The following is a 144,179-nucleotide window of genomic DNA, read 5'->3' as shown; positions in this document are numbered from 1 at the left end:
AAAATTCTCGGTCAAATCTATCTACTTTCTTTCTTCCTGTCTTCCTTCCCTCCTTCCTTCCCTTCTGCCTACCTATATATTTTCAGATTGCCTAAATAAATTTTCTCCTTTCCAATAAAGGCATTAAAACAATAGCAGCTCAAAGGTTTGAGTGATGGGCATATGTGGTTCTCTACCCAGTCAGCCCTGTAACTGAGCTGGGAAACTTTAAGCTCTTTCTCCAACTCTGAGCAGTGGGACTGGGACTCATTATATACTACGTTGTGGTAGGGCAAGTATCTCTATCAAAACAGTAATCCTGAGTCTCATCAATAATCCACTTTCCACACAAAAACTACTAGAGCTGATCAAAGAATTCAGCAAGGTAGCAGGTTAAAAGATTAATGTTCCAAAATCAGTTGCATTTCTTTACACTAACAATGAATCAATAGAAAAAGAAAGTAAAGAAACAATCCTCTTTAAAATAGCACCCAAAGTAATAAAATACCTGGGAATAAATCTAACCAAGGAGGTGAAAGAATTATACACAGAAAACTATAAACCATTGATGAAGGAAGTTAAAGAAGACTTTAAAAAATGGAAAGATATCCCATGCTCTTGGATTGGAAGAATCAATATTGTTAAAAGGGTCACACTGCCCAAGGCAATCTACAGATTTAATGCAATCCCTATCAAATTACCCAGGACATATTTCACAGAACTAGAACAAATCATAATAAAATTTATATGGAACCATCAAAGACCTAGAATTGCCAAAGCATTACTGAAGAGAAAGAAAGAGGCTGGAGGAATAACTCTCCCAGACTTCAGACAATACTATAGAGCTACAGTCATCAAGACAGCATGGTATTGGTACAAAACAGACATATAGACCAATGGAACAGAATAGAGAGCCCAGAAATGAACCCACAAACTTTTGGTCAATTAAGCTTCAACAAAGGAGGCAAGAATATACAATGGAATAAAGACAGTCTCTTCAGCAAATGGTGTTGGGAAAACTGGACAGCAGCATGTAAAGTAATGAAGCTAGAACACTTCCCTTACACCATACACAAAAATCAACTCAAAATGGATCAAAGACTTAAACATAAGACAAGATAGAATAAACCTCCTAGAAGAAAATATAGGCAAAACATTATCTGACATACATCTCAAAAATGTTCTAGAACAGTCTACTCAAGCAATAGAAATAAAAGCAAGAATAAACAAACAGGACCTAATGAAACTTACAAGCTTCTGCACAGCAAAGGAAACCATAAGTAAAACAAAAAGACAACCTACGGAATGGGAGAAAATTTTTGCAAATGAAACAGAGAAAGGCTTGATCTCCAGAATATATAAGCAGCTCATACGACTTAATAAGAAACAACCAAACAATCCAATCCAAAAATGGGCAAAAGACCTAAACAAGCAATTCTCCAAGGAAGACATACAAATGATTAATAGGCACATGAAAAAATGCTCAATATCACTAATTATCAGAGAAATGCAAATCAAACGTACAATGAGGTATCACCTCACACCAGTCAGAATGGCCATCATTCAAAAATCCACAAATGACAAATGCTGGAGAGGCTGTGGAGAAAGGGGAACCCTACTACACTGCTGGTGGGAATGCAGTTTGGTGCAGCCACTGTGGAAAACAGTATGGAGATTCCTCAAAAGACTAGGAATAGACTTACCATATGACCCAGGAATCCCACCCCTGGGCTTCTATCCGGAAGGAACCCTACTTCAGGACGACACCTGCACCCCAATGTTCAAAGCAGCACTATTACAATAGCCAAGACATGGAGACAGCCTAAATGTCCATCAACAGATGACTGGATAAAGAAGAGGTGGTATATTTATACAATGGAATACTACTCAGCCATAAAAACCGACAACATAACGCCATTTGCAGCAACATGGATGCTCCTGGAGAATGTCATTCTAAGTGAAGTAAGCCAGAAAGAGGAAGAGAAATACCATATGAGATCGCTTGTATGTGGAATCTAAAAACAAATAAACAAACAAACAAACAAAACAAAGCATAAATACGAAACAGAAACAGACTCATAGACATAGAATACAAACTTGTGGTTGCCAAGGGGGAAGAGGGTGGGAAGGGATAGACTGGGATTTCAAAATTGTAGAACAGATAAACAAGATTATACTGTATAGCACAGGGAAATATATACAAGATCTTATGGTAGCTCACAGAGAAAAAAATGTGACAATGTATGTTCATGTATAACTGAAAAATTGTGCTCTACAATGGAATTTGACAAAACATTGTAAAATGATTATAGATCAATAAAAAATGTTTTTAAAAAATTCACTTTATTTATTTATTTATTTAGCAATGCATTTTTTAATCAATTTTCTTTTCTTTTACCCATAGTCAATTTGCAATGTTGTGCTCATTTCTGGTACACAGCACAGTGACTCATTTATATTTCATATTCTTTTTCATTACATGCCATTACAAGGTATTGAATATAGTTAGCTGTGGTATACAGTAGGACTTTGTATATTGTAAAATGACTATAACTCATAAAAAATGTTTTAAAAAATCCACTTTAGATGACAGCCTAGAGAAGTTTCTAAGAAATAACTATATTGCAAAACTTACATAGCAAGGCAGATTTTACTGCAACTGTTAACAGAATTCTTATTTCCGGTATCAGAGGTTACTCTATGAATGCCTTTCTCTCTCGGGTAACATAAGGTCCTTTATTCTTTTGTCCATATCAGAGCCTTCTCCAGGGAAAGCGCCTGCACACGAAGCCTCTAGATTATTCAAAAACAATATAGTTGGACTAATCTGAAGGACCACTACTCAACTGCAGTGGGAAGAGATGATGAGAAAGTCGCTGAAGGACAGAAGGTCCGTGCTACAGCTCCACAGGCTGGATGTGGAAGCTATTACTATAATGTATTTAGTAATATAACTACAGTGGTGTATACTCATTATATATACATGCACACAATCTATGTAGTTGAGATTCATGCAAGAATTCATAAAGTATGCCCCTATGGGATTCTTCTGAAAAAACTCTCTCTCAGCCAATTGCAATTACAGATATGCCCAAAAACAGTACTAACAGGATTATCATGCAGCATTCAGTTCATTCAATTAGAGAAAGAACAGTCAAACTTGTGGGCATGATGGTGGCTAAACCAAACGTAAGTTGCACAAATCTTGACAACGTAAAAATAGTATTACACGAACCAACAAAAATCAGCTGGTATGGGCGGAGAATATTGAGAAATCCTAAGAAAACAAATCTCCCCATTTTTGAAGTGGGAAGTTAAGAATCAATGATCCAAATATAAAGACTATTGTTTATAAACATTAAGATTTAGACTTCAGTTTCTGGCAAGATGAGAGACCACATACCCTACCCCGTACTCTTCTATGAAAAACAACGACAGTTATTCATGCACTGAGACAGTCTGGATTCAACTACCATTACTGAAGGAAATTCTAAGATTTCATTTCAGACAGACACGATATGATCCCAGAAAGGAAGTTCACATTGTAAAAAGAGATAAACATCAATGACAGAAGCACATACATTTGTAAAACTAAGTAGATATTGACTGTACAAAGAATACTGGCAATGCCATCTGGTACCTAGAACAAGACGGAACAAAATTCGTCACAGTAGGATATATGTTGGGCAGGGACTGATGGGAGTTAAAAGGTTCTAATTTCCATGCATTTTGATGGAAAAGTGCAACTACTGACTTTCATTAGCCATTTTTTTCCACCCAGAGTTCGTCACTCCACTGTACTGATAAATTAGGCCCATGTGCAGTACGTAGTCACAAACATAAACTGAAAGATTCTGTTAAAAAACAAAACAAAACAAAACAGTACGGGATTGAAAGTGGTCATTAACTGAGACATTAAATGTCTTTACAGACCAACAGGTTAAAACTACATCTGAGTAAGAAGATCAAGAAAATATTAACTCCATGTAGGAACACTGGTAAAAATGGAATAGAAAAATAAAAAGTATTTCTCTCCATAAAAGCAACAAATAAAATAGAAAAATCTGTCAGAATACACTTCTCTGAAATTCTGGAATCTAATCAAAAGCTAGAGCAGCCAGAAGAATGCTTAATATAGAAGACAAACAAACAAACAAAGCTGAATGTCAGTGGGAGGGATTTGTAGCAATTGAACTCACCCTGCCTGATGCCACCCCACACTTCCTAGCCCAGGGCCTCCCTGAAGAAGGCAGTGTGCATTTCTGGTACACACCCAGTACCAGAGGGAGCAGAAGAGACTTTACAGTCAAATAATAATGGTTGTTTTATTTGACCTGTCTGGTGGCTCCTTGAAGGATCTGCTCAAAGGACTTGCCTTTACTTTAACTCAAAACTCTGCCAGGGCTGAGGCAGAGACCCAGAAGCCATGTGTTGAAAACATTTAAAAGCAAAAAATATATTAGCTGTTGCCATGTGAGTGCAAGAAACAGCATTTGGTAACAATAGACTGACTAACTTAAAATCCTGAGTGGAAAGACTTGAAATAAGATGATTTAGTAAATGAGTGATGTGAATAGCTTCAAGATCCTCCTGGGTAACTAGAGGGCCACACACATGGCCAGGGCTGGGAAAATGTTCACAAGGGATCTGAAAATGTTCTAACCCCTCCCTGCTGTCTAAACTTCAGGCTCTGTAAAGGCAGGAAGTCATCAGAGTTGTAAGTGACCTGGGTGAGGGATAAAGACATACCCCAACATATAGAAAGAGCCATTTACAAAAATATGAAGGAGGTTGAAAATATCTGAAGCACGGCTGGATAATGTGCATGTACAGCAGTCAGTACGCTTGCTGGCTCGCTGGATTACTGAGCCTGGAACACCCATATATGATATGCCTCTGTATCACAGGGACATGGAGCAGGGTGAAGAAAACAAAAATTCAAAACCATATAACAAAAATCAAAATTAAAATGAAATAGTATTAATAAAACTGTTAGGCTCAAAATGTGTTTTAAAAACCAATTTTCAAACAAACAAACAATTTTAATGCCAAAGATGTACAAATTAAATACTTGTAACCTCATATTCACTCAAGATGAAATAAAATATATAGAATAGCTTACAAAGAATCTAATATGAACATGGTTAAAAGTTACAATAGGTCAATGAAAGCAATGTGTTTACTTAAATTCCCAATAAATTATAAGCAATAGAGAAAGTGGGAATAAACATTCATTGCACGTAATAAAAGGATCTAAGACACGCCCTGTATATAAGTGGAGTCATTCATTTTTTCATACTCAACTGTGCATTGATAATACTTTCATTGATTATCGATGCAGAAAAGTCTAAGACTTAATCATTGCCAGTGGAATAAAAAAAATAGAGCATTGGACACTGATTTCAGATATGAGCACTAAATTAAAAAAAAACAAAACAACCAAATGAGCAAATATAGAGCAAATACAGCACATTGCAGGTGTTGCTTTATTAACATCTTAAAGTGACAAATGTCTGTATTATGCACCAGGGAGAGCAGACCAGAGGTTTTCCTATTTAATGATAGTTTACGAGGCTCTCAAGCAGGTTGCGTCAGTCAGCTAGTAAAAGGATCCTAAGGCCCTCGTCCAATTTCAGTGCATGCCTCTAATATCCAAGTTTTTGTTACTAATTTTACAACTAATATAAGCATAAACATCACGTTATTAATGCCAGCACAAGAATTAAAAGCCTCCGCAGTGGCTGCGGGTTTTACTGCTAGTCTGGTCTGCCCTTCTGTCCTCAGTTGCCTAATTAGGGACTTGGCAACTTAGTTTAATGTAGAATCAGCTTACTATACATATTCACAAACTTACAGATAAATCAAAACTCCAACACTTTTGTTCCTCTGACATTTAGGACCCTGACAACACCCCTGTTTCTTTGCCTTGCAGACACGTGCTCTCAAATGCCTGTCTTTCTTCACTGTCTCTCCTGGGGGTTCCCATTCGTCTGGCATCAGCTTCTAAGTCCAGTCCCCAGTACATTAAATACCTCTACACTTCATTCTACATTTCAGGCATGCTGTCATGATAGGTTAAAAGGATACAACTGTCACATCGCACAATATATAAGAATATGTCTTTTAAGAGATTCAGTTAATCTATTTAAGTTACTACCTAATTTTAATATATACGTAGAAAAGCTTATTTAGTAAGAAAGTAATAAACATTAATAAATATTGTATTACAAGATGATTATCAGAGGGCTTTCTCTTTATATCTGTTGCTCCTGAAACTTCCCATATCCAACCTGGTGTCTGCAGAGAGTGATCAGTGCTTCCTCGACTTGCTGCAGAAGTGAACCCCTTTGCTCCAGCACCTCCTACAACCTCACTGGATTCTGACACCTTAAAAGCTCAGGTGGGGGCTCCTTAGAACGACCTTCCAGTCATTGCCTGTTAGCAGACCATCAATTCTGGACTTTTACACAGCAAAAAGTCAGACTAATATGAACATGAAAACCCTGTTAGCCTCAAATCAGTAACTTGAATCTTAAGAGTTTAATGCTGAAAAATGGATTGCAAATAATCCAATTTTTGCTGTTTAGATGAAGGTGTTAGAAATCCTATGCCTCACTGTAACATTATAAACACTGACAGGAGTTCCTTGATTTTCTTTTTGTACTTGGTACAATTTAAGAATGATATATTTTCAATTATTCCATTATTTTAAAAGTTTTGACAAGTAAAGGTGAAGACAATAAAAGCAAAGATATTCACTGAGAATTTGCCAGGTACAAACACACGTGAGGCAGAGAAACTGTCTTTGTGTAGGAATATTTTACCCTATTTTCACCACCTAGAACTTCCCCCCAAATCTGATGCAGTGGTAGGCACGTTATCCCACCCCAGGAGGTGACAAAGGGTGCCAGATGAGGACACCACCCCGGAGAGAAACTCTGGAAAATCAATCAAGTTAAACTCAACAGACAGCTGTACCAGTTTCACTGCTACAAGGAGGAATAATAACGGATTCTGATCAAGCAGCTATAAGCTTTTCCCTGCCACTTATTACCGCCTCCCTCCTGGGCAGCAAAGAAAAGGATTTCAATGGTCCTCACTTCCCTGGCAGTGGGGCATTTCCAGGATGTGGTGGGAGCACAGGGTCCTCAGCAGAGGAAGAAGTGAAAGGTAGTGAAGGACAAATCACACATCATCTCCGGCTTCATCATTTGTAAAAGGAGGCAACAGGGTTAAATGACTCTTAGGCCCTTTCAGTGTGATACCATGACTCAGGGACAGCGAGTTTCAGCAGCCCCTTCCCGTCAGCGTGACTGGGGAGGGGCTCTCAGAGGAGTAAGGAAGCTATGTTGAGACAGCATGGGTATCAGGTGTCACTCTGAGACCCCAGCACACTTCAAGAAAGGGGTCTTCACAGAGGTGGCTTTTCTTCTTCCTAAACCTAATGCCAGCCTTTGGTCCTGCTCTTCTGTAAACCATTAATCAATGTAAAGATAATGATTTGTACAAAAGGGGAATGGGGTGCTATTTCTGATATTTTTCTCGAATTGGGCTTGAATGCAGAGGAAAACTCACAGGGACGGGGAATGGTTGCAGCCGAGTCGCCTGCTCCCTGAAGCGAGTTCAGTGCGTGGTGAGTCCCATCTACCTTTTCTCCCTTGACGGAGAGGGCAGGGCTCATGGGTGCTCAGGAGCCTCTATATATGTGAGGGCTTTTAGTCTGACAAGATAAAACCAGCCATTCCCCAAAGATGTACCTGTGGAGTCCAGGGAAAAAATTACGAAGCGTCTTCTCACTATTCTGTGCATTTTCCACAAAGTATTGCAAAAAGTGCCCCAACTCTCTTGGCTCTCCTTCTTTTCTATCTTTAAGAGTGTGTGTGTGTGTCTGTGTATGTGTGCATGTGTGTGTGTGCCCATGACTGTGCACCTGCTCGTGCAGAGAAATAAAAACTCAGGAAGAACAGCAAAGATGTCTGTACTCAAGGGGATCTTGGTATAAAAATTTAACAGATAAATCATATTTTATGTTCCGTAGTACAGTCCCCAAGGATATGAATATTATGTACTTGATCTTGAAATTGTTCCTTCCTCTCCATATTACTTGTGGGAAGACTCGTGATGTAATAAGTGCGACCCCCGTGGAGCTTGTTAAGGAAGCCCCTCAAAGGACTGTATCTTTCCCAGGGCGTGAACAACCTCTGTTGGCTGAAGCGTTAATGTGTAATAATTATGAAAGTTTCCACTGCAAGTATTAATCATTACTTGGAAACTCATGGAGATTGAATGCTATTTCCTCAGTGCTTTCCTGCTTTAAGCTCATCCTTCCATACTTGTCCCAATTCAAAAATTTTCTTCCTCTAAATTAACTCACACATTGAATTTAGATGACGCACGGCTTTGCCTGCATCCGCAGATCTAGAGGACAACACACAAACGTGATGACTCATGTCCCTTAAATTCATGAGTATTCACGTCGACTTGCCTCTCGTTGCTCCCAGAAATCATAGGATATTTCCCTAGCCTTTTCTCTCAGGTGATTTATTTCCTGTTTGCTCTTTCTTTAAACCTCTCTTAAGTCCTTCCACCCATAGTCTTGCCTACTGAGTCAGAGTAACTGAGACCATGGAAGCAGTCAGATGACAATCTCTCCAGTCCCAATTAATACACTGACTGAGTCACTGAATTCATGCATTTATCCCAACTTCTCTGCTGTTACTACGGGGTTGCTAGTTCTTTCTCAGTGTCGATCAGACTACAGCTTACATGAGTCCCATCCCTCTTGCCGACTTAAGAAATTTTCTCCAGCAATTTCTGTCTCAAATGTCTCTGCTCCTATTTTGTCTTGAACACTTCTGGTCAGAATGCGAAATTCTTTATCTCAAAGACACCGATTATCTCTTTGCTGTATCCAATGGTCAGTTCTCAGTCATCACCTGAGTTGACCTGCCAAGGGCATGTACCAGAGTCAATGGCACCCTTGGAAACACTTTCTTCACGTGGCGATCATGATGCTCCCCCAGTGGTCTTCCTGCCTTTGTGCTTGTTCCTCTTTCCTGCTGATTCCTCATTTCCCCCCTTATATCTGTACAAACTGGCATTCTTTGGGGTTTATGTTTGTATCTCTTTTCTGTTCACTTTCCATAGGCCCTCATGAATCCCAGTAGTTGCAACATGCTTCATGAACTGGTATGTGTATAAATTGGTATCTCAAGCCAGGCTTCTTCCCCAGATGTGGTGGTCCAGAGTAAATGTTCACCTGCTGCACATCAGTGTGGATCAGCAGGTCTCTGACTTCCTGTCACCTAGAGTAACGCCAGCGCCCTGAAGCTCCCTACAAAGCATCAACTAGAAGCTTTCTTCTTATGCTGTACCCTCCTTGTTGTCAAGAAAGTGCTTGGTATATAATACTATTACATAATACACAGTTTTTTTGAAAATGTAGTTTCTTGTACTTAATGCTTCTGTTTCTTTCTTCCCTTCTCCTAGCTGTCTTTGGTGATAGTTGTCAGTTTACATGTATTTTTGTATTGCTAATTATAAATATTTACTGTATTTTCAGATGTTGGATGTAAAATTCAGTCATGACTCCAAATTTGTATTAGGGCTTATGATTACAGGATCTGTGATGTGCCGAGGTTCTCATCCTAACATCAAAATTTATAATGTAACTGCGATTTCCTTTCTCTATGTCATAGGTTTCTGGTTCCTCCAACCCTGGCCACCCCTTCCAGACACTGCAGTTATACTAGTTATAACCATGACGGCAGGGCTGTTTGTTTTCTAGGGTACCACAGAGCTAGAGGGACGGTGATGGGAACAGTGCACATGAAAACCCCAACAGCTGACTGTTCCTATCAAGGGAGCATGGTTTTCTTCGAAGAACATGCAGTAGATTTTTGCAAGCCTTTGATTTCTGGTTTATGAAAAACATGATTTTGACAAATTTTGTTAGTGTCCTTGTTACTTCTCTGGTGCAGGGAATTTTTGGAATTCTTTACTCTGCTATTCTCACAGACTAGTACTTTTGTGTTTTTGGAAGGAAAATTGTATTTTTTTGCCTATGCAGCTATGGCATAAATCATTCTTTTCACTATATAAGCTGAGATAAATTTGAAGCTTTCTTAGCAGTTCCTGTTACATACTGCTGCCTTCTCTGTGGTCCTGATAACTCCTTTCATTTCCTGCCCAATCACACTGCACACTGTTTCACTGTTGGTCGTTGTGACATAAGTTTGGGAAAGACTTATCATAGAGGCGAGGTCTTTTGCTGTTTTGAATTCAATCTGCTCATCATCAGCTTTGTTTGCTTGACTGAAACACACACTCACACACACTCACACTCTTTGTCCACATAATGGTATTTAATTCCTCCTGGTTTTATTTAATTTTAACACAAATTCAGGTTATGTGCTCCTTTTAGAGGATCTCAGAGAAATGCAGGCTTAGGTAACTTAATAGAACCATCTGTGATATTTTTGTGTAATTATGCAAAGGATGATGCTACTTTCTGGAAGATCTCATTTTTCAGACTTACAATTAAGAAAAAGAAATTTGTTCCCAACATTAAAAAATGTATTATTTCTCATTTATATTACCTGGTGGAGATGTTCCCAGTAGCTTCTTTAATAATATATCTTATAACTGATTTCCATATATCATTGCTTGGCACTCTGAACTGACCTTTCTTTCTGTCATCACTGAACTAAACCTTTAGTTTTCTAGAGGTGCCATCACAGCGTACCGCAGACTACGCACCGCCAACATCAGAAATGTGCTTTCTTATTGTCCTAGGGGCTGGATGTCCAAGGTCAAGGATTCAGGGGGGTCGGGCTCTTCTGAAACCTCTCTCTCTTTGGTTCATATATGGCAGTCCTTTCACTGTGACTTTATATGGTTTTCCTCTGTGTGTGTCTGAGTCCTAAGCACCTCTTCTAAAGGACACCCGTCATATCATATTGGTGCCCATCCTAATGACCTCGTTTTAACTTAGTTACCTTCTAAATATGCAGTATTAAATGCAGTCACATTCTGACATAGTGACTGTTAGAACTTCAACATTTATATTTGTGGGGGGAACACAATTTAGCTATAAGAACTAATTATTTTCACTGTAGCTATCTATGATTAATAGACTCAAATCAACTTGTCTAATATTTACATGTCAGCTCATGACTTGGTATTTCTGACTAATCATATCTTTGAGGATATAACTCAGCATTATATTGCCCCTGCGACTTACCTATCGACTCGCAGAGACATCATAATAAAAAGAAAACTGTTATCTGGTGCAGTTTGTTACCTGTATAAATATGTGTATCTGCCCTTCCAAACCTTCTTCAAACCTATGCAATCTACTATTTTCTTCCTCATTTACTTATTAATGAGCTTAAAAATACTTGTCATGTGCTAAACATCAATTGACTACAAAAACTGTTTTCCCACAACACTTAACAGCTTTATTGAGAAAGGTAAAATCATCAGTACAATGAGAAGTGAGTCCAGGCTTTGACTGCGCGTGCTGCAGAAGCAGACGGCTAGGACGACGACATCGCACTTGTTTAACGGGAAGCACAAGTAAGCCTCACGTCCACACAGGCTTTCTTCCAAGGGTATTCTCCAAACACTGCTCAAGAAAGTAGAGGGAGCTGAAATCCCAGCAGAGGTTGGAGTAAAGGGCAAGGAAGAAAGCTGGGATTGTAGGGGGTGAGATTTTAGAGAGGAAGTATATGTTGAAAAGGATTCCTCAAAATATGTGGAGGACGTTTTCTCAGGCATTGCTCAAGTCCTAACTCGAAAAATGTAACTGAAATACATTTATGTTAACAAATCTAAAACCAAAAAAAAATAGATGAACAACACGTTTATACTGTATAGCACAGGGAAGTATATTCAATATCTTGTAGGAATTTATGGTGAAAGAGAATGTGAAAACGAATATATGTATGTTTCTATATGACTGAAGCACTGTGCTGAACGCCAGAAATTGACACAACATTGTAAACTGACTGTGCTTCAATAAAAAAAGGATAAAACTAAGCCCTAAAAGGAACAAGGTGAACTTCAACAAGTTTAATAGCCTTTAGAGAAAATACAAAGCCTCATTAATCTTCATACATTGATAAAAATCTACAGTCTTTGTAATTTATCATTCAACATGTGAAAAAGAAGAAAATTATCAATAACCAAGAGATACAAGAACCAAGAGAAAAGGTCCTAGATATGACAAAGATATTGAAGCTACAATAAAGACTTCAAAATAACTGTCGTTTATATCAAAGAAAATGGGAACAAAGACACACAAAATTTTAAAAGTATAATTTCAATGAAGAATTAGAATCTATAGAAATAATCCTATATTCATTGTTAAGGAGCAAATAATAACATGTGAAATTAAGAAAACACTGGGTGAATTTAATAGCAGACTGGATCCAGTTGAGAGCAGGATCAACAAATTCAAATGAAGATCAACAGAAAACATTCGAGGAAAAGCATTCAAAGAAAAATAATGAAAAATGGAGACGAGTCTGAAAGATGCTTGGGGATGTAGTTAAAAAAAGGCTAACCATCCTCAGGAAAAAGTCAAATAAAATGGCACAGGAGTGGCCAACGTGCTGGAACAGGATGACCCTGAGTCACTCCTCCCACAGGGACAGCAGAATTCTAAGTGTTGACAGAGCAACCACTGATGCGAAAGATCAGAAGACTAGCAGAAGATCTTCCACAGCTAAAGATGTAAAGAAGGAACCACAACAAGACGGGTAGAAGAGGGTGGGAGATACTAGAGTCAATCCTCACACTCCCAGGGGGACGACCCACAAACAGGAGGATAACTGCGACCACAGAGCTTCTCCCTAGGAAGCTAGGGGTCTGAGCCCCACATCAAGCTGCTCCCTAGCCTGGGGTCCTGCACCAGGTAGACGAGCCCCCGGAACATCTGGCTTTGAAGGCTAACAGGGCTGTTTCCAAAAGGCTGTGGGAAATTGACTCCAGGCTTAAAGGGCTCACACAAAATCTCACAAACTCTGTGACGCAGGGTAGACGCAGTAATTTGAAAGGAGCCTGCGTGAGGCTCACCTGCTAATCTTGGCCTCCTGGAGAGGTAGGAGGCAAATGGAGGTAATGCTAGGGGCATAGGCATTAGCAGCAGCTACTTTTAGGAGCTCATTCTCCCATGAGGACATCAAGGCTGGCTAGCCTCATTTTAGATTTCTCCTTCTTGCATATTAATCCTGGGACCTGGCCCCATTCACCAGCCTATACCGCCAGTACTTTGATGCCTCAGGACAAGCAGCGACATTGTGCCACTCATGAGCTGGCTGACTGCCGTAAGACCCTCTGAGCCCAGAGTCTCCCTGGGACCCAGCCCTCCCCACCCGGGGTCCATGCACAAGCAAGCTGGCACTAGCCCTGGGAGCAGCCTCACCCAGCAATGTGCAAGCTTTGGCCCCAGGTGCCCTGAAGCCCAGCCCCTCCTACAAGCAGACCAATGAGAGCTCCAAGACACCTTTGACCAGACAGCCAGTCATGTCAGGAACTGGCCCCACCCACTAGCAGGCTGACACTGGATCTGGGATCCCAGGCTGCACAACTACCCACCCCGGAACCTGTGTCTACCCACCAGCGGACCAGCACTAGCTCAGGGCCCCTTTGGCACTTGGCAGTTAGGTGTCTCTTGACCATGTCCGGCCCATGAGTGGCCAGTGGGCTCTGCACAAGGCAGGGCCTAGCAACAAGCAGAATGAGGGGTTGGCAATGGCTGCCAGACCACCATTTGTGAGCCCTGCCTCAGCACAAGGACCCATGCAGGCACACAGGTGGAACCCCTAGAGCACGTAGCTCTAGGGACAGAGAGCAGTGTGCTGCTGGAACATACAGGATATCTTCACAAAAGCCACATCTCCAACGTTGGGAAACATAACCAACCTACCAAACACATAGAGAGAAAAACGTCCAGTTAGGCAAAACAAGGCAACAGAGTAATAATAGTAAGTTTCAAACAAAGGAATAAGATAAAATGCAAGAAGAACTAAGTGAAATGGGGATAAGCAATTTAGCCAAGAAAGAGTTCAAGGTAATGAGTATAAAGACGTTCAGAAAAAGAAAAGCAGTGGGGACAGTTTAAGAGACATCTTGGTCAATATCAAGTGAACGAACATTTGCATTATAGGGTTCCCAAAAGCAGAAGGGAGAAAGGGGCAGAGAACATATCTGAAGACATAATAGCTGAAAACGTCCATAACCTGGGAAAGGAATGAGACATTCAGGTTCAGGAAATGCAGAGATTACCAAAGAAGATCAACACAAAGAGAAACACAACAAGACTTGATAACTTTATGACACTGATGACAGACATTCAGGATGACACAAACAGATGGAAAGATATACTGTGCTCATAAATGGGAATAATTAATATTGCTGAAATGTCCAAACTACTGAAGACAGTCTACAGATTCAATGCAACTCCTGTCAAAATACCACTGGAATTTTCACGGAACTAGAAAAAAAGTAATCCTAAAAATTTTATGGAAACACAAAAGACCCCAAAGGTGAAACAATCTTAATAAAGAACAAAGCTGAAGGTATCAGACTTCCTGACTTCAAACTATACGACAAGGCTACAATAATCAAAACAGCATAACAGTGGTACAACAAGAGGCATACATCAATGGAACAGAATAGAGAGCCCAGAAATAAACCCACAGTTACATGGGCAGTTAATCCATGACAAAGGACACAAGAGGATACAACGGGGAATAGACAGCCTCCTTAGTAAATTGTGTTGAGGAAACCGGATAGCTACATGAAAAGGAATCTACGTGGACTACTCTCTCATGGTATACACAAAAATAAATTCAAAATGGCTTAGTTAATTAAATGTAAGACCTGAAACCATAAAACTCCTAGAAGAGAACATAGGCAGAATACACTTTGACATAAAACACAGTAGTCTATTTTTTGGATCTGTCTCCTAATGCAAAATAAATAGAAGCAAAAATAAACAAATGGGACCTAATAAAACTTAAAAGCTTTTGCACAGCGAAGTAAACCATGGACAAAATGAAAAGACAAGCTACGCAATGGGACAAAATATTTCTAAATGAAATAAACGGTAAGGGGTTAATGTCTAAAAAATATACACAGCTCATATAACTCCATATTTATAAAACAACTCAATCAAAAAATGTGTAGAAGACCTGAATCCACATTTTTCCAAAAAAGACATACAGATGGCTAAGAGGTGCATGAAAACATGCTCAGCATTTTTAATTATTAGAGAAATGAAAATCAAAACCACAATGAGTATCACCTCACAGCTGTGAGAATGGCTATCCTCAAAAAGTCTACAAATAACACATGTTGGAGAGGATGTAGAGTAAAGGGAATGCTTGTCCACTCTTGGTGGGAAAGTAAATTGATGCAGTCAGTATGGAAAACAGTATGGAGTTTCCTCAAAAACCTGAACATAGAACTACCATATGATCCAGCAATTGCACTCCTGGGTACATATCTGGTAAAAATAAAACAGAAATTCAAAAAGAAATAATGTACCAGACAAATGAATAGAGAACATAACACACACAATGGAATGTTACTCAGCTACAAAAAAGGATATAATTCTGCCATTTGCAGCACCATGAATTAACCAAGAGAATATTAAGCTTAGTGAATTAAATTAAACAAGAAAGATACATACTGTATGTTATCCCTTATATATGGAACTTAAAAAAGAATGCACAAATGTATATGTACAACAGAAACAAACTCAACGAGACAGAAAGAAAACTAGTGGTTACCAAAGGGGAGAGGGAGAGGGGAGGGGCAAATGATGAGCAGGGTATTAAGAGGTCCTGCCCACTATACGTAAGACAGGTGAGCAACAGGGATATGCTGCACAGCACAGGGAATTACAGCAATTACCTCGCAATACTTTTAATGGAATATAATCTGTAAAAACACTCGATTACTATGCTGTACAAATGAAAATCATTAATATTATAAATCAACTATACTTCAGTTTAAAAAAGAACCTTCTAAAAAACATAGGCAGTACTCTGACATTGATTTCAGTGATTTTTTTTTTTCTTTTTCGATATGTCATCTCAGGCAAGGGAAGCAAAAGCCAAAATAAACACATGGGAATACATCAAAATAAAAATCTATTGCACAGCAAAGGAAACTCAGCAAAATGAAAAGGCCGCCTATTTTCAAATGAAACATTATTTTCAAATGAAACATTCATTAATGAATTAATATTTAAAATATACAAAGAACTCATACAACTCAACATCGAAAAACTGTAAAACTTGTTTAAGAAAAATGGACAGAGAATATGAATAGACATTTTGTTTTTCAAAAAGACACATACAGATGGACAACAGGCACACGGAAAGGTGCACAACATCACTAATCATCAGGAAAACACAAATCAAAACTGCAGTGAGGCATTCCCTCACGCCTGTTAGCATGACTATTATCAAAAGGCAAGAATTACATGGGGATGTAACATTACTCTGCCATAAAAAAGAATGAAATTCTGTCATTTGAGACAACATGCCTGGACCTACGGCTATTATGCTAATGAAATAAGTGAGACAAAGACAAATACTGTATATTTTCACTTACATGTGGAATCTAAAAATTGGAAACAAGTGAACAAATCTAAGGAAACAGAAACAAAGATATAGGTACAGAGAACAGATGATTGGCAGAGGGGGTGGTGTAGGGAGGAAAAAATAAATTGAGGTGAAAGAAATTGTAAGGTAGAAACTTCCAGTTAATAAATAAATAAGACAAGGTGTGAAATGTACAGTGTGGGAAATATAGTTGACATATCTTCATATACTCATAAACTGTAACTAGACTTATCATGGCGATCACTTTGAAACGTATAGAAATATCAAATCACTATATTGTGTAGCAGGAAGTAACACAGTGTTAGGTTAATTAAACCTGAAAAGCAGACAATCAATCAATCAATCAAACTCATAAAAAAACATCAGGTTTGTGGTTACCAGATGTGAGGTGTGGGGACTGGGGGAACTGGATGAAGGTAGTCAAAAGTTACAAACTGACACTTATAAGATAAAGAGTGAGGGAAGGGATACACAACATGATAAACATAATTAATGTGCTGTAATGTTACGTATGAAAGTTGTTGAGAGAAAATTGTAAGATTTCTCATCACAAGGAAGATGTTTCTTCTATTTCTTTAATTTTTTAACCTATATGAGATGTTGGATGTTTACTAAACTTGTAATAAAATATTCACATTTTATGTAAGTCAAATCATTATGCTCTACACCTTAAACTTATCCAGTGTTCTATGTCCATTGTATCACAATAACACTGGAAGAAAAAAATTAAAATTAAATAAATAAAGTGACACAAAAAGAAATTTTGAGGGAATTATCTCAGAGGATTTCTCAGCATGATAAAGGTTACGTTCCCCTGGATACAGAGCTCAGCAAATCAAAGGCCGGATAAATGGCACTAAAGCAACACTCAGGCATACTAAAGTCACACTTCTGAAAACCAATGACAAAATAACATCCAAACTCACCTAGGAAATAATCATACCCATTACCATCAGGGAGCATTTCTTTCAAATGGAAAAAAAATATTTTCTTCAGTGTTTCTTGCAGTTTACCGACAGGCAGTGAACACTTAATTTTGCCTGGTTTTAGTTGTTTGCCCACACTAGGTCCTTGAGATTTGGCCCTAACTATTATTTCCCACTTGGATTTATTTCCCAGTAAGTACAGGCAAATTCAGGCTCTCAGAAATTTCCTTTCATTAAACATTTACTCACCCTTTCTTTGCTCCCAGATGTAGCTTCAACTCTTAATTTTGTGTAAGTTAATAATCAGTGATATAAAAGTATCATTCAGTCAATCAGGCTGCTGCACTTTAGATAGAAGACTTATTTGTAAGCCTTGCTCTTATGATTACTGTTTTTAATATTCACTGTTAAGTCTTGCCTCAGGGGGAACCGTAAGACATTTAGAACCAGTATCCACTCTTCCTCCCTCCAAAATAGAAAATGACAACCCTGAACTGAAAATCAAAAACTCTTCAAAGTTAAAAAAGAAATTGATAAGTTGCATTTCATTAAATTTAAAAACTTCTACTCTGTGAAAAACGCCGGTAAGAATATGAAAAGTTAAGCCACAGGCTGGAGAAAAACCTTTGCACATGTAGGAAAAATGACTTGATTCCAATACATACAAAGAACTCTTAAAACGTAATAGCAAAAAAACAAACCACTCGATTAAAAATGGATCAAAAACTAACACGCACCACTTCAAAGAAGATATACAGATGGCAAATAAGCATATGAAAAAATGCTCCACATCTCTATCATCAGAGAAACACAAATTAAAACAACAATGAAATATCAGCAAATAATGGCTAAAAATTAGAACACTGACAACAAACACTGAGTAGGATGCGGACCAAGAGGAACGTTCATATATTGCATACATTCACTGCAAAATGATACAGTCACTTTGAAAGACAGCTTCACGGTTTCCTAACATGCTAAACATACTCTTACAGTACAGTCTACCATTTGCACTACCTGGTGTTTACCCAAAGAATCTGAGAACTTATGTCCACAAAAAAACCTGCACAGAGATGTTTAAAGCAGTTTTATTCATAACTGCCTAAACTTGAGGCAATCAAGATGTCCAACAGTAGGCAAATAAACTGTGGTATACCCAGACACTGGAATAGTACTCTACATTAAAAAGAAATGAACTATCAGTAAAAAAAGACAGAGGAATCTTAAATGCATACAAAGGGATTGCAGGGAGCCAATGTGGAAAAAACTGTGTATTTATAAATCCTACTATATGACATTCTGAAAAGCCAAAACTATGAACGTAGTTAAAGAAGGTCAGTGGTTGTCAGGGATTAGTAATGATATTTACGGTGATGAAACTGCTGCGTATGATAATATAATGGTGGGTGCATGTACTTATACACTTGTCCAAACATATACAATGTAGAACACGTTGAGTGAACCCTAATGGAAGCTACGGACTTTGGGTGACAATGATGTGTCAATGCAGGTTTATGAATGACAATGAATGACCACTCTGTGGAGGGATGTTGATACTGGGGGAGGTTATGCATGTGTGGAGGCAGAGTATATGGGATATCTCTGTACCTGGCACACAATTTTTGCTGTGAATCTAAAATTGCTGTAAAAATAAAGTTTATTAAATAAAAATGGGCAAAAGATGTAAAGGGACAGCTCACCAAAGAAGACAGACAGATGGTAAGGAAGCACTTGCAAACACATTCATCATCATATGTCATCAGGGAATTTCCTATTAAAACAAGAATGCGATGCCACTGTCCATCTACTAGAATTGTGAAAATCTCAAAAAAAAAAAATCTCTGTATTGTGTAAAAATTTGAAGTGCTTGCCATGTTTCTCAGTTGTCCCAATAAGGAGTCCAAACTGCCACTCCCATGAGGCCTCTGAGAAGGCAAGACAGAAAAGAAGCCCTCAGACTCCTTCACACCTCAGAAATCTAAAAAGTAGGATGCGTGGGCCATTCTTACCTTTCCCTCTTGAGGGAGAGCTGGGAGTCAGGAATTTCCTCCTGATCCCAACACACTGGGTCGGGGAGGAGAAGCAGCCATGGCGGGCCAAACGCCATCCATTTGCCTAAAAGCTTTACTGTCTCTCTCTTCTCGGCTTTGTGCTAGTCGGGGATGCTGCAAGCTCTTACCTGCCTTCTGGTGTTCTCACACAGACAATTTCATCTACGTACGTCATCTCCATGGAGTAGGGGGCTTGGCAACTCCTGTTCTGCCATCTTGCTGGTGTTACTCTTGGATAATTTTCATCCTTAAGTCGTGTGTTTTGTAGGGGAATTTTCTTCAGTACTAGGGGGAAAATCCACTAACCATAATTCTACCCTCCTTCACATTGTCCTCTGTTTCTGGAATACTCTGTGGAAGGCAGCCTTCACTTGAGCATTCCTTAGACTGTAGACAAGGGGGTTCAGCAGTGGGTTGAAGAGGGTGTAAAACAGGAAAAGGATTTTCTTCTGCTCATCTCGTTGACTACTCTCTGGGACCAAGTAAACCACCATGGCTATGCCGAAGTAGAACCCCACCACACAGAGGTGGGAGGAGCAGGTAGAAAAGGCTTTCTTGCGGCCCTCCTTGGACTGGATCTTCAGGATGGCCCAGAGGATGTGCACATAGGACACCAGCATCAGGGAAAGGGGCCCAACTAAGATAAACACACCTTCAGCAAAGAGGAAGATGTCATTGATCCAGGTTTCACCACAGGCCACTTTGAGGACAGATCGAATTTCACAGAAGAAGTGGTTCACCTTCTGGGGCCCACAGAAGGGCAATCTTAGAAAGAGACTTACTTGTACTAGGGCCATGGAAAATCCACACACCCAGGATGCGATGGCCAGGACCGTGCACACTCTCCAGTTCATGATGGCAGTGTACTGGAGGAGGTGGCAGATCGCCACGTACCTGTCATAGGACATCACCACCAAAATCAGGCATTCTACAGAAGCAAAAGCCAAACAGAAAACCATCTGCATAGAGCATGAGAAAAAGGAGATCGTTTTTTTGTGTTTCATTAGGTTTTCCAGCATATGGGGTAAATTACTAGAAGCATAGGATATGTCGGTGATGGCCAGATGAGAGAGGAAGTAGTACATGGGGGAATGCAGTCTGGGGTCCAGGCAAATGAGTCTGAAGATCATGCCATTTGCCAGCAGGTTGAAGGTATATAACAGGAGGGAAGATAATGAAGAGGAGCAATTCCATCTCTTCACTGAGCTGGAATCCCACCAGGATGAATTCTGCGATCCATGACTGGTTGCCCTCCATTCCTAATGACAGTGGGAACTGAACTGAAGTGTGATGGAAAGGTCAGAGCTGGATATGAATGAAACGTGGAGTTATTAATCTGAAGTGAATTCAGAACAAGTTTATGTGACTGTCCCTACTTCACTGAGATATTTCCTCCAATGCTTCTTTGCCTTTTTGTTTTTATACTTTTTCCTAGGGAGTAATTGAAATTTTCAGATAAGTATCAGGAATTATAAATAATCATAGTATATACATTTTACTAATTTTTTCATGTTTGCAAACAATCTTGCATTTATACATGTATTTTGTATATATGTGGTTCATTTCCTATGGACTACATAAGACTTAAGGGCAACCATAAAGCCAACTTATCCCTAAACTGCTTATTTATTCCAAGAACAAGGATATTCACTAATTTATCTTCAATGTAATTAACAAAATCAGGAGCTATAACATTAACATAATTCACTATTGTAAGTACCGCATTCTCAGCCCCTCTGATAAGATTCAAATCCAGTATCACATATATTTTATCTCCTCTATCTTAAAGTTACTTAAACTTTCTTGCCTTAGCAGTGATATTTTTGAAGAGTATGAGCTCCTGTTTTGTGTCATGTCTCTCAACATGGAGTTTTTCATTGACTGTCATGTTTTAGTTCAGATTGTAAATTTTTGGTTGGAAAAAAATATGTCCTACCTAACCCTAATGCCTTTGATGAATATATAGATAATGTTTATTAGTCTCAGTATTGGTGATGCTAATGTGGGTTATGTTGTTAAGGTGGTGTGTCCAAGTTATTCCCATTATAAAGTTATTAATCCATAATTTTAAGTATGGCTTAAAAAATTATCCTATACTCATCTTGAAGATTTCCCACTTGAGCTTAGAATCAATTATTTCACTAAAAATATCTGGTTCCTATTGAAGAATAATCTTTTCAAAGCAATATCTAGATTTATTAGGTGTCAAAAATATTTTTATCATTATTGTTGCCAAATTTCTACTGTCCTCTACTATCCTTGTTTAATAGAGTATATAATTTGGGACAGTAAGTATGCTGTTAAGGCGATAATGGAGTCAACTTTGCTTGCCTAATCTTAATACACCTTACTGACTTCTTTTAGTGAACCAAATCTATTTTGCTAAATTAACATCACTGTTAAAAAATTATCTCAATTTTATATGGTAGATTATTTTTAGACAAAATTATATGTAGAATCTCAAATTATCTTGGTTTTTTTTTGGTTTGTTTTTCTTTGTATTAGGTAATTAGAGTATCTTAGAAGTTTTAGACTTACAAACTAAAGTTTCAGTAATCTGGCTCATTGTGTGAATAAAGTGGCACCTATTTCATATGAGATTTTGACATCAAGAGTTCATAAGTCTTAGAAAAACATGACATTCAATAAAGGCTAAAGAGGTAATACTTACCTGAAACATATGGCCGACAGTGATCATTGCTAATTATTTTTATAGAGTTTTCTATTATTCACTGTATACATTTTCATAATATAAATTATATTGACAGTATTATTTATTTCATTTAGAATCATTATATACATTTTTCATGTCAAAATATTTCTATGCAACATAATTTAAACATTTGCAACTGTTTTATTACATACAAATATTTTAATTTATTTAATACATTCCCTTCCAACTAGACTGTATGTAATATGCCATGTATTAAGTTCTACACATTTTTTTTTTATCTTTTATTATTTTCTTATAGCATATCCTAGACATGGAAGTCCTCAGTCAAATCTATCTATCATCTTTCTATCTGTATCCATCACCATCACCATCACCATCATCTATAAAAGGCAAACAAGTGAAGAAAAAATCAGGACTTTTCACTGCAAGAAAACACCCAGTGGGAAATGATCTCTAATTCAAAAATCATGACTGTAATCTCAAGTTCATCTTTTCTATGAAGTTGTCCCACCCTTCAGTTTTCCTACCCTTATCATGTTGACCCTCACATTTTAATAAAATTTAGTCAAACTTGGTGTAAGTTTATCCTTAGGTTAAACTATCCCTAGGTTTATCCCTATCTCAAATTCATATTAAATACCAAGAAAGACAGGAATAGTTGATGGAAAGGGAAATTTCATGAAGCTGAAGTATAATTTCACTACAATCAATACAGCTCCTTATTTACTGGGTTAAATCTGTCCACTTAGTCTACATACAGCCTTGATCTGTCTACCATCTAACTGAAAGGAGCTGACTGCAAATTTGTGATTAAAACCTTATTTGCCTGTGTTTCTTGCTTCCCAGGATCCAAAAGGTTTCATGAGGAAGTAACTTTCCTAACACCCACTATTTAGCATTTCCGTCCTAGAAATGCTACATATTTGATTTTAACTGACCAAAAGATACAAATTCCTCACTTTGCCTCTAATCTACTGTTTCCTTCTTAACTTCATTTTGGGGCCCCGAGAGACACTCCTGTTTCCTTGATGAATGATAAGAAAGAATGACTTGACATTTAGGCCTGCACCTTCCATAACACAGAGATGTCTTTACCTACACAGTATTAAAAATTAAACAAATCTAGGTGACAAGCAGCCTACAAAGAAGGTCAGTTTTCCTTTAAAAAAAAAACTTTATTGATATGTTTAACATATAAAAAGCTGTGTTTATTTAATGTACACAACTTGATGCCTTTGGGGATAAGCATATACCCATGAAACCAGCACCATGCTCTAAGTCAAACATTTCCATTACCTCCACAGGTTACCTACCACCAAGAGGGTCTTTTTCTGTCCTAGGAAATTAAAGTAGATCAATATAAAGAATAGATTAATGTAACTGGCTTGGACAATACTAACAGTAAAGAGTTATATTCTTACTAGGAAGATCTGTGTAATCCTCAAGATAAAATCAAGATGAGGTGGGGTTTGGTACCAACTGCCATTTACTTTAACTGAGATGACTCAGCTAAAATTGAGTCTGGTTATAAAAATCTCCTAAGTGGGTAATATGTCATATACATGTTTATGTTTCTTATAATAACTTGCTGAATTCTAGGTGAAATAGGCACTCAACAAGTATTTGTTTAATATAAGGAAGTTGTTTGTAATTATATAGATACACATATATGTCTGTATATATATATACATATATATGTCTGTGTGTGTGTGTATATATATGTCTGTGTGTGTGGATGAATGGATGGATGGATACATAGATAGATAGATAAATAGATAGATGTATCAGTAACATTTTGGCATTACATTGTATCCACACAAATTTTGAAGTTTCTCAAGGTCATAAATCTGAAAGAGATATCAAAAACTGCAATATCCAAACTCTTAAAATTATTTCAGTTTATGAATTCAGGCTTCTCTATAGCCTGTCTCTATATTAGCACCTTCTATCATCAGCTTCTATCTATTGATCAGGACATGCGTTCTAGTTTACTAAAGTTCACAATTAGAATTTAGTAATGTGAAAACTGCTTTCTTACAAAAACGCTATGAATAATTCATGTAATTTAAATACAGTGTTTCCATAGGGTATGCTTCAATATGCTTAAAGATACGGAGCATGTAATTATGTTGAAAAAATGGCAACAGCTAAATAAATTAATGTCTTTTACCTGCTTTGATGTGATGCTTGTAAGAAAGTTTCAGGGAAATTCTTTATGGAAAAATTAATTTATAGGAAAGGAAACAAACTAAGAAGGAATTTTGGAGACACATGTGGCAGCATTTTCAGCTTTACAAAATCAAATTGCAAAGCCATCAATTACAAGAGAAGTTGCCCATTAAGAACAATGACTTAGACAAAACTAAGAGACAATCCTACATTTCTGTGTTTCTATAATATGATTTCATTTGAAGCAGTGGATATAAATACACATAAGTTTGTAATATTAGGAAGTTTTGTTACAGCTACAGAATATATATTATACTGTGCAAAATAGATATGGTAACATCTTGACTGTTTAGGTTAGTTACTTGTTTGTCTGAATTAATAAATGATTTTATCTTCATGTTCATTACCATCATTTTCATTTCAATTAAAATATTTTTTAAAATAATAGTGAAGGTAGATTAAATCTCTTAAATAATGCAGCATTGAAATAGGGAAGACAATTTTGATAGCAAAAATGCAATTTCTCCTTTCCAATAGACTCAATAAAGTAATAGCAGCCCAGAAAATGAACGTTTCAGTGGTATGTGCACTTCTCTACCCAGGCCATCCTGTAAGTGAGCTAGAGAGACTTATGGTACTTCTCCAACACTTGTCAGTGGAGTTGGCACTCACTCTATCCTGTTCTGTGGTGGGACAAATATTCCTATCAAGTACTGTTATTTCTGAGTCTAAAAATTATCCAGATTAAATGATAGACTAGGGAAAGATTCAATTAGAAATAACTATATTGTAAACTTATCCCATACACTTTTTCAATAAGAAAAAGACTTTATTGCAACTGTTATTAGAATTCTGGTTTCCATAACAGAGGTTACTCTATCAGTAACGTCACCTATTAAGTAATAAAGATTCTTCCATTCTTTTAGGTACAGCAGAGCCTCATCCCGAGGTAATGCCTGCATACAAAGCCTCCCGCAACGCCAGCTTCCTCTCACACAACTGAGCTGGGCTAATCTGAACGACCATCACTCAGCCACACTGGGAAGTGGTGATGAGAAAGATGCTGAGGGACAGAAGAGCCCAGTGACAGCTCAGTGCGCAGAAGCTCCAGGAGCGGGGTGGGGGCAGTCATCACTATAATACATTTAGTAATAGAGTAATAACAATAAATAGTCATTATATACAAACTATGCAATTTTTATGCATGCAAGAACTCATATGTCCCTATGAGATATTCTGAAAAAAATTATTCCTCAATTATAAATTTTGGATATACGCATAAGTTGTGAGAACAAAACTACTGTGCAGCATTAAATTCATTTAAATAGAGAAAGAACAGCGAAAACTGGGAATGATGGTGGCTTAACAGAATGTAAACAGCACAAATCTTGGCAACTGTAAAACTAGTATTAGAAAAACCAACAAAAATCAGCTGCTATGGAAGAAGAATTATGAGGGATAGTAAGAAAACTAATCCCCCCATTTTGAAGTAGGAAGTTAAAATAAAGGGTTGAAACTTGAAGTATGTGGTTTACCAATATTAAGACTGAAATTTCAGTTTCTGTGCCAATTAAAATGTACCCAGTAAGTACTATCTAGCCACATGCAAGCTTCATGTAAGACCATTTTAAATAAAGAATGGATTTAGGAAAGGGGGGAGGACCAAGATAGGGGTGGGAAATAAAAGGTCCAACCACTATGTAGAAAATAAGTACCCTACTAGGGTATATTGTACAGCACAAAGAATATAGCCAATATTTTATGACTTTAAATGGAGTATAATCTATAAAAATATTGAATCAGTAAGTTATACACCTAAAACACTGTAAATCAACTACACTTCAATACAATAATTCAAAAAATAAGTTTCAGTTATTATTGACAACACACTCATACATGTTGGAAACATTAAAATCTCTATAGATGACATCTATAAAAAGAAAGTTTCCAAAAATCTGGAACATACACACCTTTTTATGGAATAAGCATTTTGTAACGATTGCAGATCTCTCCAAACTGATCCACAGGTTCAATGAAATCCAAATCAGAATTTAAGGAAGGTTTTTTATGTGCAGAAATTGATAATCTTATAAATTTCATGTGAAATTACAGAACATCAAGAAGAGTCGAGGCCATGCTGAAGAATGAAATAAAAGGACTTGCTCTATGGAATACTGGGACCTATAAAGTCACAGTGACTTTATACAGTCAGTCAATGCTGTACTGGGGCAAGGACAAATCAACAGACCTATGAAAGCACGGTTTAAAGAGAAATACAGAAATGCACACGGACGCCTCCTCCCCCACCCCACCCTCAGCCACAGACTTGAACCAAGACAAAGGCACTGGTGTTTTCAGTAAATGATGCTGGATCAATTGTCTGTCTGTGTAAAGAAAACTAAAACAAACAAAACAAAAATGCAGGTAGGTTTTAGATCTAAGTATGAAAGATAAAAACAAGCTTTGCAGAATTTTAAATGATGGCAGTAGCTATGACCTTGGAGGGAGTGGAATTGAAACAACACAAAAGGAAAAAAGTAACTAAAACAACATAAAACTAAGAACTTAATTGCTGTTTATCTAGAACATCACTAAAAAAGTCGGAAATTCAATCCACAGAATAGAAGAAAATATTTATAATGTATAATAAGTACAGGGCTCATATGCAGAATACAAAGACTTCCCACAGATCATTAGTGAAAAGATAGATAATCCAATTAAAATTGGACAATATACTTGAACTCACACTTCACATGAAAAGTCATTCAAATGACCCACAAACACATTAAGAGATTAAGAACTACCAAGCTTCATAGGTCACTGAAGAGACAAAAATAGAAATCACAATGAATAGCTAAAATTAAGAAGTTTCAAAGTACAAGGCCTTGGCAAGGGTATGAAGCAGGGGTACATCACTGATGAGAATGTAATTTAATGCAACTATTTTGGAAAACTCTGAAAGTATTTATTTTTGAATATATGTATACCCATGGATTCTACTTTCAGATATACCCAAAAAACACTTCTGTGTGTGTGTGTGTGTGTGTGTGTGTGTGTGTGTGTGTGTATATATACATACACATTATATACATTTATATGAAGCTTATATATAGTTTGTATATGAATATTCATAATGTAATTACAATAACTCTTTTCCTTTCTTCCAAGGGAAGACTCTATCATAGCTTATTAAAGAATGAAACAAGGACTTATTCCTTTGCTTGACCTTACAATCCATGTGAACACAAAAATATTTATTGCAAGGGCTCTTAGAGTTTTAGAAATATATGATTTAATTTACTTATTCCTAGAAAAATTAAGTTTTTTGGAAACTCACTTGACAAGAATAATGTGGCCAATATCTCTTTACAAAATCATTTTCTAAAAATAAAAATGAGACTCACAGGTACATTCCCCAAATTGTATGACCAATAGTGAATTCTGTAACAGGTTCTCTGATTTCAGAATCTATGAATATCAATTAACATTACTTAGCTTCTCTATCATATGAATGAAATGATATAAATGAGAATTATTTAAATTGTAGTTCACTATGTTCTGACAATCAAGTATTTCGGTGCTAGGATAACCAGATTTCTACAAATATCTTTAATATTTGTAAATATAAAAATCAACATATCAGGTTTCTGTTCATGTTCAAAATTGCCTATGTTTGTGAAAATCTTTCCCACTAACAATAATAAATCTAAATACTGGTTCCAGTTAAGATATGTACCTTGGTTTGGGTTCCTCCAGAAGCCAACCCTGGGACAATTATTCAACTACAAGTAGTTTTTAGGAATTAATCCCAGGAAATACAAGTAGAGAAGTGGAAAGGGGTCACAATCAAAAGACAGCCACTTGGTTGGATGATCAAGTAGGACAAAATTACTAGTAATTGAAGTTAGAGCCTAATGGGAAAATCTTTGAGTCAGCGTAGAATATGAATCTCAGTGTTAATCCACCCGGAGTGGAAGGGACCTGGAGTGCTTATGCATCAACTAGTATGCCATTACTGGATGAGGACCTTGAGATGGGTGCACCAAGTATTAAGGCTCCTTTTCCTTGTGTAATGGGCAAGTAAGCTGGCTCTAATGACTGGGGAAATGACTCAGGCAAAGAAATGGCTGGCATTTGGAAGTCAGGCCAGTGTGCACTGAAGTGGGAAGGCACTGTGTTATGGATGGGGCTCCCAGAGCATCAGCTAAACATCCCTGTCTGTATGTCACTCCTGAAGCCCAAAATCTGATTGGACATCATCAGGCAGAGTAATAGGTGTGGTTTTCTGGTTCTAAATTGAAGAGGATAATTAATTACAAAAAATTAATCAATATATTTTTCTAATTTTTTTAAAATACAGTATTTATCCATAATTAAGAAAAAAGAAAGTTTCATTTTTTAATTTCAAAAGTTAACTTAACCCACTAGCCTCCTTTATATTATGTATCTTTCACCTGAAGGAATTTTATAAAACTTCTCTATTTGGATAAAATATAATCTAAGAAACACTATTTAATTTTAGCTCCAGTTATTCACCATAAATAATACAAGAAAAACGTTTATGTGCATCAGTAATGTGTTGAGACCGATGTGGCAATTCTAGGTAAATAAGTTAAAGTTTTTGGTCTGTTTATCACATGAAAAGTGACACATTTTCACTCTTAAGAAGGCATCCTAAATGGATGGGATATAGATTATATAATGTATACCAACTTAACTTTCAGAGGCACTCACCAAGAAAGACAGTCATCCTTCAAAGCCTGAAACTGCAGTAAAGTCTAATTTTTAATCATTGCCACTGGGGCAAAACAAATAGATAATCAGACACTGTTTTCAATATGAGCCCTAAGTAAATCCAATGGGCAAATACAGCATATTGCAGGCACTGATTTACTAATTTCTTAGAGTGACACAGCTCCTAGCCAGGGAGAACAGAGGTTTCCTTTTCATCTTTTATTAAAGTATAGTTGATTTGCAATATTATGTTAGTTTTGGTTGTACAGCATTGTAAGTCAATATTATTACAGGTTATACTCCCTTTAAAGTTACTATATAATCTCATACCTCAGAGGTTTCTCCTATTTAATGATAGTTTATGATTCTCTCAAGCAGGCTGAATCAGCCAGCCAGTAAAAGTGACTCTAAGGCCTTCATCCAATTTCAGTGCATGCCTCTAACAAAGTTTTAGTTCTAATGTTACAATTAATGTTAGCATAAACATCAAATGTTATTAATGCCAGCATGAGAATTAAAAGCCTCCCTGTTGGCTGCTGGTTTAACTGCTAGTCTGGCCTGCCCTCCTGTCCTCCGTTGTCCACTTAGGGACTCAGCAACTTGGCTTCCACAGTAAACTGTCTCCTTCACAAATTCATAAATTTACAGATAAATCAAAACTCCGGTAGTTTTTTACATCTTACAGGTAGTACCCTGACAACACTGCCTGATTCTCTGGCTCCTGACTTTAGTTCTCAAATGCCTGACTTTCTTCACTGTCTCTCCTGGGAGTTCCCAGTTATCTGATATGGGCTTCTAAGTCCAGCCCCCAAAAGATGTAGATATCGCTAAACTTTATTCTATAATTCAGGCATGTTGTCATTATAGGTTAAAACAATACAATTATCACATGTACCTTATGTAAGAATGTGTCTTATAGGAGATTCAGTCAATACATTTAAATTTCCACATAACTTTAATACATACTTAGAAATTTTTAAAAAGGAATAAATAGCATTAGTAAACATAAGATTATCAGAGGGCTTTATCTTTATTGCTCCTGAAATTTCTGTCCAACCTTGTGTCTACAGAAGGCGATCAAGGCTTGGCTTGGCTTGCTGCAGAAGTGAGCCCCTTTGGTCCAACCCCTCACGCTACCTCAGTGGATTCTGACGCCTTATAAGCTCAGGTGGGGGCTACCAGTCGTCTCTTGTTAGCAGATCATCAGTTTTCAGCGTTTACACAGCAAAACGTCAGGGTAATATGAATATGAAAACGATCTTAGCCTCATAAATAGTAACTTGAATATTAAGCATTAGAATGCTGGAATGGTTTGAAAACAGAGACTAGAATTGCAAAGTCTATGCCTCATGACATTACAGACACTGACAAGATGGTCCTAATTTTCTTCTTCATTATGTAAAATTTTTAAATGATACGTTTTCATTTGTTCCATTATTTTGAAAAAATGGCTTTAAACAAATGTGAAGACAATGAAAAGCAATAGGGTCCCCTGAACATGCTGCCAGGTGCCGGCACATGTGGAACAGAGAAACTGTTTTTGTAGTAGGAAATCTTACCATAGTTTCACCAGCTAGAACTTTCCCCCCGGATATGGTAAGTGACAGAGGTAGTCACGTTATCCCACTTCAGGAGAAGACAAAGGGCTTCCCTAGGATCAGGACACCATCCCGGGAGAGCAACTCTGGAAAGCCAATCAGATTAAACTAAACGGGCACCTGTACCAGCTTCATTGATACAAGGAGAAATAACTGTGGAATTTTTATTAAATAACTATAGGATTTCTGTCACTTATTACCACCTCCCCACTGAGCAGCAAAGAAAAGGAGGTCAATGTCCCTCACTTCCCTGGCAGGAGGACATTTCCAGGATGCAGTAGGAGCAGATGGTCCTCAGCAGAGGAAGAAATGAAAGGTAGTGAAGGACAAATCACACAGCACCTCCGGCTTCATCATTTGTAAGGGCAGACAACAGAGTTAGGTGACTCTTATGTCCCTTTCAGTCTCATACCATGACTCAGGGACAGCGAGTTTCACCAGCCCCAGAGTTTCACCAGAGGGAGGGGCTCTGACCAGGAGGAGTAAGAAACCTATGTTTAGACAACACGGGCATCAGATGTTACTCTGAGACCCCAGCACAGCACAAGAAAGGGGTCTGCACAAAGGTGGCTTTTTCTTCTTCCTAAAGCTGATGATCTCTGCCAGCCTTCTGTCCTGCTCTTCTGTAAACCATTAAACCAAGGGTATAAATAAAGATTTATACATTAAGGTAGGATAATACTATTTCTGATATTTTTTTCTCAATTTGAGCTTGAACGTACAGGGAAACTCACAGAGATGGGGAGTAGCTGGAGCTGACACACCTGCTCCTGAAGCAGGTGTGGGGATGATCAGCCTCAGATACACTTTCTGCCCTGACCAAGAGGACAGGACGGAAGGATGCTCAGGAGCATCTAGGTGTGAGGGCTTCATATTCTGATGACCTAAAACCAACCCATTCCCCAGAGACATACCTGTGGAGTCCAGTGCACAAATTACAAAGCATCTTCCCATCATTCTGTGTCTTCCCTACAAAGTAGTGTAAAATCTGCCCCTCCTCTTTTGGCTCTCCTGTTTGTTATCCATGTGTGAGTGAGTGTGTTTGTGTGTACACGTGCAGCCACGCACCTGCTGATGTAGAGAACTGGGAACTCAGGAAGATGGCAGGGTGTTTGCAGTCAAGAGGATGTTGACATAAAAATTTAACGGATATAAGTCATGCTGTGAATTATATCCCACAGTACAATCCCCAAGGATGTGAATGTACTGTGTTCTTTATCTTGACTTGGTTTCTGTTTTCATAGCCTACTTTTGGAAAGGTTCATGATATAATAAACGTAACTCCCAGGGAGCTTGTTAAGGCAGCCCCTCACAGGACTTTATTTTCCTTAGAGAGTCAATCTTTGCTAAAGAGTGTTACCGTGAAATAATTTCTACAAATTCCCACTGCAAATATTACTTTTTATTTGGAAACTCATGGAGATTAAATCTATTTCCTCAGTGCTTTCCTCCCTTCCTTTGGTTTCAAGATACCCTCCAAGTATTCATCCAATTTCTAAAACATTTTTCCCTTTAATACATATCCTCCATTTAGAGAGGCCATTGTAACCTCTCTGATGTAAGCATTTAGATGTTGGATTAAATTTAGATGATGGGTGGCTTTGCCCGCATCCACAGATCTACAGAAAACATGCAAGTGTAATGGCTGAGATCCCTTTAAATTCATGAATACACACATTAATTTGGCTCTTAATGCTCCCACAAATCGTATTTTATTTCTCTAGTCTTTTCTCCCAGATGAAATTTTCCTATTTTCTTATTCTTTAAATCTCCCGTAAATTCTGTCACCCAGAGTCAGCAACTAAGTAAGCTTAGCTGAGAACAGAGAAGAAATCAGATGACAACTTCCACAACCTGTACCACTACATGCAGTTACTGAATCTGGGCATTTATCTCCACTTCTCCGCTGTTACCATGGAGTTACTAGTTTGTCCTCAAGCAAAGGCAGCCTTCCACTTATGCTGTGAATCCCATCCCTCTTGCCTATCAAGAACTTCTCTTCAGCAATTTCAGTCTCTAATGTCTCCGCTCCTCTTCTGTCTTGAACCCATGTGCTCAGAATTTGAAGTTCCTTTTATCAAAGACAGCAATTATCTTTGCTAAATCCAGTGATTAATTCAAAGCCCTTGTATGACTAGACTGGCCAGCAGCACTTAACACAGTCAAGTGCCCTCTTTGTTTGAAACACTTCTATTTGACGGTCATAGACTCGCTCCCCGAGTGGCCCTTCTACCTTTCTGTCTGTTTCTCCTCATCTCCCGCATCTATTAACACCAGCATTTTTCAGGGTTGGTTCTTTGTATTTTTTAATCTACTTCCTCTGAGACCTCATCAGTCCTGGGGATTTCAGTACATTTCATATGCTGATAACACATAAATTAATTTCTCAAGCCAGGGCTCTTCCCAAAATGCAGTGTCCAGAATGCATGCTTGCCTACTGCACCTCAGTGTGAATTAGCAGTGTTCTCTGACTTGCTGTCTCAAGAGAGTAAATCCTACACCTTAAAACCACTTAAAAGGCCCCAGTTATAAGCTTCCATTCCTTACCTCTCCTGTTGTTACGTACTGTTACGTAGTAAATACTTTGGATGTAGACCTAGGAGCCTTCACATGCCTTTCTCGTAGACGCCCACAGTCCTACTCATGGGGAATTAGCCTCTCGATTCCCAGGAATATGTTGAAGCTTTTCAAAGTCACCTGTGCTCAGCTCACTCCTCAGATTTTCCTTTTAAATTGTTCGGTCAAATTACTGTAGGCCAGTGTGTTCATGGGTTTTGCTTGTTATTGAGAGTTTTTTAAATTTCTAGCTGTCTGAAAAAGTTGATTTTGTCAGTGCCTGTTTTGCTTTTATGAAGTGAAGAGTTTGGAGTCCTTACTCTGCTAGTCCTACTGACTAGTGTTTTTATTATTATTATTATTATTATTATTATTATATTATTATTATTATTACAGGAGATATCCTCTCACACCTGTTAGAACAGCTGTCATCAAGAAGACAAGAAGTAACGAATGCTGGAGATACTGTGGAAAAAAGCCAACCCTTGTAGATTATTGATGGGAATGCAAATTGGTTCAACCATTATGGACAACAATATGAGGTTCCTCAAAACATTAAAACATTGAAGACTATCATATGATCTGGCAATTTCATTTCTGGGTATATACCCGAAGGAGACAAAAACAGGATTTCAAAGAGATATATGAATTCCCATGTTTACTGCGGCATTATTCGGCACAGTGTAGACATGGAAACAACATAAATGCTGACGAATGGCTCAAGATGTGGCATGTATGCACAATGAAGTGTTACTCAGCCATGAGAAAGGAGGACTTCCTGCCATTTGCAATCACATGGATGGACCTTGAGCACATTATGCTAAGATAAGTCAGACAGAGAGAGACAATAATGATATCAATGATATGTGCAATCTAAACAGGCCAAATTCATAGAAAGAGTAAAACGGTGGTTACCAGGGGATTGCGGGGTGGGAGGACAGAGTAGATGTTGTTTACAGGTACAAATTTAACAAGTAGTGAATAAGCCCTAGAACGCTAATGCATAGTATAGTTAATATAGACCACAACATTGTATTATAATCAACCAATTTGCTACATGCCTAGAACTTAACTATTCCAACCACTATAAAAAAGGATAATTATGTAGAGTGATGGAGTTACCAATTATCAGCACAATGGTGATCAAATTACAACATATAAATGTAACAAATTAACATATTATACACCTTAAATTTACACAATGTTTTATGTCAAGTGTATTTCAATATAAAATATAATGAAAGGTAAATTACTTTGGAAAATTATGGTAAAGAATATAACCTGAACAAAGAAAGTTCTGAGAATTGATCACTAGTCAGAGCTGGAAGAAGCTTTTAATCCAGTTTACTCCACCCCATTCAACAAGCCTCTATTTCAGTTCCCACTGTGTGTATAATATTACACAAATACCACAGGCTACAACATTTAGAAACAGCATTTCTATTTTTAAAACTAATGACCCAGCTAAGGGACTATTTCCTAGGTATTATAATAATATTATATTAAAAATAATTTCTGGTTATTTTTATGTTATCTCCTCTCTCCTCAGGATTCTTAATAATTTTAGTGAATAAAGTTGATTTCTATAGGACACTAGACACATTTTATTGTTTGCAGGACTATTGCTAAACAATATATCATAACCAGACAAGGACACTACCAAGCCAAAGACACTACCAGAAAAGAAAACTATAGGCCAATATCATTGATGAACACAGATGCAAAAATCCTCAACAAAATATTAGCAAACAGAATCCAACACATAAAAAAGATTATACACCATGATCAAGTTGGTTTCATCCCAGGGACACAAGGATGGTTCAACATACACAAGTCAATCAATATGATACACCACATCAACAAGAGAACGGACAAAAATCACATGATCATCTCAACAGATGCCGAAAAAGCAGCTCTTAAAATTCAACATCCATTTATGATAAACACTCTAACCAAAGAGGGTACAGAGGGAGCATCCCTCTGTATGTATCTCAACATATTAAAAGCTATTTATGACAGACCTACAGCCAGCATAGTACTCAACAACTGTGAAAAGCTGAATGCCTTCCCTCTAAAATCTGGAAGAAGACAAGGATACCCACTCTCACCACTTCTATTCAATATAGTATTGGAAGTCCTAGCCATAGCAATTAGACAAGAAATAAAAGGGATCCAAATTGGAAGAGAAGAGGTAAATTGTCATTATATGTGGATGCCATGATACTATATATAGAAAACCCTAAAGGATCCACACAAAAGCTACTAGAGCTAATAAAAGATTTTGGCAAGGCAGCAGGATACAAGATTAACATACAGAAATCAGTGGCATTTCTTTACACTAACAATGAAATATCAGAAAAGGAGAGTAAGGAAATAATCCCTTTTAAAATTGCATCCCCAAAAATAAAATACTTAGGAATAAATCTGACCAAAGAAGTGAAAGACTTATATGTGGAGAACTACAAAACACTGACTAAGGAAATTAAAGATGACTTAAAGAAATGGAAAGATATCCCATGCTCTTGGATTGGAAGAATTAATATTGTTAAAATGGCCATGCTACCCAAAGCAACCTACAGATTTAATGCCAGCCCTATCAAATTACCCAGGACATTTTTCACAGAACTAGAACAAATAATTCTAGAATTTATATGGAATCACAAAAAAACCCAGAATTGCCAAAGCAATACTGAAGAAAAAGAATGAAGCTGGAGGAATAACCCTCTGACTTCAGACAATGCTACAGAGCAACAGTAATCAAAGCTGAATGGTATTGGTACAAAAGCAGACATATGGATCAACGGAACAGAATAGAGAGCCCAGGAATAAACCCACAAACTGTTGGTCAATTAATCCCTGACAAAGGAGGCAAGAACATACAATGGAATAAAGACAATCTTTTCAGCAAATGGTGTTGAGAAAACTGGATAGCTGCATGTAAATCAACAAAGTTAGAAAACTCTCTCACACCATACACAAAAATAAACTCAAAATGGCTTAAAGACATAAACGTAAGGCAAGACACTATAAACCTCTTAGAAGTAAAAATGGGCAAAATGTTATCCAAGTCTCAGCAATACAATACAGGCAATACAGGCGATAGCAATACAGGCAATAGCAATAAAAGCAAAAATAAACAAACAGGGACCTAATTAAACTTATAAGCTTTTGCACAGCAAAGGAAACCATAAGCAAAACAAAAAAACAATCTACGGAACAGGAGAAAATATTTGCAAAAGATGAGAATGACAAGGGCTTAATTGCCAGAATATATAAATAGCTCATACAACTTAATAAGAAAAAAATAAACAACCCAATCCAAAAATGGGCAGAAGGCTAAACAAGGAATTCTCCAATGAAGACATACAAATGGCCAATAGGCACGTAAAAACGTTCAATGTTGCTAATTATCAGAGAAATGGAAATCAAAACTACAATGAGGTATCACCTCACACCAGTCAGAATGGTCATTCGGAAGTCCACAAAAGATAAATGCTGGAGAGGCTGTGGAGAAAAGGGAACCCTCCTTCACCACTGGTGGGGATGTAGTTTGGTGCAGCAGTTATGGAGAACAGTATGGAGATGCCTCAAAAGACTAAGAATAGACTTACCATATGATCCAGGAATCCCACTCCTGGGCATATATCCAGAGGGAACCTTAACTCAAAAAGATACATGCACCCCAATGTTCACAGCAGCACTATTTACAATCTAAATGTCCATGAACAGATAACTGGATAAAGAAGTGGTGGTATATTTGTACAATGGAATACTATTCAGCCATAAAAATAATAAAATAATGCCATTTGCAGCAACATGGATGTAACTGGAGATCGTCATCTAAGTGAAATAAGCCAGAAAGAAAAAGAAAAATACCATACAATATCACTTATATGTGAAATCTAAAAAAAAAGACAAATGAATTTATTTGCAAAACAGAAACAGACTCTCAGACATGGAGAACAAACCAGTGGTTACAAGGAGAGGGGATGGAAGGGGATAAATTAGGAGTTAGAGATTTGCAGATTCTAACTGATGTGTATAGAATAGATAAACAAGTTCATGCCATACAGTACAGGGAACTATATATGATATTGTGTAGTAGCTTATGGTCAAAAAGAATATGAAAACGAATATGTGTATGTTCATGTATGACTGAAGCATTGTGCTGTACACCAGAAATTGACACATTGTACACTGACTATACTTCAATAAATACATACATATATATAAACAAACAAACAAAAATATGTTGCCTCCTTGGCAGCTGATGAACACTATAATATCAGCAAAACAGTGGATTGGAATAGTAGATCTGTGGCACCTTACTGCCTTTGATTGCTATTCAATTTCTATTTTTATTCCTCCTCCCAAACTTCTACACTTTTTTATGTATAAGATACATTCCTCATTTATAAATATATCCTATGGGTATTCCTTTCTTCAGTCAGTCATTTATACATGCATTCATTCAAAAATATTTACTAAGACTTCACTATAGGTCAAGCATTTGTGAATAATATTCAAACACTAAGGATAAAGATTAAGTGATTACTACAGTGGAGAGAACTATTGTTTTCTAAGAGTAAAGTTTTAAAGTTTTTGAAATTTAACAGTACTTTCATGAGCATCTGAAATGCTGAAGTTTCTCTTAATGTCAAAAAGATACCAAAAATTCTATACCGTGGCTAAATGTTGTGTATGTGAAATAACACAGTAAACTGATCAGCTTTGTTCTCATTGCTCTGGGAGATGAGTATAAACATGCTCAGAAGTATTTACTGACTGGACACTGTGCACTTGTGCTTAGGTTCAGGGTTAGGTGTATGGAGATTTTAAAAGAAAAAGGTAGTGGAGAGAGGGGAGGGGAGAGGGAGATGGAGAAGGAAGAAAAACACTCCTCACTATTACTGAACAATTCCTGCCTGGGAGGAGGTGAGTTTGTATCTGGGTGGAATGGGGCATATAACAAGGAAGGGGGAAACTGCTGGATAGCTTTAGAGATGTTGGAACCAAAACTGCTTCTGAAAAGTTGATAGGATCTAGATGGTTAGTGTCAAAGACAGAACTAAGGCTGAAGATACAACTTTACCAGGCTATTTGTAGACTTTTGGCTTTTATGTCAGCAGGGGTACAAAGATGTTAGCAAGGAGATTAAGTTTCATACAGTAAAAAGGAAACAGTGAGACAAGTCTCTGAAGGGCAAGCATTCTAGTACAGTAGGTTTTTTTTTTTTTTGAAGTGGGAGAGAATTTCTGATTGGTCTTTTAGGACATTTGACAATCCTTGTTTGACTGCAAAGAGGCAAGACAGCAGTTTAGGGACTCGTAAAGGCAGAAGGGTTGTCCAGCGTTAGGGGGGTGTTTTCTGTGTTCGATTTCTTGAAACTAGTGTGTGGATGAGGTGCTTTTTCGGAAGGTCCGACTGTCACAATGTCTCACGAGGCTGGCGGGGGCCATGGCAGGCAGTTGTGACCAGTGAAGAGGTGGAGACCACCCGAGCATGCAAAACAGCAGGACTGAAGTCATGAGGTGATGAACAAACAAGGGGTCTTGCTATTTAAACACGGAGAAGAGCCCTCTCGTCAAAGATCATGAGAAATGAAATCTGTGCTATCAGGAGATGGAGTTGGAATGCCTACGATTAGAATTTAGGATTTGATGGAATCGGAACTTGGGAAATCATTTACAGGGTTTTGAAAGCAGGCGTGAAGAAAGAAAGAATTTAAAGATGATGAGAGAGACCCAATGATAAGGAGAGACCAAGGGGCTTATAAGGGAGTCACAACTAAGCACAGTGATGTTACTTTGAAAGTAACTCTGGCCTTGATGAGCCACAAGTTCTTTGTGAAAAAGAAAAAGAAAGTACCGAGTATTTAAGCCTTGGAGGAAAACACACACACGAAATTCTGAACACCAGAGACTGAGGGAAAACTTAAGCATCAACGCACGCTAACCATAGGAGCCCCATTTCTTTAGAAATTTTCTGTAGACTTTGGAGCAACTAGTTAAAAACTGCTAGATAAGAGAAAGGTTGTAGAAATGAAATTGCTTCTTTTATGCCTAAGGATGTAGAATTCATTCACCATGTGGGTCACTGAATTTTATTTTTTGAGTTCTTGAATAAGTAGAGATTTCAACCAAATATTTCAAATTTGTGTTCTATTCACCACATAAGTGCCACAAGTTACCAAAGTTATCATCAATACATCCTATTCCCCTCCAGGAGAAATTTACATCACAACTCTCTTAGCAAAGTTAAAAAACAAACAGAAAAACAAACCCTTATCTTCTGTGAAATAACCACTGTCCCCTCTTATGGGCATAATCCAGGCACGGACACCTTCAGGCGCCCCAAGGGCGGTCTCCCGATTATAAAGAAGCCATTATTAGGGTAGCCCTTGGAATAACACAAGCTATGCCCTAAAATAAAGGAAGACTTTGGAGGTTAAAGAAGTTTCAAGCACTCACCTTCAATCCCTTCTTCACGCCACTGCACATGCAGAGCTGGGTCAGAAACTCAGCTGACTTGTGAAAGCTGAGGTTTTCAGTTGTGCTAACTCGAAAGATCAGAGCTGAGTGAGGCCCTTGGTGACTCTGGGCGGTAACTTAATAAAACTACTGGCTGTTTCGACCAAAGTTCCACAGCCTTTGATGGCGACTCGGCTTCAGAAGGGCCCTCCCACCTGCCAGTCCTGCTTCTGCTTCCGTGAGCGCCGCGTCCTCACAGCTCCCCTGCTGCCCGAGTCCGCCCGGGGCGTAGGCGGCTCCTCACTCCCCGCCCCGGATTCAAAGGTAGCCCAGTTCTCACACAGGGGTGACTGGGTGTTTGATTAAAACGGGAATGTCTGGACCCTTAGAGGGCGCAGCACAGTCACCTGGGATCCCTCACAGTTCTGAGGCGAGCCCCCTGCGCCCTGACTCTGATGACCTGGGTCCTGGGCAGAGTCCTGGCCGCGTGGTGCGCACGCTCCCCGTGTGGCGCAGTGACCGCGGGTGGGGGCTGCGAACGCCGATGGGAGCGACCCCAAAGATGGCACTAGGCAGTGCGTTTGGCGGTCCCACAGACCTGCCTCTTGTTTCAACAGTGTTTGGAGGGAGCAGATCCAGGTACACCCCCTGCTCCAGCCTCCGACCACCCTTCAACCTTTTTTCCAGTCACAACCTTCAGAACCAGCCGCTCGGCGGGCCGCAGCCTCCAGGACCAGCCGACGCCATCTTGCGAGCTTAGCTCCTGGTTACCGCCAACCACGAGCCCCCAGATTCGCCAGAGTTATTCCAGCCACGGGGAGGCCGCCGTCAACCGTGGGCCTCCTACACCCACCTCTCTCTGGGCTTCTATTTCCAACGCGACCATGTGGCTCTGGATGGCGTGGGCCGCTTTTTCTGCGAATTGGCTGAGGAGAAGCCCAAGGGCGCTGGAGGGTCTCTTGAAACCGCAAAACCAGCGCAGCAGCTGTGCCCTCTTCCAGGACGGGCAGAAGCCGTCTCAGGATGAGTGGGGGAAAACCCAGGACGCTGTGGAAGCTGCCATTGTCACGGAGAAGAGCCTGAACCAGACCCTTTCGGGTCTGCGTGCCCTGGGCTCTGCCCACGCAGACCCCCCACCTCTGACTTCCAGGAGGGCCACTTCCGGGATGAGCAGGTGAAGCTCATCAAGAAGATGGGCGACCACCTGACCGACCTCCGCAGGCTGGCTGGTCCCCAGGCTGGGCTGGGTGAGTATCTCTTCAGAAGGCTCACCCTCAAGCACGACTGGGAGCCTCTGAAACCCAGCAGCCTTTGGGGAGCCCCTCTGGTGCCAGGGCTTCCGCCTGAAGCCTCTCTCTGCAGCCACCAGGCAGCTGCTTAACCATGCTGGAGCCCTCTCCCAACCCTTGGGCCAAATGGAAACAATAAAGCTTTTTGCAGAAGAAAAAAAAAAAAAAGATGTCACTAGATGTTGTGGGGGGGGGGTGGGAGTGGAGGAGGAGGAGGGGTGTGTTTGGTCCCCAGATAACCTCTAATTAGGAGGAACTTTGGGAGGATTCTTTTGATGAAGATAACCTGCCGCTTTTGCAGGAATTTAAAAGTGGGAGAAGGAATCCACCTTACAGTCAAACTGTGTTGGTCTTCCCCACCCCTTTGTTCTAGTGAATGAGGCCTTTGGGGATGGCGAGAGGGGACTCTGGATTTTAGGAGCCAACAAAGACAATTTTGGCTCAAACATGGATCACTCTGTCTCCCCACCCCCTCCCCTGGAAAAATGTGCTGAAGCTCAAATAGTGGTGTCTTGACCTTTCCTTAAGGGAGTTTTTTTCCCCCAAGGGAGTTTTTACGTATTTTCAATCTTTTTTTTTTTTTTTTCTAATTTAAATTGCTACAATCCAACCCTCACAAAAAAGTGCCAGATGCTGGAGATTCAGAAGTGGCTTCTCAGGATGAGAACCTAATTATCACAGTGAACTTTCCCACTACGATCCTCCCGGAACCTTCCTGACACCCTCTCCCACAACATCCTTTAACCCTGTATCTACACAGCACCTGCCCCTCCAATCTGATAAACGTTCTCCCAATGTTTTGTATTCAGATTATCCATGTCTCCTAGTCCACCCTCTCACCCAGGGGGAGAGAGAGCTTTCGTGTTTTGGGAAAGGAAAGAAAAAGTGTATGTGTCCTGAAGATGATGGTCAAAAAGAGATTTTCCTCTGAGGTAACTTATCTCAGTGGTTCTCACAGGGGGATTCCTTGAATGGTGCCATCTGCATGAACCGGAAACTTGTTAAAAATGCAAATTCTTGGACCTCACTCTAGATTTACAGAATCAGAAATTCCAGAGTGGAGCCAGCAATCAGAGATTTAACAAACTCTCCAGGTGATTCTGGTGCAAACTAAGGTTTGAGAACCATTGGTGTCTCATGTATTCTCTGGTCTTATTCTTTCCAACCTAGAGAGACAAAGAGAGAAGGGGAGGTCTTCTCTAGAACCGTGATCTTCTTGAGAACTATCTTGAAGAGTCTCTGACTCTAAAAATGGTAGCAGTTTAAGGAGGTGAAAGACTTATACACAGAGAACTACAGAACGCTGATTAAGGAGATTAAAGATGATTCAAAGAAATGGAAAGATATCCCATGCTCTTTGATTGGAAGAATCAATAATGTTAAAACAGCCATACTACTCAAAGCAATCTATAAATTAATGCCATCCCTATAAAACTACCAGGATATTTTTCACAGAATTAGAACAAATAATACTAAAATTTATATGGAATCATAAAGGACCCAGAATTGCCAAAGCAATACTAAAGAAAAAGAACAAAGCTAGAGGACTAACCGTCCCAGACTTCAGACAATAGTTACAGTAATCAAAATAGCACGGCATTGGTACAAAAACATATGTATCAATGGAACAGAATATAGAACCCAGAAATAAACCCCACACATCTATGGTCAATTACAGTTCGACAAAGGAGGCAAGAATATACAATGAAGAAAAGACAGTCTCTTCAAGCAGTGTTGGGAAATTTTGACGGCTGCATGTAAATCAATGAAGTTAGAACACTCCCTCACACTATACACAAAAATAAACTCAAAATGCCTTAAAGACTTAAACATAAAACAAGACACTATAAACCTCCTAGAAGAAAACAGGCAAAACATAAATTTTCTCTGACATAAATTTTAGCAATGTTCTCCTAGGGCAGCCTACCCAGGCAATAGAAATAAAAGCAAAAATAAACAAATGGGACCTAATTAAACTTATAAGCTTTTGCACAGCAAAGGGAACTATAAACAAAACAAAAAGACAAACTACGTAATGGGAAAAAATATTTGCAAATACGACTGACAAGGGCTTAATCTCCAGATTTAGCTCTTACAGCTTAATAACAAAAAAACAAACAACCTGTCGGTGTCGCGATACCATGTACACATACACACTGTACACGGAGAGAGCTGATGGCTACTCTGAAGCTTTATTAAGTTGCACAGTCTTATGTAGCAAAGAAGAATGACAAGGGAAATGGTTAGCAGGCAGTGTCCGGCTCAAGGTCAGAAGACCCTTTATATTTTGGTAAATCATGTTCGTGTTGGCACCAGCGAGCCTTACAACTTATCAGGGCGGAATGTATGAGAAACGGCTGCTTCACAACATTCTTCTTGGACTCAGGCGGCTGTGCCTGTCTTAGGTTGCCCCCCCTGGGGATCTTACCCGTCCTTGGCTAACCAGCCTTCTCACCTCTGAGTCTGCAGCTTTTTATAACTTGCTTACTATTCCGTCCCAAGGCTCGTTCCTTTGTTCCCACAGTCGGGGGCCTACACAACCAGATCCAAAAGTGAGCAGAAGACTGAACAAGCAATTCTCTGAAGACATACAAATGGTCAATAGGCACATGAAAGAAAGCTGAATATCGCTAATTATCAGAGAAATGCAAATCAAAACTACAATGAGATATCACCTCACACCAGTCAGAATGGCCATCATTAAAAAGTCCACAAATGACAAATGCTGGAGAGGGCGTGGAGAAAAGGAAACCCTCTCACACTGACTGTGGGAATGTAGTCTGGTGCAGCAGTTATGGAAAACAGTATGGAGATTCCTTTAAAAATCATAAATAAAACTTACCATATGATCCAGCAATCCCACTCCTGGGCATATATCCGGAGCAAACTCTAATTTGAAAAGATACCTGCACCCCAGTGTTCATAGCAGCACTATTTACAATAGCCATGACATAGAAACAACCTAAATGTCCATGGACAGATGACTGGATAATGAAGTTGTGGTACCTATATATAATGGAATACTACTCAGCCATAAAAAGAATAAAATAATGCCATTTACTGCAACATGGATGGACCTGGAGATTGTCATTCTAAGTGAAATAAGCCAGAAAGAGAAAGAAAAATACCATATGATATCACTTACATGGGGAACCTAAAAAGAAGAGACACAAATGAACTTATTTACAAAACAGAAACAGACTCATAGACACAGAAAACAAATTTACGATTACCAGAGGAGGAGGTGGGAAGGAATAAATTGGGAGTTTGAGATTTACAGATACCACTATATATAAAATAAGCAACAAGTTTATACTGTATAGCAGAGGACTATATTCAATATCTTATAGTAACCTATAATGAAAATAATGCAAAAATGAATATATGTATGTATATATATGACTGAAAAATTATGCTATACACCAGAAATTGACACAACATTGTAACTGACTATATTTTAATTAAAAAAACCTTTTTAAATGGTGGCTATTTATATTCCAAGGAAATATAATTATCTTACTCATAAAAGTGAATGGTAGAATTGCTTTTATTTTAAAGTTTTAATTACAATCATATATTGGCAGTACATGTGAACAATTTAGACAAAAAATTGTGATGGAGAAAAACCTGCAACAAAGAGGAAGTTTGCATATATAATGACCCTCTGCCAAGTAAGGTGAATTCTATTTATGCATGTGTTTATTTGTTTAGACATAGTAAATGTCTACAGCAGCAATCTGGACTTCACCTCTTTGGTTGGTTGTATTTTTTAACAGCTGTATTTGCTTTTGGTGTTGAATGTTATATGTTTTATGCTTTGGGCACTAGGTATTTTTAAGTGAAGATTAATTATGTTTACTTTTGTACTTACTCTAGAACTTTATAACTCAAGGTAAACAGAATTTTCATGACTTGTCAAAAAATAGAGAATAATTAACATCATTATGATACATTTTATAATAAAACTAAAAAGCTTCTGCACAGCAAAGGAAACCATCTACAAAATGAAAAGGCAATCTATCAAATGGGGGAAAATATTTGTAACTCATACATCTGATAAGGGTTTAATGTCCAAAATCATACAATTCTATAGCAAAAAAAGACAAAAAACAAAAAAGAGAGAGAGAGAGAAACCAATTTTAAAATGAGTAGAGGATCTGAATAGACATTTTACCAGAGAAGACATACAGATGGCCATAAGGTACATGAAGAGGTGCTCAACATCACTAATCATTAGGGAAATGCAAATAAACAACAATAAGATATTGCCCTACATACTTTAGAACAGCTCTTCTCAAAAAGACAGAAATAACAAGTGTTGGTGAGGATGTAAACTGGTGCAGCCACTACGGAAAACAGCATGGAGGTTTCTCAAAAAATTAAAAATAGAACTACCATATGATGCAGCAGTTCCACTTCTAGGTATTTATCCAAAAGAACAAAAATATTAATTCAAAAAGATATATGCACCCCCATGTTCTCTGCAGCAATGTTTACAATAGCCAAGCTGTGGAAGCAAACTGTCTATCAATGAATGAATGGGTAAAGAAAATTTTATACACACACACGCACACACACACACACACAACTGTGTGAAGGAAATTTTGCCATCGGCAACAACACGGATGGCCCTTGAGGGCCTGTGATAAGTAAAATAAGTCAGAGAGAGAAAGACACATACCAGATGATCTCACTCCTATACGTATGATAGACATACCTAAATACATAAGCCAGATAAATGTATTAATGTAATTTTCTTAATTTATTTTTTCTCCATATATTAATATTCCTGGCTTTAAAAAACAGAGTTCAATATTTTTTAAAAGAAACCCTAAATATTCTGATAACAGCCACCTCTAAAGATAAAGGGACAAAAGATGTGCTTTTCATGGACATTTGCCCCATTTTCAGAACTAGAATTTGGACAATCACTATATTTATATCAAACTTCTAATTGGGAAATTTTTCTGAGCTTTTCCTTCAGCAAACCTGCATATTTTAAGAGAAAACACCCCATCTAACAACACTGCATGTCCCTTGCATGGACCTCCTCTGCAGTGCTCTGCACAAGGCTCCCTTCACCTGAGCGTTCCTCAGGCTGTAGATGAGAGGGTTCAGCACTGGATTAAAGAGACTGTGAAACAGGGACAGTGCTTTCTCCTGCTCTTCCCGCTGACTGGAGTCTGGGACCATATAAACTACCATGGCTATGCCAAAGAAGAGTCCAACCACACAGAGGAGGGAGGAGCAGGTGGAGAAGGCCTTTACGCGGCCCTCCCTTGACTGGATCTTTAGGATGGCCCAGAGGATGCGTGTGTAGGAGACTAGCGTTAAGCACAGGGGGCCGACCAAGACAAACATACAGGCAGCAAGGATAACCACTTGGTTGATCCACGTGTCAACACAGGCCAATTTGAGGACAGACAGAATTTCACAGAAGAGGTGGTTCACTTCCTGAGGGCCACAGAAAGGCAGCCTTAGAAGGAGAATTGCATGTACCAGAGCCAGAATAAATCCACATGACCAGCAAGTGGCAGCCAGGACCGAGCACACTCTCCAGCTCATGATGACAGTGTAACGGAGGGGGTGGCAGATCGCGACAAACCGATCGTAGGACATCACCACCAAAATCAGGCACTCTGTAGCAGCAAAAGCCAAATACAAAAAAGTCTGCAGTATGCACGGAACAAAGGTGATGGTTCTACTCTGGCTCACTAAGTTTGCCAACATCTTGGGGACATTATTGGAAGCATAGGAGATGTCAATGATGGCCAGGTGTGAGAGGAAGAAGTACCTGGGGGTGTGTAGTCTTAAGTCCAGACAGATGAGCCCCAGGATCACCCCATTCCCCAGCAGGGTGAAGGCAAAGAACAGGGAGAAGATGCAGAAGAGAAGCATTTCCATCTGTGCACTGAGCTGGAATCCTACCAACGTGAATTCTGTGACCCATGACTGGTTGCTTCCCATTCCTTAATGACCGTTTGTCCAGGACTGAAGTGTGATAGAAAGGTCAGAGCTGGAGAACCAATGAAAACTGGTATTATCTCAACATGAGCTCAGAGAAAGGTTGTATCCTTGTCCTACTTGGTGGCTTCCCCTACGCCTCAAAATTGATTACCTTTTTTTTAACTTTTAATATGAAATAAATTTAAACTTACAATAAAGTTTCAAGAATTATGCAAAGAACTCCCATATACGTTCACCCAGAGTCATCTAAAAATTAAACAAGCAAAAGCCCCTGAAGTCTGAAGACACGTCTGTAAGAAACCACCCAGCGGGAAAAGGTGTCTGAGTTGACAGTCATGACTCTGCAATCATAAATCCACCCTTCTTACGTGGTTGTCCCACGCTTATGGGCGGTTCCATCATGCTGGCTCCCAAAGGTCCACGGATCCTCTTCAAATACCTCGGTGAAAATCTGCTTAACATCAGCTTCCTTTGGTTCATTCTTGTCTCAGCTTGATATTAAATACTGAGAAAGAAGAAAAACATTAAATGGAAATTAAGACTCCACAAAGCTTAAGTGCAACCAGACTTAAAATGTGTGTAGCTGTTTGGTTGCCAGTCTGAAATTCTCTCTTAGTATTATTCTCTTCTTCTAACTGCTACCTGAGCCATCTACCCTTTAATTTGAGGGAGCTGACACAGTTTTCTGTGACATTTGTGGTTCCATGTGAAAGAAACCACCCTAACACCGCTATTCAGACTTCCTTCCTGGACATCTTCACATCTTATATCATAAAGAACAAGAGCTACAGGTTTGTCAGGTGGTATCTAAATCTAGTGTTTTCTTCTTAAGTCCAGTTTCTTGCTTGAGAGGAACTCCTTTTTCTCCTAGGAGATGGTACCTGTAATTATTTCACTTTTTAATATATATTAAAGGGAGGGAAGATTTTTACCAAGTTGAACAATTACAAGTTAACAATATTTTAGCATAATTAATACCATATCACTTTAAAATATTGTGTAACTGTGTAGCACAGGGAACTATATTCAATATCTTGTAATAACCTATGATGAAAAAGAATATAAAAAAGAATATGTATGTATAACCGAATCACTATGCTGGACACCAGAAACTAACACAACACTGTAAATCAACTATACTTTGATAATCAATCAATCAATAACTGTTAAAAGAAAGTATTGCATAAATATAATGCCATTTTATCACACACGTCCTAAAGGCCAATAGAGCAGATAACGTATTCTCTCCCAGGTAATTATAAGTTAAATCTCTTAAAAGGATGGATATAATTTTAGTTCATACTTTTTAAAAAAAATGTTTATGAGTACAGGATGAATTCAGTAATTTTAAAAATGCTGAGAATTATTGTATACCTTGTTGCAGAATATCAGACTTAAGTAAATGTAAGTTCTCAGGTTGGGATGTATTGAGTTGGTGAATGCATAGGGGTTATGCAAAAAGGTTAGGTTGGTTGAAAACTGGGCCTATCATCACCCCCACTGCATAATCGTGAAGGGGTGCTGGGGTGGGGTCATGGCCCGCCTCACTTGAACCATTTTATTGCACTTTACAACAAGTTACCATAAAGAGAAAGGTGGCAGCCTGTTTCCTCTTTCCTGGGCCCCATTACAAGGCTAGTTGTTGGACAGCCTATAAGAGGGACCCTTTCTATTCTTGCGACTAGTGTAGATTCATAGGGCGAGGCTCTTCAGGCACCCATTCAATGTACAGGTTTGGTCAGATATAAAAGTTAAGAGTTACATTCTCACTGTGAAGATACCAATAATCCTCAAGATAAAACCAAAGATAAATAGGGGCCTTATATCAAATATCATTTATTTGAACTGAGATTCCCTTTCACCAAATAACATGTGTTATGGGTGGATAATATGTCTTGTACATCTTTATATCTTATAACAATTAGCATAATTCTAGGTGAAATGGGCACTCAGGAAATGTTTGTTAAATGGATGACTGTCATTTTTAGTTCAAAAAAATGCATATACTAAACATTTTTCTATTTGCCAGTTTCTATTGACCAAAGCATGGTTTCCATTTTGCTAGAAAAGTTCACAGGATTTGATCACTGGAAAATGAAAGAGAGACAAAAATCATAGATTCTTTCACTTCCATAAATATGATTGTATTTGGGAAGGTTCTATAAATGTGCATTGTTTGTGACATTGATTTTTGCTATTATTAAAGAATATTCCTATATTACATATAGTGTGAGATAGCAACTTCTGTACTGCAAAATTCTACTCAGACACAGTTGGATCAAAAAGCAATGTCTAAAACAAAAAATCTCTGAACATAAAGGACAGTAATATTGATGAAGGTAATTCCGTCTATTACTATTCAGTGGGAACATGTATCTATTAACTTTTAAGCCTAGTTATTCTTATGTCTGAATTAATAAATCTTTTAATCCCTTTTCATTACGATTACTACCATTTTGCTGTTAAAAAAACAAACAACATAAAAAATAAAATTGAAGATCGATTAAAACTCTTAAACAGACACAGTGCTGGAATAAAGAAAAAAATCACAAAAATGATGCCAAAAACTTCACCTTCCCAATAGAGTAAATAAAACAGTAACAGCTCTGACAGCAAAAGGTCTGCACAGTCAGCACGAGCAATTCTCTCCACCTGGGCAGTCCTGCAGCTCAAATGTTTCTTGATGTACGGAGTTTATTTACTGCACCTCTTGTCAGGAATGCTGGCACTCACTCTATCCTATTCCGTGATAGGAAAGGTATCTACAATGTGACTTCAAGTCTAATAAGCACCATGATAGGGTTATAACCTGAGAGGGTTCCAAAAAGAAGTAACTGCATGGCAAACTAACCTCTTATGTCAGCAAAGAAAATACGTACTGTAGCTGTTTCTAGAATTTTATTTTCCACCAAGAAAAGTTTCCCTGGACACCAATGTCCCCATTTAGGCTAGCTAACGTATAAAGTCACTTCATTAACTCAGCTATTTCAGAGCCTTATTGAGAGACAGTTCCTGGTGGAGCATTTTATTCCCTAAGCCCCTTCTCACTGAGACAGTTGTGCTAGCTCTGAGCATCACCACTCAGTTATCCTGGGAGATGGTCATAAGAGAGAGGTGGAGGGAGTTCAGGGTCCCCTGCCCACCGCACAGTAGGCCAAGTTCCTAAAGTAGGGGAGGGGGACATCTACCATTCTACTTACAATGCACAATATGAGCATGGAGGTAAGATCGCACAGAGATGTCACTCTTGTCCACATAGTCATGGTGATATCTGCTACTATCCTGTCCTATCTCACCTACATGTACTGAAAACCACCTCCCAGCATAAATTAATTTCTTCTGCACCAGGAGACATTAGCTCTCGATTTTCTCACAAGAATCTTCTTTGACCTAGAAAAAAAACCAAGGGGTAAGAAATGTACCTCTGAAATGGGTGTAGAATCCTGCCCCTTCACAGCTTTCAGAGGATTGAATCCCAGATACAGGAGGAGTTGCTCATTGGATTTGCTCAAGTTTCTTCAAAGAACCCCAGGAGCATGCTTTATTTTAGAGTCAGATAAATAGAAATAATCCTTGAGTCTCTACTGAGAATTCAGGATTCCCGAAAGGATCATGAGACATAATACTTTTTTATTTTCTCTCTAAGGGGTGGAGGGAAAACCCTGAGTTTTCTCTCTGGAGGAGAGCTAAGATCATGTCTGATTCTCCTTCGGAGGAAAAATTCTAGGGAACAGGCAAAGCAGATACTGGCATCATCCTGTTTCTGCACATATTTTCAAGTATCTCAAGAGTTATAAACCTGAGACAGATGCAACAAATTACAATAGCCAGACTCTTCAATGATTCATTTTATGAATTCATGCTCCTCTATAAGCCCCATGAAGGTATACAATAAGCTGAAATGTTTAGATAGGTTGAGAGGTGGGTTCCAGTAGGGCCTGAGAAGGCAACCCTGAGAGAGAACAGATCCCCCAAGCCAAGATGGGGTTCAGCGATTCAAACGAGGAAGGAGTCTAATATCCACTGGCAACCATTACTGAGCCCTTCTTATGTTTCAGAAAATATGCCAAATGCTTTATATTGACCACACAGTTTAATTCCATCACTGTCTTCATTTTACAGATGTGGAGACTGAAATTAAAGTACAAATTCAAAAATATATACAATATATAAATTATTTATATATATTTTATATGTTAACATAATCATGTATGTTAATATATAATTATATAGAAAAATATGTATGTTATATATAATTATATAAATATAAATTTTAAAAAGATAAAGATATCAATTACTTAAGTGTGATCCAGGGACCCCTGGGAATCTCCGAGAACCTTCAAAGGGCCCATGGGCTCAAACTACTTTCACAATAATATTGAGACACCTTTTGCCTTTCTCATTCTCACTCTCTCAGTGGAGTTTCCCAGAACCATCATGACATGTATTGCAACACATAGAATGCAGAAGATGATATAAAATCTAGCTGTCTTCTAAGCCAAACATTTAAAAATGTTTCAAACAGGTGAAACTTAACTATTCTTTTCATTTTTTTTTGTTTTGTAGAAGAGTAAGTTTTCATAAAAATACATCATTTCTGTTAACGTATAACGGAAATATTTCTAAATGAATTAAAAGTAAATATTTAATAAAATCTCAGCTTTAATTCCTAATATGACACACATCAGCAAATATAACCACATAAATGAAATATGTTCGGGAGAGTTCAAAGAGGTCCTGATACCAAAGAGTTACAGTACCATTGGACTGCATGATAAATCATCAGTCCAGCAAGAGCCAGAGCTGGTAACGAATGATTTTTATCTCATACCAAAAGTATTTTAGTTTTCTAGTTGCTGCAACAAATTAACACAAATTTAAGGGCTTAAAATAACACATCTATTATCTCACAGTTTCCATGGGTCAGCAGTCCTGGTTTGGGTCAGCTGATTCTCTGCACACACCTCACAGGCTGAAATCAAGGGTTCTTTGTATTTCAAGGGAGAAGAGAGGCCAGAGAGACTTGAAATAATTGAAAATAATATAACTTGGGTTCTAAATATCAGAGTAATCCTCACCTTTATAATTCTCCTATGCCTTTCAATCTACATGATTTCCTTCTTTACATGGTAAACGTTTATCTATTGTAAGAACTCCAACTAGATCGTATACACCCCTTTATTCAATGTTTCCTGCAGAAATGCCAATAAAGGCAGTGGCTGAAATCTTCCCCCTGTCCTGTCTTCTGCCTGACCACTCTGGTGTCATCCTCACATGGCCCACCATGCAGGGCCACGCCTCCTGTCTCTAGGGCTTGACTGTATAATAAACTTAGTTTTTTCTTAAGCCTTTTGTGACCGCACTTGATTGACCATCACATTTTTAAAAATATAGAGCACACGGCCTGTGATTTGCATTTCTTGTTTCTTAATAGTGACTTGGATGAGCAGAATGATTAAGTTTGTAAAGGTCCAATATTTACCAATTTTTCAAATATTATGTCTTGTGCTTTTTGGATCATCTTTAAGAATCTTTGCCTACCCAAGGTCATGAAGATATTCATCTATCTTACTTTCTAAGGTCTATGGAGTTTCTCATCATATGTTTAGGTTTATAATATTCTATTATATTGTGGCATTATTACAGCACAAAGCAAAAAAGTCACCTACCATAATTCAGAGAAAGCAAAGCCCTTCCTCTCACATGTTGCCCTTTGATATCCCTCACATTGGCCTCTCCTTCCACAGCGCTCTCCTCAGGGCACCCTTGACCTCTGCACTCCTCAGGCTGTAGATCAGTGGGTTCAGCATAGGGTTGAAAAGACTGTAAAACAGGGAAAGGACCTTCTGCTGCTCCTCGGGGTGTTGAGATTTGGGGGCCATGTACATGACGATGGCACTACCAAAGAAGAGCCCGACCACGCAGAGGTGGGAGGAGCAGGTGGAGAAGGCCTTTCTGCGGCCCTCAGCTGCCTGGATCCTCAGGATGGAGAACAGGATGCGTGTGTAGGAGACCAGCACCAAGCAGAGGGGCCCCAGTAAGATAAAAACACAAGCTGAAAAGATGACAGTTTGGTTCAGCCTGGTGTCAGCACAGGCCAGCTTGAGGACAGACAGGATTTCACAGAAGAAGTGGTTGATTTCACGAGGCCCACAGAAGGGCAGTCTCAGGATGAGAACCACATGGACCAGAGCCAGGAGGAAGCTAAACACCCAGGAAGTGGCAGCCAGGACCGAGCACACTCTCCAGCTCATGATGACAGTGTAACGGAGGGGGTGGCAGATCGCCACGTACCGATCGTAGGACATCACCACCAAAATCACGCACTCTGTGTGAGCAAAGGCTAGATATAAAAATGTCTGCATAATGCAAGGAACAAAGGAGATGGTTCTCTTCTGACTCACTAGATTTGCCAGCATCTTGGGGACATTGTTGGAAGCATAGGACATGTCAATTATGGCCAAGTGTGACAGGAAAAAGTACATGGGGGTGTGCAGTCTAGAGTCTAAGCAGATAAGCCCCAGGATGACTCCATTCCCCAGAAGGGTGAGGGTGTAGAAGAGAGAGAAAAGTCCAAAGAGCAAAGACTCCAGGGCTGGATCAACCTGGAATCCCAGCAGGGTCACTTCTGTGATCCACGTCTGGTTGCCGTCCATGCTCCTGGGCAGACAGGCAAGTCCACGTCCACGACTGGAAGGTCAGAGATGTAGGGCAATGAAGACACAAAATATTTACTGAATGTTACAAATTGACATTTACAAATGTATTACTTTGGACGGATTTTCTATAGTTTATTTTTAGTTGTATTGTTTAAACTAAATAGGTTTGCTCATACAAATTATCAAAAATTTCCCTTTGTATCAAATGGACATTAGAATCTTAGAACTTATTATAGATAAAATATATTTTAAGATAACATTATAGGATTTATTACTATATAGTCTACCTAATAGCATACACACATGTGCATACTTAAGTTGTTTGGAAGAAATCAAGTTTCTTGGTTTCCCTTCAAGAGTATTAGACCTTGGGACATTGTGCTTGGATACCAGAAATCGACACATTGTAACTGACTACACTTCAGTAAAAAAAGAGTATTAGTCTTGATTTTTAATGTAGTTAGAAGAGGGATGACCTTGACAAACCACATGCAGTAGGAGGTAGTGTCATTTTCTAGGCTTGCTTGACTTCTTGGTCCAAGATATGAAGTGATGAGGATCCTCTGTTCTTTATATGTTGCTTATGTACCCACTCAATTTCTCACATGCTTTTCTACCCATTTATTGGAGTTTTGAAATTCTCTTCGAAATAACTTCTCAATTTTGCAGTGGATTTATAACTTTGTAAGCCCCTTATTTTCAGAAGCTGACTAACACTCCCTTGTAATGTATTCTGGTGCCTCATTTGCATCTCCGATGTTGTAGTTTTATCCTGAGAGTTTTATTTGCTTCTTCATCAGCACTGGATACTGAAGTTTAGGCATAAATGAAAGAATTCTTGGCTATATGCGTGGAACACATGGGTATACTTGTCTTAAATGCAGTTAAATATCATAATATTTCTGCAGCCTTTTCAAGATTGCAATTCAAACGGGGAAAATGAATTTACATTAAGAGTGGATATATTTAAAGATGACAACCATACTCTAATTTTTTTTTTTTTTGGTTTGAGGGTTTTCTGTCTTTTTAATTTTATATAGAGACAAATCTCACAGCTAATCATATGTTCTGCTGTGACAGCATCTTTTGTCATCATGACATCTTCCCAGCTATGACATCTCCCAATGCCATCAAATTCCCTGAAGTCCTTCCTTATCGCCTGTTTCCAGCTGACCACCTACTGCTGTCCTGATGGCTTGTGAGGAGGTTACAGGGAGTGAGATCAACTAGAGCATCAGTTGGTTAGTTCTCCCTTGGGAGGTCCTCCTAGGAGGTGCCTGAGACTATCCAGAGGGGGACTGGTCATGAAAGGGATGGATGGAAACATCACATCACTTGGAGAAACCACGTAACCAGGTGCTGTCTCTAACTTTCCTCATATTTTTTTTTCCCAGAAACAACCTGAACTATCATGTTTTAATTAGGTTAAAGTTTCAAATTCAAAAGAATATTTAAGAAACAATTTTGGTGTTTTCTTTCAGAAAACTTTAGATCCCTAATTCATATTTTAAAATTGGGATTTTATTATAGTGTCTTAAACCTACCACTTTCATTTAATATATGATAATGATTTTTATATATTAAATCAATACTTTACAGATCTTATTTTAAATTAGCAAAATATTCTATTATATCTCAATTTATTTAATTTCCTATTGTTGGAAATTCTTATTTCCTTTATGTTTAGTAGCACTGACAATAATAACCTTTTAAACTGAAGTGCTATCTATACGCATGGTTATTGTTTTAGGACATGTTCTAAAAGTGATACGGCCGATACTAAAGATAGATACCTGTCAAAACTTTTGATACCTGTTACCAACCTCAGTGTAGAATATTGGTACCAATTTCTCCCTCTGACAGGGTATAAGAATTACGCCTCTGTACCACAATATCACCAATACTGCGTAGTACCAATTTTAGCTTTTGCTAAATCAATATGTGAATAATTTTATACCATTTGAATTTATGTATCAACAATTCCTTAACACATATTCCTTGAGTGCAACACCTGTTCCAGCCTCCGATCTAAGCTCTGAAGGAAGAGCAGTGGATGAGGTGGAATATTCCACCAGGAGACAATGAAGAGCAGGGTGATATATCCTCCTCTAACCTCACATGTCCATTTAGTGGAGAAACCTCTCTAACCTGGATGGAATCACCTTGTGTTACCTGCCCCTCTCTTTCCTCTGACTTATATGACTTGTGAGACAGGAACAAGGAGCTGAGGATGCCAGATGCCCCTTCTCTGCTCTCCTTTTTTGTCATATACATTTCTACCCTTCAGGTTAAATCCTACAGGAGTATGTTCTGTCCCATTTGGGGGTGGGGTCGGCTAATGGTTGGGATTTGTTTTAAATTTTGTTAACGAGAGAAACCATATTTTCTCAATAAGCCTCACTAATAAAATATACTTTTAACTTCTACCTGATTTCTGCGTCTATTTCTCAATATATTTTTTCAGACTTGGAGCAAGATGAAGTTATGCTTAATTATACCTGTAAAATACCAGGTGTAAAAATAAATAATAATATACTTGTTCACATCAAAAAGTAGTGTGGAGGAAACAAACAGAAAAATAAATGAGGGAAACTGACCTGGTTTGAAGGGGCTCCTTTAGATGGGACTGTCAGGAAAAGTCTCCCTAAATAGGAGACACAAGGGTGAAATCTGAATGATGAAGGGGAGTCCACCCTAACAGCAGCCAAACCAGGCTGCTCCGTGCACAGGAGAACAGAAGAGACGGAGTCCTGGGCAGGAAGGGACTTGGTGAGTCTTGGGAACAGAAAAAAATCCAATGTATCCAAACCATAATGACCAAGAGGTTGTAAATATTCATTGTGATCCTGCTATACTTTTGAAAGTTTGGAATTGATATACAGCTTATGAATTGGAGATGGATAAAATATCCGGCTAGTTTTTAGAACATGGAATATTATGCATCACCATTTAAAAGGATAATATGGATCTTTATATGGTGAAATGAAAAATGTTATATGTAAGTCAAAGAGTGTGTATATAATATGTTTCAATTTATATTTTACAATATAAACACATCTATACTTGTGTCTGGGGGCCTATTTACAAATATGTGAGAAAATCCTGTAAGTTAAGCATCAAAGTGCTTATACTGATTAACTCCGAGAGCAGGATTACGCAGGGTCTTCCTTTTGTGTACATCGTTAGCTTATTGTTTGTTTGCTTTTTAATAAACACTATGCCTTGTGCAGGGGGAAAATAAGACATTTCCATTTTGGAAAAATCCAGTATGTAAAATAGAACTAAAGTTGCATATTATTCTTGCTCAATCCTGAGTAATACCAAGTTTAACAGAAATCTCAAGTTTAAGTAGATTTTCTTAGAGTTTCAAATGGGAGAAATAAGTGATTGCACTATGACAATAGTTAACTTTTGACAGGAAAGGGGAAATTAAAAACCTCAATCTCGTTTTTCTTTAGAAATTTTTTCTGTCCAAATAGAGAAAAAGATCAAGATTTTCTGTTGCCTAATGAGAAAAAAAGATCTTAAATCAGGTTGAAAATCAGTGCAACATTCACCAAAATGTGAGGAGGAGGACAAGCAAAGCCAAGCTCTGATGCTGCACAGGTCAACGTGACCTTTGTCATGCAGACAAGTACCTCTCAGTGCCCTTCACTTTTCTTACCTATAAAGTAGCTTCTGGGGATTTCAGGTTAAAAAACCAAAACACTGAAAATAATAAAACAAGTACCTATAAATTCAGAGTCAGAAGTGACAAGGAATTTGACTGTCATCTAGTCCAGAAATCTTTGCATCAATTACTTAGAATAAGTCACTTAGAATCAGCCTGTTTGATAGAGGGATCACGTATCCAAGGTCAGCTCACGAAAACTTCCTCTTTCCCCAGATACCACCCCAGTGACACAAGCCAGCATTTGCCTCTGTGAATTCCCTTTATTTATATTCCTGGGGTTACCAGTGTGCTCACGGGTAGACACACCTGATCAGAGTGCCATGAGACTGCACATTTCAGAGGCGTTTGCCCTCCTGCACGTGCACATCTGTGTCTATGCCTACGTGGACTTGGTGTTCCTCTTACAAGCAGGTGGCCTCTTACACTAAGTTCCAAGGTCTTGAGTGAACACTTGACTGGAGCTCCCAAAATGTCAGCAAATTGTACTCAGTAAAATATCTTACCAAGTCACTGAAATGTTACTGAATTGATTTTATTTGAGCTGACAGGTATACTTTTAGTCATTCTTATTAATTGATTTATGTATAAATTCATGTAAACAGAACAAAATTAATGGATACATACTGCTGACTGGATTGATCCAAAGAGCAGATACAAAATGGGAAATTGTCCACTTTTCTGGACAATACAAATCCAATGACAGAATGGAATATGGCACTTTGGGGATACACCAAGTATTATGTTAATTAGTCCCTCTGAAGCAAGCTGAAAGGTTGGCTTAGAGAGTTCTTAATCCCTGGGATGTCAAGGGGATGGATATTTTGTGAATTTTTAAGTCTCATTTTGAATAAGCACATTCTGTCATTAAGGAAGCAAAGAATAAAATAACAGAAAATTAGAAAATTAATTCAGGAAAAGTCTCCTTAGCATTTCTTTAGAGCTATAAAGACAGAGGAAGTGGAAAGACTAAATTTCTTTTCAAGGAGAGTGTTTGAAGGAGTCATAGGAGACCTCCAGGAGGGGAAGTGTGGGTGAGAGCTGGAAGGGGAAAGACAAGCAGACTGAGTTGGGACCTGGACCAAGGAGGCCTGCGTGAGCCTGCGATGGATCCTGGGACAGCAGCCAAGGAAGAGCCCAGGGTGCTCAGCGGTGATGTGAGCACCTGTGTTCCTACTGCACCCGGTGCAGGGATCTAGGATAGCAAGCATGTGGATGCTTCAGCTGTACCACATGCACAACATTAGCCTTCCTTTACCAAATGCCTAGAATCATTTGACTAATCAAAGTTCAAAATCCAAACACTCGTGAATTTATGTAAGATTTTTGGTAAGAAATTTTGAAAGAAACCATTAGCCAAGAAAAACCTATTTCCAAATGGCAGCAATAAATAAGGAAGCAAATACAGTGCCAAGTGGGTTGACTCCTTTCATCAGGTGTGAACTCCAGACAAACCATAGGTAACCCCGGATGTCACCTGCACTTTTGACAGGTTGGTAGGAAGGTCATGAGGAGACAGCTCTACAGTGGTGGCTATCAATGCACAATCATATGGATCAGCTCATTTTTGACAATGAAGATAGCAGAAAAATACAGCATGAGGTGAAAGCATGTTTCTCCTTTTAAATATTGGCATGGCTTTATATTTGAATTTCGCAGTTCAAGAAGATAGATTCTTTTTTTTCACCTGAGAAAAAGCCTGTGACAGATACAATGAAGAGACAAACACCTGTAATGAAGAGGTCTTTAAGTGTCCACCCTGCTACACCTTAAAGAAAGGTCGTCAGTGCACAGAGTGAGAGGAAACGTTTCATGGACATACTGCTCCGCTTTCCCACAGCAGGAAAATGAGCAGGGACTGAAAAGAACAAGATCCTTGAAGAAGGATTAAAACTGCAGGGTCAACAGTGCTGGTCAGGGCATCACTCCCATCTCAACTGGGCAGGTGAACCATGTGAACTTGAGTCACTGAGTCTCACCCTCATTCTTTTCATCTGGAAAATGGTTACAATCGAGTCTAAAAGGCTAAAGTGAAGAATAAATATCACTAAACTGGAACACAGTCGGAGTTAAATAAATGTTAGTTCTTACTAATTGTACTAAAGGGACCACAATTCCAGGAAGAACATAAATCACTGGGATTAGAGATTGAACAAAATCATGGTATTGTAAACTCTTTCACATTTATCTTGTCTCTTTTTGGTTATTTTTGAGCTTAAATAGAAAAGACATCACTTTACTCTCATTTCTATTAATGTTTTTATATACTGATTCTTAAAATTAACTTTAAAAATGAATGTTAAGAAATAGAAGAGTCCTTTAAAGTGACCTCAATCCTCTTGGATTGAAGAAGAAAATATAGGTTTTAATATTTAAATGGCCATTCTGTTATGCCAAACATATCAACATGAAAGAAAGTAAGTCTTACGAGAAGAAAGGAGCCATGTTGAGGATATTTCGCACTGACCTAAATTAAAACTTTCTACTGTCACTCAGAGAGAGAACCCTGGGGCTGTCAAAGTCAAAACGCTGGGGGAGTACAGATTTGTCCAGTTTTCACACTTACTCAGAAATTGTTCTCCACCTCCATTAGTTACTTCAATACTCAGCTTGATCCTCATATATAGCATTGTGTGAAAAATTAAGAAACATGGAATCTGATCCCGACTTCCTGGGTTCAAACCCTGGCTTTGGTGCAGGCTGGTTTCGTGACTTCTCTGTGTCTCTCCATTCCTCAGTTGTCTCCCCCACCCCAGCTACAAACTGCAGTGGATAATAAGCCTTACCTCATGGGACATTTGAAAAGTCAAATGAGTTAACTTACATAAGCAACTTACTAAGTGTTTTAAGATGTATTATTAGAGATTGGAAAGCCATCATTGGAGAATAAATTCTGGATCCAGTATCATAAGGAAGCATGTTACAGAATCATAATATTCCTCTGCTCAAATAAAAAACAAAAGGAGAGTTTGTATGCCAACAGATGCTGGGGAAGCAAACCTCTTACCTCTGTCTTCACCATTTTTTATCTGTAGATGAGGCACCTGGGCCATGTGGTCCCTGAAGTTCTTTGTAGCCCTTTAGCCAGACCCTGTCCTATGTGGGTGGATAGCTGACTCCTCTTCTCTGATACAGTCATGACAAAGCCAAGAGCTGACACAGGAGGATGATGAAGGGGACACGGACGAGGATCCTGGAGGATCAGAGGCATGAAGGTCACGATAGGTAGAGGTTCCTAGAAATACCCTCAGGATCATAGTCTGAAGATAAGCTTAGGACATAGGGGAGGCTTTAAGTCCCTAGTACCTGGGGCCAGTGGTTTCATTCACTCCGCCTTTCCTGTTTCCACCTGCAAACCCTTCTAGGGACTAATGAACCCTCTTACTCACAGTGGTAGAACCAGTGTTCTTCTCAACATGGCCTGGGTCTGAGGAGAAGCCTCACGCAGATGGAGGACTGGGGCTGATGCTTCTCCACGGGGGCCTCATCAGAGATGAAGCCCAGACACACAGCTCTCAGTACAGAACTTGTGATGGACTTGCTTCGGCAAGTGAGGGCTTCTTCTGCATCACTTGAACCCAACCTCCTCCCTGCAGACACAAATAGTGACTCAGAGGACAGAACCATGTGTTATCACCTCTGCTCACATCCTCCCCAGAGAGATTTAAAGTGTTTGCTGCTTTCCTATCTGTAGGTGAACCAATGGGTGCATCTCACATGCTTATTCCTTTAGGTCTTTCAGTATCCCATGGGAATAGTGCGTACATTTTGGGGGGATCTGTGTGTGTGTGTTTGTGTTTGCTTGAGATTGGGTAAGGCCAGGATGTCTTTAAACTATATAAGCCCTTGAAACAGAAAATAGAAAATTCAAGACTGTGTCATATATTAACTTCTCTCAATACTTATTTTTATCAGTCTTAACTTGGCTCTATTCTCTAAATTCTCCTGTTTGTAGAGGAGAGGCCATATTTCTTGATCTGTCATGGGAGGGGCCCCATGGACCCCTGTTAAGACATCATCTCAGGAAAACAGGTATCTCCCAGTGGAGAAAATGTTGTTGCCAAATAATCACCACCCATTTTTCACTTTCAGATACTTTTGATTTGGCAGTTTAGATACACCTCACCTTGTTTTAGTTTGCTCTCCTTTTCAAACATCATTAGATGTAAGAGCTATATTTTTCTTCATTGTGGGTTAAGCCCTACAGTTGAAATGAACATCTTTCTCTTGATCTGTCTTCCTGTCTCTATCTTGTGCACTAAGTGATAATGTTTGATGATTGGAAAGTCCTTTTAGTTCTAACTTTTTAAGAGTCCATCTCAATCTAGTGCTCTAGAGAGTCTTAGTTCTTAAACTGTGTTGGAAGGAGCTCATCTAGATAAAAGGATATATTTAATGTATTGGAGAGCAGAATAAGCATTTTAAGATGAGGTAAATCATGGTTAGTTATTTTCTCTTTGTAATCTGTGTGTCCAATAGAGCCTCACTCCACTTACCTTCCTACTCTACAACACACATTCTCTATTTCATTCAAGTCCTGCTCCCCAATACTCCCACTCTTGAAATTCTTATTCCTTATTTCAAGGAATTACCCATTTGACTCCAAACATAATGCCAATCCTTCAAAGCACTCATGGTGACCATTCAACTATCTAAAACCAAGTTGGACTCCCTTCTGTGGTAGACTAAAAGCATTCAGAGCATCCTTCAAGGCTGTGCTTAATTTTTTTTTTTACTTTTTAATATTTTTATTGTTCATATTTCTTGTATTTTACAAACAAAACTTGATTATTATAGAAAAATAAGTTTTACTCACCAATAATCAGATAGAACAAAGGATAACAATTTGGTAAAAGTTCATTCATAATTACCACTTTTATTTCTTTTGATGATGATAATATGGTGACAATTAACACAGCTTTGTAGATACAAAGGGGTGTCACGATCCCTCTCCATTTTTTTTTTTTTTTTTTGCTTTTAATCTTTGAATTGGCTAGAACAAAACCATTTACTCTGGAAAGTCTTAGACTTCTTGAGTCTACTTAACATTTATATTGATCAACATTTTATATTTAGTAAGAATATTGCAAAGCACATTTGGCTCCATCATTAATGATGGACAATTATTAAATGAAATTCAATTTAGAGATAAGAGAGTTTGCAGATCACAAATACCTACAGCTGCACCTAAATATCATTTTAATATTTTGCCATCTCTGAGACAGAAATTCTTCCTACACAGAATTGAGTCTTTTCTTATTTTTTTTAAAGTTCCCTTAGCACATAGAATTTCAATGTCATTTCTGAAAAAGATAAATGTTATAAACAATGATAAGAAATTAGAAATGTTGATGACTCTTTTTACTGTAACTTCTGTCACAGTACACCTTTTTAACTATAGGAAGCTATTGTAGGATGTGTTCCACCAAAACAAGGGAGTAAACCAAGAAAGAGAAAGATATGAGATTAACATGCTAAGGAGCGCAAGGCAGGGTAAAGGCAGATGGGATAGCTAGAAAGCAACCAGTCCAGAAAGAAGAGAAGAATATATCACTGACGTGGCTGAGGAGGTTTGAAAGGTGGAGAAAGCCTTATCCACAGGCACAAAGAATCCAAGCAGAGGGGAAAAGTAGGCAATCAGTTAACACCACCTTTATTACTTGCAGCTGTAAGCCTTTAAAAGGGATCCCATTGGTCAACAGACAAAATCTGCAGTCCTCTGACTCACATCCTAGGGCTAAACAGGAGAGCTGCACTCATGGTACCTTCTTTAAAGTCTCCTCCGTTCTTTACCATCCTCTCTCTCCACCCACTTTTAGGGAAATAATGGAATGTTTTCATTGTAAAAAGGGCGTAAGCTCGGTAATACAAAATAAAGCAATTCTAAAAAATAGTAAGGAAAAAATCTAAAAGTATTCCAAATTGAATCACCTGAACTGCTTCTTATGATTAATATTCCAGAGATTTCTTCATGAATATATACAGGTTCCAGGCTAATAGGACAGATGGACAAATTATTTAACAAAAACGTAATCACAGGATATTTTAGGAAAGTATTTTAGCTGTTATTTTTTGTGTAAAGGGAATATTTCCTCAGCATGAAATTAAGTTAAGCAATCCAGCAAATTACACCCATATCGCCCACACACTTGGTTAGTGGAACCCTACATACCTCTTTGCACTCAGAGAACTATAAGGCTAAAAAGATAAATAGATAATGATAAATATTTTTTATAAAAATTGATTCATATTCCTCATGCTATTTTTATGTATATACAGGTGTACATATATAAGCATTTCTATGTAGCAGAAGGAAAAGTATCTACTATGTACTAAATATATTTAGTATACTTAAATACTTTATCTACTTCAGAATCCTTTTTAACTGAATAAATTCTTAATGCAAGTTCCTTGATATAATTTTTCATTGTATTTAGAGGTTGTAGCCATTAGGTTTTAAACATAATGCATTATTTTGAGACAGTATCAGCTAGACCCCTAGAACTGAAGGATGAGAAAATTAGCACACTTCAATTTCATTCTCAAGATTTAAGAAGATTTGCTTCAGAACTTAAGCCATTTGGCAGATATTGTGGGTTTTCTGCCCTATAATATATTTTATAGGGCAGAAAACCCACTATATATATGGGTTGTCTGCCACACTATATATATATAGTAATTAGCCCCTTCTTTGCTGACCTAGTACTGATTTCCTCCAGGTATTAAGTGGTAAAGTTATCAGAGAAAGGGGCCTCACTCACAGGGAACTGATCGAAATCAAGCTGTCAGCTTCATCCTCTTTTTCAGTAACTAGTTCAGAGATGGCCATTTGTCCCTATTTGGTAAATGGAATACAGGGGGAAATTTACTGAGAGAAAACAGTTCAGGAAAACATTTTCTTTCCTGATAAAAAGGAAACATTTCTTTGCTTCTTTATCAATTTTAAGTATTGTTCTGTCAGAAAAATTCTCTGGACCAAATATCTGAAAATGGTTCATCAACCATATTGCCACCTTCTACCCCCCAACCCCCCCCCCCCCCAATATTTTTCATGGTGCTTTGATTATTTAAATTTATTTTGTAAACTGTTTGGGGAATTAAATATCTCATTTTCTTTCAACTCTTATCTTGCCTTTATCCTCCTTTGGTGACTTTGATGACTCTCTTAAGGTTGGAGGAGAGACATGTCTGTGTTTTGTCTGGAATCATTGGATCCTTAATGTGAACTACACTTGCACACAGGGTTAAGCATAGCATTATTACAGGGTCTGAAGTTAGACTGCCTGTGTTTTAGCTCTAACCTTTTCATACACTGTCTCAATGATCATGGGTAAATTATTCAAAGTCTCTATTCCTTGATGTTTTTATGAGTAAAGTGCAAATTTTAAAAAGACCATAAAAATGTATCTGTGTCCCCTCTAACTTCTCTGCTCCATGGTTTCAAGAGGACTGTGGGAGACAGTGGGTGTGTTTACCCTTTCCTGGGGATGCCTGTTGGTCAGTTTGTCAACAGAGATTCCCTGAGGGCCTTGTCTGTGCCTAGTTCTGCTCTGAGTGCTATGGACACAGCTCTGAGGAAGCATACAGTGATCTTCTGTGTTAGAGATAGTAAACTGAGAAGTTATGAAGAAATACAAAGAAAGATAACTTCAGATTAATAATACCCTGAAAAAGATACGCTTGAGTGATATGGTAGAAAGTCACCTAATCAAGACAAATGAGACTCTCTGAAATACGCTCTCTTTGAAGAGGTGATGTTTGAAATCTGATAACTTAGAAGATCTAGTAGAAGAGGATTCTCGTCTTTTTCAGTCTTTTTTAATGCTCTTTATTAATAGACTTTCTTAAGTCCAATCTAGTCAAATTTATCAATGTTTACTCTGCTGGCTAATAATTTTGCATATTAATTTAAAAATCCTTCCCCTTAAAGTCTTCTAAAGCTTTATAGTTTTGCCTTTGACATTTAGACCTTGAGAACATCAAGAATGAGCTTTCTGCATTCATGCTTACTGATTTCTGCCAGAACCATTTTCTGCAAATCCCTTCCTCTTCCGGGGATCTGCGGTGCCATATCTCTCATACAGCAAGTGTTTAGAATGACAGAATCTGCTTCTGTGCTTTGTATTCTGTTCAGTTTGTTTATTGGCCAATTCCTGGATGAAGACCACACTGCTTTGCTTATTTGCACTTCATGGTACATTTTGTTGTGAAATCCTCCCACTTAGCATTTCATCCTTTTTTAATGGTGCTTGGGCTAGCCTTTGCTATTTACAATTTAGAATCAGCCTGTCAAGTCCTGCAGATACCTACACATTCTTCTAAGATATCACAGAATATTGAGTAGAATTACATTGAATATATTCATCAGTTTGAAGAGACTGAATCTTTGTAATATTATGTCTCCCAATCCAAGCACCTGGCATATCTCACATCATATGTCTGTGTATTTAGTTACCAGAATTTCTCAATAATTTTTTCTAATTATCTCTTTATAGTTTTGTACATCCTTTGTTAGATTTATTTTTAAGCACTTTAAACTTAAGTTCTATTGCTTATGGTAGCATTTTGTAAAATTCCATTATAATTATGAAATATATCAAGTCAATTTGTTATTATTTTATTTATATTGGGGGTAAATCTTTAGATTGTAAAGAGTGTTATCATGAATGGATGTCGAATTTTGTCAAATTTCTTCACTCTACTAATATGTATCCTTTAATTTGCTAATGTGACACACTTTTTTTCATTGTTTGAATGTTAAACAATTACTGCATTTTCAGGATAAAAACTTTATCATAATTTAATTTTATTTTTATGGACCTGTTTTACTAGTATTTTCTTTAAGATATTTGCATCTGTGTTCATGACTAGGATTAGACTGCGATTTTTTGTTTCATAATGTTTAACTCAGGGTTGCTATCAATGGCTCAAACCAGAAGAGTATTTCTTTTCTCATTTTATAAGAAGTCTAAAGATAAACAGTACTGGGTTTGTTAAATTAATAAATTCAAAGAGGGACGTCAGGACCCAGAATCATGAGGACAGGCTCACGCACTCAGGATATTCCACACCTTCCCTCACCCTCATTTCTTCTTCCCCAGAAATCTCCTCAAGACACCTTTCACCTCTGCATTTCTCAAACTGTAGATCAGGGGATTCAGCATAGGGTTGAAAAGACTGTAGAACAACGATAGAATCTTCCTTTGCTCTTGAGAATGGCTGGATTTGGGGGCCATGTACATGACGATGGCACTGCCAAAGAAGAGCCCGACCACGCAGAGGTGGGGGGAGCAGGTGGAGAAGGCCTTTCTGCGGCCCTCACCTGCCTGGATCCTCAGGATGGCAATCAGGATGCGTGTGTAGGAGACCAGCACCAAGCAGAGGGGCCCGACTAACACGAACACAGAGCCCACAAAGAGGACAGTTTGATTGAGCCTGGTGTCGGCACAGGCCAACTTGAATACGGATATGATTTGACAGAAAAAGTGGTTTATTTTTTGTGGTCCACAAAAGGGTAGCTTCAGAATGAGAGAAATATGGACCAGAGCCAAGAGGAAGCTGAATATCCAGCAAGTGGCAGCCAGGACCAAGCACACTCTCCAGTTCATGATGACAGTGTAATGTAGGGGGTGGCAGATCGCCACGTACCAATCGTTGGACATCACCACCAAACTTGTACACTCTGTGATGGCAAATGCCAAATACGGAAAAGTCTGAAGTATACACGGAGCAAAGGAGATGGTTTTCTTCCTCATTATAAGATTTGCCAGCATCTTAGGGACAGTGCTTGAGGCATAGGCTATGTCAACAATGGCCAGGTTGGAGAGGAAGAAGTACATGGGGGTGTGCAGCCTGGAGTCCAGGCAGATGAGCCCCAGGATGACCCCATTGCCCATCAAAGTGAGACTGTAGAAGAGTAAGAAGAACCCAAAGAGGAAAAGTTCAAATTCTGGGTCAACCTGGAATCCCAGCAGGATGACTTCCGAGATCCATGTCTGATTGCTTCCCATGTTCTTCTGACAGGTAAGTAAAATACTGAACTTAGGACAAAAATTTTAGAGCTGAGGGGTAGAGAAGGAAAGAGAAATTATATGCTCATACAGAATGAGAATTTATGCCAGAGGCCACAAATCAGTAATTCATGGCTCTAATCCTGACCATAGCCCTGTGATGTTGATCTGAAAATTGGTTTTTTAGTGATATTTAAAATGTTTACCTTTTGATCAATTTTAAAAATTAGTAGATTTTGCATAAAAATTGGGATCACTGTCTTCTTTTAAAAAATGGGAGATTTTTATTTTCTTAAAATTCATTGTAAGCAATAGTCAGCTGAAGCTAATGAGAAGATAGTGGCAGATCTTCTATCATTTACCAGTTTTCACTAATCTCTATTTTCTCCCAGAAACTGAAGCTTAATGATGCTGAACAGTTTTTTCATTGTACTTACCTTATAGGTTTATATTTCATTAAGAAGAAAATGAATATTTATGCTCAAAATGAGTCCTTAGGTTCTCCTATACTTCAAACATACGGAAATAAGATGCAAAATGCATACCCCCAAATACATAACAGAGTTTAAAATGAGACAATTCTTCTATGTATCAGAAATTAATCAAAAACATGATTTTTTCCAAGTATGAAATCAGAAAAATCATACCTAGAACTCAGCTTTTACGGCGTCAAGACAAATTTTGGGATATGGGTACCAATATGATTGACTGAAACTAAGGGCTTGGGTTGGGTTCATAAAACAAGGTCAAAACTAAATAGAAAAACAACACAGCTATTGGGCCGCTGGATAAGGTGTCTGTCAGGAAGTCACTATGTGCTGGCTCTGTCATTAGATCTCCAGCGCCTGAGACACTGTTTGGGACCTAATTCTGTAAGAGGGGCTCATGGAAGCAGATGAAGAACATAAAAACTCCAAACCACAAGACAGGAAGAAAGAAAAGGTGGAAAGATCAACCTGAAATAAAAATACTAGTAAAAACAGTCTTTCATTCAAAATGTGAGCCTAAAAAACACAGTTTGGAAACTCACAAATATCATGCTGAAAAACAAGGTCAACAGCAGAAACCTGAATTCATTCAAGATGAAATTAAATGTATAAAATTATCTTCCAAAGACTCTAACATAAGTAAGAATGGTTAAGATGTTCCATTAGATTAATAAAGGCACAATGTTTACTAAATGGTTAATAAATTAAGAAAAATAAACAAGGAAGCCAGGAAAACACAATCAGTGTAGAAAAAGAGATCAACGACAGACCTTTGAAATAAGAAATATAACCACATAATTTTTAAAAAATCAATAAAGAGGATAATTTCCAGACCTAGAATCAAGGAGGGAAGTAGAACTTTGGAAGGTCACATTAAGAATCCACTCGTCCTGTAATACAGACAGACAAAGGAATAATATTTTGAAGGTGGAGTTTAAAGACACAAATAATAGATTAGAGGCTGCACTTAGACATAATAAAGTTTCCAGAGCAAAAACTGAATGGAGAAAATGAAACAGTATTTGAAGAGATTTCACCATAAACATTTCAGAATTGAAAACAGACCTAAGTCCTTAAATTATATTCTTTCCGTCTAATAAGTGTAATACATAAGATAATTGTACACCCAAGCAAAATGAAAATTTTTTCATAACTGAAGATGACATAAATCTTTAGATTAAAAATATACTCAGAAAACAGAATAGATAAATTTAAAAAATTATTAAAGAATGTAAATTCTTAACAATTATTTCTGACTGTTGTCTTTTCTCCATTCTCTACATTTCACTGTGTCTAGAACTTCTGGAAGTTCTATTCTAACAGCATTGTAGTCAACTAACCTATCTCATGGCTCTTAATTACCCTTTCAGATTTCTTCTCTTTTTCTCTCTTCACCATGTTTTAGGCATTTCATAACTATATTTAAAATGCACATTTATGTGAAAATGAATATATGCATGTATATGCATGACTGGAATATTGTGCTGTACACCAGAGATAGACACATTGCAATTGACTGTACTTCAATTTAAAAATAAATAAAATGTACATTTATTATGTGACTGACACCAAGTTACCATTTATTCCATCTATTTTAAAATTTTAATTATTGTTTTTCTTTCCAAGATTTTTATGTTGATTCAATTTTTTGATAAAGTGCGTTGATTTATTTTATCTTAAATTTAAAAAATTGTGATTAAAATAAGTTGATTCTTCTTACATCTATCGTTCTTGGATCATTATAGTTTTTTTGTTTCATAAGTTTTGTGATTTTTAATAGAAGCTATAATTATATTTGTCTATTAGGCAGTTTTTGCTAGACTTTTATAATGTACTTTTTTCAAGATTAAGAGGAAATATTAAAAGTTAGCAAGGGTAAAAATAATTACATACATAGGAACAACAATTCAACTGAACATGATTTCTTATCAACAGCAAAAGATCTAGAGACAATAAGCTGCTGTCTTCAGTGTGCCAAGAGGGGGTCAGCTGTCATTCTAAAATTTTATGTCTTCAAGAATTAACTTGAATGAGTGAGATAAAAGTAAAACTTTATTGATGTGCAAATAAGAAAGTATTGCAGACCTAGAGATCCTCAGTATACTATTAAAGAATATTCCTCAATAATAATAAAAGGCAACCCACAAGTAACTCAAATATGTATATATAAATAATATTGATGTATAATTTGAAAAAATACACTAATAAATTTTATAACCTAAAGATTATGAAATAATTATTTTGGTATTTTAAAAGGGGGAAATTAAGTCTTTTAAAAATAATGAGTAAATGGAGAAAGGCGTGTTAGATAGGTAGAGTGCTAATATTATTGATGAGAACTGAAGCCCTAAGTCATTTTAAATCTGTAAGAATCAATTAAACTTGGATATTATCAATTCAGGGAAATCATAAAAAATAGACATAAAATATATGGTTCCCCAAATTACAAGATACATAAAAAGAAACTAACAGCATTACTAATCCAACAGCAGGCAGAAGGCGAAAAAGGAGAAATAAAGAAGCAAATAAATTTTTTGATAAACAGAATATACAAATCAAGCTGTATTAATAAGTGTATATATGTCAACTCTCACATTATATGTAAATGTAAGACACTAAAGGAGTTAAACACATTAGAAGAAAAAAAAATCAAGTTACAAAACACTTACAAGAGCCACACCTAAACTACCTAAACATAAGTACAAACATGCAAACTCTCTCTCTCTCTCTCTCTCTCACACACACACACACAAACACACACACACACAAAGGTCAAATATGAAACGACGTAAGAACACCTTTGAGCCACATAGAAACTGGTGGCAGCAATATTGGTATGGTGCCAAAGCACTTATAGGCACATGGGAACTACTATAGAACAACAAGGAAAGGAAAAATCCACCAAAAAGGTAAAACTCAGGATCTGTTCCCTACAAAAAGACGTAACACACCTCCAATAGAAAGGAACTTCATTAATCTGAAAAAGAGTATCTCCCAAACGTACAGAAACATTATATTTAATGGTGAAATAATAAAAAGCTTTTCCTCTGAGTTAGGAAATAAACCTAATGAACTGCATCAACACCCCTTTTATTTAATGTGGACTCAGTAAGTAGCCAGCAGTAAGGCAGAGAGAAGTAAAGGATAGGAGAATTACAACAGAGAATATAAAATATTAATTGTGCACATCGAAGAAAACTCTGTAGGTAAGCTGTTGAAATTAATAAGTGAATTTACTCACTTATCCTCTGGATCCAAGGCCAACGTACAAAATGAAAAAATGTGTATGTTTAAAGATTGGAAATTTTCTAAAGATTCCAAATTTTTCCCAATTCATCTATACTTTTAATGAAGTAAATTAGAATCCTAGCAAGTTTCCTTTATCTGTGGAAATAATAATCTTATTCTAGATGTTGTATGTGAACATTCAAATGATCAGTGATAGCCAAGGAAATCTTCAGAGTAAAGAATGAAGTAAAAAGACTTTATTGACTGTGAACATATAAAGCCATCACAGTTAAGTGAATGTGTTATTGGGGCAAAGATAAATAAACCAATGAAACAGCCTGGTTAACTCAGAAATTCAGAAATACACACACACACACACACACACACACACACACACACACACTTGCTCTAAGACAAAGGAGCCGCTGGTATTTTCAATAAATAGTACCGTGTTGGCTGTCTATCTACGAGGAAAAATCTAAGGCATAGTCCCTACCACACGTGATACACAAAATAAACTTCAGGTAGGTTTTAGATCTAAACAGGAAGGATATGATCATCCTTCCAGAATACAAATTGGAGGGTCTTAGAGTAGCAATGTTTCTTAAACAGAATCCAAACAAAGAAAAGATTGTCTCATTACCATGTTACACACTGGCTGGATTTTCTTTGCTTTTTATATTTTTAAAATTTAAGAATAACAGGTTTTCACGTTATTATTTAGAAAAACCATTTCTCAAACATGACTTAGAAAAAAAGTATATATTTGAATTTTTGAAGTTTTCATAAAGCAAATGTTGTCACTGAGCATGATGCCAGATACAGAACAGAGGTGCAACGGAGAAATTGGTTTCATAGTAGAACTTTCAATCTTATTTCTACCATCGAATACTTTCCTCTAAGCAGTGATAAGGCACAGTGGAAGCCATGTAAGTCCACTCTAGGACGTGAGAAACAGTTTCGCTGGGATCAGAACAACTATCCCAACAGAATAAGCCGGGAACACCAAATCAGGAACAGCTAATCTGGCACCTCTACCAGCTTTGCTGATACAGGAAAAAAATAATAATGGGATTTTTATCAAATAGCTGTAAGATTTCTCCCTGCCACTTAACCACTTATTACCACCTCCCCACTGAGCAGCAAAGAAAAGGAGGTCAATGTCCCTCACTTCCCTGGCAGGAGGACATTTCCAGGATGCAGTAGGAGTAGATGGTCCTCAGCAGAGGAAGAAATGAAAGGTAGTGAAGGACAAATCACACAACCCCTCCAGCTTCATCATTTGTAAAAGGAGGCAACAGGGTTAAATGACTCTTGTGCCCTTTCAGTTTCATACCATGACTCAGGGACGGCGAGTTTCAGCAGCCCGTTCCCGTCAGCGTGACCGGGGAGGGGCTCTGACCAGGATAAGTAAGAAACCTATGTTTAGACAACACGGGCATCAGATGTTACTCTGAGACCCCAGCACAGCACAAGAAAGGGGTCTGCACAAAGGTGGCTTTTTCTTCTTCCTAAAGCTGATGATCTCTGCCAGCCTTCTGTCCTGCTCTTCTGTAAACCATTAACCAGGGTATAAATAAAGATTTATACAATAAGGAAGGGTAATACTATTTCTGATATTTTTTTCTCAATTTGAGCTTGAATGTACGGGGAAACTCACAGAGATGGGGAGTGGCTGGAGCTGAGGCGCCTGCTCCCTAAAGCAGGTGTGGTGGGCTATGAGCCTTAGATACACTTTCTGCTCTGACCAAGAGGACAGGATGGAAGGATGCTCAGGAGCTTCTAGGTGTGAGGGCTTTATATTCTGATGACCTAAAACCAACCCATTCCCCAGAGACATACCTGTGGAGTCCAGGGGACAATTGCAAGGCATCTTCTCACCATTCTGTCTGTCTTTCCTACAGAGTAGTGTAAAGCCTGTCCCTCTCTTTTTGCCTCTCCTGCTTTGTTATCAGTGAGTGTGAGTGTGTGTGTTCCTTCTTGTGCAGAGAAGTAAGAACTCAGGAAGAATGGCAGGGGTGAGCCTACTCAGGGATCTTGGTATGAAAATTTCACAGGGCTAAGTCGTATTTTAGGAATTATGTCACATAGTACAATCCCCAAGTATTTGGCCTCATTATGTACTTGATCTTCAAGTCGTGCCTTCCTCAACAGCCCCTTTCAAAATGATTTAAATCTCATGACGTGGTAAGCGTGAACCCCAAGGAGCTTGTTAAGACAGCTCCTCGGAGGACTGAATCCTCCCTAGAGAATGAACGATCTTTGCCATAAAGTGTTATTGTAAAATGAATTATCAGAATTTTCCATTGCAAGTGTTTACTTTTACTCAGAAACTCACAGATAATGAACCCTGCTCTCTCATAACTGGAGCCTGTGAAGTGGCTTTAGGAACGCTGGATTTACTCTCCTGAGAAAGAAAGTCAGTGGGCACTGCTCCTTCCCACTGATGTGCAGCAGGCAGACATTCTTTCTGGACCACTGCATTTGGGGAAGAGGCCTTTCATGAGCTATTAACTTCTGTGCTAACAGCATACATACTGTACTGAAATCCCTGAGACTGATGAGGTCTTGTAAAAAGTAGATAGAAAATACAAATGTTGATACATAAACTTTTACACCAGGCTTTATTTTAGGGGAACCCAGGATGATGGAACCACTAAAGTTACTAAAAGCAAGTGGTAGAGAGATCTCAGTCTAAGATGTAAGGGCATTCTCTGCCTCTGGAAAGGCAGGGTCTCTGTACTTCTGTTCCCAGTGGAATATAAAGGAAAAGGAAGACAGGTAAGAAAAAGTAGGTATCAGACGCATGTACGTCCAGGCTTTCTCACTCTGGTTTGAAATCACAGATCGGGGGTTATTAGATATGATAAGAATAAACCTCAAAGCATAGGACTATTTCTGTACACTCCCCATTAGTATCTCTGGCTGGAGACCAATGCGGAGAGAAACTGCATAAAACATCACAGAAGGGTGAGCAAGGAGAGATGAGTGCTCAAGAACTGACTTGGCTGGATCCCTGAGCCTGAGACAGCTCTGCTGTACCCTTGCGGCCTCCATGTTTTCTGGAAGGGATTTGAATAATGCTACATGCTCCTAGATGGCGGATGCCGATGGTAGGAAAGAGTGGCCAGAGCTTTCACTGGGAATCAGCATGATACAGGCGAAACAGCCTTGCACATGAGTGTTTCAGGGTGGTCCAAGCAGAGATCAAAATGGAAGACACAGTCATATCTCACAGAGGTTCACAGCACCAGCAAGGGGACAGAATGAGGACGAAACAGCAAGAATGTATAATGGATACCAAATAAATATACTAAGAGAACATAATTTCCACAGCCCCATACTTCAGGATCAAAGACTAGACAGGTCCTGAAATAGCTCCAGAGAGGCCAAATCTCAGCAGAAACCAGCCGGCACTCACCAAGGACCAAACAAGCCTCACAGGAGAGACTCGTACATGGACTAGGATGCGAGAACATGAGGAAGAGGCTCTTTAAATCAGGCAAGACAAACAACTCTTCCACCCCTTCAATAGAAGTTAATATCCATGGTGTCCCAACACATGTATATGGCCTCACCTTCCCCACTCCTCAAACCTCTCATTGCCGATCATTAAGAATATTAAGCTAATCACAAAAGAAGAAATAAGTTCTGTATTCTTGGTTCAACTGTTTAAAAGAAAAGAAAAAAAAGGACTTGTGATCCTGTAATACATGTATGTATGTATACCATGATCAGAATAATGCTGGTCTCCCTTATTAGACTGTAAACCGATATAGGTAAAAGCTGCACATACAGATGAATTTTTGTAATTTTGACTTATTTTTAATCCATGTACTTTTAAACCTTTTTTTCCCCATATTTCTCGAGAGAATTGAGATTGCAATGGAAATACACTATGAATTATTTACCTTGTAAATTATTTGACATCCTGGCATTTCGCATCAAGTAAAAGGCTAAATTTTTTAACATTGCTGCTTCTTTCCAGTACAGTGGGGAATCTAATTTTCTTTTGTCTCATTTATAGATCGTAGTCCTTGTTCTTTGAAGATATGGTAATGTAAAGCAGTAGATAATGTTAATACCTATCATTTATTAAGCTCTCATTATGAGCCATGGATTCTGCTAAGCATTTTGCATACAGTATTTCTTCTTATCTTCACAACAAACCTGTGAGCTTGGTTTTAGCAAACTCATTTTACACATAATAAATCTAAATTCCAAATAATTTAAGTCAATTGCACATCTAGCAATCGGCAGAACTTTGTAAAAACCAAGCTCCAGCTGAGCTCAAAATAGACATACTTTTAAAACTTTCTTGGTTATGGTATAAAATGTCTGCATAACAGATGTCCTTACAAAAGGGATGTCCTATAAGAGAGAAGTCTATATATTTTCTTCTTCAAAAGCAGTTATCCACAGACAAAACATTTTATTTTAAAAGTTGACTATTTCCCTTATATATGGTTTAAGTATTTAAGAGGTTTAATTTAGTATATAACTTGAGGAAAGAATGGAAAAAACAAAAGAAAAGTCTCTCTATATCCCTTTCCACTACTTCTTAATTATTTTCTATCACTTCATAATTAAGTGTTGTCGTTTTATGTTTGATTATTTACTTACCTCAAAATCTCTTAATTTAAAATCAAATGCTTCCAATAATTTATAGTTCTCGCATCATTACTCAACAAAACTTCACAACAATTACAGCCTTTTCTTTTTGCCACGATATTTTCTCCAACTTTTGGTCATTTCCATGGGAGAAAACTGACCAAGCTAACGAGAGAAAACATAGAGATCTTTCAGGGACTTTCAGTTACTTTCATTCTGCTCTCCCCTTCTCAGCTCCACCGTCCATGAATCTCTACCTCACTCCACAGTAGAGGAAAAGGTGACTGAGAAAGCTCCAATATGTCTGTATATTTATTAGCATGACAACGTTTGGGGCTTTCCTGTCGCTGTTAGATGCATCACAATTACATTCTTAATTCTCTTTCCCTTGAAGTCACGGCTCATGCTCTTTCTAGCTCAAGCTGGTTATGCCTTAGAAAACATCACTATCATGGGAATATAAACAAATATTTTAAATGTAGATTTATTTTTGAAAGAGATGACAGCTGTTGAATTTAAAATATTTAAATAACTACTATGGTATAAATCTCTCCTAACTCCTGTCTCTTAAATGTGCTTCTAATACCTTGCTTTATTCTGTAAAATTTTGTCTATAAGGCTTGATTACAGAAAAAGTACTCACATTCATTTCCTCTTATTCAGACATTTTACACAACCATATTAAAAGTGTGTATACTATTTGGAAGCTCTTGTGCAGCACTGGCCTTCAGTGCCAGAGCCAGGAAAGTAGGCTGGGCTTTCTCGGGGGATAGTCACAGGAAATTTCAAGAAGTTGAAAAATGCCCTAGAGAATGTTTATGTATCTGTGTAGTCATTGGATGTGATGACTTCTCAGGTCCCTTTAAACTCAGTCCTTATTATTCTCTAAGGCTTTCATCAAGTTCTCTCTTTTTCAAGCATTCTCTTCAGAGCAGCTTTGACTTCTTTGTTCCTCAGACTATAGATCAGGGCGTTGAGCATGGGATTGAAAAGGCTGTGAAACAGTAGCAGATATTTCTTCCGCTCTTTGGGGTCCCCATAATGGGGTCCAACATACATGATAAGGGCTGTGCCATAAAAGAGTCCAACCACACAGAGGTGGGATGAGCAGGTGGAGAAGGCTTTCTGGCGCCCCTCCCCTGACTGGATCTTTAAGATGGTACGTAGAATGTGAATATAGGATATTACAATCGGGGAGAATGGTCCCACCAGCACAGACACTGCCCCAGCCAAAACCATGGTCTCATTAATGTGGGTATCTGCACAGGCAAGCTTGAGAACAGCTACAATTTCACAGAAAAAGTGATTAACTTTATGCGGTCCACAGAAGGGCAATGGTAGGAGTAATGCTAGGTGTACTAGGGCCAGGAGGACTCCTAAAACCAAAAAGTCACTGCCAGCATGATGCAGACTCTCCAGCTCATGATGGCAGAATATCGGAGTGGGTGGCAGATGGCCACATACCTGTCATAGGACATCACCACCAGGAGAAGACATTCGGTGTGAGCAAAACTCAGAAAGAGAAAGGTCTGTGTCATGCAGCCAGCAAAGGAGATGGGCGTGGCTGGACTCAGGAGGTTTAGCAGCATCTGGGGCACCGTGTTGCAGGCATAGGCTACGTCCACGATGGCCAGGTGTGAGAGGAAGAAGTACATGGGGGTGTGCAGCCTGGAGTCCAGGGAGATGAGCCCCAGGATGGCCCCGTTCCCCAGCAGGGTGAAGGCAAAGAACAGGGAGAAGAGCACAAAGAGAAACACCTGAGTCGTTGAGTCAAGGGGAAATCCCAGCAGGATGAACTCTGTGACAGAGGTCTGATTTTCCTCCATTTCCCTGTGAAACAGACAATGAATCTCACCGAGTCTGAATGTCTGAGGAAAGTATTTAAACATGGTGGATCTGTGTGGGTCATTGTTTATTTCCCAAGAAAACTACTTTGATGATATTTTGTTCTGCTCGTCACTTACTAAGTGAAAACCCTGGATTCCAAATGAAACAGAAGGGAACCTTTTCACTGTGGTCAGCTACATGCTAGCGTTCTATGACATTACTCAATAAATCTCAGCTTTATTTCCAAACCAACTTTTGTCATGGCTCGTAATATGTTAATACTTAGACTGTCTTCATAGCAGGGGACTTTTCCTCAGGCTGCGATTGCTCTATGAGGTTTGCCTGTGCACTGCACTGTTCATATACACAAACCTGCGTTATGTGCTGCGTGCAGTCTTGGACATCAATACATGAGGACAGGAAGGAGGGTGAGGGGCATGTGGCTCTTCCACCAGATTTCCCCACACACTTGTGCCTTCTGTAAGTGAATTATTTGTCAGCCTTCTGATCTTTACTGACAGCAAAACCTTGGATTCAGTTGAGAGCATGGCAGGTAGTTTGCTATAACATTGGCTGGATTTAAAACAGAGACTTTGGTTTTGATTTTTGTACTCACAGGTGGCTTATTCTGACCATGCTGTCCCATAATCAGAACATTACCCTGCTATCCCTCTTATACTACTATATGAATACTTATATTCTATATCTTTATGTGTATGTATGTATTTATATATACACAGATAGACATAAACACATATATTTCTGTATTTATCTACACTCAAGTTTTCCCAATGTTTTTGTCACATCCTACCATAAAATATCTACCAGGTACATATATGCATGAACACACACACACACACACACACGCAAATTTGAATCCTTACTATGTGCAATGTACTTGGTATTTTCCTTATTATTCAACTCTATTTCATTAATGAAAATGCTGGCTGAATGATTTCATGATGAGTCATGACCTGGGATTTTTAAAATACTGATCAATATCCAAGACTACAGCTTAATGTCTAACTATAGATTTGTATTCATAGAATCTTTTATTTCATACCTTATCAACTCTGATGTAAAAAATATTATTTATCATGAATCTTGGAGGGTTTTGTTGCATATCAAATTTTAAAAAATTCTTCCGCAACAGTGTAGGTATTCTGAGGTTTGAATCGTCGTAACTTTTAAACCATTGCTTTTGTTTTCTTGCCTGTCTGATCTCTGTAGCTTTCATCAATTCAGAATCCACCGAAATTTCACTAAAATAAGAATCTAAGAAAAATCCATAGTTTAGCTCCTGTCTGTCAGCTCCTTCTTCAAAGACTAATCAAAATTCATAGTGAAATTACTAGGAGATGATTTTATCTTAGTCCAAGAAGTAGCTTTATACAAACTGGAATCACCTTCTTGAAAACCGGTTGTTTTATTAGGACTGAACTTTATGTCAGTGAGTGTTGTAAATCAAAGATTGATTAACCATCTATTCAACATGGGACTCATGCTATGTGAGAAGCTGAACCAGAAGAATGCTGAGGTCTCTTCCAACTATAGGATTCATCAGCCCTAAATGTATAGAAAAATATTCACCATTTTCATTTCAGCTTTCTTGCAGTATTTGGGGCCAATGAAGTTAGCAATGCTATTTCTAAAATGTCATATGATGAAAGCACACAACAAACTAAAGTAGAAGAACCACTGAGTATCACCTCATCCTCCTCCTATCTGCAAGTAGCCAAAACACAAAACACGAAACATAAAATCTGCAGATATTTACAAAACATGTCTTGCTACGGGTCTCAGCTGAGGGTGCATAAGACAGTATCTGTCTGCTGGTGTATATAACCTGCTTGGAATGAACAGACTGTTAAAAGAACTCACAAAGATAATTCTCATGTTTAAATGACTCACCGAAAGCAAGTTCATTTACAAAAGTAAAAACCTCAGGATGCTTTTCTGTAACAAACTCATTTCGTAGTCAATTCGTTAGGCCTATTATTTCATGAAAACACCACTTAACTTCGTGAGGCAATAGAAAGGTTTGCAAGCAGATCTCTCAAACAGCTATTTATCTTATAATTTAAACAAGAAATTCAACACTAAATGCATCAAAGTAAATGATCCACTTTAGGTTTATCTAAAGGAGATGATACTTTAAAACTTACCCTACCAGCTGTCCATAAATAGCAGAAATTTGCCACTCACAGATAACAATTACATTTTGCGCTGTGATTTTCCATAACAGTCTACCTGAAACTGTATGGGGAACAAAGACTAGATAACATAACAAAGTTACTTCAGATTTACAGCTAAAAATGGGAAGACGAATAGGATATGAATCGAGAGAAGTGCAAGGACATCAACAAAGTCAACAGCATCCGTAAGTCAGTGTTGAAGTTCTTTCCCCTCAAGGATCCTCTTAGAAGCAGAAGTGCCCCAACAGAGGCCACAGGTTTCTCTCTGAGAGATGACTTTACTCTCTCCAGCTCAGCTACCTCTCAGCGTGCTTCTGAGAGTTTGATGCGGGGGAGGGATAAAGGTTCATCACACACCACCATCTGCTTCTACCGGGGGAAGGGGGCTCTCACTGGCTATCTTATCTCTGGTTTTCTCTAGAGGGACGTTCATGACAAGACGATACCACTGATTTCTTCACTCACTGTGGGGTCCACGACCAAAAACGTAAGAAACATTAGAACGATTTCTAAGACTCCTTCATACCTTACTTACCCTTAACCACAGCTTGGATTTATTATGGTTTCAGAACTCCAACATTTCCCCATCCATTAACCCTCCAAATAGACTAAGTAGTATTTAGGGCAGATGAGACCCATATATATTTTTTCTCTTCCTCTCTAGTATTGTCTGAGTTTTATATGACACCTGAATTCTCAAGTCACCACAAGGAATACAATTCATAAAATGAGACCTGTAGCAGGACCTACAGAAGCTGCGGGGAACAAGCTAAGGAGTCAGGGAAGCAGATACGGTGTCCCAGCAGGACTTGTTAAATCCTGTTTTGTAGATTTAAACTGGAGCACAAAAAAGGGGAGGAACTCTCTCACGAGAAAACAATTTCTGTTCTTTTGTTTCCAGAGATTCTGAGCCCAAAGGAGTGGGCGGTGGTTGGGGAGAAAGACCAAGGTTTCCCCAGGTCTGCAACTGCTACCATTTTCTCTTATTCCTGAGACGGAAATTAACTGACGCCATCATACAGTTCTGAGGAAGGCACCTGAGACAATCTGGTGGTATCTTTGTTACTTAAATTTCTCTTACTCTTTTACCTAAATCTATTCTTATATTCAAATATAAAAGAGGTAGAATATAACTTTCTAAATTAGAGTTATTTTAGAATACACAGCAACCAACTTAGAAATTAATAGACTGATTGTCTTTTACCCTGAGACCGCTGACCTGCAGTAGATCTGAAATAGGCTTCTCTCCATTAAAAATTGTTCAGTTAAAGGCTTATTGGTGACAAGAATCCAGCTTATACCATTACATGTCAGAAAGTTGCTATTTCCTCATATGGATATTTTCACTTAAAAATCTGTATTTTGGATCTGTAACTTTTAATACCCAACATTGTTTATAGAGACCTTTCCCCTTTTTTTTGTCATCAGTCTTATCTATTTTAGTGGCATTTGTGAAAAGAACTAGGTTTTTATTTTAATGATCTTCATAATTATTTATTTTTATCAATAAAGTTTGCTCTTACATAAATTGTATCCTTTCTTCATTTCAACTATTGGTCACCATATATTCTTGAGTTTAATATTTAATTTATTGTGTCTATTTAAAAAATAAATGTAATTTGAACTTTTTCGTACCATTTTAATTCTACATCTTAAGTTTGATATTAAGCACTTTCATCATTAACATTGTCAGTAAAACACAAATTATGCAGAAGTGCATCTTTAGGTTTCCAAATATTTGTATTATCTCTTTGTTAATTTTAAATTTATTACCATTGGGATAAAACAGTGAATACTTGTGATGTTGATTCTCTGAAAATCTGAGAGGTTTTTGTAAATATTTAATTTTTTCAATTTTTATATTGATTTGAATGTAATATGTATTCTCATTAGAATAGTGATTCTCAAACCCTGCTGTGGCTGGGGAGCCTTAACATATACTGACACTTGGGACCTCCCGGCAGAGACTCCGATTTAGTCAAGTCATGTTTTCCTTTCACTTTTTTCCTTTCTTGTCTTTGTCTTTTCTTTCATTCCTTCAACACCCTCATTTCAACCCCTGTTTTCTGTTGACTTTATCTTCTGTTCTTCATAAGCTACACTGATCGATGGTGTTGCTTGTCCGACAGACTGATAGAGAACGGTATATTTTCTTTCAGGATCATTAATTTCCTTTCATTTGGGCTCACTCTTCTTAAAGGTTCTTGATGACATTAACTGGGTGCTTATCCATTCAAGGTAAAGGCTGAATGCTGTGGTTACCATTGTTCTCACAGTTAACAAAACCAGTCCTTTAATGGAAGACAAAATCCTCCATCACAAATTGAATGCCTTCAAAAGAAAAATGGAATTCCTCAAAATTAGACTTATTCTGCCTCCTCAGATAAGGGTCACCCCAATGCGCCTCCTCGCTGCCATACTCTGTGATAAAGTTAAGCATATCAGGACCCACAAAACGCAGGCCAGCCCCGTGGCCTGGTGCACATCATGAATCTACACCTGAGCCAGCCTGCACTTACTGGAAACACCTGTCAAGGAGACCTAACACGCACCAGTCACAATCCTCCAAGCCAGCTGCAGCAAGCTCCCCCTACCCGAGGAAAGAGGACCCGCCAGCTTTATAGGGAGACCTGCCACCATCCAGCCAATCCAGCCCTGTTTCTGAGCTGCCTCTTCTAACACTCTGTAAGATTCGCGCTTGTCCAAAATCCCTCAGGAACCATATTCCGCTGCTTGTGAGGCACTGCATTCCCCCAAACCATGCTTTCCCTTAAATAAAGGACATCAAACTCATTATTAAATTATTTTATTTTCATCATTTAACATCTGGTTCTCCTTCACCATTTCCAGTCCTCTTCTTACCAGACCCTACCTCCTCCTCACCTCACCTCTTCCTCCTCCTGCTGGACCTCTTCTGTCTCTTCAGATTTGTCAGTCTCATCAGCTGGCCTGGCTCCACGCCTTAATCCACACTTTACTCTCCTTCCTCCCACGTCTTGCTCTCCCATCTTCAGACACGCCATCAGCAGGCCTCCCCAGCTCCTGGAGCCAGGATTGCTGGGGCCGGGGCAGCAGGTCAGCATGCTGCTGAGCTGGCCAGGGCTGACAGCAGAACTCACGTGCTGGCACTAGGACAATGGCCCTTGTCTGTGGCTGGAAGGCCAACGGCGTCACTGAGGAGTGGAGAGACTTTGCAGCTGCCACAGCCACTGCCTAGGGACCCATAGGCAGCAAAGGTGATCCACCTTTAAACTCTAACATACACTTTAGTTATAAGTCTTTCTAAGGCAGCCTAGAATTATTTGAGATTTTCATGTTTACAGTCATGACAAGGGCCTTGCCTTGATTTAATTACTCACTGGTGTTACTTCCATCTACCTGTTATGGCTGATCAGAGTGTCCTTTTCTTTTTTAATATAACAAAAGATTTTGTTTGCTTTCAACAGTTACATTTACTAACATGTCTTTTTTAATCCAAGCAGATCCATTTGTAGTTCATCTATTGAAAGCCTGTAGGGGGTGCATTTTTATGAACACTTTTTTTGTTGCAGTAGAGTTAATTTACAATGGTACATTTCATTAGACTTTGTCTCACAGCATTTCCTCTCCTTCAGCTCTCTTATTCCAGAGTGATAGTTAAGCTAAGTACGAAACTGGAAAGTAACACTCTGCTCATCATTTTGAATGTTTTCTTCTTCCATCTGTTTTGATGAGGACAAGTCTGCTATTACTTTGTTATTCTTTTGTAGCTATTTTTTTTCTATGAAACTTTTGTAATTTTTCTCCTCCCTAACATTCTGGGGTTTCATTATAATATGTCTAGATATGGATTTATTTTTATTACCCCATGTTTTGATATTCAGAGTACTCTCTTGATTTGAGAATTCATTTACTCATCAATCAGGAAAAAAAAATCTCAACAGTGATATCTTCAACTACTCTTCTACCCCATTTTCTCCTTTCTTCTGGAATTCCTATAAGATAAATAAATATTGCATTTCAGTCTAGCTTCTATGTGCTTTTTATTCCACTTTCTTAAAAAATAGTCTCTCTGTTATATTTTTGGGTAAACAGTTCACTACTATCTTCTGTTTCACAAATTCTTTATTCTAATGTGGTCGGTCTAGAATTTATCCTATTTGTTGATTTTCTTTTTTGTTCTATTTCAGGGATGATAGTTTTATTTCTAAGATTTGCAATTGGTTCTTTTTGGAATCTACCTGTTGTTGTCTAATCTTTTTATTCTTAATTCCTTAGCCATTTAAAATAATTGCAATGCCCAAGGCAAGCTACAGATTTAATGCAATCTCTATCAAATTACCCAGGACATATTTCACAGAACTAGAACAAACCATAATAAAATTTATATGGAACCACAAAAGACCTAGAATTGCCAAAACATTACTGAAGAAAAAAAGAGGCTGAAGGAATAACTCTCCCAGACTTCAGACAATACTACAGAGCTACAGTAATCAAAACAGCATGGTACTGGTACAAAAACAGACATATGGACCAATGGAACAGAATAGAGAGCCCAGAAATGAACCCATAAACTTTTGGTCAACTAATCTCCAACAAAGAAGGCAAGAATATACAATGGAATAAAGACAGTCTCTTCAGCAAATTGTGTTGGGAAAACTGGACAGCAGCATGTAAATCAGTAAAGCTAGATCACTCCCTTATACCATACACAAAAATCAACTCAAGATGGATCAAAGACTTACACATAAGACAAGATACGATAAACCTCCTAGAAAAAAATATAGGCAAAAGATTATCACATATATCTCAAAAATGTTCTCCTATACATTATACAATGAAATACGATTCAGCCATAAAAACCAACAACATAACGCCATTTGCAGCAACATGGATGTCCCTGGAGAATGTCATTCTAAGTGAAGTAAGCCAGAAAGAGAAAGAAAAATATCATATGAGATTGCTCATATGTGGAATACAAAAAAAAAAAAAAAAAAAGCAGAACGTAAATACAAAACAGAAACAGACTCATAGATATAGAATACAAACTTGTGGTTGCCAAGGGGGCGGAGGGTGGGAGGGGACAGATTGTGACTTCAAAATGTAGAATAGATGAACAAGATTATACTGTACAGCACAGGGAAATATATACAAGATCTTGTGGTAGCTCACAGCGAAAAAAATGTGACAGTGAATATATGTATTTTCATGTATAACTGAAAAATTGTGCTCTACACTGAAATTTGACACAACGTTGTAAAATGAATATAACTCAATAAAAAATGTTAAAAAAAAAGATACAGTATTGTAACCTACTGAAAGAGCTCAATAGGTTATTGCAAGAATCAACTGATACCAAGCACAGAAAAGAAATCTATTTTGTAATTCTAGTCGTTGTAGTTTGGTAGGAACTACATTAATTTATTTGATTATATTTTTCCCAAAACACTATAAATATTTTCCTCCAATGGAAAAAGTCATATCAAAATTTGTCTGGCTTTGTATTTTACAACCAACATTAATTTCGTCCAAGTGCACTAATGAAAAGGGCCAAGTTCAGGAAATTTGAGGAGATTTGGTTGTATAATGCTCACTACTCCTCATTACGATAGAAAGTTAAAAATCATCAGCAAAAAATGGTTTGTTAAAATCAGTGTTCCCTTATTTTCTTAGACACTGTGAAATTATTATAACATAGTTTACCCTCCTGTTTTTCTTATTTTTCTTGTCAGTGCAACAAGCATTAGACTTTTAGATTTTAATAAACTACATCTGATCATAAAAATTAATTAATTAATTAAATAGTTACCATGCCTTTAAAAACTCTGTTTATGCATATGAAACATACAAATATAAAATGTTTGTCAGTTTATTCATTCCTTGGGGCACAAAATAAATGTCATCAGAAGTGAATCTGTATTCCAGTTGATGATTTTGGCTGCTTTTCTTGGCACTGATTTCCTTGAGTCATGGAAATAGATTCAAAGGCTACTCTACAGAGCCAGTCCTCCCCACCCCCACCACAACCCCCTCTCTCTCTCATCTAGAGGATTAGGGATTGTCTCAGCTTAACTCTTAGGCATTGTTTCCAGACCTGGATCCTATATTTATGACTTAGAATTATTTCCCTACAGTGATACTCAGTATATTGAAGGTCTCAGCACAGAGAGGGTGGGTGGCTGGACTCCAAGGCTGGTTGCAGTGTGGTGCCTGGGGGTTCTCACATTCTTAGCCTGCAATTCTCCTGAGGCTGTTTACTGAGGCAGTATATGGCAGTAAAGATTTTTGGCTTCTGTGAATAAGCAAAGGGTGCCTGTCCTGCCCTTCTTCATATCTGACTTTCGAGGAAGAAGCCTGACACCAGTTCCTCACTATCACATAGAGTACTTCAGTATCTTTTGTTTCCAAGATAAAAGTTCTTGCCACATCTGCCGGCTTCCAGAACTTGTGGGCTAACCCATGGCTTCAGCATCACTCACACGCCCTTTATGCCTTCCTTCTGGTCCACACAGATATTTACGCTGCCTTGGAGGCTGGTTCTGTCTCTTTCATTTCCTCTTTTCATACTTTATCTGTCGCTGCTCCGTGTTTGAAGCAAAAGTCATTGAGCTACTGTGGCTGGAGTTCAAGCTAGCATTTTAAAATGTGAAATTACACGTATCTAGAAGTTATGACAGCCATGTGAAAATTAAAATGAGAGAACCACAAACATGAAGCTTGTACAGCCATTCTTTCCTACTTCAATATTTTCTTTTGATGATTATGCTCACTAATTGAAAGAATGAGATCGTTTGGACTTCGACATGGAAAAAAATCAAATACCTTTAAATTGTTACAGGTTTGTTTAAAATCAATTTAAGCTCTCCCACAGTAAAAAAAATATATATATATTAAAAAGCTTATCATGAAATCATAAAATTTTTAAGATTGAAGAGACATTGGAGAGAATCTATTCCAAATGCCCATTCAATCCACGCATATTTACCCCAACTCTGCTTGCATATTTACAGTAAGATTGCACCTCAGTTAGTAAGACCTCGTTGTTGAATAACATGTCATGCTAGAAAATGTTTTCTCATATTGATTTTAATTCTACCCCCTTCTACATTTACTTATTGATTCCAGTTTTTTCCTTTAAGGAAGGCAATAAACAACCACTTTTACCTCTTACAGGATATTCTGTGGGACATTTGAAGACAACTCTTTCTTTTTTCCAGCCTAAACATTGAAAGTTATTTCAAAAAAACCATTTCTGTCTGTGTATTTGTTTATTTTCTCATCTATATATTCCTGTTCTAATCTCACTACCATACTTGGCAGGCAATTGTAAGGACAGGTAAAGCTACATAAGGGGTAAACTACTTCAAGTGTGGAAATTCCCACCAGTGAACGTGCCAACACAACAGTGAATTTCTATTTCCCCATATAGAACTTGAAACTTCCTAGCGGAGCTGTTCTGACGGGAAGTCTTAGTTGTCTGGGTGGGGCGTGAATGTAACAAAGCCATAGACTACAAAGGTATGATTTTTATATTTATTTTCCCTCCCAGATATTATCTCAAGAGTCCTTCTGCAATTATTATATATAGAGTGTAAAATTTTACGCAGAATTCTTTTTGCAATTTTATTATCCAGTAATAACAATGAAAATCATTTTGGATCCGAGCTCCTATGCACTGTCCTTCAACCTCTTTTAAATGAGACTTTCTCCAAAATAACTAATCAAAACAATAGTTTTTTTAATCATGAGTTTTACCCGCATTCAGTTTTACTGTGTGATCACTTTCATTTCCATTATACCCTTTTTATCAAGTATGTATATATTTTTTCCTGCCACTCTGCCCTGTCACGAGGATGCCAAGTCTCAGCCAGGCTGAGCTAAAATCTGTGATGTTTCAGGAAGAAAGCTGATAGGCAGTGTGGGTTTGGAATCAATACAGTCATGTTAAACTCCCAACTCTGTTCTATTCCTGGCTCCGCTGGGTAGAGAAAGTTACTAAAATCCTTTAAAACTTTGTTTCCTTATTCACTAAAGGAGGAAACTAATACCTGCTTCATGGTGTTAAGGGAGAAAGGGAAACAGAACAACGCAGGGAAGCACCAGCAGAATCCCCAGCATCAAGAGTAAGTGCATCCTCTTCCCTCTTGTCTCAGCCTTTTCAGAACCATGACTAATGTTAAAAGAATACATAGAAAAAGAGGTCATAGCAAAATACAGTTTGTTTATTAAATCCCGTAACACAAATATTGAAACAAGTAAGAGCAGTGTCAAGCTCAGGCATTTTCTGCGATTTACTAACAAAATATAGTTTTGTCATTTTTTTTTTTCCAGTCAGAGCCACTCCTCAGACCTGCTAGAGGTCATCTCTTTATAATTCTTCCATACCAGTTACCTTTGCACAAGCTTGGTCTTTTTGGTCTATTTTTTCTCAAGTATTTTTGAGCTGATGTTAAGAGTGAATGCCATCTGCTGATTTTTCTAATGCGTCCTTGTAGAAAAATTCTGAGTTCAAGCCTATGATTGATGTTTTGTGTGAGACAAACTGTCCTATATTTTCCTTTTCCTCTTCCCTTTTAGGATATTAACCTTAACATAAGGTAAACATATTTTAGAGAACATCATAATTTTTCAGTTACAGTTAAAAAGTAATTTTTGTTGAAAATATTACCTGTTTTCTCCCACCTTTAAAATAGGATAGACAATAATTCCACAGTGCTTTATATTTATTTCTTTATTCACCTTATTCTTTGGGGAGGAGGAGACTGGAACAAGTTTTGTGGATTTCTGTGGGCTAGAAATGTCCTGACTGTGGAGCTAAGAAGACGAAGATAATGGCCAGAGACAAAACTATTTGCCCAAATGAACTAATGAATAGAATAGTCAATGAGTAGAACAGTCAGAAACTAGACTTTGTGAGAACTGAGGGGAAAGAGTGCATTAGGAGAGAGGGAGGAAGGGAAAAATTTCTCTTTGCTCTTAAGTTTCATGGGAAAAAAGATATAGAGTGAAATTAAAACATGAGAGAATTAGGGTAAAAAAAATAGATATACAGAAAGATAATAATGTACGATCATCATGTATCACACACCTGAATGGCATGTGATACTACAAGAATAGAGAGGAAGTGAGAGAATTCCAAAGATACCACACCCTCTGTGTTAGAGAAATCACCATTACCATACCGTGTTGGCCACTTAAGTCCCGAACTTGTGCTAAAAGAAACAAATTACTCTTCCATGTGATTCTGACGCTAGGGTCCAGAATGAGTGATTTACATCACATGGAGCAGGTGCTCTCTGGAGTTTGGTTGAGGTTCCTACGAGTCTTTATCAGTCTCTGTTTTGTTATTGGTTCTAAATGTGAATCTACAACGTACGTCAAGTTACTAGGCTCCCTTGATGCGCTCTTTCTTCCACAGTATTTTCTAACACCTGTAATCATCATAATGGTCAAATGTCACCTACACCCAGCTTTGTAATCAGAACTCTGGAAAGTAACTCCCTAATAATGGCCCTTCAGAGTTATTCTAATCACAAAGTTTCTCTAACTAAATAGTGTAGAATTAAATGAAATGAAACAAAGATCCTGTTATTTTTCTGTCTCCCATATTTTAAAAAATCCATACAAGTGAACTTTGCTTTTCACAGAAATAAATTCATCAGGCTCAAATTCAGGTGATTTTTCAGAACTGATAGCATCACCCTTAGACTTTAACCTTCAGACCAGGTGGTTGCTCTTCCCACAGTCCTGACTGCATTTCCCAGGAGGGCACTGCTTAACCAGAGTCAACTTTTATTCGGTCTTGTTAGACGTGCACTCTTGTAGCAGCATTTATTATGGCATTGCTAGAACATTCTTACAGCAATAAGGGAGATGGAAATCATACAGGAATGCAAGAGGCAATTTAAGAGGACAAAACTTCAAAAGAATGAACTTGGGCCTTAGTGCTGGGACCTGGCGGTAAGAATCCATGGCTCCCTGCCACGTACTTCACCACTACCTGATTCTCGTCTCATGGCCTGTGCTCTTCACGACTTTCTGCTTGTGCTTTGCAGTCTAGTCAGAGCCCCATGTTTAGAAAGAGCAGCTGATCAATATATATTCTAAATAGCAGAAATCAAAGGCATGAGAATTTAAGACATTTGCATTAACATTCCCCCAAATGTCACAGAGAACAAATCTTCCACTTTCCAGAGTCTAGCATTGCTCACATTGGCCTGTCCTTCCACAGTACCCTCCTCAGGGCACCCCTGACCTCTGCACTCCTCAGGCTGTAGATCAGTGGGTTCAGCATAGGGTTGAAAAGACTGTAAAACAGGGAAAGGACCTTCTGCTGCTCCTCGGGGTGTTGAGATTTGGGGGCCATGTACATGACGATGGCACTACCAAAGAAGAGCCCGACCACGCAGAGGTGGGAGGAGCAGGTGGAGAAGGCCTTTCTGCGGCCCTCAGCTGCCTGGATCCTCAGGATGGCAATCAGGATGCGTGTGTAGGAGACCAGCACCAAGCAGAGGGGCCCGACTAAGACAAACACAGAAGCAGCAAAAATGACAACTTGGTTAAGCCTGGTGTCAGCACAGGCCAGCTTGAGGACAGACAGGATTTCACAGAAGAAGTGGTTGATTTCACAAGGCCCACAGAAGGGCAGTCTCAAGATGAGAACCACATGGACCAAGGCCGGGAGGGAACCACAGACCCAGGAAGTGATGGCCTGAACAGTGCACACTCTCCAGCTCATGATGACAGAGTAATGCAGGGGGTGGCAGATTGCCACGTACCAATCGTACGACATCATTACCAAGATGAGACACTCAGTGTGAGCAAAAGCCATGTATAAGAAGGTCTGCATTATGCATGGGGCAAAAGAGATAGTTCTTTTCTTGTTCAGAAGGTTTGCCAGCATCTTTGGGACATTGTTGGAAGCATATGAAATGTCCACGATGGCCAGGTGTGAGAGGAAGAAGTACATGGGGGTGTGCAGCCTGGAGTCCAGGGAGATGAGCCCCAGGATGGCCCCGTTCCCCAGCAGGGTGAAGGCAAAGAACAGGGAGAAGAGCCCAAAGAGGAGCACCCGCATCTTTGGGCTGAGTGGGAATCCCAGGAGGAAGAATTCCGTGACCCATGTCTGATTTCCTGTCATGCCCTGGCGACATGTCTGTGTTGGTCACTGCTGCCTCAGTGCTGTGTGCTGAGGAGCAAATGTAGATCTGGACTCGCTATTAAACAGAGAGAGGGGGGTTTATGGCATAGACTGTGCATTATCTCAGTGAACAATCCTTTTCAGAGTCATCATGTCAAGTCCTTTAATCCACAGTAAAGCAGAAAGGGCTAGGTAACTAATATAAGGGAATACAGGGTATCATGTACTATTTTCATTTCCACAGAATTTTATTTACCTTTGACAGCAAAAATTTATACTCTTACTATCACGATGGCAGCCACAGAACAAACTGTTTTCCATAATGACTATTTCATTATGAGAAAAGCCCATAGCCAGATTCTCTTTTTTACTTCTACTTTCCAATTTATTTAGTTTTCAGATTTTGTTCCTACTTCCTCTTTATCATCTGATTTGTTCTTATTTTAAAACTTGTGGGGAGGACATTGCACACAGCAGGTGCTCAATAAATGATCACAGAGTAAATATACCAATGAATAAAATGAGAATGAAATGTACAAATGTAGCTTCAAGGAAGTATGTTTCCCTATGTTTTCTACTAGATTTAATGCTTTAGTACATGAAGTTGGCACTACGTTTTTCTTCCTGATACTATGCAGGAAAATCTGGCTGTTTTCCTTCTGTGCATGGGCAGAGTGACATCACTAGTTTGGTCACCAATCACAGAAGTAATTTATGGTCCACGGTCAGGGCAAGGACCTCTGTAATACATTTATACTCCTGCCCCACCCCACCTTCCTGCAGGGCTGCTTCCCTGGTTCTGATAAGTAGATGCTGTTTCGGCTCATTGTATTTGGACAGTACATTTGTTGGACGGATGGATGGATGGATGGATAAATAGATGGATGAAAGACATTACTTTAGGAAAAACATCCAGAGTATGTCTTGGAATTTAATCAAGTCTTGTGACTCTTCTTTCATTTTCTTTGGCTGTCATCCCACCAACCATATGGCCACTGGGGTGAGAGAAAGGGAAAACCTGAAATGATCCATAGACGTATACACCTATTACAAGACCGTTCATGATATACACGACCTTTCTCGATGGGCAGTTTATGGCTCCAGGTTTGCAAATTCCAGCCCTGTCTTAAACCCGGAAATCTGCCTGCCCGTAAGTTGACCATGTACTTCCCACTCAATGGGTTCCTCCAGATCCCAGCTTCTCTAAACTACCACACTTGGCAAAAAAAGCCTTTACTCACTGTGGCACTGGTCTTAGAAACAGGATTAGATTTAGAGGAAGCTGCACAAAAGTCAGGAGAGATTTTGAAGATCAGAGCTGAGAATCTTGTTCCCTCTGAGGGTCTGAAAGAGGGACTTTGCAGGTGCAGGAGTTGTTCCTGTTCTCTTGACACAGACTGATGCAGGGACTGACCTGCTCACGGTGAGCACCAGCAGGAGAGGTTTTATGGTGAGCTCATCTCCACCCAAGCCCTCCCAGATCATCCTTGAGTGTCCTGAGGGAGAGGGGACAGGGATATATGAGACACAGACATCATCTCTGCCAGAAGAACAAAAACTGTTTGTCTCTGTCTCCATTTCTCTGGACTCTGGGGACAGATGTTCAGAAGAAAAGGGGCTGGCAGGTGGTGACTTAAGATCTAGCTGGATCTATACACATGAAAGTCACAAAATAATAAGAACAAAGATACTCCTGGGACCACATTATAAATTACACTCCCCAGGGATATGGATGGTGATGAGTTCCTGGATCTCAGTCTTGCCCCAGATAGATCTGGTGGAGCTTGGAGGAGGTAGATCAACATCCTTATGAGATAATGACTTGAAAACTGGCATTAATTTCTTTCTCCTTTCCTCCTCAGATAACTTAAGTTAGGTGTTGGTAGATTAGAAAAACACTTCCATTCCTGTCATTCTCTTCACAGCAACAATTATCCTTTGAAAATGCAAAGCATATTATGTATCTCTTCTACTTAAAAATCTATAACACCCTCTCTTTAACAATATAAGACCAAATTCCTTTTGAAAGCTTTGAAAGAGCTAAATATCTGGCCCTTCCTCCTTCTAAGACTACATCTCTTGTTATATTCCTCTTTGACCAGTGTGTTAAACCTGTACCAGACCTAGAACAAGTTCTAGATCATATCAAACTCTTTCCAGCCTCAGGGATTTTGCACTCATTGAACCCTATGCTAGAAGTACATTCTTGGTTTAATTATCACTCATCCCCTCTTCCCCAACCACACAATGATTATCTAGCACAACAGCATATATCACAAACTAAAATTCTTATGCCTTTATATCATTTGCATATATCTAAGTATTAGTAACAATGCTACACTCTTCTCAATACATCAGAGGACACCTGACATTGACTCATCTCACCATTGGCAGTGTTTTAACCTTGATCATCTGATTATGTTGATATCTGCCAGATTTCTCCATCATAAAGTCCTAGTTTTCCCTTTGTAGTTCATTAGCGTTTTGTAAGAGATATTCTGATGTTATACCAACATTTTTATCCTTATCAGAACTTTATCCATTCAATTGATGACCACTGCCTAAATCAATTACCACTATAATGGTCAACAAATGACGAGTTTCTATTTCTACCATTTCTTCTTTATTTATGAGTTGTAATTCTGCTAAATAAGAGCTTACATGATGCTCATTTATTTTACTGGTCATTTAATTGTGCATATCAGTATGGACTCATGATTCCATATTTTATTCAGTGGACTGTAATCTGTTACTTTTATTTTTTGTTTTTATTTGGCTAATAGGAGTTCCTTCAAGGTGACCGTGGTCCCCTCTAGCTACATCCCCACTTTATTTTTTTTAGTATTTTCTTATTTTCTGGTGTAAAAGATGTTACAGGCTGATGAATGGATAAAGAAGATGTAATATACACATACACACACACACACAATGAACTATTACTCAGCCATAAAAAAGAATGAAATCTTGTCATTTGTAGGAACATGGATGGACCTAGAGGGTATTATGCTAAGTGAAGTAAATCAGACAGCAAAAGGCAAAACCATATGATTTCATTTATATGTGGAATATAAAAAGAAAAACAAGTTAACAAAACAGAAAGTTAAAGATACCTAGAGCATTTAGGTGGTTTCCAGAGGGGAGGAGAGTAGTTATAAGTGAAACAGGCAAGGGAAAGTAAGAAGTACAAACTTCCAAATGGGTCACAACACTGAAATGTACATCATAAGGAAGATAGTCAGTAATCATGTATCTTTGTAGGGTGATAAAGGTGGTCAAAGGTACAAACTTCCAGTTATAAGACAAGTAAGTACTAGGGATATACTGTATTTATTACAACATGATAAATGTAATTAATCCTGCTGTATGCTATATATGAAAGTTGTTAAGAGAGTAAATCCTAAGAGTTCTCATCACAGGGAAAATATATATATTTTTTCTATTTATTTAATGTTTTACCTGTATGAAATGATGAGTATTCACTAACCTTACTGTGGTAATCATTTCATGATGTATGTAAGTCAAATCATCACGCTGTCCATCTTAAACTTATCCAGTAGTGTATGTCAATTATATCTCAATAAAACTGGAAGGGGAAAAAATTGTTTTCATAGGCTCTTCTTGTATATTTTTAAAAATCTTACCCTAGAATTAGCCATTTCTTCAGGAAGCCCTGTTCCTTTTAGTGGAGAAGAGCACTTAAAAACCAGGATCTGAGCTCTCAGTGTGTTCACTGCCAGGGGTGTGTCAGTTCTTCTAAGCCCTCCAGGCCAGCAAATAGGAGCAGAAATGTATTTACATACTTACGTACTTATACACACCTACATGGACACATAAAACTATTTCTATATTTATGAATATATTTTAAAATGTGGTTTCACTAAAAGGTGATAAATTGTACTTCACCAAAGTTAAAAACTTCTCTTCTTTGAAAAGCATCACTATGAAAATGAAAAGGCAAACCAGAGAATTGAGTAAAATGTTCAGAATACATATCTGACAAGGGACTTTTACCTAGAATACATAAAGACCTCTTAAATTTAGTAAGAATACGAATGACCCAAATAACAAGTGGACAAAAGGTTTGAACAGACAGTTCACAAAAGATGATACACAGTGTCAGTAAGTACATTAAAAGATGTTCAACATCATCATTCATCAGAGAAATACATATTAAAACAATGAGATACCACAGTACATCCACTGTAATGGCTAAAAATTAAAGCCCAACTGTGGTGAAGCTGTTGATCAACTGGAAATTTCATATATTGCTGGTGAGAATATAAAATGGAACAACTATCCTTCAGTGTCAAATAAACTAAAATATACATTTTCACAGCGTGAAGTGTGAAATGTAAATACTTCTAGATATTTTCCAAAGAGAATAAAATCACACAAAGACATGGACACAAGTGTTCAGAGTTGCTTTTTAAAAAACTAGCAAAAAATTAAAAAGAATCCAAATGTTAACCAACAGTTGCGTGGGTTTTTAAAAAATGATGATCTATCCATACAATGGAATACCATTCAATAAAAGTACATGAATTGCTGATATATGCATTAACATGGACGAATCAAAAGCATGATGAGTGAAATTTCTTTCATCATTGGAAAAATTGAGAAGATAGTAAAAGAATTAGGAATTTAAAATTACAGGGAAAAATAGGTGTGTGAAAAGCAATAAATATTTTGTTCACTTTGCTTTCAAGATGTTCACTATCGGATATTTATCATACAGCAGCAATTTATATTTTTAATCAATGCGCATTAATAGACGCAGTAAAATATTTTTGAATCAGACATTTGGGGTTTGTATGGGCATTAAAATTGTCTTTTGTACTGTAAGTTACTGTTTAATTTTAATATTTTATCAGAACTGTCTCCCTGTACCTGTGCCTAAGTGAAAGAAGACAGAGAGTATTTTCTCTGATTGCATCTATATGAAATTGTGTAACAGGCAAAACTAACCTATAGTGACAGAAATCTGTAGCAGCATATCCAAGGGCAGGGCAGAGGATAAGAGGGCATAAAGCCACTGAGAAGGGGTGCTAGGAGAGTTCTCCGAGTGAGGTAAGTGATCTAAATCTTGATTGAGCTGATTTGTCGTAACTCATTAGACTATAAACTCTTAAAAGAGATACACTAAATTGTGTATGAATTATCCCTCAATGAAGCTGACTAAAAAACAAAATGACTTCATATTGATTGCTTCCATTTCATTCCTACCGTCTCTGAGTGCTTTCTAGACTGTTGCCATTCTACAGCTGTGAGTAGCTTTTCCAGTTGTAAGTCCTCGAAGCCTTTGCTTACTTGCTCCATCAATTACTTATTTGCTCAGTGTGTCCAATCTCTCAAACATGCTACCTCCACGCTCCAGTTCACATACACAGATTCCCGCATTACTATCCCACCCACACCCATGAAACCAGCCAATTGTCGATTTCTTCTTACAGGAAAAGGTGGGAAAGATAGAAATATTTAATTATTGCATTTTACAGTCTTTATATTCATTTCTTCATAATCTCTGTTTCCAATGATTTCTTCTTTTCTTTTTGCATTTGTCTGTCACTGGAAACTCCGTATATGGAGTTTTACAAAGGGTGACAGGATAGTCCAGCTAGCCATTTTGTTGAGATACTCTCAAATATAAATGCCTCTGGGACCTTTTGGTTCATTCAATGAATTCTCTGACCTCTTGTCTAATTATGAGCAGGAGGTGTAGACTGGTACCTAAGTGTGAGAGACTGAGGTGCAGGGGGAGTAGCTGGGCTCACATTCTCAGCCTTCAGTGCTCAGACCTGCACTTAATTCCTCTGTTTTCAGACCCAACTCTCACTGGCTCCAGCTTTTGTCTGGGATGCCAGAATTTAGGGCTTTTATCTTCAGTTTTTCCATAGGATGAGACTGTGGGCTCTTGCCCAGGGCGAGCTGTGACCTAGCTGTATAGGGATGGTACAGAAGTCAGGAGATCCAATCACTGTAATAGTAGACATTTATTTTACCCCATTTTACCTTTGGGTACCCCCTCCCTCCACTGTTGCTACTGCCCTCAAGTCTGCAGGCTCTCAGAGGCTCTTAGAGGTAATGTGTCTTCCTTCTTAATTGTTTCCCCTTCTGTGTGCTTGTTAGTTAGTAGCTTCCTCTCTAATAAGTTACTTAGCACTCTTCCACATACTTTTCATATATTTTTAATGCTGCAATTTTTGTTTGCTGTCTCCTCTGCCATCCTATTTGTTCCTGTGGGTTATACCTTTTATTGTATTGTTGCTTCAATGGTATCTGAGAAGGGAGAATATATAAACATGTACAACAAATCATTGTTGCTTTAAGAGATTACTTACTTAAAATTGATATTTCTATCAACTAATTCTTCACCCTAAGAATTCTTTCTCTAAAATAGATTTAATTTAATTTATCTAAATTTTTACCTAAGGAAATTGCCCTGGTGTATTCAGGAAAATCTTTTGAGTACTGATAGCTTGCTGGCTTAATTTTTTTTTGGAGGGGTGAGAGATATTTGAGAAATGGGGAAATGATTTACCTTTACATGATGGTCTAAAGCCTCTTTATTAAATCCCATCAGTGTCTCTCCTGCCTGGGCTCTCTATAATAAATTGAATTCACCCTGGGTTCCTCTTTCGCTCACCTTACTACCAACCCTGCTCCACTGGTACGTCTGGCAGACGGTTAAGCACGAAAACCAATGTAAACTCGCGGTGAAAGAGCTGAGAGAAACTGGTCGCATCAGCAACACATTTCAATCCTTTCCGTTACTTGCTTCCCGGACTCAGACTTACTTCTACAAGAGAGTTTGAATTAAACAGGTTTTCATCATGAATGGATTGATTGGTTCAATTAAATGGCCAATCTGCTTGTGCCCGTATAAGCAAATATTTGCGTTCTTTGTGTGCTGATTTCCTGGGGATGGGGGGGATCACCTGACATCCATCAGGTTAACGGAAGCCCTGAGGTGGCCTGAGTCTGGGGATGGGGCTGGTGACACGTGCTTACGCTCCTCACTGTGGATCTGGTCAGTGCCACACCTCCTTCAGGTGCCACCCAACAGGCCAAAGTCTGTACTCAAATATGAAACCAATTGCAAGAGCCTTACCCATCAGCGGCCTATTAAAGGCTCTGAAGTGCTCTCCCCTTGCTTCCAACCTCCCTCGGTGACTGTGAATGAATCTAGAGAGAGTCTAAGTTGAAAGGCCTGTGCACCTCTGAGTAGTCTGCCCAGAGGAATCACCTTTAAGGTTTCTCAGAAGTTTTCACGCCCTTACTCCCCAAGAGCTCCCTCAACTTCAGTTAGTTTGCTACAGAACCCCAAGGCTCAGGAGCCTTTTAGAGAACTCATTAAAAAGACACAGCTGGAAAGTTGCCTCAGGCATCTTGGCAAAGATGAAAAAAAACTTTTTAATTGATCTCGAAGGAATAGAAATGATTTCAGGATCTAAAAAGTAAGTGTCAGAAAAAAATCTCATGGAGTTCACTAAAACTTTGCCACTATTAATTACAGCAGCAGTGCTCTCAGAAGGCGAGTGCTCAAGAGACCGTGGGGCGCTTGGCCTTTGGGGAAAAGCCCTGCTGGCTCAGCTGTGGGCCCCGGAGTGAACGTTTACATGGAGTGTGGGGACACCCTTTTTGGAGACTGCCGCTCCAAGCGTTTTATCAAGTAATTGAGCTCTCTTCCCACGCACACATTTAGCTAAGAGAAAAATAAACCAGGCACATTGGTTAAGACCTTCGTATGAATTACTGTAAGTCATCAAAATAATATTTAAAAGTAGGCATTTATTACCTTCCTGCTTATAAAAGAAGCAAGTTCCATCACGTTCCATAACTCATCCAAGGTCATATAAGTGACAGCCCCCAAATTTAAAACTGACTCTGAAGCCTTTTCCACCTTTCTGCTGATAGAATCCAGCATAAACTTAAGCACGCTCTCTCTAGACCATCTCATAGTTTCTAGTTCAGTTACTCAAACAGCTGCCCTGCATATTTTTTCTTAGCAACAGCAAGGAAGAGAAAACAGAGCAACATTAACTTAAGACATGATGGTAAAGGATAAAAGCTAGAATTTCTTCCAACTAAAATTATCCCAGTTTTAACATTTCCTGCTGCTAGCATGTGTCTGTCCCCAGCGCCATTAACCCCAGGTCTAACTTCACCATCGCCCTGTCATACATTCCACTTAAGACACCTTCACCAATATGCTATAACAGAATCATTTTCAATAGTTAGATATCAAATTGATGCCAAGTGATTCAACCCTCTCAGGTCTTCTGTAAGCCTTAACTAAGGCCCAAGGCCTGGGGGAATGCCTGAGGTTAATAAGCTACAGGGTTTTTCTAGGTCCTGCAAGAAGAAGGTGCCAGGACAATATTAAATGTGCAAGGGATTTATCAGGAAAACACTATGAGGGAAAATGAGGAGGGATCCAGTGAAAGCTTAGAGAGCCATCTGATGCTGGTCTGATTCCTGTGAATGAGAGAAAGAAGGAAGAGATCAAGGCATATGTATCACCTAGGGTCACAGCCAGAAACAGATGGCAAGCTCAAATATGGTAATTTGAGGAAAGTTTAATAAAGGGATTATTTACAAAGGTTATGTGCAGGGACTGGAAACCCACAAGGGAAAGTCCAAGATCCTGCACCATTAATAAAACTTTTTGCAACCTCTAGGCCTAAAGGAAAAAAGATTGTTGTTACTGGAACACAGAGACAAAGAAGGGCTGTGCAGAAAGGGTAGCCTGATATAAACTAGAATCTTAAGGCAATTGGACCAGTCCACACTAACACTGCAGGAAGTAAATCAATACCCAGCCTCACTCTCCTCCCTGTCTTTGGTCCTTTGTCCTTGTTTCCAATGAGCCAAATCCAACAAGAAGCCAGAGGACAGTGAGGCCCCACGGATGCAGTACACGCAGATCAGTTTCACCAGGCAGGGAACAGGGCGGGGAGAGGCGAAAGCATGAATATGGAGAGGCAGAGGGAACACACCCACACAGCATTCGATTTGTATGCTCATTAGAACCAGCCATGGCTTTAGACTCCATCAGATCAGAAATCTCAAGGAAATTCCACATATTTTATTTGTAAGTATTACCTATAGGAATACACAACGTTTTAAATAGTAATAAAAAGTACACATGTTAATAGTGATAAGAAGAGGGAGAGAATGTTCTTCTTTAGAGAATATTAACTCGTAATTGTAAAAGGACAGAATTAGAAAAATCAGTATTTTGTGGCCAACTTAACAATTGATTCAGGCAGTCACTGGATGCTGAAATAATTGGCTGGAAATAGTGTTAGGAGACAGGATTCTCAGATAATCTCCAAGATTCATGCTGCAGAATACTAATGAATTTCAAAGGAGGAAAATGTTCCTTTACAACGGAGGAATCTAGTAGAAGCCCACTTAACCAAACCTAACATTATCAGCCCTGGAACAGACTGACATCACGTGCCTCCTGCTAGGAGGCACTTGGAATAACACAACATTACCTACGTAGAATTCCTTCCAAAAAAGTTTTATCTGGATCTAAATATGATGAATCCAAATTTCAGGATTTTCTGCCAAACAACTATTCTGGACTCTTCAAAAATGTCAACAATGGACTTGAAAGACAAAGTTTGAGGTTAAATGTGACTAAAGAGATAAGAAGCTAAATGCAATGCATGATCTTTGATCAGATTCTGAATTGGGTAAAAACAACCCAAAGAGCCATTGGTAGATAACAATATTGTATAAATGTTAAATTTTGTGAGTGTGATAGTGGTCTTGCATTTAATATTTGTTATTAATCTGCTCTTCATTGGTGAATAAGTGTGTGTGTACATATATTCTATTAAGTTTACTCATAATGTTTAACATACTTTTTAATGATTCAGCAAGTATATATACATGAATGTATATATATTTTAAATATATATTATATACTGTAACACACAATATATATTATATTAACATATATTATATTAACATATATATCATTATATATATGTTATTCCCCTCCTTAACTTCAGCATTATTGACATTTTAGACTAGACAATTCTTTGTTGTGGAGGGTTGTTCGACACATCAAGGCAAGGTTAACAGCATCCCTGGTCTCCACCCAGTAGATGCCTGCAGCATCCCCTTCCATTTAGAATAATAAAAAATATCTCCAAACATTGTAATATTTCCCTTGGGGAAGGGGCGCAAAATTGCCACAGATATACGTATATGTGCATCTATATATAGCTAGCCAGCTGTCAAAAGAAAGCAAGACAGAGAGAGAAAATATATCAAAACACGGACAATTTAGTCATTGGTAAATGTAGGTGGAGATATGGGTGTTCACTACATTACTCTTTCTAAAATTTTATGAATTTTAAAATCTTATAATAAAATTTTGGTTAAAAAGAAAAATGGAATCAAATCAAGCATCCACTAGATTGGCCAAAAGATGTGCTACGAAGAGAAGACAAAGTAAGAGCAGAAGATACAGAAGAGTCTGTATCTGTCAGTCTGACTCTGACCCCTCTTCTTTCTCTCATTATTTACCTCGATAACCAAAAGGTCACAAAAAATCTGTTCATATGTATTTTCTATTTCTTACACTTTTAAATTATCTAACACAGAGGAGTTACCTGGCACTAATATACAAATGAAATAACCGTACCCTGACCGATCAGGCCAATTGATCAGCACACCTTTCCCAGCCTGCTTGCTGCCTTCACTCCAACCTTCTCTCCTTTTCTTCCCCCATTTTCCAGTCTCTCTTCTCAGACTGAACTCCCAAGTTTAATAAAAAAGTGTTATTCAAGCTGTTCTTTCCACATGTAAGTTTCTGGTAAGGTTATTTAGCTTTAGCTCATCTTAATTAAGTCATTTAAGGTAAAGCCTAATCACTTTGCCGATGTGTATTTTAAAGAATCAGACTATAATGTGATTAAAAGAAGAAGAAGCAGTGCAATACATATCGCTTAATCACCTTCATTTCCCCTTCTCTGCTCACCCTCTGCCATCGTCACTGAGCCCTGCGGCCACCATAACCTCTGAAACGCGAAATCACTCATCAGCTTTCCCAGTTCTTTAAATTCACTTACCCTGATTCCCTGACTTCCTGAGAACCTCTAATCTTTCCATTGTTCCACACTTCCTTCTACAAGTCTGGTCTTGTTTTCACTTCTTTGCTTACCCTGCTTACACTCCGTGTTCCATCTCTCTAACTAGTGCTTTTAATAGATAATCTCAATCACCTTGTCTTTCTCTGAAATTTCCTGGAAAAGACACCTTTTCTTTGATCAGTCCCACAGTTTCACTGTCTTTCCCCTCCAACTCAGGGTGAACACTGCTGAAAAATATGACTAGTGGAGAAGCAGTTTCCAACATAAATTCATAATATACAGCCTTATCTGGACCATCAATCCTGCCCAGCAATCTTTTGTCCACACCAATATTTTAATCTTTTTTCACTTTATATAAACCTCAGACAACCCCATATCTCACCCCCATTCCATGTCACACATGACAGATTATTTATCTCCTTTGCACAGAGCAAAAACAGAAGTCCTCACATGGAAATCCTTCATCATCCCAATACAAAACATTCCAAGGTCCCCACATCCACATCGATGCTTTCCTCCTCCTTTCCCAGCCAACAGAGAAAGTGTTCCCTCTATACCAAAGCCCATTCTCTACACAAGGGCTCTTGGTCCCATCCCTTCCTTTTTCAGTTTTCCCTCTTCCTCTCCGTTGGCCCTTCATTCCCTCACTCCCACAGGGTGCTAGCAAGCAGACCTCTCTCGCCAGCTACTGGTCTGTCCTGCCCTTCACTGTCAGAATTGCAGAAGGGCTTTTCCAGACTTGCTCTCTTGCTTTAATCTGACCCCAAACCCAACCTTTTCACTAAAATTCCACTAAAATGATTTTAATAAGTTCCTAGCAAACTTTACATCATTTAAAACTCAGTGTCATTTTAGAGCTTAGATATTTTTGTCTAAAAATCTCAGAAGTAAACAGAGGGGCTTCTAGTTCTATTAACGGGGTATGCATCTGTCTCAGTCTGTTTGCGCTGCTGTAACAAAACACCACAGGCTGGGTGGCTTATCAACAACAAGTGTTTATTTCTCATGGTTCTGGAGACCAAGAAGTTCAAGATGATGGTGCTGGCAGTTTTGGTGTCTCATGGGGCCCTGATTTCTCTTTCATAGACAGGTGCCTTCTCCCTGTGTCCCCACATGGTGGGAGGGACTAGGGAATTCTGTGGGGTCTTTTATGGCCACTAATCCCAGTAGGAGGTCTCAGACCTCATTACCTAATCACCTCCCAAAGACCCCATCTCCTCATACCATCCCCTGGAGGACAGGGATTTCAACATATGAATTTTAAGGGGACACAAAAATCAAACCACAGCAACATTTTGTATTTCCACCTTCTTTTCCTGGAAGTCATAAAAAACAAAAATCATAAACTCTATTTTGGAAAAACTAAGGTCTTTTTTTGTTATTTTATAGCTTAATGAAGTATTGTTGAAGAACAATAAAATGCACATATTTAAAAGTGCAATTTAATGAATTTTGACATATGTTTATACTCATAAACACCACCACAATCAAGATAATGAACACCACGCTCAAAAGTTTCCTTTGAAATCCATCCTTCATCCCACCTCACTCTCAGTTAATCTCAACTCTGCTTTCTGTTACTGTAGGTTAATTTACATTCTCACACTTTCTAGAGCTATATATGAATAGAAGCATACAGTATATACTCCTCTTGATAAAACGTCTTTCATTCAGCATAATTATTTTGATGTTTGTGTATGTGGTTGCTTGTATCAATAGTTTGTTTCTTTGTATTGCTACATAGTATTCTGTTGTATGAATGTATCATAATTTGTTTGTCCTTTCACTTACTGACGGACGCTTGTGTTATTTCAAATTTTGGCTACAAATAAAGATGCTGTGAACATCTGTGTGCAAGTATTCCTAAGGATCAATGCTTTCACCTCTCCTGGGCAATGACTGAGTTGTATGGTAGGTGTATGTTTAAATCCTTAAGAAACTATCAAACAGTTTTCCAAAGTGGTTGTGCTGTTTTAGCTTTTTACCAGCACGTGATGAGCGGTCCAGCCGGCTGCTCTACAGGCTCCTCAACGCTTTGCATGGTCAATTTTAAAATTTTGGCCATTCTGATAGTTGTATATTAATATTTCATTGTGGTTTTAATTAGCATTTTCCCAGGTAATTAAAATATTGATTCCCTTGTGCTTACTTTCTGTGTGTGTATATATTTTTTGTGAAGTATATATTCAAATATTTTGCCTATTTTCTTGGGCTGTCTGTCTTAATACTGAATTGTGGAAATTCTTGACCTATCACAAATACAAGTCTTTTTTTGGATACATGTTTTTTGCAAATATTGTCTCCCAATTTGTAAGCTGCTTTTTTATTTTCTCTGTACTGTATTTTGAAGACTAAAATGTTTCAATTTTGATAAAGCCTAATTATCAATATTTCATTTTTTTTATATTATTTTAGAAATCTTTGCTAATCCAATATTACTAAATTTTCTCATGGTTCCTTCTAAAGTTTTAATAATTTTACCTGTTATATTTAGAGCCATAATATATTTTATATCAATATCTGTACATGATGAGAGTTAATAGTGGCTGGGTTTTGTTATTTTTTGTTTCCATATGGCTATTCAATTGTTCTAGTACAATTTATTGAAAAAATTATTGTTTCCCCATTGACTTCTTTTAGCACTTTTGTCAAAAATTAATTGGTTAGATAAACACCAAGTTTATACTGTATAGCATAGGGAATTATATTCAATACCTTATAGTAACTTGTGAAAAACAATATGAAAATAAATATATATATATGTTCATGTATGACTGAAACATCATGCTGTACATCAGAAATTGACACAACATTGTAAACTGACTAGACTTCAATAAAAATATATATAAACAAAAAATTAATTGGCATGTCAACAATATTGAGCCCTCTTTTACATAAGCATGATATAGCTCCATTTTTTAAGGTTTTCTTTAAACTGTTCACAAAATGTTTTGTAGTTTTCAGAGTACAGGTCTTGCACATCTTTTTCCCAGTGGTCCATAATTGTGCTGCTATTATAAATGGGCTTTTTGGTTTGTTTTTCAAGCTCAATTTTTATTTGTTTTCAGTATTTAGAGATATAATTGATTTTGTATATCGGTCTGATGTCCTGCAATCCTGCTGAAATAATGTGCTAGTTCTAGTAGCTTGTTTTGCAGTCTTTCTCTCTCTGTGTACATACACACACACAAGCAGGTACACACACACAAGCATGTTATCTGAGGGGAAAGATACTTTTCTTCTTCATTTCCAATCTGTATACTTTTTATTTCTTTTAACTGCCACATTGCACTTCCTGGAACCTTCAGTCCAATACTGAATAAAAGGATTAAGACACACACTGGAAGAGAGGATGTGCAAAACCACATCTGATAAAGAACTGTTATTCAAAATAAAGAGAGAGCTTTTAAAACTCAATAATCAGAAAACAACTCAATTTAAAAAAGGACCAAAGACTTCAACGAACACTTCACCAAAGAAGGCATACAGAGCAAATACGCACGTGAAAAGACACTCTACAGCTTATGTCATCAGGAAAACGCAAATTAAAACAACAGTAAGACACCACTGCACACCTATTAGAATGGCCAAAATCCAGAACAGTGACAACACCACCTGCTGGTGAGGATGGGGAGCAACAGGAACTCTCATTCATTTCTGATAGGAATAACAATGGTACGTCCTCCTTGAAAGACAGTTCGGCGGTTTCTTACAAAACAGGCATACTCTTACCATGTGATCAAGCAACTGTACTCCCTGGTATTTACCAAAGGTAGTTGAAAATGCATGTTACACAAAAACTTGCACGTGGATGTTTAGACAACTTTTACTAAATGAGAAAACTATATTTAAAATGTGCTTTAAAACAAAATGGAATTAGAAAAAAAATAGACATATGTATTTGAAATAACCGCACTGTGCTGAAAATCAAATCTCTTGCAGTAATACAATACGCCAATTCTTAAAATGTAAGTTAACAGAATTCTCATTTAAACATTTTCAAAGACAATACTAAGGTCAAAAATTTCACGTCTATGGTAGCACGTATAGAAGAGCTTTATAAATATGACGTCCATCCCTATGAAGCCTACAAATTTGACAACGCTCAGTAAAAGCTTTTAGAATCACATCCAAAAGGTCACATCGAAGAATCACAAATCTGTATCCTGAAAGTTCCTACGCTGTTGGTATGAATGTAGTTTGGTGCAGCCACAAAGGAGGACAGTAAGGAGGCTCCTTAAAAAACTAAAAGTAGACTTACCCTATGATCCAGCAATCTCATTCCTGGGCATATATCTGGAGAAAACTATAATACAAAAAGACACATGCACCCCACTGTACATAGCAGCACTACTTACAATAATGAAGACATGGAAACAACCTAAATGTCCATCAACAGATGACTGGATATAGAAGATGTGTTGTATATATACACTGGAATATTACTCAGCCAAACAAAAGAATGAAATAATGCTGTTTGCAGCAACATGAGTGGACCTAGAGATTATCATATTGAGTGAAATAAGTCAGACAAAGACAAATATCATAAGGTATCATTTATATGTGGAATCTAAAACAAAAGATACAAATTCTATTTACAAACCAAAAAGAGACTCACAGATAAAGAAAACAAACTATGGTTACCAAAGGGGAAAGGGCAGGTAGGGATAAATTAAGGGTTGGGGAGTAACACACACACACTACTATAGATACAATAGATAAACAACAAGGACCTACTGTATAGCAAAGGGAACTATATCCAATTTCTTATAATTACCTATAATGGAAAAGAATCTGAAAAGAAAAAATGTATGTATGCATATGTATAACTGAATTGCTTTGCTGTACACCTGAAACTAACACTGTAAATCAACTACACTTAAATAAAAAATAAGAGTAAATAAATAAAATACGTCTTTTGAATTGATGTATTATCCTTCAGTGAATCTCATTCTAAGCTACAAGTGCTCCTTCATATAACATCAGGATATGTGTCTTTTAAATTTATTCTTCATATGTATTTATAATTTTTTAATCTAACCACTGTTATTTAAAAGAATTTATATTACAAACTCCAAGATTTTGCCTTTGAGTATATTCACAATACTGACTCAATTTAGTGATTCAAGTTTATGATTTATTGTTTACTTTCTCACGCCAAATTGATTTAAAACCCTCCTGTATAATTTTATTTGTACCAGTTTCCATTTCACTTCAAGTAGCCAATGAACTCTATATTATCTCATTTTATTCTTCTGTTCATTGTTCCTGAAATAATGTCTCCGTTCAATTCTTTCCATTGAATTAAATGCACCTTCCTTGCTTATTTAGCTGTCCAAATTCTACACAGCTTTCCATCTTACCAAAACACAACACAAATTTAACCTCTTCTAAAAACTTTACTTTCTGTTCACTCCACTTTTAGCATGTTTTTTCTCTTTCTTCAGAATTTCTATAGAAACTCTTGTCTAGATATTTTATTAAGCATTTTTGCTTATATAAAATAATTTAAATATCTCATTGTCACCTTTTACATATCAATGTGTATGTCCTGTGCTGGTAATAAATTATGTGAGGTTGTGAATCATGCTTTATAATTCTTAATATTATATCCAGCAATCTATTTCACATAATAGGTGCTCAGCCATATGCAGACCATGAAAAACTTCTTAAACTTTCAAAATCTCAGTTTAGTAATTTGTATAATAAATTATACAATTATTTAGACCAGATGATCTCCAAGACCTGTCTCAGTACTAACTCTCCAATGTGAATTTAATGTTGAGCATTACTCTTATTTCCCACTAGATGGCACCAACACCAAATAAACACTGAATTGGCTTTTTTTGTGTGTAAAAATGAATGCTCAGAATAGGTACTGTTATGGATAACAGGTATAATTTGTGAAATAAATTATAGGGAACCATAGGATTTTTTCTACTTTTTTAACTAGAGAGTTATTTGCTAATAAATAATGAATTTTCTGTAAAATATTATTTGGAGTAATGTTTGTGAAATCAACACAAAATACCTTATTAAAGAAATGCTCACTGAATTTCTACCCTGACCACAATAACTTGATGGTTGTTTGAAGATGCACAAAGGTAAATCATGCATGGATGCTTTTATAAAGAAAACAGAACATACACAATTTTAAAAAGCATAATAGAAGTAAAAATGAGATTATTCCAAGGATATAGATACTACTTTCAACTGCAGAAATCAGCATCAGTCTTCATGGGAATTGGGGTATTTTATATTTCTGTTGTGGGTTCAACTTGTTGTGTCACTTTAAAAAAAAAATATTTGAAGCAGATAGTGCAAGATATTGAATGTCAAACTAAGGCCTTTGGACTTCATGCAGAGCTAATCAGATGAAATTGAAGACTTCCATACAGAGTTTCACAACCAGAGGTATGTTTTAAAAAGTTGTCTGCTTGACTGTAAGTGAGGGGATTAAAAAAAAGGCATTTTATGCAAGAAAGGGGAGAGGGTAGCAACACTCTTATCAATAAAATAGAATTTAAAACAAAGTCTGTAACAAAAGACAAAGAAGGGCATTATATAATAATAAAGGGATCACTATAACACGAGGATATTATACTTCTTAACATCTGTGTACCCAATACAGGAGCATCTAAATATATAAAGCAAATATTAACAGACATAAAGTGAGAAATTGACAATAATAATAGGAGATTTTAACATCAACACCGGTAAACATCAATAGATAGATCATCCAGACAGAAAATCAGAAAGGAAACAGTGGTCTCAACTGACACAATGGACCAGTGGGACTTAGTAGATTTCTACAGGACATTCTGTGCAAAAACAGCAGAACACACGTTGTTTTTAAGTGCATACAGAGATTTTCTCCAGGGTAGATCATGAGCTAGGACATAAAAAAGTTTCAACAAATTTAAGAGAACAAAAATTATATCAAACATTCTTCTGCCCACTAGAGTGTAGAAATAGAAATCAATCACAGAAAGAAAAATAGGAAAAATACAAACACAAGGACATTAAACAACATGCTACTAAGAAAACAAGAGGTCAATGAAGAAATCAAAGAGGAAATCAGAAAATACCTTAAGACAAATGAAGATAACACAATTGTCCAAAATTTATGGTACACAGCAGAGGCAGTTCTAAGGAAGAAGTTTATAGCAATATAGAGCTATCACAGGAATCACAAAATATCTCAAGTAAGCAACCTAACCACCATCTAAATAAATTAGAAAAAGAATAAGAAATAAAGCCCAAAGTCAGCAGAAGGAAGGAAATAATAAAGATCAGAGAGGAAATACATAAAAAGAGACCAAACAAATAGAAAAGATCAGTGAAACCAAGAGCTGTTTTTCTGAAAAGATAAACAAAATTGACAAACATTTAGCCAAGCTTGTCAAGAAGAAAACAGAGAGCACCCAAATAAACAAAATAAGAAATGAAACAGAAGAAATAACAACTGATACCACACAGATACAGAAAACATGATAAGAGAACACTATGCCAACAAATTGGACAACCTAGAAGAAATGAACAAATTTCTAGAAACATACAATCTGCCAAGACTTAATCAAGAAGAAATATAGAGTTGGACAGAGCAATCACCAGCAGTGAAACTGAATTTGTAATAAATAAATTCCCAGAAAACAAAGCTCCAGGATCAGATGGGTTCACAGGCGAATTCTTCCAAACGTATAAAGAAGAACCAAAAACTTAATCCTTCTGAAACTATTCCCAAATATCGAAGAGGAAAGAACACTTCCAAATTCATTCCACAAAGCCACCATTACCCTGATACCAAAACCAGACAAAGGCACTACAGAAAAAGAAATGAATATAGATTCAAAAACTCCTCAACAAAATATCAGCAAAATGAATTCAACAATATATAAAAAGAATTATACACCATGATCAAATGGGATTTATTCTAGGAATGCAAGGATGTTTCAATATTTGCAAATCAATCAATGCGATACACCACATTAACAAAAGGGAGAATAAAAATCATATGATCATCTCAACAGATGCAGAAAAGGCATTTGAGAAAATTCAACATCCATTCATAATAAAAACTCTCATCAAAGTTGGTATAGAGAGAATAAATATCAACACAATAAAGGCCACTTATGACAAACCTACAGCTAACATCATACTCAATAGTGAAAAGCTGGAAGTTTTTTCTCTAAAATCAGGGACAAGACAAAGATGCTTACTCTCATCATCCCTATTTAACATAGTGTTGGAAATTCTAGTCACAGGAATCAGACAGAAAAAAAAAAAAGAAAGAAAAAAGATATACAAATTGGAAGGGAAGAGGTAAACCTGTCACTATCTGCAGACGACATGATGCTCTATACAGAAAACCCCAAAGTCTCCACCAAAAATTATTAGAACTAATAAATAAATTCAACAGGGTTGAAGGATACAAAAATAATATACAGAAATGTTTCTTTTCTATATAGTAATAATGAACTATTAGAAAGTGAAGTCAAGAAAACAATATTGTTTAAAATCACATCACAAAGGATAAAATACCTAGGAATAAACTTAACCAAGGAGGTACAAGATCTATACTCTGAAAACTACAAAACATTAATTAAAGAATTAGGAAATGACACAAAGAAATGGAAAGTTATCTTGTATTCTTGGAATGCAAAAATTAATATTGTTAAAATGGCCATGCTACCCAAAGCAATCTACAGATTTAATGCAATCCCTATCAAAATACCCATGACATTTTTCACCAAAATATAACAAATAATTTAAAATTTCGTATGGAACCACAAAAAAAACCTGAATTGCCAAAGCAGTCTTGACAAAAAACAAACAAACAAACAAACAAAAAAAAACCTGGATGTATCACACACCCTGGCTTCAGACTATAGTACAAAGCCACAGTAACCCAAACAGCATGGTACTGGCACATGAGTCAATGGAACAGAATAGAAACCCAGAAATAAACCCACACAATTATGGTTAATTAATCTATGAGAATGGAGGCAAGAATATACAATGAAGAAACAACAATCTCTTTAGTAAGTGGTGCTGGGAAAACTGTAAAATAATGAGATTTTAATATTTCCTCACATCACACACAAAAATAAACTCAAAATATATTAAAAGTCCTACATGTAAGTCCTGAAACCGTAAAACTCCTATAAAAGAACACAGGCAGTAAACACTTTGACATAAATTGCAGCAGTATTTTCGTAGATATGTCTCCTAACGCAAAAGATATAAAAACAAAAATTTTTTAAATGAGACCTACTTAACCTTGAAAGCTGTTGCACAACAATGGAAACCACTGACAAAATGAAAAGACAATCTACTGAATGGGAAAAAAAATATTTGCAAGTGATATGACCAATAACAGGTTATTCAAAATACACAAATATCCTAAATATACAAACATTTCATATAAAAAACTCAATATAAAAAAACCAAACAACCAGATTGAAAAATGGGAAGAAGGGCTGAATAGACATTTTTCCATAGAAGATATAAAGGTGGCCAACAGGTACATGAAAAGATGCTCAACATCACTAATTATTAGAGAAATGCAAATCAAAACCTCAATGAGGTACTACTTCACTCCTATCAGAATGGCCATCATTAAACAGTGTACAAATAACAAATGTTGAAGAGGACATGGAGAAAAGGAAACCTTAGTATACTGTTCATGAGAATGTAAATTGGTGTAGCTACTTATGGAAAACAGTATGGAGGTTCCTCAAAAAACTAACAATAGAACTGCCATATGACCCAGCAATTCTGCTACTGGGTATATATCTGAAGAACACAAAAACACTAATTTGAAAAGATACGTGCACCCAATGTTCACAGCAGCATTATTTACAATTGCCAAGATATGGAAGCAACATAAGTTTCTAACAACAGGTGAACAGATAAAGAAGATGTGATCCATATATCCAATGAAATATTACTCAGCCATAAAAAGAGTGAAAATTTGCCATTTGCAATGACATAATAAGACCTAGAAAGTATTCTGCTTAGTGAAATAAGTCAGACAGAGAAAGACAAATATACTTTGTTATCACTTATATGTGGAATCTAAAAAAAATAGATAAATGTGTATACCAAAACAGAGACAGACTCATAGGAATAGAGAATAAACTAGTGGTTACCAGCAGGGACAGGGAAGGGGCTTTGGGCAAGATAGAGGAATGGGACTAAGAGATACGAACTTTATAAAATAAACAAGCAACAAGGACATACTGTACAGCACAGGGAAATACAGCCACTAGTTTCTAATAACTTTAAATGGAATATAATCTATAAAAATATCACTATATCTATAAAAATAACCACTATGTTATACACCTGAAACTAATAGAATATTGTAAATGAACTATAATTTAAAAAAACCTACTCACAAAAAGACTGTCTGATCTCACTTTCATATGGAATCTAAAATAGTCAAACTCACAGAAGCAGAGAGTAGAACGGTGATTGACAGGGACTGAGGGAAGGGAGAAATGGGGAGGCAATGGTCAAAGGGTACAAAACTTCAATTATGCAAAAAAAAGTTTTGGTGACCTAGTACACAGCAAGTGCCTACAGGTAACACCACATTGTATACTTAAAATTTTCTAAGAGGATAGCTCTGTGTTAACTGCTCTTAATACAAAATAACACTAATTACTAACAATAATAAAGGGGGTAGAGGAAACTTTGGGAGGTGAGGGTCATTATGTCATGGTCTTGATGGTAGTGATACACTTACAGATGAATACTGATTCCTGAACTCATCAAGTTGAATATATTAAATATGTTCAGCTTTCTACATGCCACTTATTCCTCAATAAAGTGATCTTTTAAAAAAGATACATCTGCTGGTGGCTTGGCTATTTGATGAGAATGAGAGAAAGGAGTACGGCTCCTGACCGAAGGGCTGTAACAGTACATCCTTGTGAGAGATTCTGATGGCTTACACATGAATGGTGACAACAGTGGCGAAGGATATAAGCCATCAAGGGACACAGAAAAGGATGGATCAAAGTAGAGAGCAAGGAAAATGAGAACAAAGACAATAACTGGATAATAATTGGAGAAAAGGAGTCAGTTTGGTTTTGAGAGTTATGAAGAAATTACGAATGATTAATTTCATCATTTTGAGTTTTAGAAGCTGACGCTACAGCTTGTCTTCATAAATCCAGTTATTTTTCCTGCTCAGCAGCAGCAGCAGCAGTTCCCCCATTTCTGTTTTTGTAGCATGCTACATATTTGCTGATGGTTTTAAAAGCTACGAGATCTGTTGAGTTAAGTATTATGATTGTAGCACTATCTAAAGCAAGTAACGCATAGCTGGGTCTTTCTTGAGTCTGTCAGTAATAGCCACTAGAATTAGTAATAGCTAATAGAATTATGTACATCTTTTGTATTCTGCTCTTAAGGAACCTTTCAAGACATTTAGAATAGTGTTGGAGAAATACTCTGCATGGTCCCAGGAAACTTCTTAGTTTCTTTCTTTTTTCTCAGAAGTACAAGTTCTCCCTTAATTCAGTTCAGCTCAGATTAACATTGTTACTCAAGCACCAGCTATATGCCAGGAACTGTGATAGACTCTAGGAACATGAAGATGAATAAGACAAGGTTCCTGCTACTTCGAGATCAGAAAAGAGAACATAGGACAGCTGACTGTGCCACAGACAGGAAGGGGAGGCACTAGCTGGTAAGGTTCCTGAAGGACGTGATGCCTAAATTGATTTAGAAGAATGAAAAAAAAAAAAACTAATTACATAACTGGAGGTGGAAGGATGCTTTAAGCCCTGGAAACAGCTTGAACAATACAGGGATGACTGAAACAGCATGTCACATTTTCTAAACTACAAGAAGTTTGAGAACATAAAGTTCTATGCGGGAGCGTCAGGCCCTGATGCTGGAGAAGCAGGTGCTGAGGCAGGAGGCATGGGCAGGAACACAGACAGGGCTTTATGACCAAGCTAAGGACCTGCTCTTCACAGATGGTGAAGAGAAACGCTGAAGTGTTTTAAAGAAGAATGTGGCAGGAGCACAGTGGCATTTTCATTTAGGAGGGAATTATTTTATCTTGGAAAGAAGCAGTGTAGCACTTATTATGTAGGAAAAAAGAAGAAAATATGAGGTAAGTAAAAAAAGAAGGACCAAATGGATGAGGAAGAGATACAAAAAGCTTGCAACGCAGCCACTCCTAGACAAACGCTTAAATTTCGTTATCTATACCTACAGATTTTTTTTATTAGGTTATTGTTGGCCACTTGGTCTCAGCCCACCATGGGGACATTTCAGTGTCTCAGTCTAATCAAAAGAGAAGCACTCCAAATGTCAGAAATGTTTTATGCAGAGTTGTAATAGCTGCTCTAGTCTGCTCTCAGCCCTGAGCCCCACTGTTACCATGACAACCTCCACAGCAAAAGGCAAGGTTGATGAAGTTGTTCTGATCCAGAGGCTTTGCCTCGCTGTTCGGTGCTTCTGAATTTTCAATATCAAATAAACCACTGCCAGTCTCCTTGCACACTCTGTTATACATCTGAAATATTAACTTACCTAAGTATCATATTTTAACATAGAATGTTCACCCTATGTGTACACTTATGGGGTCGTAAACAGCCCAGTCCACAAACGCTTCTGGACCTCAGAAGAATCAGGCAGTGGACAAAAGGAAAATCATATTTTTGCCATTCAGTGTTATTCTGTCTTGATATAAGATCACAAGCACAGAATGAGAGAAGCAGGTTAAAGAAATAGTTGCCTCAGTTCTCGCAGACTCTATGGGGCTAGTAAACCTTCATTTGACCAATATTTGACCCATCTATTCTCGCCTCTGCATCCTGAAAATTGTTGCTGCCTCCTCCTTTTATCTCTTTTCACAAAAGTATGCATATGCCATATATTCATGTATTTTATGCGATCATACTATACATCCCTTCTGTAATTACTTATTTGTAAACTATTTTTTCTCAATAATGTACCATGAGCCACTTTCTATGTCATTTTTCTTTAAGCTACAACATTTTCCATCATAAAGACATGCTACATTTTACTCTATCCAGTTCTATTTTTTAACGTGCTGGGGTTTTCTTTTTCTCAATTTTTCTATTTTTAAACAACATGGCAATGAGCATCCCATTAACTGTTTCCACGCATATGCATTTCCTTAGTATAAATGTCTAAATTGGAAATTATTGGACTACAGTCAGCATTATTAGCCTTCTTCATTTAACATGCAACTCGAGTTCTCACTACAAGCTCCCATACTCAGTATGTGTTTTGCCTGTAAAACCTTGCCTCAAATAAAAATAAAATAGTCCTTTATTGAACACGTACTCTGTGCTGTGCACTGAACTCAGTACTTCACCTGTATTTAGTTATCTTCCAAACGATGCAATAAGGTAGGTACAGTTATGAGCCTCATTTTATAAACGAGGAAACTGAGGCACCGAAAGGTGAAACTTGCCCAAGTTTACAGCAGGAACTAGCTTCAAAGTCGGCCCAGAACCCGTCTTTCTCAGTCGCTGCACTGCGTTCGTCATGACTGGTCTCTCCTCACCGCTCAGGCTGTGTGTAAGATGTTACCTCCACTGAGGGCTTCTAGACCATTGTTACTAAAGGGTCACCCAGTCCCACGCTATTACCATGCTGTTTACTCACCCCCTTGCCCCGCCCTGCCCCACTGCCCCACATCTAGTCTTGGACAGATAAACAGTGAACAAACCAACATGAATTTAACCTGTTAGTGAGAAGCAGGAAGACAGAAGAGGTTGTTCCAACAGCACTGAGAAACAGAAGTGTTTGCAGTCAGCCAGGAAAAGAATACCAAAATAAGATTCCTGAGTCAGATACAAACCTGGTGAACTTTTCACAGTCCAGTAAACCATATCAGCCCTGGTTCAGCTTCTCTAATGAGACTGCAGAATCATAACATCTTGTCAATGTCTGCAGGTTCACTGATAAGCACATAGGGCTCTGAACTCTGCACCTTTGTCTTTTGTAAATTCTTGGTTAGACACACGGCAACACTCCCCAAGAATGTCACATTAGGATCAAGCAGGCTTATTAGAAAAAGCTCTGGCATAATATCAAAAAATCAAGAAATTGTCATTTTGTCTTTTTCTAAGTTTGAAATATTAAAAAAAAAAAAACAAAACTACACCTTCACATACAGAGAGGATTGCTTCTTACCTGGCCACGCTGGACTGGGAGCTCGATGTAGTGCCCCTGAGAATGGGTTGGTCTTCATTCAGAGGGCAGTGATGGGGAAGGATTTTTTTTTTTTTTTTTTGGTAGGCCTGAGCATTTTAGAAAGTTTATTTTAGGAAATAAGGTACATGGGGGTTTTAGGCAACCAAAATGGAGTAGTGTAGTAGATATTTACTGTTTTGCGCAACCAAGCTCAGATTGCTCCCTCTTCTTGCTTTCAGAAATCCCAGCTTCTTCTGTCTGGAATGATCTTTGCCCAAGAAGCCACATGCCTTGCTCCCCCAGCCTCTCTACGTATTTGCTCCAACATCACTTTCTCAGTGAGGGTTTCTGTGACCTCCTATCTAAAGTGTCAGATCCCCACCATCACTCCCTGTTGCTCTTCCATGCTCCCCCGTAGCACTATTACCACCTGAAAGGTGTTTGTTTCCTAGGGTTACTGTAACAAGTTACAACAGAGTTGATAGCTTGAAACCATAGATTTATTTTCTTACAATTCTGGGTGTCGAAAGTCTAAAATCAAAGTGTCGAGCGGGACGGTGCCTCTTCGAAGGCTCTCGGGCGGAATCTTTCCTTGCCTTTTCCAGTTTCTGGTGGCTCCAAGCATTCTTCGGCTTGTGGCCACATCCCTGCAGTCTCCACCTCCATCTCTCTCCACACTGCCTTCTCCTCTGCCTTCCCCCCTTCTCTCTCTTAAAGGAATACACCATTGGATTTAGGGCCCACTCAGATAATCCAGGATGATCTTATTTCTAGGTCCTTAACTTAATGACATTTCAAAGACCCTTTTTTCCAGATAAGTTCACAATCACAAGGTTCCAAATTGAGGAGGTGGATACATCTTTTTGGGACCCATCATTCAACCCACTACATCATGTATGTATGTATGTATGTGCACATGTATGTATCATGTATGAACAAATATATTGTCTGCTACCTGTTTTGATCTATGAGGGTGACAAGGTTTTGTGTTTTGTTATTATTGTATCCCTACCACTTAAAATAGTGCCTAATACATTGTAAGTACTCAGTAAATATTAGCTACATTAATCAATTAATATGGCCACTTAAAAATATACTTCATGTGTAATTAATATTTTTATTTTACTTGATAAACTTCCTTATGGGTTTGGTTAGTGATAACTAAATCCTGAGGGGCTGGTCCCAGGGTAAACCATTAAACGTGACCACCAGAGTTTACATTACGGTTACCTAAACCCAAGCAGTCTGGCACAAAATTTGTAACTTGCTTTACGCATCTCACCTTACAAATAGCTCTCTTCCATGTGCCTTTATCCATTACACTGCTGTAAATCATCTTCTCTCTGCTGAGGCTGATGCCTACCTCGGTCTGATCCGTTCCCCCTGGTGTGCTGAGACCACGCATTTATGTACTCTTCTCACAAAGGAGTCAAGGCGTCATTACTGATTCCCATCTGCTCTTTGAAACGCAACAGAATTTACAAAGACATTCTTCTTCCACCTTCTCCCTCACCCAGACACTTAAGAGGAAAAACAAAGAAGCAAACATCCCCTCATATTTGCAGTCTCCTAGCTTATGCACGTGAAGCCCAGCCAGTGGGGGGATGATTTCAGACAGGTCTGGAGAGCAGTCTTCCCGACTAGCTCCCCCACGTAAGCCCGAACCAGCTTCAGCTTGCTTAGATCTCACTCTGGTCCAGAGCTTCAACAAACAGGTCCGGTGATCCTCACGACCATCGTGTAAAGAAGGCAGAGCACGCATTGTTATTCCTATTTTACACATGAGGAATCAGGTTTCAGAGAGTTTAGACGGTTTGTCCCAGCTCACATGGTAAAACTGTATCTGGGACTAAAACTCAGATCATCAGCAACCAGCCGGTTTTCACCCCTCATTTACTGATTCCTGCTAAGACTGTTTTTGCCTGTTTTCCGGTGCACACATTTCATAGCCCTATGTGACTATACCATTATGTTTTGATTCATCTGAATTATCTGAGAAAATCATCACTTTTCTTTATATATTTGGATTTTAAATAGAAATACCTTTATAATCACCTCATTATTACATCAAGGGACCAAAATATGTTCCAAGAGCAAACATTCATTTCCATGATGAGAAGCGTGTCCTTTTGTGTACTTCTTCTTCTCTAAAGTGAGGTAGGCTTCTATTTTACTTTTGTTTCTTTTCTTTCCTGAGGGCTATACTTCACATTTGTCCTTTTTTATTTTATTAACAGTTCTCCAGATACAGTAATTGGTGATTCCAACCGCATCCCTGCACAATTAGCTTCCACATTCAGCTTGTTTTCTCTCTGGGGAGATCCCATGAGCAAAGAAAGGACCCAGGGCTCAGGGTGAGCAGACCTGAGCTTTTGACCTCTGCTCCCCACTGTCAATGATTATACATTATTTACTTCCTTCTGTTCTGGAAGATTGTAAAATGTAGCAAAGAATCCTACCCAATGCCTCTTACTTCAAAAGAAAGAGACAACATTTTTGAAGGTATTGTTTGAGAAAGAGGATGCAAATGCTAAAAGCCACTCTATTTTTAAACTGTTTTAATGGAAGATTTAAGTTCCTACTGACATTAGCATGTTATAGGGAATATAGCTTAAAGTATAGCTCCCTTTGCCACGGTCAAAACTATGAACCAAGAGTGGGCATATCTATGGACCCTTCTGCAGGTGTGTGGGCACATTTCTCAAAAAGGTAAGGTGCACATGGGAAAGGTGTCAGATAAATAATTAGGAGAGTTGAGAGTCGCTGTGGTATAGGATGGAAACCTGCCAATCCCTAAAACTGAGCCAGTTATATAGTATATGAGATGAGGGAGTAAAGGTCAGGGGAGGCTTAAAACAAAAAACAAAAAAACTTCAGAGGAATGAGAGGACACTGAGATCGGAAGAAAAGAGGACTGATGCGGGCAAGTCTCCTTCAGCAAGTAATATATTTGATGGTATTTATATATTATCATCTATTTTGTGCTCATCCATGAGAGGATACAAACAAACATTGTGACATCTGGAAGGGAAATATGAAATTCAATACAAACCAACTGTATAAGTTACACAAGAAGACAAAATGTAATTGTAAAAGGTACAGTTCACTTACAGATAACAGAAAGCACTCCAGCTACTTGAAGCCAAAAAGTATTTAATACAGAGAACTGGGTACTTCAGAAAGTATTGAAAGGCCTAGACAAACAGTCTAGTCTCTGCTGGCAAGATCGACTCCCAGCATAACATCCAGAGCAGGACTGTTAAAGAAGCTGCTCCCTCTGTCTTGGTCAGGAAGCCGAGAAGTCGGGAAGCCATCAACAGATCTGCTTCCCCACAGGCTTCAGTGCTTTGCTAGATCCTAACACAGCTAACATGCACGCTGCCATCTCTCTCTCCCACTTAACTCCGGAATTTACCCCATCTTAGATCACAGCCGAAGAGAATTCTCTATTCAAGGGGCATGTGCCCTTAGAGCATTTGATCAAGTCAACCAAGAGACTGTGGCTGGTGTGGATGTGGTGATGTCGCATTAACACGAGCGAAATCCAGCTGAGGCATTAAAGGAGAAAGAATGGAGGATGGAAGAGCGGGCACCAAGTCAAATCACTTTTTCCTAATCAGTGGTAACACACTAGTCAGGTCGGATGGCCTGGCAATAGGCCAGTTTCTTCAGAGCCTCTTTGACCTCTCGGTTCCTCAGGCAATAAATGAACGGGTTGAGAGCAGGAGTGACAATGGCATAGAAGACAGAAATCACTTTGTTCATGTTGAAGGCATGGATGGCTCGAGGCCGGGCATACATGAAAATAGTAGCTGAATAGAAGATGGTGACCACCACGAGGTGGGAGGCACAAGTAGAGAAGGCCCTCTGCTTTCCCGTGGGCATGCATAGGACAGTGGCCAGAATGCACCCGTAGGACAGGACAGTGATAGAGAGGGGGAAGAGGAAGATGACCAGTGCCAGGACAAAGTCCACCAACTCAGCCATGGACATGTCTGTGCAGGAGAGGTTAAGTACTGGAGAGATGTCGCAGAAGAAGTGATTGATGACATTGGGGCCACAAAAGCTGAGGCGAGAGATGAAGCAGATCTTAGCCAAGGAGATGCCAAAGCCTGTGGCCCAGGAACCAAGAGCCAGGCGGAAGCAGAGCCCATGGCTCATAACGGTGGGGTAGTGGAGTGGGCGGCAGATGGCCACGTAACGGTCGTAGGCCATGGCAGCCAGGAGCACACATTCTGTGCACATGAGTGCAATGAAGAAGTAAAGTTGTATCATACAGTGAGCGAAGGAGATGCTGTTGCTCGCAGACCAAAAACTGAACAGCAACTTGGGTACAGTCACAGAGATGTACCAGGTCTCCAAGAAAGACAGGTTGGCCAGGAAGAAGTACATAGGCTTGTGCAGTGGCCGGTTCTGCTGCACCAACAGGATGATGATCATGTTTTCAGCCACTGTCAGAATATAGGCCACAAGGAACATGAGGAACACTGCTGCACGCACACCCCCGCTCCCAGGGAACCCCACCAGAATGAACTTGGTGACCCGTGTCTGGTTCTCCACCTCCATATTGGAGACACAGGGCTTAGCTCTCCTGGAGGAAAAAAATCACTTGGTCAGATTCGATGGTCCAGTTAGAATCCTCCATCTTTTGCCTTCTCTGACTAGTAATAACAGTGGTGGATACCATTTTTAAATAATATATCATAGGTTAGATCATACACTGGGTGTATTATGCACAGAATGTGATTTGATTCCCACATAGCCTCTTTATACATGTTATTATACCCATCTTAGTGATGAAGAAACTGAGTTTTAGAGCAGTATTATGTAACTTACCACATTCCCACTGGTAGCTGGGCCGGAATCACATTCAAGTCTAAGTCTAAACACCTACCTGCCCTCCATAACCACATCCAAGTTAAACATGATCAAAGCTCCACGTTCCATGTTACCACTGCCAATTCAAAAGGATGCAATGGCTTTCCTGGCCTCCACCCAGAGCTCTGGAAGCTTTGCCTTACAGTTCATTTATCCTTCACATACCGTTCCATTTTCCCTCTACTGCGTGTAGAGTGCAGACAGAGTGCAACTGCATTGTCTGGGAGGTGCGTGGGGAGGTGGGACAGGGAGAGAGTTAGGCTTTTCCGTATGAAAAGCCTGGACTTCAGTCAAGTACCAGGTTTGCCCATAAATTGCTCTATGACCTTGAAGTCTTTTTTTTTTTAACATTTTTTTATTGAGTTATAGTCATTTGACAATGTTGTGTCAAATTCCATAGAATCTTGTATATATGACCTTGAAATCTTATGCTCCCTGAAACCCAATTTCCTCTTCTGCAAATGTGAATATTAATATTTATTTAGCTTATATCAATGTGGATCAAAACCCAGATGAAATAATGTAAGTAAAATTTTATATAAACTCTGCACAACAGGCAGGGTTGGGCTAACAGGAGCAAGGAAAGCCACGGCTGTGGGGCGAGCAGACAGACATGAGCTTCCTCTCAGGGAGATTCAAATCCTTGGGGGTGGGGGTGAGAGTCTCTGAGAAGAGATTTTTTAAAATAAGCAAACAAAAAGAAATATATAATAAAATCTCAGATGTTTTCTATGAAGGTTAAAAAACAGAACGTGATACTGGTGTGATCGGGGAAGGCCCCCCTGACCTCTGGAGGAGGTTGACATTTAGGCAGAGAAGGATGCCAGGGCCCAGCCCTTTGAAGAGCTGAGGAGGGAGAGAGCTGCACTGAGATGAGCCAACACTGCTGTGCTGTGATGCTTGAGGAACAGGTGGGAAAGGTTGGCAGGGCCAGAATGTGCAAGACCCCATCGGTCATCATAGGGGATCTGAAGAGTGGTCTAAATATAATGAGAAGCAAGTGAAAGGTTTAAAGCGGAATAGGGGCACGGTATGAGTTATGCTGTGGAAAGATAACACTGTTGTTCAAAAGACTCTATGAAAGCAAGAGGGGGGTTGTGAGGTTGACGGGGGCTACTCAGAGAAGGTGGTGGTAACCTTGAAGAGCGTGGTTTCAGAGGAGTGGGTGCATTTCAGAAACATTTTAGAAGAATCTTTTTTTTTAACAGGTGAACTTAATTTTAATAACATAGTCTACTTAACCCAGTATACCCAAAATATTGTATTTCAACATGCAATCAATATAAAAAAAATCAATGAGGTATTTCACATTCTCTCCTCACATTAAGTCTTTGAAATCCAGCATGCATTTCACACTTAAGCAGCACATCTCAGTTGGGACTAGCCACATTTCAGGTTCCTAATAGCCACCTGTGACTACGTGCAGGGCAGTTTTAGAAGCCTGTAAGACACATTTTTCCTTCCTAAGCATTTGCCTACTTGTCAGTAGAACTCTGCAGGTGTTCACTACAGCATCTGCACTACTGTAGAAGTTCCAAACATAGAAGAATCTTTAAAGGTAACTGATGGAAGAATCTTTAAAGGTAAACAGGTGAGGAAGAGAGAAATCAAGGAGGGACCTCAGATGTATGGCTTATTATATGGAACTGGTGCCTTCTGCTATGATGGAGAAAACTTGGGATGTTTACAGACATTTTCCTCAGAGTTGACAAGACGGCAATGGGCAAGAATTTGGTAGGGCTTTGTTTTAATTAGTTTTAACATAAAGCCCGAGCAATTGGTCCACAGCATTCTCTAATGATAATATATTAAGCACTTACTAGGTCCTGGAAGTTCTTTGCTGAGTAATTTTCAAAACGATATTCCATTTAATCCACAAAACAATACAAATGAGGTATTGTTATTCTAATAAATGTCACATTAAGTAACACTTCCAAGTTAGAAATGAGAAATCAGAATTACAGGAAAGCTGAAGTCTGTCTGGCTGCAAAGGCATGGCCTTAACCACTAGGCTGTCTCACATCCAGTTGAGGACTACCAGACTTTGCACTCACACCGCTTCTTTTATATTTAAGATGCCTGATGATATTAGGAAATGCTCTTTAATCCTACTGAAATTTCAGTATCAGCACAGGCTATTAGAGATGAGTCCAAATTTAAAGAAATACCAATATGACACAGAAACATATTCAATTACACAGGTAAAATGAACATATAGAAATGCTTGGTAAATGCGTCAGAGAAGAGATACTCATTGGACTGAGTCTTACAGTAGAAGTAAGTGAGAGGACGAAACATTTTAGGCAGACGAATTAGAGTAAACAAATACATGGAAGTGTGAAACAGCCTGACATTTTCAAGGAAGCAACTCGTTAAGACCTATTGACTGTGTGAATGGACAGATTACTAGTGAATGAATGGGTAGGAAAGGTGTGAGACAGAGAGAGCAGGGGGCAGGGATGCAGAGAGAGACAGAGACAGAGAAATAAAATAATGTCAAGAATCAGATCATGGAGACCTTTATGGGGAATATTAAGTCATTTAAGAATGAGTCTATATTACAGACAATAAATAATCACTATAATCATGGAATATTTCTCGGCAGCTGAAAACATCCTCATATTTTACCCTGGCTTTGGATGTGGGAGTATGGATTTGGATGGGTCGGGGCTGCCAAGTCAGAGATTGAGAGATGAGTTAAAGACAACACACTTACAGCAGGCACTTAAAGACACACACAAAGAAGAGAAAAATTACCCCAGTTACAATGTTTGTTAAAGAAACAAAGATGAACACGTTCAGACATACCTGTTCACAAGCTGCACAGGTAACTGCACTCCCAGAAGAAGCTCAATAACAACAAAAAATTCCCCTGTTTTCCATCAGCAAAATGAAGAGTGCACAGGCACTAACTATTACATACGAATAGGAGGAACTGACCACATGTATTGTCAATGTATTATTTTACCAGAAAATTTGTAGACCTTTTCACTCATAATAATTTCTACTTCACCACAGTGTATTCAAATTTGTTACCCCTAATAGCAGAGTTTTGCCATTGATCTAGAATCAGGTATCTTAGCTTCTCTCCATTCTTGAGCCTGCTTTGTATGCACTTTCCTTCAATTCTGTCTGCATTCTACACAAGCGTAGGTTCCAGTAATTAATACTTGATAAAACAGCATACCCTCCTTCCCCATCAAGACAACAGCAGTTTCTGTAACCACTATCACAAATGAACTGCGGGGAAGATGCCGCAGCCTGCAGCATGAGGATGTCAGAAGGCATGGTAGGGACCTGCAGCTTGGGATCAGAATCTGGGGTGCTTATTTCTGAGCCAACACCAAGAGATGCTCCTCAAAAGTAGTAGAGGGGATGTGTTCTCTCTGATCAGGGCACATCTGGCTGTACTTAGATTTTAGAAGATGAGACCGTCACCCTGATTAATCGCTGGGAATTGAGAATGGGTAAAAGTGGGAAGCATGACAACAGAATTAAATGTTTAGGGTGTAAACTTTGCTGTGTCATATGAACCTGAAACAGAGCTGCCTGCATAGTTAGAAGGGGATGCTCTGAGCAGGGACACTTACCTTGACTCAGCAGCCTCCGATGGAGCCGAATGTGAAAAGAAATTCTTCACTGATTCTAAAATAGGAAGAAGTAGAAAAGAAAGATTCAGGTATTGAATAGATGCGAGGAACTCACTGTCTAAATGCACAAAGTGTGAATCGGCACAGATTACCCAACTGCTTCCAAACTGACAGCCAGGAATAGATGAGAGGGGAGCCCTAGGCCCTAGGACCACATCTGTGCCTGATGTGGCACCAGGAAGGCTCTCCCAGCATCCCGGGGCCAGAGCACCCATTGCCTTCCTGGCAGAAGCTGCAGTGGTCTTAGGCACTCCAAGGTGTGAAGACCTCTGGATTCTGAGCGTTTTATACGGTTTCAAGACCTGCCCTACAGCTCTGCAGACACCCACGAGAAAAGCCCTTTGACGATGGCACTTTGGTCTCTCGCGGGAGCCATGAGCCATTTCTATTTGCCCATTTGTGGCAGTCTTACTTATTTTATACAATATTAGTTCCATAGGCGGGAACGCCCACTTATGGCTGCACACTTTGAAGATAATCACATTGGAATTTATTCTTTGTTGAAACATGAAGAGAAAAAATTACTACTTTTAAATTTATTTAGAGACTTTCAATTATTCAATCTTCAGTTACTTGAAAACAGGACAATCATATCAGTGCTCCAAGGGAGGTACTAATATTGAAAGTAAGCCTATCGCTACACTTAATGAATTTTTAAATAAAAGTTGGTGTTTTAAACGCTAGTGCCATAGTTGTGTGCCAACTTTGTCGTGATGTGGTCACCACTACTTTGCAGCTGCCCATGGGAACCACTTGACCAATATTTTACGTCCTGGGACAAAACTTCGGTTTACGAAACATCACTTCTCTGTGACCTGCTGAACTGTTAAGTAGCCCTCACAGAAAGAAAAGCCGTCAAATTCATTGGGATTTCATGCAACGGTCAATAGAGTTATGGGGCAGCCATTAGCAATTCAGTTCACCACATGTGTTTATGGTAATTAAGCAGCCTTTAATATAGGGTCTCTTCTAGGGCTGAAGTAGGAAAACCAAACTGCAACAAATAAAAAATAAAGCACTTCTTCTAAATCTCTGCCCCCTATTTGTCTAAAAATTCTGGGAAAACTCTGACATCCTGTAAAATGTAGCATTTGATGTCATCCACAATTTCCCAAAATGGGTTTTCAATCTATCATGATGTGGTGGTCACTAATGAAAACAAAAAATGACAGAGCATCCACCAAACAGTATTTGTGCTAACCAGGCTCTGGTCACCTGTTGTGGTGGCAGTGTGCAAGGGAGACTGAAAAGGGGGAGCATACTTGTCCAAAGACAGGGAATGCTCATCTATTGTGGGTGGGTTCTATGCATTACTGTGCCTGTGGTTCCTTATGCAGGAGGCTTAGGGTCCAAATTTCATACAAATCATTTCAAAGAGGTTGGAGATGTTCAGCAGATACAAACTGGCTATATTCTACAACTTGCTTGCACTATCTTATCCTAGAATTCAGATGCACAGGCTTTATACAAGATCTTATGGTAGCTCACAGTGAAAAAATGTGACAATGAATATATATATGTTCATGTATAACTGAAAAATGGTGCTCTGCACTGGAATTTGACACAACGTTGTAAAATGACTATAACTCAATCAAAAATTAAAAAAAAAAATTGTGTGAGGAATTACCAGGCCGTTTTCCACGACGGCTGCACTGTTCACATTTTCTGTAGCCAATGCTTGTTATCACCTGACTCTGATGCTCGTCATTCTGATGGCTGTGAAGCATATCTTATTGTGGTTTTCATTGGCATTTCCCCGATAATTAGTTATGTTGAACATTTTTTCATGTGTTTACTGGTTATTTGTATATTTTGGAGAAATGTCTATTTAAATCGCCCATTTTAAATTAGACTACTTGTCTTTTTATTATTGAGTTGTATGAATCCTTTGTATGTTGTGAATACATGCCCCTTATCAGAAAAAAAAAAGATACACAGGCTTTTCTTGGAGCTGTCTGTTTACACTTGTTGGCAGTTCCAGGTTGTATGTTGTGAATACATGCCCCTTATCAGAAGAAAAAAAAAAAAGATACACAGGCTTTTCTTGGAGCTGTCTGTTTATACTTGTTGGCAGTTTCAGGTTGTATGTTGTGAATACATGCCCCTTATCAGAAAAAAAAAAAAGATACACAGGCTTTTCTTGGAGCTGTCTGTTTATACTTGTTGGCAGTTTCAGGTTGTATGTTGTGAATACATGCCTCTTATCAGAAAAAAAAAAAAAAAAGATACACAGGCTTTTCTTGGAGCTGTCTGTTTATACTTGTTGGCATTTCCAGGTTGGAGAATTCTGCAGATCCCTGTCCAGGGCATGTGGGAAGCAACAAGGAAACCCAGGGAATTCCATTGTCTGTCATGTTGTTTCTCTGGTCCTGAGGTCCTTTGGTTGGTCCCTCCCTTTTTCCCCAGAGTTTTCCTGTATCTGTTGTGTTATGTCCAGGTTTTTTAATTGTAAAGGACAGTTCATTTTTTTTTTTATTGCTGAGTGGTATTCCAGTATACAGATGTTACCACTGTTATCTATTCACCATTGAATGGATATTTAGTTCTGTTTGGGGCATACTTTCAACAGTTACCCAGGATGTTTACAACTCTGTTTTAGCCCTCACTTCCTATTGTATAGAGCCTGAAGGTTACCTAGAGGTGAAATCATTGGGTCTTCTCTGGCTTTCTCTAAGCATGAGTCCAGCCCCGAGTATGTGTGAAGCCTTCTCAATTCCTTTGTATGTACCTGAGGTTTTAAAAGCTCTTATTCACCCTGTATGTCTTTTTCCAGCCTCTTCCTTCCCAACCTTTTCAGTCTGTCTGTTGGGGGTCTCAACTGTTATCTCTAGTGTCAAGCTGCTGCAGCTGATACTTTTGCCTTTAAATACTTTTGGTAAATGCCATCTGGAAAGCCATCCCAGCCCTGAGAATACTCTGAGTTGGCAAAACAAAGGCAAGCCTGCGTGTCTGTCCTTTGGGTGGCTGCCAGAGAGAGGTTCAAACCACCAAAATGCTTTGAGGATAAGGTCCAGGTTGCTATTTCTGGCTAGCAATATGCACCAGGTAAAGGTAATGGCCTGCACGCCAAATTTCTAATTTCCTTTTTGATTTATGGGTTATTTAGAAAAATGGGGTTTAATTGACAACATCTTGGGGGATTTTCCAGACGTGTTTCTGTTACTTGCTTCTGATTTAATTCCATTATGTTTGAAGAAAATGCTCTGTATGATTTCAATTATTTTACATGTGTTGATATTTATGTTCTTCTATTGTTGAATGGGGTGTCATTTAGGACAGATTGATTCAAGTTTGCTTTATCTTTACTGGTTTTTGTCTACTTGATCTGTCAAATACCGGAGAATGATGTTAACATCTCCAATAATAATGGTGAATTTGCCTACTTTTTATGTATCTGTAGTTCTGTTATTAGATTACCAGAATGTTTAAAGTTTTCTTGACTAACCAATATCCTTATTATTATATAATGTCCTACAATTTACCTTGTAATATTCTTTACTATGCTGATCACTTCATTTGATAGTAATATAGTTACTTAGCTTCCTAACTTTAATATTGCATGGCATGCTTTTTTCATCTTTTCACTTTTAAATCCATCTATGTCTTCATATTTAAAGCGGATCAATTGTAGAGAGCAGATAGCTGAGTCTTTCTGTTTTATTCTACATGATGTCTTTTAATTATTATGCCTCGACCATTTTCATTAAGTGTTATTATGGATACACTTGCATTTAAATCTATCATGTTTCTGTTTGCTTTCCATTTTGTCTAATTTGTTCTTTGTTTCTCTTTTCTGCCTCTCTGCCTTTTTATGTTATCTTAATTATTTCATTTTACACCTATTGCTTATTAGTTAAATCTCTTTTCAAGTCAGCAGTAAGAGTCGGAAGAACTTTCCACAGACTAACTCCTGTCTCCAAAAATGACACTCGGTGAGTCAGCACGATGGGTAGTAGCAGTATTCCTGAAAGCCATTTCTGAAAGCCAACCTGCGTGACTAGCAATTTAACTATAAATTGGAGTGACTGAGAATAACATTAAAATATCCTATGGAATCCAAACTAAGTGCACATGTACTGGTTTGATTAGTGTCCCCCAAAACACATGTCCACCCAAAACCTCAGAATGTGACTTTATTTGGAAGTAGGGTCTTTGTAAATGTAATCAGCTCAGATTTTGAGATGAAATTATTCTGGATTTAAAGTGGGCCCTAGACTCAATGACAGGTGCCTTTATAAGAAGGGAAGACACCAGGAGCCACATGGAGAAGACAGAACTAAGCAGAGATTGCAAGTGTGCCGACACAAGCCAAAGAATACCTGGGGCCACCAGCACCTGGAAGAGATAAGGAAGGATTCTTTCCTGGGAGCTGCAGAAGGAACATGGCCCTACTGACAGCTTGATTTTGAACTTCTAGACTCCAGAACTGTGATAAGATAAATTTCTGTAGTTTTAAGCCACCTAGTTTGTGGTACTTAGCCATGGCAGCCTTAGGAATTGAATTCAGTACCTCAACTCAAGTTTCCCGTAGCTGGAGTTCCAAAATGTTCATAACCACATTGGTACAATCTACCACTAGGTAAAGTATGAAAGATGGAAAATAAGAATGAAAAATGACATTAGTTGAACCAATTGCAATTAAAGTTCCTAATTGTGAAAATTTTCATAAGGTAAATATAACTTAAACACACACACACACACCCATGTACCTTGGAGGACCCCATGCAAGTAAGGAGCCCTGAAGTTTAAGCTTCTTTAGCTCCATGGGTAATGCACTTCAGGACGTAGAAGAGGAGAGTTAACTGCAAATACAATGTCCTTGAGACAATCATAGTGTATATAAAGAATGATCATACAAGTGGACATGGAACCTACGCTGGGAAAGAAGTGGGGCCAAATATTTTACAAGTTATACTCTATGGTGTGAACTAGAAAAATAGAAATAGGAACAAATGATCAGAGAGTGGGGTACTTGACGCGGAGACATTAAAGGGAGTGCAAATATTGACAATGGAGTATGAGGCGGCGTTTAAGGTATAATCACAGAAGCAGGTGACTGCAGTGGGTCAGAGGACAAAGACTGGAAAGAAATAAAAAGTCAAGTAACTGAGATGACAGGATACTGAATGGACCTTTTGCATCAATGCAGATATTCTCACAGGTATGACAGAATTAGTACTAGGCCAGTGTAAAACAAGGAGGGTGGATGGTAAATGAAGGGAAAAAGAGGGGATGGTGGTGCGATAGTCTGACAGCATATGCTTCAAAGGAACTGGAGTCGGTTAGGGAAAAATAAAAAGAGCTTTGGTCTGGAAGAGGCAGAAGATCGGGAAAGATACCCTCTTCATCTTCCTACCCAGCATTAGAGAAAATGAGTCTGTGTTTGAGAGGGCTGATGGGCATCAGCACTCTCAGTGAATAGTCGGGTTGAAGTTAGAGCAAGAAAGAGAAGAATACATTCAAAAAAGACACTCAGAATAAGGAGCACTTTGTGATAATGGAGCACAAGTTTCAGGGGACAACTGGGAATGGCTGTGGTATCAGAGGAGATTTGCATTTTGTTTAGACATTTAGAGCAAATTAAGATAAAAGCCCAGATGATGAAGGACAAGCTGTAGAGTGTGGACTTCCTGCCAAGCCTCAGATAAACAAGTTTGTGAAGCATGAAGAATTACTTGGGATAGTCTCTAAAGGGAAAGTGGTTAATCAGAGCTAATTAAGACCTGTTTCTAGACACTGGGCTCTATCCAAGTCCTTATCCCCTGTGGGGGCAACGGCATCATTTTGTACTCACCACACTGGCCTTTGTTTCTTCACTTTCAACATACAGAAATTTAGAGCTTTTAAAACTCAATTTTACACTTAGAAGGTTTTAGTTCATTGCCTGTCCTATCACAACTTCAGTTTCATGCCCTCCCCAATCCTTTATTTTAAGCATCTTTTGTTGTCTAAAGTTTTCACGTTTTTTGTTTTATTTGCTATAGTCTTAGTGAAGGATGAATGGGTAATAATTTTGAGTTCTTGCATATGTAAACATGGTTTTCTGTCAGCACTTGAAAGTGAATGACGTCAAGAGAATGAAAAGACAAGCCACAGGCTGGGAGACAATTTTTACAAAAGATACATTGGGTAAAGAATTGTTTTCTAAAATATACAAGTAACTTTTAAAAATCAACAATAAGAAAACAAACAAGCTGATTAAAAAATGGCCTAAAGATCTTGAGAGACACCTCATCAAAGAAGACATAGAGATGGCAAATAAACATATGAAAAGATGCACCATATCACGTGTCTTCAGGAAATGCAATTAACAGTAAAATACCACTATGCACCTATTAGAATGGCCAAAATCTAAAAGTACTGACAACACCGCATGCTGGTGAAATACGGGGCAATAGAAACTCTCATTCACTGATGGTGGGAATGCAGGATGGTACAGCCACTTTGGAAGGCAGTTTAGTGGTTTCCTACAAAACAAAACAAACTTTTATCATACGATCCAGCAATCCTGCTATTTGGTATTTACTCAGAGGAGTCAAAAATATGTCCACACAAAACCTGCACAAAGATGTTTACAGGCAGCTTTATCTGGATTACCAAAACTTAGAAGCAAATAAGATGTCCTTCAGTAGGTGAATGGGTAAATGTCTGTGGTATATGCAGACAACAGGATATTATTCAGTTCCAAAAAGAAATGATTAAGCCATGAAAAGACATGAAGGAAACTTAAATGTACATTATTAAGTGAAAGAAGCCAGTCTGAAAAGGCTGAAGACTAATGATTCCAACTATAAAACATCATGGATTTATTTTTACCAAGTTCTCAGTGATATATAATTGAGATGTACTATTTGGGATTTATTTTTATAAATTTTTCTGCTTATTGTATCTATGAAACCAAAAGACAAAGTAAACAAATGGAGTGAACTGGAATCAAAATTCAAAATAATCTTGGCAGATTGGCGGGAGGTGTGAAAATCAATAATAATTAGCAGAACAAAATATACATACCTTTATTTAAGTTTAAAAAAAGAGTACAGTGAGTGTAAAGACTTAGTAACCATTTTATAGGAAACAGGTGTTGGGAAATTAGTCAAATAAAAGACTATGGTGATGAATTATTTTGAAAATAGATAGTGGCAATGTTTGCACAACAATGTGAATGTAATTAACATCAGTGAACTGTACACTTAAAATGGCAAATTTTATGTTACATAGTGTATATGTGACCACAATAAAAAGACTGCAATGAAGCCACAGATTTTGCATCTTAAAAGCAAATGAGATCCAACGTAATGGTCTGAACAAATACTGGGTTTTACATCATTTATTTCAGGACATCACATCACAGTCTAGATCAAGGCACACAGGGTACTGGAAGTTCCAAAACTGATTTTATTTAGGAAAGAGTTGGAAAAAACCATTTGTGATTATCCCAGAGGAAATAAGACTATTCTACAAATAACTGGAGTATTGTCATGTAGAAAGAAGATCAGACATTCTCCATTCTTTTCCACAAAGTATAAGTAGACCTGATTGGTGCAATTCATCTGTCTATTCATTCCACAAACCAGGTGCGCTTGATGAAGCCATGGATCATTCCTTTAAACACTGATACACTAATGAAATTTTAAAATGGGCAGATGAAGTCTAAATACTATGGTTACCTGGGAGAAGATGACCTAAAAAGAGTCCCTCTCATGAATCACTGACATGTAAATCATCTAGTGTCGGCCTGTGTAAGGAAATCCATTAATCCTGTGAAGGAATGCTTCATTTGAAAGCCAGGATCTAACCATTAACAGTCTTCTTTGGTGTGAGTGTGGCAGTCCCATGTTCACTTCTCTGATGTCCTTTTTGATTTTGATGATAGATAACAAGAAGTTCTTACTTTACCCCCTGCCTCTGAATTTCTCTAAAACCTTATGGAGAGCAGCCATAACTTCCTTATTCCTCAAGCTGTAAATCAAGGGGTTCAACATAGGAGCCACCACAGCATAGACTAAAGCAACCGTCTTCTCCTCTTCCACTGAGGATGCTGACCGTGGCCTCAGGTAGGTGAAAATGGTAGCCCCAAAGCACATACAAACCACAGTGAGGTGGGAGGCGCACGTCCCAAAGGCTTTGCTACGTCCCTGAGAAGAACGAATGTGCAGAACGGCAGCAACTATACGACCGTAGGAGAACAGAACCAGGGAAAAGGGAAGCATGATCAGCAGGAATCCTGAGACGGCCACCATGACCTTGTTGAAGGAGATGTCCACACAGGCTAGCCGTAGAACTGCTAAGATCTCACAGGCAAAGTGATTAATAACATTGTGACACAGGGGAAGCCGGAAGGTAATGATTGTTTCCATCAGCGAATTCACAAAACCAGCCACCAAGCAGCCGGCAGCCAGCCCCAGGCACAGCCCTCCGTGCATGATGACTGTGTAGCGCAGCGGGTGGCACACGGCCACATAGCAGTCATAGGCCATGGCTCCCAGCAGGAAGAACTCAGATCCACCCAATGCCAGGGATATGTAGAGCTGGAGCACACAACTCATGAATGGGATGGACTTCTGGACTGAAAGCAGGTGGGCCAACATTTGTGGGGCAAAACTGTTTGTATAACAAAGGTCCACCAAAGATAAAACACTAAGGAAGAAATACATGGGGGTATGAAGCCTGCTGTCCAGCCTGATCAGAAGAAGAATGAGGAAATTTCCCACAATAGTCACCAAGTACATGGCCACGATCAAGACGAAGAGGAAGACCTGAGTCCCCCAGTCACTGGAAAGCCCTAGCAGAATGAACTCATTCACCCCTGTCTGCGTTTTATTCCCCTGGCCCATGAGTTTCTGAGGAACAAACTAAAGATGTCAAAATAACAAATCATGGAAACTCGGGATTGGAAGGTGGTTTTTAGACCACGTGGAGAGCCTACCCACCTGACCTTAAAGTTCTCCTAGAATGTCTCAGCCAAATCATCATCCAAACGTTGCTTGAACATATCCATGGATGAAGGACACAGTGGGACCCAGCTGTGCAGCTGCAAATCAAGGAGAAAAGAAGTTACCTTCTTGAAATTCAGTTTATTGGAATATAATTTCTTCTCCTACACATCTGCCTTTAGATGGAGGAAGGAAATTAATGAAGTATTTAGACTTAAAATCCTACTGAATTTAGTAATTATTGAGAGAATTCCTGTCTTTCTGGTTAGAAAGTTTTAAGCCCACATGAAAGATACACTTCTGAATTCTGCATGATGTTCAGTATCATTTAACTTCTTTTTGTTTACTGTGTTTCTTCTCTAGCTATCTCAGACACAACCCAACTCACCTCTCCTCAGTGGAATGTATCCGTGAAATCCTGAATGTTTTAAGTAATATTTTCATACTTTTAATTGCTAAGTTACTTTGAATTTATTTTCTGTAATTTGCCCTTTTATTTTGAGTGTCAGGTGGAAGAACTCCACTACACCTATGTCACACCAGTGGCCCAGCTGGGCAAGGTCAACCCAAGATGGCTGACTTGAAGAATCAGATGTTGAATAAAGAGAAGGCATACATAGCTGCTAAAATGTATCTCATGTCCCCCAAGGGGAATTTAATAAAGTGTTTAATGATGGTAGGTTATTACTTAACAACAATGTTTTCTCAAGGAAGGGACAACTCATTCAATTCCCAATAAAGCAGTGATCAGTCCTCACCAGTGAAGGTAGGAGGATAGAAAATCAGGTCTTAATTACAGAACATGACGACAGAGGCAGTCAGAGTTGTTCAGCCAAAACCAAAATCTCTTTTATGTTTGCTCACCTAAAGAAAGAAAAAGCGACCCATAATGAAATCGTACAGACGGGAGCTTGAGGTGTCTGTAACAGCCCTGTGGCAGCATGTGAAGGCTCCACACGAGAGATCATTATCCCAATGTCTTCTGCCCTATTCATGCTATAACTATAGATGGACAGCAGATTACAATTATATCCATTGAAAGTTTCCAGTTTCATCCAAAAAAACTTTTAGAAAGATTGTTAGAGATCACACCACTTATAACACAGATGGTTGGAGGACTTAAAATTATAGTTTATCATACGGTTGGTCATTAAATATTCTGGAATTAGTATTGTTTTGAGTAAGTTCAAAATGTTAAGAATTTACTAAAAGCAGAGCTTTTCAGAAATTGAATATCACACAGAAATTAGTAGAAATGATCAAAATGTCAGATACCACATTCAAGGCCTTGCACTGGAAGCTTTCGGTCACTTACACCAAAATCGACTGGAACAAGGTACTCAGCTGCACCATTGGCAAAGAAATGCACACTATTTAAAGATACGGGCAATATTCTTCACTATGAAAAGATTAAAAAATCAAAATCTTGATGACAAATAGGTAGTTTATAATCAAGAATGATGTTTTTTCTAGCGTGTTCAAAATTAACAGCTTATACAGCCTCATGGCTACAAATGAATAGCCTAGTCTTCATTATTGTGTATTCTCTTCTTTGTAATTTTGTTTTGCATTATATTTATTTGTACATCAATTTCTTTTTGTTCTGCTACATTTTACATTAGAATAAAGAATACTGTCATTACACTGTTTGGAAATTTTCCTAGTCATGAAAGTCCTGATAAAAATGTGGGCTGTGATAATGTCTACTTTGCTTTCCTATCCTTATGTAAATGTACTTCTGGCATTCCAGTGCTTTTTACAGATGTGCCAATAGCTAAAGAGAACACACTACAAAATACAGCTAAATGTAAGGCCCATCCATCCTTCCCCATCCAACCACTTTCTTCCAATATATGAGTAGGTACACTTAGAGTTTTCAGAATATTTGGACAGAGGCAGTCGTCAGGTCCATTGGGACAGGCAAGGGAGTTTATGGAAAATTCATTATAACTACTTCATCTAGGGATGTCATTTTTACATCTAAATATTTTAACTATATTTCCTCCACATGGAAGTGTTTGTTTTTTTTTAAATTTTCTCCTTCCTGCCTAATATTATGATGGCTATAGACAGCCATCATATGCACGTGTGCACATCCACCCACCCACACCCACACCCACACCACACACACACACACACACACATATACAGCTGACCCTTGAACAACATGGTCGTTAGCAGTAGTGACCCTCCATGCAGTTGAAAATCCTCATATAACTTACAGTTGGCCCTCCATATCTGCAGTTCTGCAACCACAGATTCAACAAACCGCGAACCACGTAGTGTTGTACTATTTACCACTGAAAAAAATGTGCATATTAGTGGACCCATGCAGCTCAAAACCACGTTAAGGGTCAACTGTATGTGTATTTGTGTGTGTGTATACACGTATATACGTATATATATTTCAAAATTGCTAATATAGAAATAGAAGAAATTAATAGTTATTTTGTGCTTCATGCTTGGTATTAGGATTTAATTAAACTAAACAACTATGTAAATCACAGAGAAAACCTAAGACATACCAAAGTGGGGTGAACTATTTCCAAGAAGTGTTTCTACTGTGACTTGCTCTTTAAAGGAATACCAGTGATCGGTCCTACATGGCAAGCTCAGTCCTGACTGCCAGGGATCAAATGTAACTGTCATACAGCAGCTCTTCCAGGTTTACCAGCAGGTATGTATATGCACATAGTTGGTGTGGATGTGAAGGTGGTGACTAATTATGGGTTCATTTGCATTGTTTACACTTCTATAACCAGGAAGAAATGTCAGTTTTTAAAAATCAATCAAACAACAATAAAACAAAGGGTGTTTTTCTGGCTATCTTCAAATACATATTTTAAAAAAAGGAGTATTTGTGCTTAAAGCCATGTTGGTATTGCTCAGTAAGTCAGGCAAGTGTATTTCCAAGTGACACATTACTTGCAAGTAATTTTTAAATAAAATATGTTTAATATTATTTTAAAAAGTGATCTGTAATGTCAAAGTAAAGCCTATTTATTTGTAAAATTGTCTCTCATAAACCAAGTCAATTGCCCTGTGAATCACTGAATGGTCAGTTTCAGTTTTAGAACCTCTTTCTCAGTCTTGTCTATTATTTTGGAGGTAGATGACAGGAAGAAAACAAACAAGCCCCTGAAATACTTTTGCCCAGCAAGAGTGCAAACATTCACTGAGGTGGGAAGAATGGCAAGAGAAGAAATAAAATCACAATTACACTTAATTTTATATAGAGTTGTTATAAACACTTTATTTGCTGAACATTTACTTGCACCAAGCATCATACTACATACTTCATATATACACTAATGTAATATAATATTACTATTAATCTTTACAACAATACTGAACTTCGGCTTGTTATCTCTATTTTTACAGATGGGAAAAAGAGGTTAAGGGACAGGCAGTGGAGGGTCAGCAGGTAAACAGGATTATCTGATAGCCTGGGGCACAGCCATCAAGCTGCTCCTATTTATAGCATGACCCTGTGTATAGCATAGCAACAGCCATTTTAAAAAAGCTGTGGATTCACCTAACATGAAAATCAGGAGATATATCAAGAGGACTGATTGAGTTCCTACTTTTGATCCCATTTTGAGCCCATGGTGGACCAGAGTTGGCCCCTCCCACTCACCTGTGAAGTTGAAGTCTGGCCTTCAAGCCACATCAGCAACATTAGAAGAAACACAGGACACCTCCCCCATCTGGAACTCTCTTCTTGCAGTGCACAACTAACTGGCCCCTCTTATAAACTTGAGAAGGTGATCATGCTTCTGCTTCGTGTCTGATATGGTGATGAACACACATCTTATAGTGGATCCATGGCAGGAGCCGTTTCTTCCTTTTCTAAGAAAAAATTAAGAAGTCTGGTCATGAAAAATAAGGAAACAAAAATGATCTAATATCAGAAATGGATAAATCAAGGGCCAATTTTTAAAAATCAGCTTTCAAAAGAAGATTTGAACTTAAGGTTAACAAAACTAGTCTAGCCAAAAAGAATATCCCTAACAAACAAGAGGTGAGGCATGACGAAGTGTCCTGGACTGAGGGTGTGAGTCTTATCGGGTTGGGAAGATCTGCCCCTTCTGAGCCGTCTCCCAGGGAGAACTTGGAATCTATTCTCTGTAGTGGTTAAGTGCTTATAAATAGTACCAACGTATCCCCCACTGTTTGTGTAAATGGTTACTATCACACTAACATAAAAGATGGGCTGCGTTTCCAGGTCACTTGGCAAACACACCAAAAGCAGACATAAAATGTTGAGTGGCTATGTAGGTAAGCCAAAATTATTACCCAGGTGGAGAAAAGAACCAGGAGTTCTTCCTACCGTTGTAGGAATGTTTTCCATGGTGTCCCACCTTGGACCCACACATCAACACACTCACTCATGCTCAAGCTGTTCACAAACTTCTTCTCAAATCTACTTGGCTGTATGCTCACAAACAAAGTTTGAATAGCCAGAACATATTTTTAAGAATAAATTTCTACTAGAGGACAACTATATCAAGCCACCATATGCTTAGGCATGAAGAATACAGGAGAGGCCATGGAAACTGGTTTCACAGGAAACTGGTGTCACAGTTTATGTTTCTAAAAAAGTGCTGAAGAAAGATGGAAAATGCCTGACTCACCTCTGGAGAATGGAGGAGCCCACTGTGTGCCTTGAAAAGATGGCAGGGCTGGGAAAGTTGTGGAATTTGAAGCAAGTGCAATTGGAATAGGTAACTTTCTAACTTTAGTGATAAAATCTCAAGGGGCCAATTATTTTTTGTTTATTACATTTCTTTTATTTTCCCTCCCCCTCTGTCTGGTCACTTCTGCATCTAACACCTTAACCTACATTTCAACTTCGCAAATCAGAGTTTTGTCTCCTTGCCCCTGGAGCACGGGAAGGAGCTCACCAAACTTTGATTTCTCAGGGGAGGTATGTCTGAGTGTTCAGTGATCACTCCTTTGGATGATGGGAATTTTTACCCAAGTTTATGACCATGAAGATTAAATTGCAACTTCTTCGTTCCAATTCATCTATCTCCACATTCATTTGAGCAACAGCCCCTGGGCCACGCAGCTCAGGGGATCACTGGGCTGCTCTGTGGTACATTGTCTAATCTGAGCATGGGGCAGGGAGACTTTTCTTATGTGAGTCCCTAGACAAATATTATTTGGCTGCTCTCCAGGCTTGGAATTCTACCATGACATCCTGTAGCCTTAGAATTTTCACCCTTCCCTTCACTTTAAGGAAGACGAACTTCCATACCCTGGTTTGTACTTAAGGATTTTCACTGTTCAGAATCTTAAATAAAAGTACAACCATTCTCTGTGGAAAACCTCTAGTGAGGATGTTAAGAATTGTGCAATAGTACCTCTATTTCCCATTCCCCTTCCCCAAGAGTAGGAGGGGAGATTTCCACTGTGTGCCTTGTCTATGTGAGAGTGACCAGGTTGCTCTCATCCTCTGCTCTAGCTACCTGACATTGCCCCAGAAAAGGGCTTATTCTGGGAGCTGGTAACAATAGCATCTTCCAGCCAGTGGTTTGAGAACCACTTTCTAAGCAGAATAAGCAACCTGCCTGAGAAATACTACCTATGTGAGCATTGGCATTGAAAGGGGAAGTGTAGCCTAAGTTAGCTGGACCTTGAAAAGATAAGAAAAGGGGCGGTGGGGGGTGGGGGGGCTTGCTCTCTAGATTCCAAAATGTTGCTGGCATTTCTTACAAAATACTTTGTTCTTACTTATTGTTCTTTTTGCTTTGTGGACTTATTGCCATTTCTTATTCAGTATGGTTTTAAAAGGGAACAAACAAACTCATTTGTAAGATTCATTTTTCACCTTCGGATATTAGTAATTAATCTTTTATGGCGTATAATAGGAAAGGTGACATTTCTTTTTCCTGTTAATATAGTCATTTGTCCCAATATCATTTATTAGTAGAACATATTTTCCTAAACCAATTTGAAATTAATTATGATATGCTGAATTTCCATATATAAAGTTTTCTTTGGGGGTCATATTTTGATTTATTGATGCATGTCTTTTTCTGTGTCGATACCACAGCTCTAACTGTAGTTACTTTATGCTTTGATCTACACTAGAGTTAGTACTCCCTTACTTGATTACACTTCAGTCTTAAAAACTTAACGTAGTACATGTTAAACACTCTTAAATCTACAGAGCATAGTATACTTAATGGAGAATCTGTAGATTCCTTTCTTTAGATCAGGGACAAGAAAGGATGCCAGCTTTATATCCACTGTTTGACATGATATTAGAGGTTCGAGACTATGATACAAGAAAAGAAAACAGATTAAGATGTACAAAAGAGTGTAAGGAAAACTATCACTATTCACAGATATGACTATATCTCTAGGAACATTTTCAACAGTATATTAGATTTATTAGGCGAGAACCAGACACAAGACCATCTTATAGAAATCAATAGCATTTCTGTACACCAGAAATTTCTAACTAGGAAAATAAAATAAACTGTATTTCAATAACATAAATAAATAAATGAATATTAAAAATAGAATAGCTATCAAGTATTTAGGAATTATAAAGTATTTAGGAATTTCTCAGCAGAGAGTACACATGAATTCTATGGTGCTGTCTGCCAAAACTTTCAGTCCTTCCTATGCTCTTTACCTACTTTTCCCATTTTATTTTTCCCAGGGTAATCAACACCATATGACATACTATATCATTACTTATTTTCTATATTTGCTGTCTATTTCCCTTACATAGAATGTAATCTCCATGAAGGTGTGTATTTCTATCTGCTTTTCACTGTTGTATCCAAAACATCCAGAAGAATGTCTAACATATAATAGATATTTAATTAATGCTTGTTAAACAAATACGGAGAAAATATGAAAAATTCAAGTAGGACATTAAAGATTATCTGAATAACTATAAATACATCTCATGATTTGGATGGGGCAATTTAATAGCATAAAGATCTCAGTGCTCTAAAATGAATCTACAAATTCAATGCAAGCCTAATGAAAATTTCAGGTGAACTTTTCAGGGAACTTTAAAAAATTACTCAAAAAAATGTATGGAATACATCACTCTATAAAGAGCTGACTGTAAACGAACCATATCACAACATAATAAAAGCCAAATATGACAAACCCACAGCCAACATAATATTCAATACTAAAAGCTTTTTCTCTAAGATAAGGAATAATACAAGACGCCCACTCTTGTCACTTCTACTCAACATAGTGTTAGAAGTCCTAGCTACAGCAGTCAGACCCCAAAAAAAAAAAAAAAAAAAGAGAGAGAGAGAGAGATGACATGACACTATATATAAAAAATCTTTTAGATTCCACTATGTAGCTGTTAGAGCTAATAAATGAATTCAGTAAAGTTGTAGGATAAAAATCAATATACAGAAACCAGTGGCATTTCTATACACTAATAAGGAACTATGAGAAAGATAAATTTAAAAACAATCCCATGTACAATTGCATCAAAAAGAATAAAATATCTAGGAATAAATTTAACAAATGAGGTGAAAAACCTGTATTTGAAAAACTATAAGACACTGATGAAAGAAATTGAAGATGACACAAATAAATGGAAACATATGCTGTGTTCATGGATTAGAAGAATTAATATTGTTAAGATATCTATACTACCAAAAACAATCTACATGTTCAATGCAATCCCTATCAAAATATCAATGGCATCTTTCCAGAACAGGAATAATCCTCAGACTTGTATGGAACCACAAAAGACTCTAAACAGTCAAAGCAATCTTAATAAAGAAGAACAAAGCTGGAGGTATTATGCTCCCTGATTTCAAACTATATTACAAAACTATAGTAATCAAAATAGTATGATGTTGGCACAAAAACAGATACATACATCAATGGAACAGAATAGAAAGCTCAGAAATAAACCCACACACCTATAATCAGTTTATCTATGAGAAAAGAGGCAAGAATATACACTGGGGAACACATGGTCTCTTCCATAAATGGTGTTGGGAAAACTGGAGAACTACATGCAAAAGAATGAAACTGGACCACTTTCTACGCCATATAGAAAAGTAAACTCTAAATTGATTAAATATTTTATTATAAGACCTGAAACCATAGAACTCTATGAGAAAACATAGGCAGTACACTCTTTTACACTGATCTGAGCAGTATTATTTTTGTATCTGTCTCCTCAGGCAAAGGAAACAAAAGCAAAAATAAACAAATGGGACTACATCAAACTCAAAAATTTTTGCACAGTGAAAGAACTCACCAACAAGATGAAAAGACAACCTACTGAATGGGAGAAAATATTTGCAAATGGTATATTCCATAAGGCGTTAATATTCAAAATATATAAAGAAACCACACACTCAATGTCAAAAAACAAATCATTCTATTAAAAATGGGCAGGGGATCTGAATAGATGTTTTTTCAAGAAGACATACAGATGGCCAACAGAAACTACACGAAAAGATGCTCAACATCACTAATCATTCAGGGAAATGCAAATCGAAATCGTAATGAGGTTATCACCTCACAACTGTTAGAATGCTATTATAAAAAGCCAACAAATAAGTGTTGGCAAGGATGCAGAGAAAAGGGAACCCTTGTAGACAGTTGGTAAGAATGTAAATTGGTGCAGCCACTATGGAAAACAGTATGGAAGTTCCTCAAAAAATGAAAAATAGAACTACTACACAATCTAGTAATTCCACTCCAGGGTGTTTTTCTGAAGAAAACAAAGACACCAATTCAAAAAGATATATGTACTACAGGAGTGCTTTTCAGTGCAGCATTATTTACAGTAGTCAAGATAAGGCAGCAACCGAAGGATCTATAGATAGATAAGGAAAGAAAGAAGACGTGGTATGTATGTATATACACAATGGAATATTACTCAACTATAAAAAAGAATGGGAAAAAAAGAGTGAAATAAATCAGACAGAGAAAGACAAATACTGTGTGATTTTACTTATATGCAGAATCTAAAAAATAAAACAAACCAACTGACAAAACAAAATAGAAATATATCTTTAGATAAAGAGAACAAACCAGAGATTGGAAGAGGGGTGGGAGGTTGGGCAAAATAAGAGTTATAAACTTCTAGTTATAAAAAAAATTAATCATGGACTGTGATGTCACCATAGGAAATATAGCTTGGTGACAAATGGTTACTAGACTTGTGGTGATCAATTCTTAATGTATATAAATGTTAAACCACTATGTTTTACATTTGAAACTGATATGCTATTATATGTCAACTATACTTCAATTTTTAAAAGGAGAACAACAGAATTGCATGGTACAAGATCAAATGAACAAACAGAAAAGGACAGAGTTCAAAGACAGACCCATACATATGTAAACTTAATGTACATGAAAGTTATTTTAAATGATCAAATAAGGAATAGATTATTTAATAAAAGGCCACGACATGGAAAAAACACTAGATCCATATTTAACATATGTAGAAGTGAATGTCTAAAGAAATACAAAAATAGTAAAAAATAAACTAAAGAAATACTGTGAAAGGTAAACGTGGGAAGCCTAATTAAATTTAAAAAAGAATATTTTATGACCTAGATGCAGGGATTTTTTTGAAAAGAAAACTTCATAAGAATAAATTATAGGACAAAAAGGTGATAAATCTGATTATATCAAAATGAAGGTTTTTGTCCAACAAAGGACTCCATAAATAAAGTTGACAGAGAGGTGACAGATCAAAGGTATGCTTTTCCAATGGCTATAACAGAAAAAGATTCATATTTATAATATAGACACCAACAAGAAAATGGTAGAAAACCCCCCAAAAAACCACCCCAAAAAGCAAAGAAAATGAACAGTGCATAACAATAGAAACCCAAAAGGCTGACAATATGGTTCACTCAGAAAAAAATATCTATTGTGTACTATGAGTCAGACACTATTGTAGACACTTGGTGTGTATGTCTGTATATATATATATATATATATATATATATGTATGAACCAAACAAAGCTCTCAAGGGCCTTATTTTCTGAGGGCAGTGGGAGGATGGGAGACAGACATTAAACAATGAGTTAATTGCAAATATGTTAGAAAAGATAAATTCTCTGGAAAAAATAAATAACGAGGTAAGAGGGTACAGGAGTACGGGCAAGGAGAACGTCTGCAGTATCAAACAGGGCAGTGATGATAGTTAAACGAAGCACTGGAGGAGCTGAGGAAGTGGCTACCTGAGAAAGCAGCACGCCAGGTAGAGAGCAGAGTTAGGAGAAAAGGTTGTGCCCATTGTAGAGACTTTGGGTATTACTCTGAGTAATTGCAGGACTGAGAAGAGGAATGACCTGATATATGTTTTCAAGAGATCACTCTGAGTGCTCAGACGTAAGAACAGAGGCAGAGAAATCTGATGCAGGTGATTGCAGTAACTCGAGGGGGTGATGATGGTGGCTCACCCCAGGGTGTGAGAGTGGAGACGTGGAGAACTGATTATACGGTGTGTATATTTTGAAAATAGAAAACAGGCTACATTTGCCAATTTAAATCAATTTAAAGATGTGAGGAAAAGAGTGGGAAATAGCCCAAGCCCTGCA

At 38.1% G+C, this 144,179-nt stretch overlaps 8 protein-coding genes across 9 annotated transcripts; all 8 read right to left on the bottom strand.

The window, feature by feature from the left end:
• Positions 1-19,916: 19,916 nt before the first annotated feature.
• Positions 19,917-20,969, bottom strand: LOC102508567 (olfactory receptor 2A2-like). Its single transcript, XM_032484381.1, is given in 2 exon segments — positions 19,917-20,756; positions 20,758-20,969. Coding segments are annotated over 2 exon segments (933 nt in total). The 5' UTR covers positions 20,851-20,969.
• A 24,590-nt stretch (positions 20,970-45,559) lies between these two features.
• On the bottom strand, positions 45,560-137,690 carry LOC102510491 (olfactory receptor 2A2). 2 transcript variants are annotated; one of them, XM_032483558.1, is made up of 6 exons: positions 137,251-137,690; positions 133,611-133,711; positions 124,621-124,675; positions 60,769-60,969; positions 60,387-60,572; positions 45,560-47,555 (listed from the first exon to the last, which is right to left on the bottom strand). In XM_032483558.1, exon 6 carries the CDS (start codon positions 47,048-47,050, stop codon positions 46,082-46,084), a length of 969 nt encoding a protein of 322 aa, XP_032339449.1. In that variant the 5' UTR covers positions 47,051-47,555; positions 60,387-60,572; positions 60,769-60,969; positions 124,621-124,675; positions 133,611-133,711; positions 137,251-137,690; the 3' UTR covers positions 45,560-46,081. The 2 variants fall into 2 exon arrangements, with proteins under 2 accessions (XP_032339449.1, XP_032339450.1); XM_032483559.1 differs by having other exon boundaries at positions 133,616-133,711.
• Positions 52,773-53,710, bottom strand: LOC102510265 (olfactory receptor 2A14). Its single transcript, XM_032483560.1, has one exon. The coding sequence runs from the start codon at positions 53,704-53,706 to the stop codon at positions 52,774-52,776; it is 933 nt and encodes a 310-aa protein (XP_032339451.1). The 5' UTR covers positions 53,707-53,710; the 3' UTR covers position 52,773.
• LOC102508314 (olfactory receptor 2A12) lies at positions 66,463-67,389 on the bottom strand. Its single transcript, XM_006191437.2, has one exon. It carries the CDS (start codon positions 67,387-67,389, stop codon positions 66,463-66,465), a length of 927 nt encoding a protein of 308 aa, XP_006191499.2.
• Positions 76,614-77,542, bottom strand: LOC102508075 (olfactory receptor 2A25-like). The gene is given in 2 exon segments (XM_014564932.2): positions 76,614-77,098; positions 77,101-77,542. Coding segments are annotated over 2 exon segments (927 nt in total).
• On the bottom strand, positions 89,925-90,857 carry LOC102510033 (olfactory receptor 2A5). The gene has a single exon (XM_006191443.2). The coding sequence runs from the start codon at positions 90,855-90,857 to the stop codon at positions 89,925-89,927; it is 933 nt and encodes a 310-aa protein (XP_006191505.2).
• On the bottom strand, positions 119,783-120,718 carry LOC102507816 (olfactory receptor 6B1). The gene has a single exon (XM_014564934.2). It carries the CDS (start codon positions 120,716-120,718, stop codon positions 119,783-119,785), a length of 936 nt encoding a protein of 311 aa, XP_014420420.2.
• On the bottom strand, positions 132,573-133,514 carry LOC102509795 (olfactory receptor-like protein OLF3). Its single transcript, XM_006191442.2, has one exon. It carries the CDS (start codon positions 133,512-133,514, stop codon positions 132,573-132,575), a length of 942 nt encoding a protein of 313 aa, XP_006191504.2.
• Positions 137,691-144,179: the final 6,489 nt, after the last annotated feature.

Source organism: Camelus ferus, chromosome 7, assembly GCF_009834535.1.
Source record: "Camelus ferus isolate YT-003-E chromosome 7, BCGSAC_Cfer_1.0, whole genome shotgun sequence".
Taxonomy (NCBI): Eukaryota; Metazoa; Chordata; class Mammalia; order Artiodactyla; family Camelidae; genus Camelus; species Camelus ferus.
The sequence above is the reverse complement of the archived record's forward strand: the minus strand, read 5'-3'. Positions and strand labels throughout refer to the sequence as shown.

Bases quoted from the DNA above. Each gene is read 5' to 3' on its own strand.
- LOC102509795 (XM_006191442.2), bottom strand. From the start codon at position 133,514: ATGGGCCAGGGGAATAAAACGCAGACAGGGGTGAATGAGTTCATTCTG.
- LOC102510491 (XM_032483558.1), bottom strand. From the start codon at position 47,050: ATGGGAAGCAACCAGTCATGGGTCACAGAATTCACGTTGGTAGGATTC.
- LOC102507816 (XM_014564934.2), bottom strand. From the start codon at position 120,718: ATGGAGGTGGAGAACCAGACACGGGTCACCAAGTTCATTCTGGTGGGG.
- LOC102510033 (XM_006191443.2), bottom strand. From the start codon at position 90,857: ATGACAGGAAATCAGACATGGGTCACGGAATTCTTCCTCCTGGGATTC.
- LOC102508314 (XM_006191437.2), bottom strand. From the start codon at position 67,389: ATGGGAAGCAATCAGACATGGATCTCGGAAGTCATCCTGCTGGGATTC.
- LOC102510265 (XM_032483560.1), bottom strand. From the start codon at position 53,706: ATGGACGGCAACCAGACGTGGATCACAGAAGTGACCCTGCTGGGATTC.